Below are 143,536 nucleotides of genomic sequence, written 5' to 3' on the forward strand. Positions count from 1 at the left end.
TCTACCTTAAATTCGCTTGAAGTTTCACTTGAACATAGAATGTTCATGGGCAACATTAGCAAGTAAAACGCTTTGGGCAGAGATCTCCATAAAAGCGTTTCTTATATGTTCAGTACTGTGGGCAACAGACCTCCCCCAGGAACACACATTAGAGCTTTTTCGGAGATAATCCTTTGTGAGAAGGATGGCTTCTCAGGGTGAAGATAGGCAGCCGTCCACTAGCAGTGAGAATCTGTGGGCAGGTCAAATTTCTAGTCCCTCCTGCTGCCTTTTCAATCTGTCAAGACTACCTAAGCAGATTTGTCTGATTTTCACCAATTTTTTTTTTTTAATTTTAAAAATAGGTGGTACAGGGGGCGTCTGGGTGGCTCAGCAGAAGAAAGCCTCTGCCTTTGGCTCAGGTCATGGTCCCAGGGTCCTGGGATCGATCCCCTCATGGGGCTCTCTGCTCAGCAGGGAGCCTGCTTCCCCTCTCTCTCTGCCTGCCTCTCTGCCTACTTGTGATCTCTGTCTGTCAAATAAATGAAAAATCTTAAAAAAAAAAAAAAAGGTGGTACAAACATATGGTTCATCCATCAAACAGTATAAAAATGTACATAGCAAAAAAAAAAAAAAAAATGTACATAGCACAAAGAATCTCTCTCACACACCTGTTCCCCCAACAGGTAACCAGTGTTTCTTACTCTTCTGCAGAATTTTTTTGTGCAGATACAAGCCAAGACTTCCTCATTAACAAAAATGGTAACATGCTACACGTACCTACTATACCTTATTTTTTTTACATCCTATATCCAGAAAATATTTTATAGCAATACATACAGAGCTCCTTGCTATTTTTTTTTCAATCCCCATAACATTTATTGCTGGGATGTGCTGTTAAGTTTCTTAACCAATTCTCTATTGGTGGACATTTAGACTCCCAGTCTTTTGCAATTAAACATGGAACCATTTGGAACTGATTCAGTATATGGGATGAAGGATGGATCCAAAATTTTTTTTTTTCCAGATGGCTACACAGTTGGCCATTTATTGGCCATTTGCTAAAGAGTTCACTTCTATGCTCTGCATTTCGTTCCAGTGAACCATCTATCCATGCTCCAGTTGCCGGTTTGTTTTTAAATCCGGAGACCTAAACTGTTACAAGGGATAGAGTTTCACACTTTGTTTGGATCACTAGAAATCTTAGAGCTAATATTTCAGCCCATGTTAAGCAACAGTACAGTACCATGTGGTATGCATTTTCTGTGGGCTAATTTCTATTTTCCCTTTGCCCTGATTATTTCCACAGTTTGTTTTATTTTTTTTTTTCTTTATAGAACAAGCCAGGATATAAATACACCTTTGTTTAAGACTCTCTGTTTGCAAGTAACAGAAACCACCCTGAAATAGCTTAACCAAAAGGGAAGGATTTTATCATTGGTTGTAGGACCTCTCACAAAGCTGGGAGCAGGAATAGAGCTACAGCAAAGACCTAGACCCAGGAGCTGGAAAGCTTTCAGGAACTCAGAGGTATTCTCTATGTCCTTCTTCTAGGGTTTTTTGTTTTTCCTCTGTATTTGCTTATCTGTGTATCTTTCTCTACTAACTGGTTCTCTCTGCTTTTCCAGCAACACAGGAGAATATAGTCATTCCCCTATTCATCTAGAAAGTCAGCCAAGGGTGGAGGTCAGAGCCCAGAAGGGAAGGTGGGGTGCAGTCCTGCAAAGTCAGGTGGCTGAATATATACACAAGGGAACTACACAAATTAAAAACTATATTGAGGATAATGGAAGCCAGATTTCTCACTATTGGAGAACGGGGTTACAAATTTAGAAAGGGGACAAGCGAGAAGGCTTGAGTAGTCAGATTGGAATTGGAGGTTTTGATGTGAACATAAGGTTTCCGGTGTATACATAAAAGCATATATATGGGATGCCTGGGTGGCTCAGTTGGTTGAGTATCTGCCTTTGGCTCAGGTCGTGATCCAGGGGCCCTGGGATGGAGCCCCGCATTGGGCTCCTTGCTCAGCAGGGAGCCTGTTTCTCCTTCTGCCTGCAGCTCCCTGATTGTGTGTACGCACACTCTCTCTCTCACAAATAAATAAATAAAATCTTTTTCTTTAAAAGTATGTATATGTATATATACTTTCTAGCTCTTTCCACTGAAAGGGCTTTGGATTAGCAGTAAACAGCCGGGAGAACACCTCACACCCAGATCTAAATAACATTTTCCACTGAAAAGAACCAGGGCTCCTTGAAGAAAGATCTGATTTCAGGGTCAGGACAGAGAAAGTATAAGATGATCCTGGAACTCCTTATTGGGCCAGAAAATAGGAAAATGCCCAAAGAGTGAAGGAGGCATTTCGAAAGGACAAAGAAGTCAGCATGAAGGGGCTCATGCTGGCCAAATCTGGGAAACTGGAACATCAAAATAAATGATGATAGTAAGAGATTATGTCTCATGGAGTAAAGTAGAATCCATGAGTCCATGCTGATGTGTTTGTTGTGTTTTTTTAAATGAGTAAATAAATGAGGGGAAGAGACAGGTCATCCTTATACTAGAATGTAACTAATAAATTTAGAAGGAATAATGGAATTAGAAAATTACCATTTAGGGAATGCAAACTGGGGAAGCCACTCTGGAAAACAGTATGGAGTTTCCTCAGAAAGGTAAAAAGAGAACTACCCTACGATCCAACAATTACACTATTAGGTATTTATCCAAAGGATACAAAAATACAAATTTAAAGGGGTATAGGTACCCCGAATGTTGATAGCAACACTATCAACAATAGCCAAACTATGGAAAGAGCCTAAATGTCCATCAACTGATGAATGGATAAAGAAGATGTGTTGTGTGTTTGTATGTGTATACGTATATATACAGTGGAAAATTACTCAACCATCACAAAAATGAAATTTTGACATTCACAATGACATGGCTAGAGCCAGAGTGTATTATGCTGAGTAAAATAAGTCAGTCAGAGAAAAACAAATACCATAGGATTTCACTCTTGGGTGGAATTTAAGAAATAAAACAGGTGAACATATGGAAGGGGACAAAAAGGGAAAAACATAATTAACTCCTTAAGAAAGAGTACAAACAGGGTTGGTGGTGGGAGGTGGGCAGGGGACGGGCATTAAGGAGGGCTGTGATGAGCATTAGGTGTTGTATGTAAGTGATGAACCACTGAATTCTACTCCTGAAACCAATATCGCATTGTAGGTTAACTAACTAGAATCTAAATAAAAATTTGAAAAAAAAATCACCATTTGCCAATCATCAGAGAAGAACAAGCCGTGTTTGCTAAATCTAGTGGGTAAAAGCTGGACGAGGAAAGTGATATTACATAGGCTCAAAGCATCTCCCCATAAAACCCTCATTTTAAAACAAGAACATTACTTAAGGGAATCTAATAGACATCGCCTTACTCAAATATTCAATGTTAACGGTCATGCAGAAGGTCATAGACACCCCCCCCCCAGTGCTACATGGTACAGCTATAATATGAGCTTTATTGAGGGAAGCTTAAACACACACATACACACTGTCACTACGACACAGCACAGGCCAAGCACAACTATTACGTGTGTACCATGTCAAAGGTTCCTACAGGATGAAGCCTGCTTCAGCCAGCGGCCAGGGATAAAACAAACAGAGCCATAGTCCAAGACAGAATGTGGGCCTTCCCCACACGGCATTACATGCTTACATGCTAGCCTAGTTGGGGCTGGAAAATTCCTAGTTTCTCCAGATAGTAAGAAATATATCAAGGAAAATCCCAGATAGGGTGCTAGGGAACAAGCATACCAAGGACCAAGGTCTGCTCAGAAGGCCCTGGGAACAGCCTTGCTCCCCAGGAACACTCCCCTGGCCCAAGGTCTTGTCTCTCCACTAGCCTGCTTGGTCCAGCTTAACAAGCTCTTAGCTCTGCTACCAAAAGAGGGAAGGAAATGAGCTTCCAGAGCCATAGAAGTATGTCTCTTATCAGTCTTACTGCCAGCAAGGCAATAAATTAACATCAGGAGCTACAGCATCACTTCTGTAATCTTTCTCCCAAAAATGGGTGTCTTGAACCTTATGAGGAAGCATCAGAAAAGTCCGAGTTGAGGGACAGCCTACAAAATTACTGGCCTATAATCTGGAAAATTTTTAAGATTATGAAGGCCAAAGAAGAACTAAAGAACAACTTCAGAATGAAAGAAACATAAATGCAATATGTAATCCTGGCATGGTTTGGATCTTTTTGCCCTAAAAGATATCGTTGGTATAACTGTTGAAAAGTGAATGAAGTTTTAGGGTGAAGGGCATATGGGAGGTCTTTGTACTTTTGTATTAGTCAGTGTTCTCCAGGGAAACAGAACCAGTGGGTATAGGAGAGAATTGTAAGAGGAGATTTATTTATTTATTTATTCATTTATTGGAGAGAGAGTGTGTGTGTGCACATGTGCATGTGCTTGGGGGGGTGCTTGACCTATAGATTCTATGCAATTCCAATCAAAATCCCAGCAGAATTTTTTGGTAGAAACTTACAAGTTGATAAGTTGGAAGATGCAAGTACTTAACTTTGAGATTTACTATAAAGTTACAATTATCCAGATGGTATGGTACTGATGTAAGGACAAAAACAGATCAATGGAAAATAATCAAATATCAAAATATTTAAAAAATCTATTCAATATAAAAAAAATCTATTCATACATATATGGTCAATTGATTTTCTGCCAAAGATAGCAAGGCTCTAGAAAGGATAGTCTTTTCGACAATGGTGTTGGAACAATTAGATACTAATGTGCAGAAGAAAGAGAAGGAGGAGAAGAACCTCAAATCATACCCTGTATTCATACAGTTAACTCAAAATGGCTCATAAGCCCAAATGTAAAACCTACAAATGTAAGAGTTCTCTAAAAACTATAGGAGAAAATCTTTGTAAGCTTGGGTTAGGCAAGTGTGTCTTTGATAGGAACAAAAAGTATGAACCAGAAATTTTTTTTAATTGATAAACTAAATTTGGACTTCACCAAATTAAAAATTTCTGCTCTTTGGAAAAAAAAAAACACACACACACACTGCTAAGAAAATTAAAAGCACAGACCGGTAGACAATATTCTCAAAATATTTATCTGATAAATCACTTGTATCCAGAATTTATAAAGAACTTACAACTCAGTATAAAAACACAACCCAAGGGCGCCTGGGTGGCTCAGTGGGTTAAAGCCTCTGTCTCCGGCTCAGGTCGTGGTCCCGGGGTCCTGGGATCGAGCCCCGCATTGGGCTCTCTGCTCCGTGGAGAGCCTGCTTCCTCCTGTCTCTCTGCCTGCCTCTCTGCCTACTTGTCATCTCTATCAGATGAATAAATAAAATCTTAAAAAAAAAAAACACAACCCAATTTTTTGAAAGATTTTATTAATTTGAGAGTGGGGGTAGTGGCAGAGGGAGAGGGAGCAAGAAATTCAAGCAGACTCCACTCTGATTGTGGAGTTTAACATGGGGCTCCATCTCAAGAGATCATGACCTGAACTGAAATCCAGAGTCGGGACACTTAACTGACTGTGCCACCCAGGCACCCCAACACAACCCAATTTTTAAATATGAGTAAAAGATTTGAACAGATACCTTACCAGTGAACATATACAGAGCACAAATAAACATGAAAAATTTTCCTTGATATCATTAGTTATTTTAAAAAATGCAAATTAAAACTACAGTGCATACCTTCTAGAATGGCCACAAAGATTGAGCTTATAGAGTGCTGACCAGGTATAGAATAATGGAACTCTCATGCCTTGCTGATACAACGCAAATAACAACACTGGAAAATACTTTGGTTGTTTCTTGTTACGTTAAATATATACTTTTCTTATAAACCTAGCAATCTCAATCCTAGATATTTACCTTTACAAATGAAAACAAATGTCCACACAAAGACCTTTATATGAATGTTTATAGCAAGTCTCTTCACAATCACCCAAAACTGGAAACAACCCAATTGTCATCACTTGGTGAATGGGGAAACAAATTGTGGTACGTCCATACAACGGAAAACCCGACAATAAAAAAGGAATGAAATAAGTGAAAGGAGCCAGACAGGAAAAGTTACATGCTATAGGGGATTCCATTTACATAATATTCTGGAAAAAAAAAAACTACAATATAGGGTAAGAAGTCAGATCAGTCGTTGCTAGGCGCAAAGGATGAAGGGAAGGGATTGGTTACATAAAGGTATTAGAGAACTTTGGGGGGAGAGGGAAATGGCCTCTCTCCTAATCGTTGTAGGAATAATCCACTGTTTATACTTGACAAAACTCATTGAATTTTTCACTTAATTTTAATGAATTCAAATTAGACCCCAACAAACCTAACTTTAAACCGGAATCTACTCCACAGAGGGGTAGACTCCCTTCCACGACTTCACTCCACTCTACTCCACGACTCCGTGGTGGATCTCACTTACCTCCTCATGGTCACCCTAGGCTCTGGGCAACTAATGTACACACCGCCTTTGCCTTGTACTACCGACAAGGAACCCAGCCTTGCCTCCATTTCCCCCGCAGGCTCCTTCACACTCCTCAAGTATAATGCCCCAAATGCCGCGCGCTGTGCGGAGGCCGGCCGGGAGGAGGGTGAGGCAGAGGAAGAGGCTTTGCCTCTTATCTGTGAAATCAGCTTCCGCCCAACAGAAGGCACGGTCATCCTCAAAATGACTTCTGAACCTCGCTGCAGAGCTCCTTAGTGTCTTCACCTTGCTCACCTCTGTCCCTGTCTCCTCTTTGGTGGCATTTCTGTTCATCTCTTGGGGTCTGAGAATAAAACCTCTCCCCCTCCACCCTCTCAGAACAACCGATTGTTTTCTCGAGCACCGCACCGTGACTCCCAGAGACAGTCTAAATCAGATCCGCTCCTCGTGAGCACATGTGCTGCCGAAAACTGGCCAGAGACAGCCCTACTTTCTGCAAGTCAGTGAGCTTCGGTCCCATAACCGCTTCTCCAGAGCTACTGATCCATCAATCCCTAGACACTCTGGGTTCTGAAAGTGCCATCTCTGAACTCCACACTTCCAAAGGCCCGTTGAAGATCAGCAGTTTGCTCTGACCTGAAAGCCGGTGCCACATGCAGCTCTCCGTGTCTCTACGCAAACAATAAGTTCAGCTCTTTAGTTCAGATGGTGAGAGGCGGCCTCTTCCTCAAACAGGTTTTAGTGCTTGTGCACATTCAGAACTAGCAAGGGCTCACCCACCCTCTTCAGTTTCCTCAGACGATTGTTCTGGGAAGAGAGTTCCTTTCCAAAGAGGAATTCTGAGTATCAGCTGTTGCAATGTTTTTTTCTTACTTTATTAAAAACATGTATTCACGAAATATTCATTGAGCACTTCCTTTACAGGAGGCACTATTTCGGTGCAAGAACTACAGAATTGAAAAAAGGTAGACATGGTTCCTATTCTCATGGAACTTACATTCCAACAGGGTAGAAGATCAAATAATATCAATAATAATATCAATGATCGCTTTAATGGCCCATGCCTTTGGGTAGGAGACCAGACAATAGGGGACCCTAACTTAGTTCATGGGGTCAAGGACATTCTTCCTAAATAAGAAATCTGCTTATAAGCGGAGACCTGAAGTACGAGCAGCCAGGTAAAGCGTAGGGGGATTTCCAGGTAGAAGGAACAGGATGCCGGAACCCAGAGGCAAGGAGGTATGGCTCATTTCTAGGAACCGAAAGAAGTCCAGTATTGACCCACACATAAAGCAAGAGATGAGGAAAGACAAGAAAATGGCTCCAGAACACAGAGGAACATGGGTATCTTGTTAAGGATTTACTGCTTCATCTCAAAGATGGAGAAGCCATAGAAAGGTTTTTAAGCCAAAGTGGTAAGACCTATATCGTTTAAAGTTAACTCCAGCCAGTGTAGAAATGAAGAACAAAATGGGAGTGTTTGTTTGCAATAGGGTTAAAAGACGTGATGGTTTTGACCAGGATCGTCCTGGGGCAGAGAGATGGACCTGAATTAGAGATATGTAAAAGGGAAAAATGTGTGCATTTCACTCTCTTTTATAGTTACGGTTTCAAGCTCACCAAGAGCCTGTTTTCTGGAAAGTAGAAGGTACCGTTTGGACAGAGCACTGCTGGGCATTGGAGCTTTGTGATCTGAACAAAGGGGCTTATCAACTGGGATTGAGATTAGCAGTCTTGGGGTGCCTGGGTGGCTCAGTGGGTTAAAGCCTCTGCCTTCAGCTCAGGTCATGATCCCAGGGTCCTGGGTTGGAGCCCCGCATCGGGCTCTCTGCTCAGCAGGGAGCCTGCTTCCCTCTCTCTCTCTCTCTCTGCCTGCCTCTCTGCCTGCTTGTGATCTTTGTCTGTCAAATAAATAAATAAAATCTTAAAAAAAAATTTTTTTTGTTAAAAAAAAGAAATGAAAAGGAAAAAACTCCATCAGTCAGGCACACTCCATACCCTTTTCCACTGTCCCAGATCCTCATTGTATCAGTCTTCTCTTTCCACTCGAATAAAATGAAGTCAGTATTTCTTAACATCTCCTTTTTCGGGATGACTTTTGCTCAGTCAGGTCTTTTGCCCTCACCTCAGTACTGAATCCCTGAGGCTTGTTTAATTTAGAAGGAAAGAACCCCAACCGTCAGACTATTCCGTATTTTACCAGGGCAAGTTACCCAAAACTACTTGCTGCTTTTCCCAGTGCCCCGAATAGCTCCCTTACAGAGTTCCAGTATCTTGTCACTCTGACAGGGGAAAACAAAACCACAGAAAGATTACAGCCATGTGGTTACCCTATCCGCGTCTCAGTAGTTGACTGACCTCCCCTCCCCCACTGGACGACAAGTTTCCCATATCTTGGCATTAGCTCTTCATCATTTGGGAAAAGTATATAGTATACTCTTAATTTGTATTGAATTATTACTCGGTTAACCACATTCACAAGGCATTAGTACTTGCATAAAGCAATTTTTAAAATAGTTTAGAATGATAAAACCAGGTATACCCAGATATTTCTTTTAATGTTAAGCTTAGTTAAACAGAGCTGTAGACTTCAACATCGATTTTCGGTGGGTATATTGTCCATTCCTTCTCCCTACAACCATTCACCTACCTGTTTGTTTTCCTGGACAAACCCAAATTAGCAGGGGTTCAGCTTTCCCAGGCAATATGAGCCAAGCCAGTCAAAAAAAGGTAACTGTACAGAGTCACTCTTTGCCCTGGTCTGGAGATTTGGGTCCCCCAAATCTAGATGTTGAAACCCTAAATCCCAAGGTGATGGTATAGGAGGTGGGGCCTCTGGGAGGTGATTAGGTCATGAGGGTGGAGCCCCTCTGCATGAGGCTCATGCCCTTGTAAAAGGAACCCCAGAGAGCTGCTCGCCCATCCCACCATGTAAGGACACTGCAATAGAGTCAGTGGTCTACAACCTGGAAGACAGCTTTCCCCAGAAGCTGGCCATGCTGACATCTGCTTTTGGGTCCAGCCTGCAGACCTTGGAGAAATAAATTGGAGCTACTAATACCGATTTGTGGAATTTTGTTATAACAGCCTGAACAGACTAGGACACTCCCTACCAACAACCAGCATCTGGAGGGCTTGGGCACACTGACTGGATTAGCTCTGCTAGTTTGTTGGAATTAAATTCCACAGACTGGCAGGAGGGGTGGGGGGGGGGGCAACAGAAATTAATTTTCTCAGAGTCTTGAAGCTGGAGGTCTGAGATCAAGGTGGTAGCAGGGCTGGTTTCTTTCGAGGCCTCCCTCCTTGGCTCGTAGACCCCGTCCTCGCCCTGTGTCTTCACGTGGTCTTCCCTCTTCACGCTCACATCCCTGGTGTCTTTCTGGGCCTCTGCCTTTCCTCTTCTTATAAGGACATGCTGGATTAGGACCCACCCATATGATCTCTTTCGAATCACCTTTTTAAAGGCTTTTTTTCCACAGACAGTCACATTCTGAGGTTGGCAATGAAGGCTTCAACATGTGAATTTTGTGGGGACCCAACACAGCCCATAACACTCCACAGTGCTTCTGCCCTCACGGGGCTCTCGGGGTGCCTCCAACTGACAGCCGGAGTATCACCCCAAGCTGAACACTGGTGGGAGCCACGGTCCTTGCTTGCCTCCTGTCCACTTATGACCTTCTCCTTAACCTAATAATTCAAAGGAAAAAGAGAGGCTGTTAGGTACGACTCTCTCAGACTGGTTCATTCCACCGTTCAGAATCTTCCGTTGCCCTCATCCAAGCTTATGCGCTCAAGCTCCCGCATAACCCAGCCTCCACCAGGGTTTCGGTCTCACGGCTTGCTGGTCTCTGCTCTCTGATCTGCGGGCCCCTGTGCTCTGGGCACACCGGCCTCCTGCGGCTGCCATGAAAACACTCTTCTTTCCAGCGGCAGGATGCCGGGGCCCCTCTGTTTTGCCTTGAGTTTGCAACATAGTTATATTTACACCTCTTGGCTGGAAACCCTCCCCTTGTCCTTGCCTGAGGGGTTCCTTGTCCTTCATTCTTTATTCAAATACCGCTTCATCATGTCGTGGCCCCTGATTCCTCTCCCGCGAAGAGAGTTCATGTCCACGCTTGGTTTTCTCCCAGCAACTTCGCCTCTGAGGGTACAGCACTGATCACACTGCGTTTTCTCTGGTCTCTGCCTCCCTGCCTTCATGCCCGGGGCCTTGTCCACGCTCAGCAGAGCTTCTGGAGGGCTCCAGTACGGTGTCTGTGTCACACCCATCGCTACGTCTCCACTGTGCGCATGGAGCAAAAGTAAAAAGGGGGAAAGAGAGAGGGGGAGGAAGGAGGAAGAGAGGGAGAGGGAGAACAAAACGCAGGACTGAGTGATTCCCCGTGATTGCAACACAGTCGCCTATCACACCACTAGTGCGAAGATCCTTCCCTCCGCTCAGAGTTTAGCTAAACACACCTTCTTCGGGCACTTTCAAGGCAAGTTACACCGACAGCCGCCTCCGGAGGACCCGGTGGTTCCTGTCTATGGAGCAGGCGCACACATTGTTTTGTCTGTCCTGGTGCAGTACACGCTTTCTTAAAAAGGAATTTCTTTCTCCTCCCCCCGCCCCCCACCCCTGCGATCCCACCTCTGACCTTGCAGTTCTCCAGGAGGGCGAGGCACAGACCCCTCCCTTAACCTTGGGGCGGGGTGTGTGAAGGCCGGACCAATCACTGTTCACATTTCTCCTGGCCACGTGACATCATCTTGGCCAATCAGAAACCTCCCCTAGGATTTTTGTGGCTGGTTTTGGTGAAGATGAATCCCTTTGCCTCTCTAGTCAATGTGTTGTAAGTGCGTGGTCCTGGAGGCAGCTGGCAGCCAAGTGTTCCCCAGGTGTGGAGAGAGCCCATGTCAGGGGAGGCAAACGACACCAAAGAAACCCGGGAAAAAAACCGAGATGAGAGGTGGAGACAGGGAGTGGAGGAGGAAGGAGAGAGACCAGAGATGGAGACACGGTAAGACCTCCCTGAAGCCAGCTTCATTCCATCTTGCCCCCAATACTTTTAAAACCACTTGAATTGCATCTCTGTCCTTGCAAGTAAAATGATGAAAAATAGTAAGCTTGACTTTTCATTGAACCTTAGCAAATTTTCTGTAAAATGTGGTCCAAGGTTGGTATCTATGAGAGGGAGGTCAGGCTATTTCCAGATAATAGAGATTGGAGCCCAAGCTCTGTCTCTTACTTCTTCACCTTACTAAGCTTCAGTTCTGAATTCCATAAAGTGTAAATAATAATAGTAGCCATGCCTTGGAGTTGAGAGAACTCAATGAAATATTGTATGTAAAGTGAGTAGCACATAATCAGCATTCCATGGGTTGTAGTTATCAGGAATGTTAGAGACATGTGGGAAGAGTCATTGAAATCAATGAAACAGAAGCAGCAATATTTGAGTACATCCTAAATATGAGGATTCTCAACCCTCATAATCCCGTGCTGGGCATCCTGGGGAAGGAGAGAATTGCTCACGGTCTGAGCAATTCCTAGAGAAGCAGCCTGTTTCTGTGTGTCTCCCACCTGGTGATTGGCCCCTGAGATCAGGAAATGTGCCAGATCCTCTTTATACCGCATGCACTTAGCCGCACCCCGGGCACAAAGTAGTAGTTCAATAAACGTCTGCTGGATGAATGAGCCCTAACGCAAAAGACACCTGTTTTTTGGAAGTCACTGTCACTGAAATGACTTTTGAATGGATGCCAAAGAATATAAAATATGCAAGTTACAGAAACAAATGCTCCGGCCCCAGGTTTCAGCTACAATGTTCTCTCTTAAAGTGTTCACACTTGGGGTGTGCCTGGGTGGCTCAGTGGATTAAAGCCTCTATGTTCGGCTCAGGTCATGATCTCAGGGTCCTGGGATCGAGGCCCGCATTGGGCTCTTTGCTCGGCAGGAAGCCTGCTTCCCTTCCTCTCTCTCTCTCTGCCTGCCTCTCTGCCTACTTGCGATGTCTGTCTGTCAAATAAATAAATATAATCTTAAAAATAAATAAAGTGTTCACACTTGGTAGAGCTAGATCACATGCCAAAGCAAGTGTGAGATTTTTAGACTGAACTATTCAGGTTTTTGTATTTCTCCCAGAAGTTTGGCAACTGGGCAGTGAGACTGTTTCTTCTGTCGCCCCCTCCCACCCCCACCCTCACGGCCCTTGCCACCAAAATCAACCACAATCTCTTACTAAAAATCCAGGAATGTGTCAAGAACATGCAACTCAACTCAGAATGGCATTTTTGGGGGCTCCCCCTTAAAAATGAGCTGCCTCACTTTGACTGTGCCAGGCCAGGGTGACTGGTCTTCTCAGCTGCCCTGGTGCTTGGTCTGTGCATGGTTCAATTGTGCTGCGGAGCATCTTCTCAGGGACCATTGCTGTCTGCTTTAAAGTCACAAAAAGCCCAAATCAGTGCTGCCACAAAGGCTGCAATCCAGTGGCTTGTTGCAGACCACCAGTTTTCTTAGTTGATTGTTGATTACAGCTTGTCCGTATTGATCAATTTCTTGGAGTAACAATCAACCCAAACCAAAGCCAGCTACCTTAACCGATAAAGGGATTTTGTTGGAAGAATACTGTTAAATCTTACAATAGATCTCCCTGTTATAATCTGGGGTGAGTTGAATAATTCCAGGCAAGGGCATGAAGCAGGAGCAGCATTAATACCTGTAAGTCTAGAATAAAATTCATATGCCTGGGAGGAAGAATCCGATTGGTCCAGCTTAGGTCATGTATCAAGTCTTAGACCAAGTGAAAGAAATAAGGCTGCTGAAATAAGTCATGGAGATGTAATATACAGCAGGGTGACTACAGTTAATAATATATTATTGCACACTGGAAAGTTGCTAAGAGGAGATCTTACAAGTTCTCATTACAGGAAAAAAAGCATCTTGCAGGTACGGATGGTGATAGAAGTGAACGACTTACTGTAGTGATCATTTTGCCATACATACAAATACCAAGCCATTACGTTGTACCCCTGAAACTAATGTAGTGCTACATGTCAATTACGTGTCGATAGAAAAAAGAAATAAATATGGTGGTCCAGAAACTCCCACTGTGGGCAAGTGTCTTCCTTTCCTGTAGTTACTGTAATGGATTACCACAGCAGTGGTTTCGAACATCAGAAATGTATTCTGTTACAGTTCTGGAGGTCAAAACTCTGACAAAAGTTTCATTGGGCTGGTTCCGTCTGAAAGCTCTGAGGAGAGAATCCATTTCCTTGCCTTTTCCCACACCTAGTGGCTGCGTGTGTTCTCTGGCTTGAGGTCCCTTCCTCCTTCTTCAAAGAACAAGGTTCTGCTTCCAACACTAGATCACCTTCTACTCTTCCAGAGTCAAATCTGTCTCTGCCTTCCTCTTACAAGGACTTGGCAATCACCCCTCACATTTACCTGGATGATTCAGATAATCCTCCCATGCCAGGAGCCTTGACTTAATCTCATCTGCAAAGTGCCTTTTGCCAATAAGACAACATTCATGGGTTCCAGGGGTTGGACATAACTGTCTTTTTTTTTTTTTTAAAGATTTTATTTATTTATTTGACAGAGAGAGATCACAAGTAGGCAGAGAGGCAGGCAGAGAGAGAGGGGGGAGAAAGCAGGCTCCCTGCTGAGCAGAGAGCCCAATGCGGGGCTCGATCCCAGGACCCTGAGATCATGACCTGAGCCGAAGGCAGCGGCTTAACCCACTGAGCCACCCAGGCGCCCAGACATGGCTGTCTTTGAGCATCATCCTTACTCGGCCTACTTTACTTTACTACTTTACTTTACTCGGCCTTCCTATCAGTGGGGCAGGAAGTTTTCAGAGAAGGACCGATGAAGAACCAGTCCCTAAAATACCCACTACTGATTACCCGCAATGAACTTAAGGGATTGCTGTGCCCCAAGCGTTATGCTAAATACCCTACCCACACTAATGGTTCTACTCTTTAGTGTGACTTGAAAGTGGATGTTCCTGTTACCCTAGTTTTACAAATAAAGACACAAAGAGACAAGTGACACGGATTATCGATAGAAACCTCAGGAGATAAGGGACACAGTCACATATCAGTTAGCAGTGAATCTGCTTAAATCCAAGACTGAATGACTGGCTTCGAGGCCTGTGTCACTAGGTTTGTGCTGTGAGGGTAGGGTCCCCAAAATGCAAACTGTACTCTTTAGAGGCCCACTGACAGGTGAGAGGCTAAAACACACAGGGAGATTTGTCAAGGCAGGTTCTAGAGTCAACAAAGCTTGTCTGCGACACTCTCCATTGCATTTCTCTTCTCTGACAACTGTTCCTCAATACATCACACTGCTTCCCAGTAAATTCCATCCGTTCTCCAGATTTCCCTTCCCCCAAATGAAAACACATGCCCCAGACCCATCCCACTTAGTTAAGTGACTGAATATTGTCTAAACCTAGGCCAGAGGGAAATAGGATACTATGAAAAATAATATCGGGGGGCGCCTGGGTGGCTCAGTCAGTTAAGTGTCTGCCTTCGGCTCAGGTCATGATCCTGGAGTCCTGGGATCGAGCCTCGCATCAGGCTCCCTGCTCAGTGGGGAGTCTGCTTCTCCCTCTGCCTCTCCCCCAACTCGTGCTCTCCCTCTCTCCCCCTCCTCAAATAAATAAAATCTTCACAAAAATAATATTGGGATGGCACACATAACCTTGAACTGTCCCAGGCAAGCCGGATGTGTAGTTGAGCCACACTTAGATGTTTTGGGACTTACCTCCTCAGGCCCCATTCGCAGACAGCTTATTAAAAGCGAGGAGTAAATAAAACATTGTTAAGTGCTACTAGGTCATAATGGCTTGTTATTTCTCTCTCAGGGGTATGTATGAGCAGCTGAAAGAGACTTCTGTAATCACAATGATTTTAACTCCAAAAGGAAAAAAATCACAAATGGTACTATTTCCAGTATTGAGGGAGCCTGGAGCTAAGATATGTGTGTCGGGGCTGGAGAACAAGGGGGCAGGGAATGAAAGGAAAGAAGAAACTTTTCGGTGGAGGATTTTCTAGACTCTTCACGTGATGGGGAGGAGGCGCCTGGGTGGCTCAGGTGGTTAAGAGGCCAACTCTTGATTTCTACTCAGATCATAATCCTGGGGTCTTGGGATCGAGCCCTGCATTGAGCTCTAGGCTCAGCGGGGAGTCAGCTTGGGGAATTTCTCCCCCTCTCTCTCTGCCCACTTTGTGCTCTCTCTCTCTCTCATAAATAATCCTTTTTTAGAAAAAAACCCAAAACAAAACTTCTCATCGTAGGAACCATGTCTACGTGCCCCTAAAGCTAGTTTTAGTCTTCCCACTCTTGCTGTTCGCCATCTGAAGAAATTAACCCCAAGTCATCATGGGTCTCAGCAGTGCACCAGCAGGAAAGGGCAGAGACTAGTAACTGGATGGGGCTTTGGGAGACTAAGGCCCTTGGAAACCAGAGTCAGCAAGGTTCCCAGGATCCAAAAGATGTTGACAGATCTGGGCTTGGTCCAAGAAGGCTCAGTCTGTTGCGTAGGACCCCGTAGCAAATGAGCTTCTTAGAAAACATCACAACTGTGATAAGATTCCATCTGCTAAGGGAAGATACTTGGGTAAAAACTTGGGGCTCCAAGGAATGAGCTAGATAAGGCTAAATATCCAGGTTCCAGCCCCCTAGTCAAGATTCAGAGCCATTCTTGAATCTTTGCTTAGAGAACTAGGAGACAACCAAGAACTTGGAAAGCAGCACCAGACCACCAATTGATAAAACAAGGCTGAAGCAAGAAGGAAAGTTGCAAATTGGTGGTCATACCAGGGCCGCTGACCAGCCATCAGGTTTGAAGCATCACCAGTTACAGTGGGGCAGGCAGAGTGTGCAGCACCTGGCTTGCACAGTGCCAGTGCCTTCCCTGGTGTGCAGGGAAGGTGGCTTCCCTAGAATCTGGATGCTGCAGTATACAGCACCCAGCACATTTTACCCAGCACCCAGCACCCCACGGCTTCCACTGGTGGTTTCATAGTGCCAGCAGCAAGATGCCTCCCCAGGAATGGCTTTCCCCAGCAGCTAGAGGATGAACTTCCAGCAAGTTCCACCAGCAACTACCCTGTTATCCAGTAAGCCATGTCCTGCCTTCTGACAATGTCAGTCCTCAGTTCTCTTTCCATCTTCAATTCTTATATTGTTTAGAGCTCTCTTTACTTCCTACTAGTCAATTCCTCCATCCATGTTATAGTTAAGAATTATATTGAACTTTTCCCTTTCTTTGTTTTAAAGATTTATTTATTTTAGAGAGAGAGCATGAGCGGGAGGAGCGGAGGGAGAGGGAGAGAGAAAACTCAAGCCGACTCCGTGCTGAGCATGGGCTACTTTTCCCTTTCAAATGTCTCTATGGTTTTGGTCTCCTTGTGCACCCTGTCTACTACAGACAGCATTGACTCCAGAGCCCGGGTGTGAATGGGAATATGGAGTGTGGCCCATACTATGAGTGCCCCCCAGTGTCCCTTCATCTTATGCTATTACTGGGGATGCATAAAGGAGGTCTGCAGACTCCAAGAAGCCTTTGGATAGAATTCAGTGTGTTCGTGAACCAGAATAAGGAAAAAAAAAAAATACATCTTTGTTTTAAGTAATGTCTAAGTGAAATTTATCATTTCCTTCAATTACAGATGTAATAGAGGTGATGGTCACAGTAAGTTACAGCAGTGATTAGGTCTGCTGCCAGACTTGTTAATGCAATAAGAAGCACAAATGCAAATTCTTCGCTATGATTTTTAATGTAAATTTTTTTTGTTTGTTTAAAGATTTTATTTATTTATTTGACAGACCGAGATCACAAGTAGGCAGAGAGGCAGGCAGAGAGAGAGAGAGAGAGGAGGAAGCAGGCTCCCTGCTGAACAGAGAGCCTGATGTGGGGCTCCATCCTAGGACTCTGAGATCATGACCTGAGCTGAAGGCAGAGGCTTTAACCCACGGAGCCACCCAGATCCCCTTTAATGTAAATAATTTTAACGGTTTTTTTTGTTTTTGTTTGTTTTTGTTTTGTTTGTTTTTGTTTTTTACTTAGATACTGAGAATTCTGAGAAGCAGTTTCAATAGATGGCCAAAGGGATCCATGGTCTGAGAAAGGTGAAGGGTCTCGTTCTGTAGCGATGGAAGCTGCAGGTGCCCCCACTGGGAACCCGCTAGATGCTTCATCTCCCAGCATGCCTGGGACCCACGGTGGGCACTTGACCAGCTTTGGCTAATGCAATGCCTGCAACTTCTGGGTCGTGCCCTTAAAATGAAGATGTCCTCCTGCCCTCTTTTCTCCCTTTCCTGAGGCTGGAATAAGGATACGGTGGTGGGGAGTTGGATCTGTCATGTCAGACGAGGTCCTAAAAGCTGCCTGTTGATTATGCAAGAGCCACAAAATAGAAAGAACTTGGAATCCCAACAGCTTGGAGCCACCGTAAGAGCCTAAAACTCTCAGGTGGGAAACATGACCTTGTTTAAATCCCTACTAGTGGAGCGCCTGGGTGGCTCAATGGGTTAAAGCCTCTGCCTTCAGCTCAGGTCATGATCTCAGGGTCCTGGGATGGAGCCCCACATCAGGCTCTCTGTTCAGCAGGGAGCCTGCTTCCTCCTCTCTCTCTCTCTGCCTCTCTCTCTGTCTGCCTCTCTGCCTACTTGTGATCTCTGTCAAATAAATAAATAATATCTTTAAAAATAAATAAATAAATTCCTAGTAGCTGGGGTTCTGTACCTACATAATATGCTCATACAAGAGGTCTGTGAAGTGGGGCGCCTGGGGGGCTCAGTTAGGTGTCTGCCTCAGCTCAGGTCATAACCTTAGGGTCCTGGGATCGAATCCCGCATGGGGCTCCTTGTTCAGCAGGGAGTCTGCTTCTACCTCTCCCTCTGTGTTCTCTCTGTCCCTCTCTCAAATAATTAAATAAAAATCTTAAGGTCTGTGAAGTGTGCAGAAAATCTGAACGATAATAGAAACTGAACCCAAATTATTTGGGCTAAAACCTGTCCTCTTTGACGAGTCTATGTAGCGAGAAAACAGTTCTGGAGCGGGGTGCTTGTGGGTGGCTGGACTTTAGCTGCCTCTGGGTGGAAGGAGAAATGGCCCTTCTTCACCACGGATTCCAGTGTGGCTAAGTGCATCTGCCAGGAGTCCATTCTACTCGTCCCCTGCCTGGGTCATTTAGGCCATTTCCAAGTATGATACACATTATATTTGGTCCAAAAGAAGGGATTTCTTTTCCCCCTGATTTCATTCTGTTGTTGCCTCACCTGTTCTCATGCATTTCTTCCTTCATTCTTTATTTGGGAACACTGGTCGTGACCATGCTCGGAGATCTCCCATAGAGTGTGGGGACATGAAGGCAAATAAGTTGGCGTCTGACTTGTGGATGCTCTTGGTCCAGTGTGAGGGCAGGAGACAGAGGAAGAGCAGGTGGGGTGACATCGTAACGCTGTCTTCCTTGAGCTGCTCCATGAGCAACATCGAGTAGACTAAGTGACCAACGTTCTGATCTAAGGGTTAATATCCTTAAATGCAGTAATACTTTTTCTAGAAATCCCTGGTATTTTGCTTACTACGAAGAAATTTAATTATGTAACTTTTCTAAAAACTGTCCATGAAAATGAGTATCCGAAAAAACTTAGCAAATGATGACTCCGTTTTTGAGACATATAATAGTAATAATAATAAATAACATGGATAGAACACTTTTCTGTGCCATTTAGTGTGGATCAACCCTTCGCTCAATGTCCTTGTCTTCGTGAGAGATGCCACGCAAATCCAGCTAATGGCCCCATACTGTCCCTTCCAAAGACAAATTTGAACCTCCCCTTGTGATCTGTTTCCTCCTCTTCATACGGCCACTGTCCCAGTTGTGATCTTCCATTTCTCTTCCAAACTCGTTCCAACAGCTTCCTAACCTCTTTCTAACATCTTCCGGGCCTCTCTGACCTCCAAGTCTTAACGCACTACAATCCACTCTCTTTTGCTTCCAGACGATGGTTCTCTTGTCTCTGCCCTGCCTCAAACTTCCGGCTGTCTGCAGCATTTTCGCCCGGAAGCTTACGGTCCTCCAGAAGCTGGCCCCCGCTTATGTAACTTCTTGTCCTGACATCTTACAAAGCTTTAGCTGCACCAGGCTGCCCTGTTTCCTAAAGACATGATGAAATTTCACACCTCGATGCAGATGTGTGCGCTGTTTCCCTCCCCCTGAAATGCTCTTCCTCTCTTTCCGTGCCCCTGGAAATCCTACCGTTCCGTGTTTATCTCACCTGCTTCCTCCTCCGTGAGGTCGCCTGTGGGACACCTGGCGCCCCGCTGCTCCTGACCTTGCTCCCCGCAGCAAAGGGAATGTCTGCCTTCTCTCTACTGTCAAGGCATATTGCCAACACGCACGCTTATTTCAACACCCAACACCCACCACAGGGTGTGGTTCTTGCTTGGGCATCTTTTTCATCTACTAAGCACTATTGCTTGATGGTTCTTCTGGTTCCGAACATGCTGTCTGGTCTGTGCAAGGCACACCTGCTCTGAACAAATGACCTTGTCCTTCATGGAAGGACCTTGCTTCTGTGTCTTCCATTGACTTGAAATGCTGGTCAGCTAAGGATAAAGAGAGCATCACTGGCTGCTTTCTCCTTGCCCTTGGCCCTCCATTTCCCTACCCATACCTCCAACCCTTCCCAGAGGTCCTTTCCCCTCTTGTCACATAACTTCACTGCCTTCCCCCAGTGACTGCAGCTTTAGAGAAAGCAGAATAATTCCTCTTAGAACCTAAAATCAGTCCTTCTAAGGCGGCACTGGGTCAGCAGGTCACCAGATGTCAGCCTGGGTTAAGGGCGGCCTTGAAACCATTCACCCCAAGGATGGGGCACCTGGGTGGCTCAGTTGGTTAAACACATGGAGCCCCCGACTCAGCCGTGAGCCTGCTTCTCCCTCTCCCTCTGCCCCTCCCCACTGCTTGTGCACATGAGTCCTCTCTCTCTCCAATAAATAAAATCTTAAAAAAATCATCTAGGAGACCCAAGGGCAGCATCCTTTTGTTAATTATGTTTAAATCCCTTATGGTCTAGCAAAATGCTCGGAGCCTGACATCGCTTACAAAACTCCCAAGTTAAAGTCGGGATGAAAATAAACTAAGGACCATGAAGTACAAAACCCAGAGATATCCAGTTCAAAGTCCTTACAGTAGATGGAGCTATGTATTTCATGGTGATCTATTCTGTATTTCATATATCATGTGAAATTATTAACATTTTGGTGTCTATTAATCAGTTCATATTTTTTGCTTAAATTTATTAAAAAGCCATGGGATTCACTTGCCCTGGTTATCCTTGTTAGCTACACATTGTCAGAAAATGTTTAATTAAAGAGTTTCCTTAAAAATTGTACTGTGATTGAAAGCAACTGGTACAAGTAATAGACATTATTAAAAGCCGGAGATAAGCCCTAACGCAAACCATGAACTTTGGGCTGATGAAAATGTGTCACTGTACGTTCATCAGTTGTAACAAATGTCCCACTCTGTTGATGGGGGATGTTGATAATGGATGGGTTAACTGTGTGGGGAGACGGGGTGGGAAATCTCTGTATTTTCCCCTCAATCTTGCTGTGATCGTAAAACTGCTTTAAACAAATGAAGCCTGAAGAAAACAAACAAACAAACAAACAAACAAAAAAACAAAGAGCCACAGACACAATGACATCTTCAAGACCCTGATAGATAATGTGTGCAAAGGACAGGTACATTTCATAGAAGGGCAGTCAACTTTCAAATAAAGAGGTCAACCCCCTTTGTAATCTTAAAAAAGCAAAAAAAAAAAAAAAAAAATTCAATAAATATATTTCTAAAACATATTTTCTAAGTTAACCAAAAATGTATGTGAAAATGCCCAGATGTGGTGACATTCTGTTAAAACTGCTGTATTCCCAGTAATAAGAATTGGTGCAATTTTTCTGGAAATCAACTTATTGGGAAACATAAAAATAATCACTCCTTGAACTGGTGATTATATTCTTAGGAAATTTTGCTAAGAAATACTGCAAAAGGGAAAGGTGGAAGTTGTTTATTATAACAGGTTTATTTTTTAAATCATAGTAAAATATTCAAAACAACCTAAATAACAAATGTTAAGACAGTAACTAAGCAAAATATGCGATCAGAAATGATGAAATATTTTGCAGCCATCTAAATACATTTTCTCTCCATATAAAAATATGAAAAATGCTTGAGTGAAAGAAGAGTTGGACCAAATATTTCCAAGTATAATATTATATATATGCTCTGGTTAGGTTTCGTAAAAATTGTACATAAATATAAATAAGGACTAAATTAAATGGAAAATTTGAAGTAATATATGTATTAGGTGATTACCAGTGGAACTGTCTCTTCTAAAATATTTTCTGTTCTTATAATGTTTTTGCAGGTAAAAAAATTCTGAATAGTGACTCCATTCTTTTACTGCTAGATTGAAGCAGGCAGAGATATGCGGAGATTCAGGATTTTATATCTAATCAGAAATAATAGCATTATGCTTGGCCTGGGATAGAGCTATTTTTCATCAATAGTGCACATATTTCTGTCTTCAGTCTCATGTAAATTAAATCACCCGACTACATGATCTTTAAAAGAGGGAGAAATAATGCCTTATTAATTTGTTTTCTCCAGACCTGCACAGTGCTTGGCACATAGTAGATGCTGCCTACAAATTTTTCAGAGTCTGTTTTCACTGAGGAAGTGGCTAAGAACGTCCCCGAATAAGCCGACACTAAAAGTTCCTAGCCTGTGTCTGCGAAGTTCACGGATGCCCTGTGATTTATGGCACCTAAACGAAGCCGGTGAGAGTGTGTTCAGTGAGTGACTTCCGAATGAAGGCCCACTTGAGGTAGTCCTAGAAACTGGTCCTGAAATGATCCGGGGAGATGAAGTATCCTTCACTCTTACTCTCACACAATGTAGAATGAACTTCTCCGATGAGAGACAACAAAAAGGTCAGGATTCCTTGGTTCCTTCTGACTTCCCCCAGGATAGCTGTGGAAAATGGCAAAGATCAGGAAAACAGGTGTACATGGAGTTTTGTTTTGTTTTGTTTTTAAAGCAAGACCCATGAACAGCATGTGTCACGTGTCACTTTCTCTTGCATCGTATTGGTCAGAACTTCATCACATGGCAACACCCAGCCGCAAAGAGGCCTGGGAAATGGAGTCTTTACCAGGCAACTAGGTGCCCAGATAACTATCTAGAAAAAGTAGTAAGGTACAACTAATAATCTACTGAAATGGATAGTTTAAAACTTTTTATTATGGAAAATTTTAAGCATACAAAAATGTATAATAAATATCAATGTACCCATCATAAATCTTCAGCCACCATCAACATTTACTAATCTTATTTCATTCCCACACCCCTCTTCCCCACCACTACATATATTTATGGATTTTAGAAAATCATGGTAAAATATACATATCATAAAAGTTGATTATTTTCAGCATGACATCTTACCTATAAATACTTCAAAATGCTTCTTTCTAACACTGACTTTTTAAAACATAATCATCTGCCACTCTTTACCTTACAAAATTAACAATAACTTGTCAATATCACCTCATTTCCAGTCCATATTAAAATTTCTCCATAAGTCTAAAAAGAATCTTCTTATAATTCATTCAAATCAGAGTCCAGACAAAGTCTATATATTGCATTTGGTTGTTAAGTCTTCTAAGTCTCTTCTATCCTGTAACATCTCGCCCCACCCACTTTTTAAAATGTCATCAATGTATCGGAGACACCAGGGCATTTCTCCTGAACAATAATATTCCTCAATAGGTTTGTAACTTCTGTAGAATTGGGTCCTCAGCAAACATTCCTTAGAATGAATTTCTAGAATTTTCTGGTCAAAATACATGAGCATCTTGCTCAGCACACCAGCTAACGGAAGTGTTTATCAAGTAGACTCCCACTAGCGGGAAATTATCCTATCACACTCCTCACAGCTTTGCAAACGCCAGGTGGCATTTAAAATTGTATGCTGATGTAGCGTGTGTAAAATAGCACTTCGATTTGCATTCTGTGAATTTAAAATGTGCAAAGTGGTACTTTTAACTTACATTTCTTTAGCTGTCATTTTCCCCCATGTGTTCCTGTAAGTTTGTTCTTTGTCTTATGTGACTTGACTTTTCAGATCTCTCCTCTGAGACAAGCAGTGTACCTCTAACCCCTAGAGGTAATTCTGGAATAACTTCCTGTTATAATCATGGTTGCCATTCATATTTTTTTTTTCGTTAAGCTAAAAAAAAAATTGAAAAGACGTCATGTGTAGAGCTGTTTTAGGCTTAAGGAAAAACTGCACAGAAAGTTCCCGGGTGCACTATGCCCCAATTCTACAATTTTGCTCTTTTTCACAATCTTGCATTAATGGGGTACCTTTGTTACAATCGCCTAACCTGCACTTCACACATCATGATCACCCGAAGTCCGTACTTTATGGGAAGGTTCACTGTGTTGGGTAGGGCTGGGGGTTCTGACAAAGTCATAATGACAGGTACCCACGATTACAGAATCGTACAGAATAATTTCACTAAAAATCCCTGCTCTGCCAATTCATCCCTCCCACTCTCCCCTGCAAACCTAGGAGACCACAGATCTTTCTACTGTCTCCATAGCTTTACCTTTTTCAGAATGTCATGTAGTATAGTTGGAATCATAAGGTGTGTAGCCTTTTCATTCTGGCTTTCTTCATTTACTAATATGCATTTAAGGTTCCTCCATGTATTTCCATGACTTGATAGCAGATGTCTTTGTATCGCTGAATAATGTCTCATTGTATAAATGTACCACGGTTTGTTTATCTACTCACCTGTTGAGGAAATCTTGGTTGCTTCCAAGGTTAGGCACTTCAGAATAAAACTGCTGTAAGCATCCGTGTATGGGTTTTTGTATGGGCAGAAGTTTCAACTCATTTGGATAAATACCAAGAAGCATGATTGCTGGATCATTTGGTAAGACAATTGTTACAAAAGAAAGAACAAACCCAAATTGGAGTCTTTCGCCCCCCACCACAGCAAATGAAGATTTCTCTACAGTTTCAACCTCTTCCAAGAATATGACCTTTTAAGTCCCCGGGACATTTCGGATCAGCTGTGGTGAGATCATCTGTGTGATACAAACCCTGCCGTTCCCTCCCCTCCCCCAACAAAAGAAGATGTTCTGACTGAAACAATCCTTTCTTTTCTTCTGCTAATAACTTCTTGCGTCACCCTCCTGCCTTTGAAAACCTTCCCTTTGGTACAACTCTGAGCATCTCTCTACTTGCTTCATGGGCTGCTACCCCATTCTTCAGTTGCTCAATAAGGCCAACTGGATCTTCAAATTTACTCAGTTGAATTTTTTTCTTTTTTAACATGATGCTTAGCTTTGTGGGAAACTGCTAAATTGTCTTCCAAGGTGGTGATACTGTTTTGCATTCCCAACAGCAATGGATGGGTTTCTGTTGCCCTGTATCTTCACTGGCATTTGGGATTGGCAGCGTTCTGGATGTTGGCTTCTCTAATAGATGTGAAGGGCGATCCCATTTTAATTTGCAATTCCCTAATGATCTACGATGTTAAGCCTCCTATTAAATGCTTACTTGCCATCTGTATATTTCTGTCGGTGGTGTATCTGTTCGGATCTTTTTCTTTTTAATTGGGTTGTTTTCTTATTAAGTTTTAAGAGGGTTTGTTTTTTGTTTTGTTTTGTTTTTTTTTTTTGGATACATGTCCTTTTTTTACAGATACGTCTTTCAAATATTTTCCCCCAGTCTGTGGCTTGTCTTTTTATTCTAGTCACAATCTTTCATAGTTAAACTTTTTATTTTGAGATAACTATAGATTCACAGGTTGTTGCAAGAAATTGCAGGGCTCAATGCCAGGCTACCCCAAAATGTGCCTTTTTTGGCATATTGGTTACTTTAAATAAAAGTCATTTAAGAGACAACCCGTACAAGAAGGACAATCAGAACTTCGTCCATCCTCTTGAAAGCAGTAAATAAACGTCACATGTGAAAGGTCCCCTTCTTGTGCCGGAGGTAGAGAGCCATCCTTATCAGCAGAGATGGGAAATTTAGAACCAGGAAGCTTGTTTAGATAACCCTTGTTACTTTTTGCTAATTGACTACCCCAGCCCAAACTAGAATTTCCTACTAATGAGTGCTCTCAAAGTTTTCTGTGGGCACGTAATAAAACTTTGTGTTTTTTCTCCTGTGTATCTGTCTCATGTAAATTTAATTCTCAGTCCAGCTGGAAGACCTTGAGGGTTGAGAAGAAACTTTCCTTTCCTTTCAAGATAATACAGAGACCCTGGGTACCTTTTACACAGTTTCTCCCAACAGTACCATCCTGCAAATGTATAGTAACATATCAGGACAAGGATGGTGACATCGATACAGTCTAACACAGAACATTTCCATCACCACAGGGTCCCTCAGTCCATCATCTTCTGAATAGTCTTCCATACTTAGAGAAATTTCTGCTAGTAGAGTCCCAACTCCCTGTATGAGATGTGGTGGTGCACGGCACCTGGTTTTCGGGGAGGCATTGGTAGTAGAGGTTTGCGAAGTTGAGCTCCTGGTGCTGAAAGGGCATCAGAGGGGTACTGCTAGTGCCTTTCCCTGGGGCTGGAAGGGGCAGGGTAAGTGCAGAGATTTTCTCATCCGACTTGGGTATTGTTCTCGAAGCTTTAGCTTCAAATTCCTTTCCCATATCCTTTTATTTACTTATTTAGTTGATTTGGTGAGAAGGCATAGCCTTTGATTACACAAACAATAAATAAACAAACACACTCCAGCATTATTAACTTCCACCTCTATCCTTTTCATTGACTTTTTTCTGCTTCATCATCTAGCGTCAATTTCTTTTGCTTGGAAGGAAGCATTTTGGCTGATCAGTTTCTTGAGACCCAAGTTCCCTTGGACCTCAAGAAACAGAGGTTAACTTCCAAGCATTTGTTTATAGGAGCATGTGTTTATAGGAGTTTTGGTACAAAAATATTTATGGGAACCAAAAATAATGCAGATGGCCATCTGAGACTGGATACCAGATTGTTTGTATCAGTGAGTGAACCCAGGGGACAGGCAGCTGAGGAGCAAGCGGAAAACAAAAGATGCTGAATTTAGAAGAATGATCTTCAGTGTGAAAAATCTCTCAGCCCCAGCCCTTCCTCTGAGGCACTCATCACGCTGTGTACTGGCTATAGCATAAAGTTCGATTTTAAGGAGACCTCAGAGTTAAGATTTAGATCTTCTCATCTATTGCCTAGGTGATGCCTTGGACAAGACCCTCGACACCTCTCAGCCTCTATTTCTTCATCTATAAAATGGGGATGATAGGGATGCCTGGGTGGCTCAGTTGGTTAAGTGGCCAACTCTTGATTTCAGTTCAGGTCATGATCTCAGGGTCCTGGGATTGAACTCTGAGTCGGGCTCTGAGCTCAGCTGGGAGTCTGCTTGGGATTCTCTTTCTCCCTCTCTGTTGGCTCCTCCCCTCCATTCTCTCTTTCTCTCTGTCTCAAATCAATCAATCAATCTTTAAAAAATAATAAATAAGGGGTGCCTGGGTAGCTCAGTCAGTTAAGCATCTGCCTTTAGCTCATGTCATGATCCCAGGGTCCTGGGACCGAGCCTTCTGTCACACTCCCTGATCAGCAGGGAGCCTGCTTCTTCATCTCCCGCTCCACCTGCTCTGTCTCTCTCTTTCACATAAATAAATAAAATCTTTAAAAATAATGAAATAAAATGGGGATGATAATAATCTACCTTCAGGGTTATTGCAAAGATTGACAAACTTCCAAGCTCATAATAGATACTTAATAAGCAGTCATTATTATTTGGTGTTCCATTGCAAAAGAATGAGCTAATCCATTCCCCAAGATGAACAAGGGGATGCTGGAGCAGACACAACCAGCAGCTTCCCCACTGTTCATTTCCTCCTTCTTCTCTGTTCACAGACAGGCCCTTCTTTTGCAAGGGCAGCAACAGTCTTAACTACAGAACTACATTTCCCAACCTCCGTTGCTGCCCAGGGCTGGTCATATCCACAGTGTCAGCCAAGGGGACTTACATGGAAGTCTACCAGGATGGCTTTACCTTCTCCTTGGGGCTTCCTTCTGCAGTTCTGGCACAGAGATGGGAGGCTGGAGCTGTAGAGACCATCTTTTGACCAGAAGAGACCATGAGGACAAAACCCACATGCTAAGAGTGGCAGAAGAGAATAAATCCTGAGATACTGGTGACATCATAGAGCCACTGCCCCTCAGGACCACCTATTTCAATGGCCTGTGGGAGAAATTAAAGCCTATGTGGTGAGCTCCTGTGGCTAGGTTTCTATAACATGCAGCTGAATGGATTCCCTGATGGAGACCCCAGGTGTAAATTAGCTTTTAGTAACAACTTTAAACCACAAGTTCTAGAATGTACTGGGGAGGAAGGGCAACTTAGACTTTTATCCCACTTATCACGTACATAGTAAGAGTGAAAGCTGTTATTTTTTATATAAATTTAGAAAAGTTGGGTGTTTTCCATAGCATCACGTGATGGGGTGTCTCTGGCTTGAGGTCTCATGGGTCCCTGGAATGCAGTGCCAGCCACCATTTCACATGCTGTACATAGGAGGATATTTGGAGATTTGTCCCCCCTCCCCAAATTGTCCAGGGCTTCTGGAGTGTTTGAAAGAGGAAGAAGTCTGATTTGGTTCAGTCCTGTCTGGTGCTTTGATGATGTTGGAGGATACAGGCTTCCTGAAGCCAGGTACTCACCTGTGTCCACATGGTGACAGCTGGACAAGACCTCCTGCACCCCCGGCAGCCACAGGCCCTTGACAGTCTCTTTCCTTGGCTGGAGTATTCTTCCAGTGGCATGTGGGCCTACCTGCCAAGGGCTGTGCTCAATGAAGAAGGCTTGAAGCTGAACTGGTCAAGGCCAGTTGGGAGAAAGCACTTATGATTCTGTGGGGGAGGAGAAATTTCTTTCTACTCTTCAAGGTTCTTACATGAAACAGATTTAAGAGGAGGAAAAAAAGAACAACAAAGTATACTTTCTCACGCAGAGAGGCCCAACAATGAAATGGGGACTTAAAGAAATGACAAAGGCAGGCAGTTTTTATATTTTTTAGACAAAGACAATATGTCTGTGAGGAACTGATGGGACAAAGAGAACTTAACTTTGGGAGGTTCCTTCAGTAAAGAATCCTGAACAGAATTTGGGCTGGAGTAGTAAATTCATAAAAAGAAACAAGGGTTACTAACTCTGGTGATAAGGATGTCTCTTTACCTCCTGGCACAGGGAGGGTGTCTTTCATTTGGGACATTTACGTCCAGCTTTCAAGAGGACAGAGGGCGTTCTGAGTGTCCTCCTCGCACTGGCTGGCTCTTAAGTGACTTCTATTTAAAATAACCAATAGGCACATTTTGGGGCGGTCCGCAATTCTCTCCCCAACCACTTTCCAGGGCACGTGGGCAGCCCTTTGTGGTGGAGATGGGCCCGATGGGTGCCAGCACCTTGGGTGTGGGCTGCAGTGGGGCTCTCTGACCCTTCCCCCTCATCACCAAATGACCTTTCTCAGTTCAGTTTTCCCCTCCGTACCACAAGAAAGCCCACACGCCTTTAGGAAACACAGAGGGATACCAAGAACATGAAACTAAACCATGTGTTGGCAGGTGCCTTGTACCCTCTGCAAGCAAACTGAACCTTCTAGGAAGTACACCGAGCAGCTGCGATGCGCGGGTTCAGGTAAGTGGTATCTGTTTAGCTAATAATGATGGGGTTGCATAAGACAAAAACTAAGACGATCATTTCCCTTTTGAAGGTGGAAGGTGCAGGTGGTTTATGACGATGCTACTCAAACTGTGGGCCCTGGCTTGCTGCATGTCCTTGGGCCTCTGTGAGGTTGAGTTCAAAAGCTGAGAACATCCAGATATTTTTTAGGGATGCGACAGCTTACCTGTATGTCCACTGACTCTAATAACATAAAATTGGGGCTTCTATTTTTTATGTCTTTATAAAATTTCATTTCTTGGTTATTAATTTATACCATAGGGTACAAAAGTTGTTCTATGACAGATTGGAAATACATTTTTTTAAAAGAGATGTCTTTCTCCCAAGTAGTCTGGGGAGACCTCTCGTTGAGAGTTTCTCCCCACAGACTTGGACTTTAGGGAACTCTGTCCCCAGGTAGGCAAGGCTCCAGCCCACAGTCATAGCTAAGCTCTGTCTTCGAATGCACATTTCCCCAAGGAGTGCCACACGGGATCCTCTGAGGGTCTCCAGGGACTGAGCTAAGGCTTCTTAGCAAGTAATTTTGCTTAAAATGGCACCTATGTGATTTGAAAGTTCACATTACCTAAACCCCAACTCCACATAGACTATTAGGAGGAGGAGATTAAAACTATGCTCAGCCTCTAGTTTTTCCTGTGGTCACTCCAGGGAGGTCTGTCTTTCACCGAGGAAGGCTGGGTGACTTTCCACAGGGGTTCCCCATCTGTTGGCAGAGGTGGAGCCCCCTGTGGGAATTAATTCTACTCTTTCACGCTAATTTCAGTAGATGGGGCATTGCCACTTGGGCCGGACAGAACCTTAGTGTGAAATGCTGCTGTCTGTCTAGACCATTGATGGCTGTCAGGACATCCCGAGGGTTACAGCAATGGGACACAAAGTCCACAGATGACGAATATTGGCTAAGAGGGGGTTAAGTTCTAAGCAAATATAATGGGAGCTTTGACTCTGTTGTTTAGGAGGGAAAGAAATAAGGGCGCTATTCTAATAATATGAACATCTGTCCTTGGGTCATTTCTTGGGGATTTTCACAGAGAAGTCGCTCATTTCAATCCTCACAATGGGCCTGTTACTATTTTCCATTTCGCATCTGAAGATCTGAGGCCTGGGAAAGTTAAAGACTTCCCTGAGGTGAACCAACCCAGGAGAACTTCCCCCAGGAGAACCGACCCCTTGGTGCCAGGTAGCAAGGGAAGCTGTCCTAGCCAGTTTTCTTGCCCGTGGCAAGCTGTGGGCCTCCAACCAGAATCCTGGGGGCTGTTCTTTCTGGGAGCAGCCATGGATCCCAGGCCCCAGGTCACGTCCTCTTGTTGGGGGGTGGGCTACAGCTGGGGTCACGGAAGGGAGGCAGATATAGTACACAAAGCCTGGCAACTCCAAGTTCTTATTCTAACTCTGCTGGGCAGCATGTGAGTGAATTTATTTTATCCAGCCTCAGCGTTTGCATGGGCAGGACAGGCGCCATCTCCCTCCTGGGTTGTTGTGAGTTTGATGACCGTGTCAAGGGTCTCTTTGGCCCTGGGGGAGTGCTCAAGAATTGGTAGCCAATGGCAGCCATATACACTGCTTTGCTCTCCAGCTACTCTCGGTCCCCTTCCAGGGCTGGACTTGACCTTATTCCTGCCCTTATCCCCAACACTGAGCCTGAACACGGCTACACAGACTTCTAACAGGAGGGGGGATGTAACTAGGGACAGGCAACTAGCAGCCTCGGTGACCCTTGCTTAAGTCCTGGCGGTCAGGTTGGGCATCCTGGGTGCAGCTTCTTCGTTAAATGCGCTTGTATGGAAGGCATCCTGGGTGCACAGGCTCAGTGTTGGGGATAAGGGCAGGAATAAGGTCAAGTCCAGCCCTGGAAGGGGACCGAGAGTAGCTGGAGAGCAAAGCAGTGTATATGGCTGCCATTGGCTACCAATTCTTGAGCACTCCCCCAGGGCCAAAGAGACCCTTGACACGGTCATCAAACTCACACTGTGTAGCCGTGTTCAGCCAAAGGACACCTGTCCTGACCACCTAGCAGCCATGTGCGTGACCAAGCTCAGTGATCCCAGGAGAGATGGTGTGTTGTCTGCTTCTTCCGGGGAGTCATAAAGGCAGGATGGCCAACTTCCGCTCCTTCTGCCATCCTACAGCATGGAACTGCCTGGGTCATTTGGGGGGACAGACAGCATTTTGGAGTGTGAGGAAAAGGACGTCGGTCTAGGGATGATGCAGAGAGAGTGCTGTGAGCAGGGAGGACAGAGAAGGGGCTGAGCCAACCCTGGACTGACGGCCTCTCTCCTACAAGAGACAACATTAAAACCTTGGTCGTGTTTAATCCCGTGTTGTCACGGGCTTTCTGTCGAAGGCAACTGAAATCAATCCTAAATGTTACAGCTATTCATGGGAAGGAAAATGTCTTCACGTTTGACCTTTTCACGGCACAGGTGTGCCATCCAACATTAGGTAGAACGTCAAGTTGGAACAAGATGGCACAGCTGGTTGAAGGCTTTGGTGAGCCAAGCGTGGGATCTATCTTCCCGGCATGGGCCCCTGGTTCTTACTGTGGCCAGATAGTTGGATGTGTTTTCACCCTGCATTTTCTCCTTGCCTCTGATCAAGCAGGGAGCAGGCCTCGCATGAGGTCAGGAGATCAGAGATTAAACCATGTTTGGAAGAGGAAAAATGCAAAGACAGCAATGGGGGAGGGCAGAATGCCCATGTGGGGAGCAGGGAGCACAAAGTGGAGGATCCTTGGGATTCCAGTGGGAATGGCTGGTCGGGGTGCGGGGGACCTGGTGTCCAAACCCCATTGGAGATGCCCAAGCCTCAAGGCAGTGCAGCAGCAGAGCTTCAAAGGGGCTGTGCCCAGGGCTGACTGATGATGGGTCACCCAGGGCGCTCCCCGCACCGTGCGTTGAGGATCCTTGGGCAAGGAGAGAGGAGGGGGACGTCCAACAGGCATCAACTTAACAAATTCAGACTCCAAACCTGCCCCTTCCACACACCCCCACCTCGGCACATAGCGTATCCCCTGCTCCAGCCACTCAGGCCAAACCTCGGAGTCTTTCTTGACCCTCTTCTTCTCTTCCAATTATTAGCATTGGATTTTCCTCAATGCATTTTCCTCAATCCATTAGCAACTCCAGAGGGTTTGCTTCCAAAATACACCCCAGTTCAGGTGCTGCTCACCACGGTGGTCCGTAGCTGTGTCCTCTCTTCCCGAGCTGGCTCTGTGCTCTGCCCTTGACCCTCAGCACCTACTCTAATGGCGGCTGCCCAAGCCTGCTTAAGTCCCATGCGCTCCAACCCTCCAGAGGGCCCCAGCTCACTTTTTTCCCCAGAGAAAAAGCCGAAGCCCTTATGACATCCTACGAGGCCCTGCCTGACCTCATGCAGTGAGCCCCGACCTCTCCTCCAACCCCCAACTCACTGCTTTGGCCCCATGGGACCCTTAAGAACACTGGCCATGGGCCCAGCTCAGTGCCTCTGTCACCACTGCTCCCTCTGCCTGGAAAGATCTTCCTCAGACATTTGAGGGACTTATCCCTGCATCTCCTTTGGGCCTTTATTCAAACGTCCGTCCCTCGAAGAGGCCTCCTTGACTATGCATAGTTCCCCTCCCCACCTGCTCTCAACCTGATCCCCCTTCCCTGACTTTTCTTCGAGCCCTCATGGATACGTATGTGACATGCTGTGTATTCTACTTATTTTGTTCAGGTCTCTCTCCCTCCACTGAGACTGGAAACTTCAGGGGCATCTGCATGGCTCAGTCGGCTAAGCAACCGATTCGAGCTCCGTTCAGGTCATGATCTCAGAGTCCTGGGATTGAACCCTGCGTTGGACTCCGTGCTTAGTGCTCCGGGATTCTCCCTCTCTCCCTCTGTCCTGCCCCTGCTCGCTCTAAAATAAATAAATCTTACCCAAAAACCCAACCAACAAACAAAAATGTAAGCTCCATGACTACAAGCCCCACAAGTACAAGACTTTGGTTTCATTTACCGCTGGATTTTCAGCAATTAGAATAGCACCTGAGACCCCGCAGACGTGTGATAAATATGGTACCTGGCCTTTAATTTGCTTTCCCTCTTTCCCTTGCCTCCCTCTTGCTGCCCTGGGCTGTCCTTACCTCGTGGCAGTGCACTGGCACATTAAGTTTCACTCGACCTCTGTTTTCTGGGGAGCCCAGGGTACCGGAGTCCCTTGCTGTGGGTCCAAGGGCTGGTAAGAGACAGCTTCAAGTTCAGGTAGTGTTAAGGACAGAGCCATGTAGCTATTACTGGGTTGCCTAGTAATATTGAGGTGTCTTCTAGGAGCTTCGCGTGCCAAGGCTCACACTCCCAACAACCTCTACAGCTCGAAAGCCAACTGGCTTCACGCTTACTGGGCCCATAGTCTTGGTGATTGGGATGTGGGAAAGACAGTGCGATTTCTGACTGGCAAAGGCACCGACACGCAGGGAAATAAAAGTTATCAAGGACATGGACAGTTGGTGAAATTTATACTTAAAAATTTTCTTAAGAATACATGGGATTTTCCAAGACCATTCATCATAGCAACGAGCCTACCATTCCTTAATAGAAAACGGTCAAATAGCAAATACTCCAGTTAATTTCCCATAGGTATAAATTATGCAAATAGTCATTTATCTTCATTTACAATAATCAATAAATAAGAGGGCACATACATACAATTTTTTTTTTTTTACAAAGATCCCTTTTTACAAAGCTACGGCTATATATATATACTCAGTAGACAAAATAATCCTTGTTCTACAAAATAACATTTCACTTTTTTTTCCCATAGTTCTCTTGGCGCTCTCCATACAAATGTTCCGATATTGTCCCTGAAGCTCTGGCCTGATGTTAAAAGAAACAGTAGCAGTGAATCTGTTAAACATATTTACAGATCTTGAAACAAACTCCTATCATCATTCACTAGAACAGGCTCCTGAAAAACCATTGCCTGGCTGTCATCTGTCCAGACGACACAAGGGAGGGAACAACCATTTCTCCTATTTGTCTTTGGCTGTAAGGCAGGTGATGCCGGCACTGTCTTACGGTGTGAGCTCAAGCACAAAAGGCAGACCTCCTCCTCCTCACAGCGCCCCGCCCCGCAGGTGCGATGCTCATTCTGGGACATTTTCCACAAACGTGCCAGCCTTCGGCGGAAGGGACCCGGTGTTCCCACACAAACACCCGACATGAGTGGGATTTCTGTACCTGGGGATTTTGAGTCTGCTAGGGGAAGGGGGGAAAGATGGGAAGGGTAGGAAGGGCCTGTTTAAAGTTCTTTGTTCCTAGTGCTGAACTTGGGCATTTGGGACAGATTTCTCTGGCAAAGTGAGGAGACCGGTTTCGTTCCGGGAGCCCAAGGCAGTAGAGCTCGTCAATTCTGCTCCAACGTTCATCCCCACAACCTCCCACAGACTATGCTTTGTTTTACCAAGCCCTTTCTGAAGGCACCTTTATCAGATACGAAAGCCGGAAGGAATGTTTTGACAGCTTTGGCTTTCACTTAGAAATACAGACATGCACTGACTTTAAGCAAATAGGTCACTTACTGAGATTTAAAAAAAAAAAAAAATCTATCTTGTTAACTGTTGGCTTTTTAAACATAGGAAGGACTTTTTAAAAGATTTTCCAACTTCCAACCCAGAGAGGTCAATGAATTATTCAAGATGTCACAGCAGGTGAGCCAAAGCCCCCATGTGGCTTCCTGATGCTCAGGCCAGTGTTGTCCTACTCTGGAACAATGTCAACTCTCTAGGTTACAGAAACGCCCAGTTTCCTTTAAAGAAGTGGTTCGAGCCTCAGGGGACACTTAGAATACAGGCCTTTGTGCCTCTCCTGCCTCCTAGCACAGCACATGCTCTTACTGACTCCAGGTGGGACTAAAAGAAGCGGGTGCTACCACAAATGCAATAAACCCGTCAAAAGATTTTTTTTTTTTTTTTTGCAATAGTGCAAAATTCCCAACTTGTAAACTTAAAGGATACAGAAGTATTACTAGCCCACAGACCAACCGATCACGGCCTCATCCAAGTAATCCAAATCCTCCCTCCCTATTTTCATTGTGTTCTGCCCAGCCCAGTGAAGTGTCTTCCTGTTTTGAAGGAGAGCGCTTGATTTCCTGCTCTGAAAAAGCACGTGCTGGAGTGCGCCCGGGTGGCTCAGTCGGTTGGGCGTCTGACTCTTGGTTCCCACTCAAGCTGTGAGACGAAGCCCCACATCAGGCTCCATGCTCAGTGAGACCCTTGCCTGAGATTCTTTCTCTCTGTCCCTCCCCCAACTCGCACTTGCTCTAAGAAATAAATAAATCTTAAAAAAAAAAAAAAAAAAAAAGCATGTGTTGGGGGTGGAGAGGTGATTAGCTGAGGCGGGATGACTAGTCAAGTGGTGGCTGAAGTTTTTGAGGTCAGATGCCGAGATTTTGCTGCTAGAGGTTCTTTACAGGCAGTGATTTCGGTTGCAAATTTGCAAGCAGAGACGAAAACATGAATCTGGGTAACCTTCAGGCATTTTTATGCAAGCAGGAAGATGACATCTGAGTAGTTTCGGTATGGGGTTGGGAGTGGTTGCAGAATTCTGGGAGGGGGGAGAAGGATGCGTGGTGGGGAACGGCGATCTGACGAACCAAATTCACCACCTTCCCAGCTCTGGGACTCTCCACCCACAGATGCCAATGTGGCCAAAGTCATCAAGAATCAGAACCTCCTTAAGGTGTAACTTTTATCTTCTAAGCAGTGAAGTCCAGGGTGAAAATCAGCATTTGAAATCAGCATAGAGGGGCACCTGGGGGGCTCAGTTGTTAACGGTCTGCTTTCAGCTCAGGTCATGATCCGAGGGTCCTGAAATGGCGCCCCGCATCAGGCTCCCAGCTCAGGGCAGAGTCTGCTTCTCCCTCTCCCACTCCCCCTGCTTGTGTTCCTTCTCTCACTGTTTCTCTCTCTGTCAAATAAATAAATCTTAAAAAAAAAAAAAAAATGAAATCAGCAAGGAGCCCAATGTGGGGCCTGAACTCATGACCCTGTGATTAAGATGAGCTGAGACCAAGAGCTGATCGCGCCAGTGCCCGAGTCCCCCAGGTGCCCCACAAATTCCTCTTAAAAGGTTAGGTTAGATTTGAGACAGAGCAGCTAGTACAGATGGTGGGCTGGAGAGGCTGGAGGAAAGGAAGCATCTGCAAAGCTCAAGAGGAGAGGAATTCAGAGCAGGGGATGCGGACACTCGACAGCTTCTGGGCAAGCTTGCAAGAAAGCATTCATTCAGTGAGGATGTATGTAGGGTCTGCTCCGCGCAGAAGACACTGGGAGAACTTCATGATCATCCGGATACCAGATGAGAGCAGGGACTCAGACCTAGATCTGGCTGATTCCCAAACCTGTGCTTTCTGGGTGCCAGGACACCTCCCGGAGGAGGAGGAGGAGGAGGAGGAGGAGGAGGAGGAAGGGAGTCATGATGTAAGGAAAATGGTTTCAGTTACAGACCCCTGTGGGATGGAAGCTAGACTTGGTTTCTGGGTGTCAGGTATTGGAAAGTTCCCAGTGGGATCGGGCCCCGGATGGTTGAGTAGTGCTGTATTTAAGAACAACGTGGTCGAACAGCATAAAGTATTCGTTGTCTCTTCCCCATACACGAGGATGTTCCCTGGCTTGTGCACGTGGCCGCCCTGGGCCGGTGAGAACTTCCTGCCCAGTGTGTTTTCATCAAGGTGCTCGGAGCAAACTGTAAACACAAGGAAGTCAGTCTCTCGGGCTCTGTAGGGTCTGTGGATCACAGGATGGGCCGGGAGCCCAGGAACTCACATGGGCCTCCACCGGCTCTTGAAGCAGGAGCTCCGAGTCTCTAAGCCTTTGCTCAATGACTCGGCCAAGCTCACCCCAAGCCCATGCAGGAGAGATGACAAGGCCTGACGGTCAGTGGGAAGCTCGGAAAAATTGGAGCCAGGAGGGCTGAGTGTTCACGTGGAGCTTAAACTCACCGAGTCTGCACCCGATGGAAATGGAAGCTCTGGGGCCCAGCTCATCCCAAGCCCGGGCTTCTCAAGTACCAGGCTCGCTCCCCTGAACTGTCCTCCCTCAAGGAAATGCCTGATGAGCCAGACTCGAGAGATCTGTGCACTCAGCGTCCAGCAAAGAAGCTACATCTCCTTTCTGGGCTCCCTCCCTCGGCTGTGAGGGCACACTCTGCAGCAATTTTCAGCAAACAAGCATGATATCACCCCTACCAACTCTCAGCTGTTGGTGGCTCACCCCTGCTTTTGGCCCTCGTCCTCGGAGGTGCCCTGCTCACCGGCTCAAGGGCTGGATGGATAACCTACTGTTCAGCGGGGTTCCCACGGCAGCTGCAGGCCCAGGATGTTAAACCTCCCCTTAAAGGCAGTTTCAGCTGCGGCGAGGCAACGTCGGGGAAAGAGAAAGAACACAGCTGGACCTGGAGAGCTTTACGGGCTCGTTTTCTGGCGAGAGCACTGCCGAGAAAGTTCTGAGAAGCCACGCTGGCCGGAAACTCCGACACAAACCATTCTGGGGACTTCAGGATGTAAAGCTGAGTACAGGTGGGGGAGGCGGCAGAGACCCGTGACGAAGGTCTCTAAGCAGAAAGAGAGAGAGGCCACATGTCAAAACTCCAGTGGGCCAAGATTCAAGAAAAACTGAGCTTGCAAGAAAAGCGTCCTGTCGTGGGACTGCACTCCGGTGACGTCACCACGGGAAGATTAGAGTTCTTACCCCAGAAGCTCTGATGCATTGATACTCAGTAAAAACCTTTTTTACTGGTTTACTCACATTTGTGTTTGAGAGATGAGCTTCATGGCGTTCTGAGTCCTCGGCAAGGAGGGAGGAACAGGGTAGCTTCAGGAACTGGAGGGTGAAGTTTTGGAGAAAACGTCATTGGTAATCAAGATGACCACACTGGGGTCACTCAGTAGCAGTGTGGGATGAGTCACGTCCCCTTCCTGACCTTCAGTGTTCTCATCGCTCAGAAGGAGTTTAAGACCCATAAGAGATCCCTAAGATTATCAAATATTCTATGATTTACAAAGCTTGACCAAAGAGGCGGCCTCTAAATGCTTCTGCTTTCTGAAACGCATGTACTGTGCGAGGGGAGACGACTGGTGGGCGTTTGTTGCACCCCAGAAAGGGAGCGGCTGTCCTGGGCAGTGCAGGTTCCAAGTCCTGGTGGGAACCCGTCTCCCTACGGAGGCCAGCTCGGAGCACGACAGGAAGTGACGCTCAGGTTCCCCGCAGCTCACCAGCAGAGAGAGAAGCCCCCTTTGCTGGCAAACATGAGCATGGGCTACCTGTTTCCTACGTGAAGCCAGGGTGGTGAGGGAAACCTGGAAACTGTTAGACACCTCAGACTAGAGCTTGTGGGGAGGTGGGGGATCCGAGTGTCTGGGGGCAAGGTGTGAACACAGAGGAAATAAAGAAGGATCGCTTCTTACTTGGGGCCTCCTAGCTGAGCTTCTGCAAGCCTTTCAACCCTCTCCGGCAGCGGGCACCATGCAAAGGCACTTGGCCATGGCTCAGCCGGATGGCCATTGCCACGGCCCCAGCTAGACTCGGGGAGGGTTCACAGACAGGTGAATGGAGCGGTGAGCCACCCTGTCAAGCGGTGAGCCTTCTGTGGGATCTGTGGTTCAGGATGGCGTGCTGAACACATGGGCTCCTCCCATCCCTCGTGAAAGCCCATGAAAATAAGAGCAAAGAAAGACAGACAATGGGGTAATAAAGGGTGACAGCAGGCAAGAGATGCCAACCCACGTGTAGCGGGGCAGAGGTCCCGACTGCCCCACACCAGCATAGACATGCCACCGAGTGGCCACAGCGGCGGTACTACCCCACAGGGGAGTCAGAGGAGCTCTATTTCAGGGGGATGCCGGGCACAGCAAGGCAGGAGCAATTCAGCGAGTCTCAGTACTGATCGTGATGAACTTGCCTGCTTGGGTCAGGACATGAGCACTCACATGTATGCTAGGATCTCTGGGTACAGCTCTACAGTCTGCGCACTGAACAAAGGCACTTGGCTAAGGGAAGAGTTGGTAGTAAAAATCTAGTCCTTGCTCCGCTACTCAAGTCTTGCCCAAGCTCAGGTCTACATCCCACTGGAGAAAGGGGCAAGAGAGGCCACCTGCCAGTCAAGCCAAGTGCCTATGGGTGGCTTCTGCCCATGGGGGCATCTTTCTCTAAGTCAGCCATCGAGAGGGAAGGCCTTTTCTCGAAATTATATGAGGACTCTACATAGGCCAGTAGCAGCTCTATGGATGTCCTGCTTTCCCGGGCAGGAGAGAAGTGAAAATATCTTGAAAGAAACACAATGAGTTCCCCTCCCATGGGGGGTCCAGGTGCCAATCCCATGACTTTAGAGTAAATCCCACCAGTTGATACACAGAGCTTCCAGTCTGTTTTCTGATGGCTCACCCTTCAATATGAACAGATCCAAAGAACCCCCAGCCTGCGATGTGAAAGACAGAGCCTCAGACTGACCAAGAGAAAGGGTACTCAGAGGAGACAAAGCCAGTACGGGGAGCAGAAGGAACTTCCCCAAAGCCACTCTCCTGGGCATCCACAGGGAGAGAAGAGCTCCATCCCTGCAAGGAGAATAGGACATGATAAAACAGGAACAAGAGAACAGCAACAGAATATTCCGGAAACCAAGCATTAAACATCCATCAGGTATGTGAGAAGATAAAACTGAAGACCTCTCCTTAAGATCAGATCCCCAAAATAAAGAGGCCACACACAGAAAAGATATAAAATATTAAAGGATTATAGCTCAGAAGATCCAACACTCGGATAATGGGTGGTTCAGAAAGAATGTGAATCATTAGAAGATTTATGGGTTGTCTGGGTGGCTCAGTCAGTTAAGCGTCTGCCTTCAGCTCAGATCATGATCCCAGGGTCCTGGGATCGAGCCCCATGTTGGGCTCCCTGCTCAGTGGGGAGTTTGCTTCTGCCTCTGTGCTCACTTGCTCTCTTTCTTTCTTAAATAAAATCTTGACAAAAAAATTACAGAGTTTTCCATGAAACCAAGCATGACATTCATAGCATCGAAGATGCACCACCATCAGGACATCAGGACAGCTAGGAACACTAAGAAGTAAGGGATCTTGAACGCTTCCGGAGAGATGGGGAGAAACCCAAGTCCCATCTTAGAGGTTCGGAAATCTGGATGGTGCCAGAAGTCTCCACAACTAGGCTGGGGGGCAGCAGGAGGGAGTTACTCTCCACCGGCAATCCTATACCCAGCTACACTGGGGGACGGGTGGCATCAAGACATTTTATGGTATGCAAAATCTCAAGAAATTTGTAAGATTGACTTCCCATGTCACTTTCCTTAGGAAGTTACTAGACAACGTGCCACACCAAAAAATAAAAATAAAAAAATAAAAAACCCAAAAAACAAAGATTATCAAACCAAGGGGGATCACTTTGGCAAGAAAGGGCGTGCTACACAGTACACTACTTGACTCGGGGGTGAACTGTCGTTACTTGCCTACACTGGAGAGACATGTATGAAATAATGTGATGTAAGCACCTCAGGGACACAAAGTGGGGGACAGAGAAGGGTGAGACCCACCCCATCTACCATAATAGAAGTTGCAGGTGCTTCTAATTTAAAACAGGAAAATAAGCATAAGCATGTTATGCAGCAAAGCAAAGGTAAATGATAAGCAATAGTTAAAAGCTCTGAAAGTGTTGCTTCCAGGGAACCAGACTTAGGGGACTGCTAGTTTTCATGAAAAGCCATATGGTACTTGTTTCTTCATAAACTATGAATATGCATTACTTGGATAAGAATTAAGAGTCAGTCCTTAAAAAAAAAAAAAACAAAACAACAACACTCAAAGCCATGGGGTGGTCTGTCCTGCAGGCTTCTCTAGACACCTTTGATACCCAACTTCCTCTCTCATGGAAGCCTAGACCCAAATGAGAATTTTTTTTTGCCTTCAAAGAAGAAATCTGTTTACAGCCAACCGGAACCAAACGATTTTTAGGCAACGGGCCACTGGGTGGTTCTACACAGTACTACATGTTGTAACGGGTGGGAGAAGCAGCCTGTAGAGATTTTTTGGAACAAGGTCTAGCCCCATAAAATGGAATGATTCATGTTTGGGTCAGCTTCTCCCTGGCTCTTCCAGCATCTAGTTTAGACAAGGACCGCGTGCTACGCGGGGTTATGAAATACCACACACGTCATCTGTACTATCCGTATCTCTGAGCTTTCAATGATGCCAAGGGAGCTCAGTAATTAGCCCGTTCTCCACGGGACGCTTGGCCTTTAAGATGGAACCACTCCAAGCTCTTGACAGCTTTCGACAAGGAAGGCTCAGATTTGTTCTAAGAACCAAGGAAGCGAGAAGGCAGGCTATAACCAGAATGGGATTTTGGCTGTCATTGATCAAAATATGCTATGTAAATTCTTTTGGCCATGCTGGAATTCTGTAAACTTGAAGCCCGCTGCCTGAAATTTTAAGCAAGCTTCTCGCCTTGCTTGGAGAGAGCTCTGATTTCAGGAGGAGGAACAATTACCAGCGTGGTAGCCAACCGGCTGTCCCAGCGGTCAAGGGCACTCCAGAGGTCACAGGGGCCAGGCATGAAAATGAATGCAGCTTGTTCGCTGGGAAAATACGAGCGCAAAGCAAAGATTGTAGTTGGCCCCAGTTTTTGGTTTTGTTTAAATGAGGACATCTTTATCTAATCATTTAATTTTTTTTTTTTTTTAACGACACTCATGGATGGACCCGAGACAGGTTTCATTAAAGAGGGGCCGGCTCTGGACCAGACATCAGGTGGCACAGATGCCCTTGCAAGTCTGTTCCTGGCTGGCTGTGTGACCCTGGTCAACCTGCTCTGCCTCTTTGGGTTCAGCAGACAAGAGGCTGTTTGAGGTCCCCTCCTGACCTATCGGTTTGTACCTCCTTGACCTACTGGTATGTGATTTTTAGAAGTATGGCTAAGGCCATGGAGGGGGAAGTAAGACGAGGGCCCCAGGGCCTGCAACTTGGCTTGCAACGGGGGTAGGAGGCTGGTGCAGGGCAGAAGGAAGATGGGAGGGTGGGTGGAGGTCTCCCCACAAACCGCCTGCTCCAGTCTACTTTTCCAGGTACCTTCCAGAATGTCTTTTCAAGAATCCCAGTATGACCAGCCACGAAGGCTGTCCGTGCTGACGCCCCAGCTCCAACGTCAGCCACAACTTGTCCTGAGCCCAGCCATTCCTGCACTCCTCCTCTGAGAGTCTCCCCTGGCTAAGACCTCATTTGAAAGGAGGGTTCCATGGGTGGAAAACATTTGAAAATCACAGCTTTAACCTCAATCCAATCAATGCCAAATTGAACGTCCACCCTCTCTTCCCCTGCTCCCTCCAAAAATATTAGGGGGACAGAGTGCACCCTAGCTCCCTACACAACCCCCACTTTCCTCCTTGGGTTTCCTGTTCCGGAAGACAGCAGCTTTGTGCTGCTCCGATATAACCAACAGCCAGGCCACAACAGGTGCACGGACACCCAGCACCTTCACTCAAACCCCCCTCTGGGAGGAATACGGGGCAGTTTTCTTCCCCATGGAGGTCCCCCATGGGGCATCTCCCCAGCTGTTCCCGTCAGGAGGATGTCCTCTGTAGAGTCAGGTCACTCGAGTCCATCCGGACCCTAAACACCTGGATGGGGGATGGGCTACGACCCAGCTCATGGCTAGATAGGAGCAAGGACGCTTCCTACCTGACGACGCAGGCACGCAGGATCCAACGCCACCTGACGCTCTAGTCTGACACACACCTGCATGTCGAGGACACAGCCAGGGAGAAAAGCACGCTCAGCACTTAACAGGACAGAAAGGAAACCGGGGAGAAGCAGGGAGAAGGGGGGCCGTTTCCCTGCAGCCCTCTACTGTCTGCACAGGTGCCCCCCTCCAGCCCCGAATAACAGTGAAGGAGGAAAAGCTCCCGCCCCCTGCTCAGGGGCCTGTGGATTTTTATTATGCAGACACGCGCATCAGAGTCTGTTGACGTCCAGCTGTGGGAACAGCAGCAGGCAGTAAACCAGGAGCCAGAGGAAGAGAATAAAATACATCATATCCGGCTGCTGGACAAACTGTGTCAGAGAGTCGCTCTGGGGCCTCTGGCTCTCTAGCAATGTGGCTTCGCCAGAGTTGTTGGCCCTCCTGCAGGACGGAAGACACAGGCAAGGCAGTTACACAGGGGTCCCGGGTTGGAGGACTCCCCCGCCCTGCCTCCCCCGCCTGTAACCTCACTGCCCAACGGGAGAGCCCAGGGCTTCCCAGCCAGCCGGTCAAGAGGCCCCTCGGGGCAGGTGCCGACCCAAGAAGAGGGCCGGGGTCCCGGGAGAGCGCTGCGTTTTTGCGCAGGCTCAGTTCACCCGCACAACCCTAGGAGGGCTGGGCCATCAGCCCCATTCTGCAGATGGGCATACCGAGATTCACGGGGGGCCGTGGCTGGCTTGCTCAAGGCCACATAGTGACTAAACCCCCCCACCCCCCTCATCCAGGACACCTTCCTTTATGCCACGGTGTCCTTAACGCAGAGCTGGACACTGACGGCACTCTGCCATCTGTCACTAACAGAGGGGACGTCATAAGTCATCTAAAGGAATAGAGTGCCCTGATTACAGATCATTTAAAAACAGCCATTGGAGACACAGGCACGCCCCGCCCCCCACCGCCCGGCTTTGGATTTTGGCTTTGGAACAGAACCTTGAAGATAATGACTAGACTTGACTTTGGTCTGACTAGTCTTTCTTCTTTTGTGTTACAGAGGGTGTCCCAATGTGATGTTTCACTTTGGCTCGGTGGATAAAACCTACGAGGGTGAGGTGGTGACCAACCACAGCTCCCAGTTCCGGCCAAGGAAAGGGCTGGGGGCATCATCTGACCGGAAGGGGGTTGGGGGCTTCTGCTTAGACCTGCATTTATGGAAAACTCAAGTGTGAGCTTCTTAGGGTCATCTGGGGCGGGCAGTGGCGATTATGAGGAGGGAAAACCACCTCTTCCCTGATCCGTGTCCTGATGCAGAGTCGAGGCCAACAAGGGGTTAAACCATGGCCTTTTGGTCTAGGGACTCATTCACATATGACAACGGACAGAATTTTTCTTTCTTAAAACTTAAAAAAAGATTTAAACTCTATTTATTACAAAGGTAATAAATGCTCCAAAACATTGGGAAAGCATGACTGCATTTCTTCATCTTCTAGTTTAAATTGTCAAAGTCTCTATCTCCTGAAAGAGAAAAGCACTACTTTCCTAAGGAGTCTGTCATGCCCGGCGGACAACATGAATTAATATTTCCATTTTACGGCAGAGGAGGGAAACAGGTCTTGCCTCTGGCCAGAGAGACAGGCTTCTAAGGGTCACACTCATGGGTGTTGGGCGATATTCAGAGAGGCTTTTCCACTCCAATAATCTAAGTCCTTCCAAGCCAACCAAAATCCGTGGCAAATATTAAAAAAAAAAAAAATCGAGACAATTAAATGATTCGGTAACTTTAACACGGATAGGGGAATCTCCGGATTGCCCGAGTTTGGGGGATTTCTCTGGGCTCCTGTGTTCTACATGGGCTGAGATTCAGCAAGATCTGACTAGGTCATCTAGTTCTCGAACAGCAAGAAATACTTTCATAGACATCCTGGCATGTTTGTACTCCCTCTTCATGTCTGCTCTGATGCCATAAAACTGTAAAATCAGCTCAGTGAGCTTCTGAGTATTGTACCTGCAGTGGCGACACAGAATGAACACGGGGTCAGGGGCGACTGGGTGGAGACCACACCCAGCATCACATCTCTCCTGCCCCACTCTACCCCTCCCCTGCTGCACCGCATAAATGCAGCTATGGGCTCATGACCCTGATCTGGCTTCAAACGGAAGCCTTATCTGAACCCTCCCCCCCCCCCCCCCCCCCCCCACCCCCCCCCCCCCGCCCCCCCCCCCCCCCCCCCCGGTGTCCATCAATTTCCACTCTCCCTCCTGCTTATATCCAGTTTCCATTCATTTGCTCTGCACCAGATATCTCCTCGCACGAGCTCAGGTGATGACTATGGCCATCTACCAACGAGAGGTGGAGAAGAGCCACCCCACAAGGTAGACTGCATCATGGAAAAAGAAAAAAATATATATATCTATAGACCCCACAAAACTTGCGAGGAAAGACACCAACCTGGTTAACGTTCGGTTTCTTCTGTCATCCAGATCTGCTGCGTTCCTCAACTGAACATAGCTAACATGATCCTACAGTGAAATTTATAAACAAAACCCCCGCAACCCAATTAGTAAAGATGAAATCTCTGAAACAGAAAATAAAATGATTTTAAATATACAAAGCCGAGCATGCAGCACTGTTCTCAACATTGCAAACATTCAGTTCCCAAATCAAGTTGCTAACTGAAATTCTACAGCATTCTACCTTCTCCCCCAACCCCCGCCTAGTGAATCAGACAGGCACCACCACCCGCCACCCGAGTTGGGGTGCGGACCACGGTGCTCTGGGTCCCAACACAGCCCATGCTAAGAGTTGCTGCCTTAAAGTGTTGCACGGATATCTCCGAGGGTGGGCTTTCTAGGCGTGGGCACCAGGGTAGGGTTGGGGGTCTTGGGTGCACAAAGAGGCCTTCGGGCTTTACCATCATTTTTTATCACTTTATTTAGTCACACCCCCTACTGCCCACACTGGACATCCCACTGGACTACGCTTAACCACAAGGTTTGAACTTGCTTCTCTTCTATCCAAAAGTCTATCTGTTGCACATCAGTGATTTCAAAGCTCTGGGCTGAGGAGGAAGGATGGAAATGAACTGATTAGCAGGGCTCGTGCAGAAGAAGAAATTCACATACTAACCGATTCCAAAGACCTGTTAGTATGTCGTCGAATGTAAATGCTGGAGTCACTGTGACTAGTCCTGAAAAACAAACACATGTTTTGAATTGGTTGCCACCAAGGGCTCTTCGCGGCTCAGCTGTCTGGTCACCCCCATCCCGAGTCCTCCACCTGCGGATTTAAGGCAAGCTAGGATTTCGGACCCAGCAACGGAAATCTTATCCAATATGTTGGGTTGGGGTGTGCTTACAAATAATGGGATGGGTATTAGAGACACACTGTGGCCTCATCTACAGGAAAAAAAAAAAAAAAAAAAGCAAAAATAACAGTGACAAAGAATTTTAAATAGAAAGCAGACCACATATTTTTCAAAGTCCCAGGGTTTCAGGGAAGGAAGGGAGGTCCTTCTCCCAACAGCCCCAAATCTGGGAATTGCTGGAGGTCCTCTGCTAATATCAGATCCAGGCTGAGACTGGCCATCCAGACTCCCTTTCTAGTGCTCCTTTCTGGGCAGAGCGCTGCTGTCTGACTGTCCAGCTCTGGGGTATGCCACCTCTTTTCCTTTCATGCCTGAGGATGCTCATTTCCTGACTGTATCTTTGAGGCTGATGTATGTCTGATCATCTACTAGAGCTGGTTCACACGGGGCTGAGGCAAAAGATACCCAGCCAAGCAGCCTGGGCTCCTGATTAATTGGCCATCTTAGTCACATATTGTAGGTCTCTGATCAGTTTTCCTCATCTGTAAAATGGGTCATCATTCCTTCCCCAGCTACTTCGTGGAGCTGCAGTGCTGGTGGTAAGAACAGTATACTCCAGGTCCCAAGGGCCCCGTCTTGCCGCTCGACAGAACTAGGGGTTGGGTGTCAGAGAGAGCCACCTCAGTTTCCTTAAGGCAAACCTCCCACGTGGCATCTGGGGCTCCAAGAAAACGGCATCTGACCCAAGAGTTTATTTCCTGGGAATTCATACCTGGCAGCCTTGGTAATCCTGCCCGCTGCCATCCCAAAGCTTCACCAACCTCTTCCCCTGCCTTGGCATGTTTCCAGCTAATAGGTATTGACTACCTACTATGTGCCAGGCTCTGGGTGTGGCCCTGGGAAACTTCAGTCCGTGTCCTCAATGCAAAGCCTGTGCTAGTTTCCCCAGCAGGTATCACAGCACAGGAACGAGACAAAATGTATCACGAAAATGTATCACAAAATGACAGCCTCAGGTGTCAGGGACCCAGCACTGTCCCACTTCACGGGAGTGCCCAGAGATGAAGGGAAGCCCGACCTGCTCATAGTATTTTCTAGTAAGAAAAGCACATCTGCTTCAGGAAGGGCCCCTGTCCTTCTCCCGCCCTCTCTTTTTCCGCCTGTTTTCCTGCAGGTGGTTTTTGTCTTCTAGGACCGTCAGGCTTCCCTCCTGAACCTCATTCTTTCACCAGACATTATCAAGAGCCTACTGTGTGCCAGGCACTGGGCTTGGTGCTGAGCCCACCCACCACAGCCTGAGAGAGCAACCTGACTCATTCGTCATCCACCCGAAGAAGAGTTCTTATTAGAGGCCAGCTGTGAGCCAGGCGTGGCGCTAAGTGCCAGGACGGCTGTGCGCCCTACCTGCCTCCGGGAAGCTGCTTCCCCGTCTCAGGGAACAGCAGATGATAAACAGAGCCTTACACAGACGACAGGAGAAAGGACTATTTTGAGAGATGCTGTGAAGAAAGAGAGTAGGATTGTGAGAACAGATGAAGGGGGATTAAAAAGAGCCCAGAGCAATCCAAGAAGGCTACCTGGAGCAAGTGGGAGTGGAGCCGAAACCCAGGGAAGGAAGTCAGGGAACGTGCAGGGGACAGAAGGGGTCCTCAAAGGCAAAGGAGCTTGGGGGGCATTCAACGATTTCAATGAAGGCCAAAGGGCTTGGCAGGCTGGGTGGCACCCCCAGAGCCTCTGTGCCCACCGTGGTGACACACAGTCCCTCCTACCCGCCTTGGGTGCTGCTGTGAGAATCAATGAGGGATCGGATGGGAAACACTGAACGCATCAGGGCAGGTCAAACAGTGGCTATCGGGGGCTGGGCTATCGGGAGGCCCCAGAGCCTCTGAGTTGGTGATGTTCCACGCCCCACACTTACTCGGTCTCTGCCATCTTGCTGCCCACTGCCAGCTGGCCCCCAAAGGTCCTCGGAGTGGGGAGAAGGCAGGCCCAGGTCCTTCTAGCTCTCTGGGCAGCGTGGGGCAGCCCGGTGGAGAGGATGAGGGTGAATCTCTTTCTGATTCTGGCAAATGACCCATTGGCCAGATGAATTTTGTATGAACCTGTCTTTCCCTTGTTTCCCGGTCGCACCCCTCTGAGTCCTCGAATCAGAAACCAAGAGCGGAACGAGTTCAGGGAGCAACTCTTGAGCTCGGTCCCTAGGGAAGAAGAGAGTAACAAGATACCTGGAGAGGACTTTGTGGTCGCCAGGGTCTTCTTCTAGGTCCTCTGAGGATCGGACGCTGCCGGGTGCTATAAATATGGAACTTTCTACGTGGTCCACATGCTTCCTTTTCTCCTTTTTTTTACTGCTGATCGTTTCTCCCATTACGTTTTCTTCTAAAGAGTTCGCTAAGTTTCCCTGGTTTCCGAATTCCTGGGACTTAAGGACAAGACAACCAACCGTTTCAAGTCAGCGTTTCATGCTGGGAGGCCCAGGGTGTGAGCCACCCCCCGCCCCCACCAGCAGCGCTCCACTCCACCCCAAGTCCAGGAAGCTAGGGCATCCCCTCCAGTTCTGCCCCTCCACAAATCCCCTCCTGGGGAGTCCTTCCAGAATGGCCTGTCGTGGAAGACAAGCCCACCCGCACTCGGGCTCCCTGGGCAGAGGGCAAAGGCCAGAGATTGTAAAAACAGCATGGGTTTCAGAGCCACTCAGACCTGCTTTCACATCCCGGCTGAGTGAGTTAGCTTTACCCAATCGACTTTCTCTTGCCTCAGTCTCCTTGTCTAATGGGTATAATCAATATCAGTCTTTTCTCACTACACCACAGTGTTTCCCATGAAGGCTGCCCCGTACAGTGGGTCATGTGGGGCCCTATACGCAACCATCATCTGCTTAAACAGAGGAGCGGATCGGGGAAGCCACGTGGGCCACCAGATGCAAAGGGGGCCCCTGAGCTGGGAGAGTTGCCCACAGACACAAACCCATAGCTCGTGGGATGACAGCTGCACTGTGCCTTTGGTGGCTCACAGGGCAACATATCTAGCATTTCTTTGATGAGGAAGATTCTTTGACAGCTGTCCGCAGTGGGCAAATCCGGAGCCCATCAGCAACGCTCCAGAGGGAAGTTAAGAAGCCAAGAAGCAGCGACGCCTGGGTGGCTCAGTCAGTTAATGTCTGCTTTTGGCTCAGGTCATGATTGCAGGGGTCCTGGGATTGAGCCTTGCCTGGGGCTCCCTGCTCAGTGGGGAGCCTGCTTTTCCCTCTCCCTCTGCCTGCCCCTCCCCCTGCTTGTGTATGCTCTCTCTCTGTTCAATTAATAAATAAAATCTTAAAAAAAAAAAAAAAAAAAGGAAGCCAAGAAGCCTGGGGGTTGCTGAAGCCCGCTCTCCCTGGGTGTTACATGTAAACCGTGAATCTTGGAATACTGCATCAAAAACTAATGACATATTGTACCATGATGGACATAACAAAATTAAAAAAAAAAAAAAAGAGTCCCTTCAGGGGCTGGAAGAACCCGCTCAACAGGTATGGGAAGTGGGGGATTAGCCGGGCTAGTCCAGGAGAACAAAGGTCCTTGCAGGAACTAAAAAAAAACCACTCCCAGTAATTTGGAAATGCCAGTTCCTTCTCTGGGACCCCGGGGCCAACACTACCTTTTCTGAAAGGTGAAATGAGAAGAGGACATTTTTTTTAAGACTGGAAGAAACTTTCCATGTTCTAGTCTTCTTGGAAGACTTTTCTTTACTTTTTTTTTTTTTTTAAAAGAGGCCCAGGTATCCGAGAAATGTTCCTGTGTCATCTTGTCTGACAGGAGGCGAGACTCCCAGGCCTCACCTGTCCTCCTGGGCCCCAAGCCAGCACCCCCTCCCTGGGACTACTGCGACCCCATGTGTGCCACCAAAGGCACACCAAGGACCAGGTGTGCCCCTCTCATGGGAGGGGCGAGTGCCATGGGAGGCAGGTCAGAGCCCAGAAACGGAAATGGTGGCCCATTGGATCCAGGAACAGAAGCTCTCCCCAAGGGTCGTGCTGAGATCAGGGTACGGTAGAGTCAAATCTACGTCTCCCAATTCCATTCCCAGCCCAGGACTCGTCCAGCTACACCCCAGATCACCTGTCCACGTGCTGGGCACATGCACCTGCACCACCTGCTCCTGGCAAAGAACTTCTGTCTTTGTAAAGCAGAAGGACAGGTCTGCATGGCCGCAGCGACATTCAGTCCGCCCCGGGGGAGGAAGGGAGCTGCTAAGAAGCCATTTTAAATAGTAGAGACGGGCCGAGATGAAAATTAGTCTTTCTTCCTGTCACCCACTCAGTCCCCTTTCTTCTGTCCTAAAAGATCTTCTGTCCCTTAACAGTCCCGAGAATTGCTGTAGTTGTTGTCATGGTCCCCAGCCTGGGGACCCCAAGATCTGGTCTTCAGCAAGTCAGCAGACGGCAGGTGGCGGGGGGGGGGGGGGGGGGGCGGGGCCCGGGTTCCTCACCCTGGCGGCAGAAGGGGCAGGTGGCAGGTGGGTCCGGGCACCTGCGGGACTCCCCCACTCCCTTCTCTCTCCAAACACACACAGCATCGGTCCTGCCGTGCTGGCTTCTAGGTCGTCCCTGTCGGAGAATTCTGCTCCACCCAGTGCGTTCTCTGGGATTGGCGAACCCAGAAGACCAAGCCACCCCTTCTGGCCCATCTAAAGCCTACGGGTCTTTTGTGGGGCTTCTGGGAGTGTCCCTTTCTCTGGAAGCCCTCGTGCAAGGACTTCTCATTCCCCTGAGCGCCTTTCAGCCCCTCCCTCAGCCTTGACTCTCCCCTGCTGCAAGCCAGAGTGTCATCTTTATCTTGGCCTTTGACTTGACCCTATGTGTGTCGCCTTACACCCCCCCCCCCCAAGCCATCATGCAATCCAGCCACCTTTGTTTCCTGCACGTCCAGCCCTCCCAGGATGCTCTCCAGAGTCTGAAGATTCAAATGCTCACTCTTCTGCTGGGACAGAAAATCACAACTTACCACACCAGGCTAGCAGAAGACTCGAGAGCTGTCATGCGTTGCTGGCTACAGAGGAGAAAGCAACTGTTCTGCCTGCGGAGAACCTAGGAAGGCTCCTAGGAGGAGGTGTCACTGACACTGGGCTTTGAAGGGGCCATCAGTGTTTGCCAAGCGAAGCTGAGGGAGGCAGAGCGGAGTGTGGAGTGCCTGGGAGCCTGGGGGAAGGCTGGCTTGGCTGGAGGGGAGGGAAGGGGGAGGACTGAGAGGAACAGCAGCTCAGGACCCCCTGTACCCTTTCATAACCCATGCCAGTAGCCCCTCAAGCTGCTGGGCCAGGCAAATGGGGATACCAAGTGGTGGCTGAGTGTATGCCCCGCTGCTAGAACTCTGAAGTGCGTGTCCCCCGCTTGTAAGCAGATAATGTACCAACAGGCAATTTTCAAAACTCAAGGCCAGAGTCAAGTGTGAGCGCACTGGGTTTCCTCAGACTGCTGCAGGAGGCGGGGCTCAGGTTCACTGAGCGTGCACTAGACGTAGCTATGAGTAGCACTGACCGTGATCACGGCTACCACTACCCTTGGCCCTCAAACATGACCTCATTCCATCCCCTCGGCCCCCTTGGGTGGAGGGCCAGGGCTATGGGGAGGCCAGGGAGGCACCCGACGTACAAATCTCAGGAGTGCTGAAGGGTGCCAGCCCCGTCCTTGCCCGAGCCTGAGCGAGCGCCTCCTTAAATTCTGGCCTGGGCTGCCCACGAGGGAATCTTCTCCTTCTCTATTTTGTGGAGGGAGAAGGGCAGAGTCCTCATGTAGGGCCCAGGGTTCCCGAACCCACGATCAAGTACCTGCTGGTTCTCCACATGGGAACTATCTTCGGCCTCCCCTTGCTGGTGGTCATCTGGTGGGGACAGGTCGGCAGGTTCTGAGGTCAGTCTGGTGTTTTCCACACCCCCAGTGGGACATGGCACTGCGGGGAAACTGGCCTCGGGGACATCCTCGCCCAGCCCTGAGAAGCTGCAGCTGCTCTGAGACACCTCGGCCTCCTCGACCTCCTCGGCCTCCTCAGTCTCCTCGACCTCCTCGGCCTCCTCGGCCTCGTCCCTGGCTGCCACATCACACAGATAGCCATCCGGCTCCTCAAGATCCAGGTCTTCGTTTTTCAAGTCCTCCGCGCCCTCTGCATAAGCCTCCAGAACCGCAGCCAGGGGCACCTCATAGTGCGGGTAGTAGAATAGCTCGTGGGGGATGACGGAGACCTTGGACAGCGGCGGGGAGGGCTTGAAGTCCAGGCCCACCTCGCTGCGACTGTGCAGGGTCTCCAGGCTGACGCTGCTGCTCGGAGGCTCAGAGGGCGCCTCCCCTTCCGGCCCCTGCAGCCCCACAACCTCCCCTTCGTCCTCGTCCAGATGGCGGCGTGTGGACTTCCGCTTGGGCTTCTCGTACACCTCCGGCTTCTTATCAGCAGGTGCCTCTCCTGGGGCCAGAGAATGGCTTTGGTCTTCTTGCCTGGGGTCCTTGTGAGGTTCAAGCTTACTGGGCCTCTCCGGGGACTCATCCGAACCTTTCCTCTGGTGCGCAGACTTACTTCTCCTCTTCCCCAGTTTCTCAGACTGATTCTCCAAAACCTCATCCTCTGCTGGTTTTTTCTCATGAGGCCAAGGAACCTCCTTGAAAGCCTGGCTGGTTGAGGCAAAATCTATGAGGTCGTTGTTAAACGTAGAGGCTTTTAAAGGAACATCTTCATAATAGTCTTCGTTACTCATAGCTTCTACGGTCAGCAGCTTGACCTTGATCTCCAAGGAATCAGCCATAACAGTGTTGTCCCCAAAGGGTGAAAGCGGACAACTCTCCTCCCTGGGGCTGGCCGCACCCTCTGGCTCCCCGTTCCAGGAGGGAGAACTCTGGGCAGTCTGTGAATGATTGATCTTACCGTCCACCAAAGAGATGTCACCTGGGGACTCATCAGAGGCTGCTTCCGAACCTTTTGGAACCTCCTGTTTTGGCTTTTCCTCAGCAGTCTCAACTGCCAGGATGTACCCATCCTGCTTTGGCAATGAATCCTTTGTCCCTCTTGGGCTCCCTTCAAAGCGAAGGTCTTGACTGTAGAAAGGGTCCTTACTGCAGGAAGCATCCTTGTAGGTGTCAGCCTCGAAGTGCACAGTTTTCTTGATGGGTAAAGAGTTGGACCTCCGGCTGTCCTTTCTGGATGATAAAATGGAAGATTCTGGAGGTGGGTCATTGGTGCTGCTGGCCTTACCTGGGACCCCTTGGAGGGCCTGGTCGATGATCTGGGGCGTGAACTCGGGGGAGCTGTCTGACAGTGCATGGCTGGACACACCACTGAGGAAGCATTCTTTCTCGCTCTCGGGCTTGTCACAGACAAAGACTTTGGAGGGTGGTGGTTGGCTGGCTTCATGGTTAACAGTGTAGGCTCGATCCCCGTTTTCAGTCAGAAGGAGCACTGTGCTCTCCTGTTCAGAGGGAGTTTCTTTGATGCGGACAAAGGTGGATTCGATAGGGGCTTCTCTATCTGAATCCATGAAATCTTCCTGCGAAGAAACAGGGCAACATAAAAATCAGAAGCGCTGAAGTACAATGTATATTCCATTTTCACAAAACAAAGACCAACATGGAAAAAGCCACTTCAGAACTAATGCAAAGCGTTCTCATGGAGAGATGCTAATAGTTGCTCTTGCTGAAATGTGAAAACACCAGAGAAGTTCAAAATAACGTATTTTTAAAAAATTTTTAAAAGATTTTATTTATTTATTTGACAGAGATCACAAGTAGGCAGAGAGGCAGGCAGGGAGAGAGGAGGAAGCAGCTCAGCTCCCTGTGAGCAGAAAGCTCGATGCAGAGCTCGATCCCAGGACCCTGGGATCATGACCTGAGCTGAAGACAGAGGCTTTAACCCCGAGCCACCCAGGTGCCCCAAAATAATGTATTTTTAAAAGCTATGGGTGCAAAGAGATCTCAAAGAACTGAACTCTAGAAAAGGACCAGCCCTTCCTAAGTGAGTCTCAGCTACTTTACATGGGTGGGCCATTACCTAGTCTGAGCATGGCTAAGAGAGTGAGCCTACTCAGGCTAAGGAAAGATTAGCTGAATCTTAATTGATTGCAGGGGCCAGTGTGAGAGATTAAATGTGGAGGGGCCCCAAATGCAAAACCAATTGTCTTCATAGACTATTTCTTCCACACGGGGACTTTTGCTAAGAAGCAGCTGAGAGCAGGGGTGGACAGCAGAGAGCCATCTTAGTGGTACTGGCTCCTGGCATACTGGTGGAGAGAGTCAACTGACTTCATCCTAAAATCACTGGAAACCAGATGGCTGACATTAAGTGAAACTGCAATGGAGCTGTTAGTGACTCTTGAAAAGGTCAAAACTATCAGCTACTCAACTAGGTCCTTGTTTGGGAAAAGGCTACATGTCTCTGGGGTAAAAATGTTGGCTATCTCAGTCTCTACTGTTCTTTCTTATACCAGGTCTAGCATAAAATATAACATTTTAAGACACAGAGAAGCAGGAAAATGAGATCCACAGTCAAGAGAAATGACAATCATTAGAAGTAGACTCCAATATGACGCAGGGTTAGAACTAGCAAATTAAAAGGCTCCAAAAGTAAGCAGGACGACAAGAAATACAGAGATAGTTCTCCAGGCTGAAGGGAAAGGACCATAGACGAAAGCCTGGATCTGAAGGAGCGACTACAAAGCACCCCATGGTGAATATATGGTCAACATAAAAGACTATTTAAAAACTTTTCTTAGGGTGCCTGGGTGGCTTAGTGGGTTAAAGCCTCTGCCTTCGGCTCAGGTCATGATCCCAGGTTCCTGGGACGGAGCCCTGCATCAGGCCTCTGCTCAGCAGGGAGCCTGGTTCCTCCTCTCTCTCTGCCTGCTTCTCTGCCTACTTGTGATCTTTGTCTGCCAAATAAATAAATAAAACCTTTAAAAAAAAAAACCAAAACTTTTCTTAAAAAGTCTCCTATTTAAAGCAGCAACAATAACAAAGCACCAGGGGTTAAAATACATATAGAAGTAAAGTAAATGACAGTAATAGCCCAAAGGAACAGAGAAGTGAATGGAATTACATTGTTACATACTTAAAAATGTATACAATATGCATTTTACTCAAAGCAATATAACAATTCAAGGCAGACTAAAGTAGATTCAAGATGTGTATTATAATCCCTAGAGAAGCTACTGCAAAGATAAAACAAGGAGATGTGGTCAAAAAGCCAACAGAGGAGATAAAATGGAAACAAAACAAAAATCAAATAATAATAATAATAAAAAAGTTAGGAAGGACCAAGGAGCACAGAACAGACAGGACCAATGAAAAACAATAATGGTAGATTAAATCTATGTCAACAGTTGAGAAACACACTAATAAAATGACTCACTAACTCTTGTGAGAACAGATAAAAAAGACAACCTAACTGTTTCCACAAGGACTGCTTTAACTATAAGCCACACACACTGGAAAGAAAAGATGGATAAAAGAAAAAAGGTAGATCATGTAAACACTAATCATAAGAAAGCCAGTATGGTTAGATTCCTATCAAACAAATTGCTTTGAGACAAAGACCAAAACAGCACAAAAAGCCAATGATCAAGGCATTGGAAACAAACAACAATCCTAAATGTGTGTGCGTTTATAGCACAGCTTCAACATCAGAAAGCGAAAACTAACGGAACTAAGAGAAACCTATCCACAACCATTAAAAGTTGGAGATTTTTAACATTTTCCCCTCACACTAGTTGACGGGGGAAAAAAATCAGTAAGTGTACACAATACTAGAAGAACAGAGTAAGCAACTCTATCCAATCGGTATTCAAAAAATGTCCAATTTTTCACTGCCTAAGACACCTTCTTTCCAAGTGCATGTGGTCCATTTACTCAAAGAAACCATATGTTGGGCCACAAAGCTAGACACGGTGTCTGGCACATGGCTGAGCTGGGCTTACCCAAGGTTTAGGAAGATGAATTACATTCAGCTGAATGGTTAAGGGACCATTGAGTGAGTGTCTAGATCGGCTGGGACTTCCCACCTGTATTCCCTTGAGGATGTATATGGTCAGTTCTGCAGTAATGTGCTGTGTTCTGTGAACACGGACCACTCTCTCCAGGTATCTTATCTCATTCAATCTCTTTCCTTCTAGCCCCAGTCTCCGACCCCAGCGCTGGGGAGGTCCAAGTGTCAGATTTGTTGACACGGTTACCGTAAGATTCAGTTGATTTCAGACTCTGCCTACAGCTTAAGAGCTCAGGGTTCATAAAGGCTCTGGTGCCTAGCATCTCAGAATTTAGTCATGGGCAGAGAAAACAGAATTATAAAACAGTCACAATCACCACCCTTTGCTGAGCATCAACTGTCTGGCAGGCAGAAGACTGGGTACTTTATACCATCAATTTATTCTTCATGCAACTCTGCCATGTGGGTACTATTTTCATTTCACTGATGACATGTATCAGAGACGTTAAGTAAGCAGCTCAAGGTTGCAGAGCTTTAAGTGGCAGAACTGCCATTCCAGCCCAAGGAATTCCTTTTTGGCATCTTGGGGAGTGATCTGTGGTGCAGGGACAGGGGGAAACACAGACACACAAAAAGGGAATGGAATGAGAGCCGAGCCACAGCACAGGAGGACCCTATCTGGCTCTTTGGAGGTGCACGAAATGGGGCCTCAGTTTCAGCCACATGTTGTCAGGGAATCTAAGAGCCCGAACTGAGGAGTCACAGAGACCTGGGGTCTCTCAGTAGCCGTGATCCTGGGGTGGTCTTTGAGCTTCTCTGACCATCTGTATCCTCATCTGAAACACACAGAGCCATGTCGGGTGGGAGGGGCAGCCAGCCTGGAGACGCGCAGGGCACCGATCTGACCAGCCTCCAGCTCCAAGTGCGGCTCTGCTCCCCGTCAGCATCGGCTTCTCATGCTTACTCTGCTTCTGTCTAGTACTTAACCACCACCTGAACCACTAGAATGTGTTTGCTCACTTGTTAACTGGTTTATCTAGTAGAACAAAGCTGTATCAGGTCAGGGGCCTCATCCATCCAGCTTACTGCTGAGTCCCCTTGAGCGTGTCTGGTAAATTACCAGTGAATTCAACAGAGATTTACTGTTACATTGTTGCCATCACTATTATCATCTCAAGGTTAGGCTGGGGTGGGTGCAAGTTCAGTAGAGCTGTGATAACTTCTGAAAGGTCTGATTTTGTTCCAAGTATAATCTGGGATTCTGAAAATAAGAGGGTGTGCTTCTGAACAGTCGGTCATTGTCTTTTTTTGCACACTCTGATAAAATCTGATAAACTGCTAAAATGTTCCATCGAACGCCTAGAGGATCAGGTCACCAATCCACGTGACAAGAGAGCACCGTTGACAATCTCAGTGAAGTCTGGTATGGGAAGATGTCTGTAAGAGGTATGGCTAGCCAATTTGCCATCCTGCTTTTAAACATAAACCCCACCTATGATTCTGAAATTAAAATGTGCCAAGGCAACGCTCAAGGGACTTGAGATCCAATTTTGACTATCCCTGCTTGTTGCACAGAGCAACGCGGCCTGAACCCCAGCTTTGTGTGATGCCAGCAGATGCGAATGTACGCTTTCTATATTAAAGGTAAGGGAAACAAACATACGGCCTCCAGCTCCGGGAAATGTTCCAGAAACTGTGCCACGTAAGTCACGATAGACTGCTCGTCTGGCGTGTCAACCATGATGTCTGTCAAGAGAGACACAGGAGTTAGAAGGACGGCAATCGTGTGGTGTTTAAACACGATCAAGGAATGCTTCATGGTGAAGAGCCCCCAAGAACTTTGAGGTTTTTTCTTCTCTTTGTTTTGTATTTGAGGAAATTGAGACCCAGAGGGGATGAATCACTTGACTATAGTCTCACATCTGGCTGATGGACAGCAGAGCTGGGATGCCGAAGAATCCAGAATTCCTCGTTCCCAAGGCTGTCCCGTTATTTCCTGCTGAATTCCCACCTCCTCCTGCTCCCCCCACCCCAGGAGCAGCCTGTTCACTGCCGGCCCATCCGGGAGCCCGCTGAGTCAGGACCCTTCCTCTCTGCTGGAGGGAGTCCCAAATCAGCCCCAGCCACGAGGAAAGCAACCTGACAGACAGCCAAACACCTTAGAAGGGTGCTCACTTTCCAAGTCCGGCATTCCCCAGGCGGCGTCTGGTCCCGGAGGACATCCTGTGGGACGCCCGCCCGCTGAGGTCCGTTCAGTAAGATGGTCACTGCAGGCTATATATAAAAGTGACTATTTCCCAAACAACCTCAGTGTCCCCCGGGGGTAGGAGACCTACGGAGACTTTTGGTATGCCCATGAGCTAGGCCACTGTATAGAAACGGATAACAGAGACATGACAGCAACAGGCACAGCGCAGCTGTCATAATGACAACGCTCAGTAAAAAAAGCAAAAGACAGGCAGTGGGGACGGAGAGCACGGTTATCACGAGGAGCACTGAGCAATATACAGAACTGCTGAATCACTAGACTGTACACCTGAAACGAATACAACACCGTATGGTAACTATGCTGCATTAAAATAAAAAACTTAATTACAAAAAGTAAAATATAAAATCACAGCTGACCCTGGAACAACTTGGGTTTGAGCTGGGCGGGGCCGCTCACACGCAGATTTTTTTTTCCCCCCAAAAAACACAGTACAGTCCTATAAATGTATTTTCTCTTCCTTATGTTTTCCTTAGTAACATTTTCTTTCTCTGGCTTACTTTACCGTAAGAACACGGCGCAAAATTTATATAACGTGTTAATTAACTGGTCATGCTCTCAGCAAGGCTTCTAGTCAGTAGTAGGCTACTGGCAGTCACGTTTCTGGGGGGTCAGAAGTGACCCGTGGATTTCCAAGTATGATGGGCCAGTCAGCACCCCTACACCCACCCCCCCATGTTGTTCAAGGGTCACCTGTATACATGCACCAAATGATCTCAATTATATATATAAAAAAGTAATGAGATGTGCGGAAAAATACTAAGGGGCGGGGATATGGGAAATATAAACATGTCTTCATTAGATTTTTCTGTATTTTCCAAATTTGTCTACATCTTATGTCACAAAAATTGTTAACAAGCAAAAAAAGAGAGAGAGAGAATGAGCACTACCTTCTGGCTCCAGGAGCCTGGGGATGTGGAGGGCCTCGTGTGCGATGCTGAAAGCCTTCTCCAGGTTCTCCCGCATGGAGTCTTCCAGGGCCTGCTTCATGTCCACCAGGCTGGGGTCGATGGCCTTGATCACTGCCAGGAAGGCCATCCCGCTTCTCCAGCTGCCGGCAAAGTCCTGCACCGCCACGCCATACCTGCAGCAAAGCGGCCACGCCGGCCACGCTGTGGGTCAGGACAGGCACGCCCCTCCCCGGCGAGGAGCCCACACGTGGCAGCCTCACAGGCCTCGGAGCCCCCTGAGATGCTGATTCGCGAGGCCCTGGGACCCGGGAGAGCGGTGCCAAACCACCCAGATCTCCATTTCCAGGGAAACAGAATAATGTTAGAATAATCTAGAATAATAGAAGAGAAAGGTATAATTTGCACTGAGAGGCCAAATATAGGAGCTTGTGCTCTCAGATTCCCAGACACGTAAAGGAGCGACTCTGCACACTGTGCAAGCTGCAGTGAGGGTCGCAATAGCCAGTCAGGGCATGCAGTTAACACCCAAGGTCACAGCCTGGCTGCCCCCTGTGCATTGCCAGGGGTGCAGCCCCGCTGCGGCGAATCCTGGATCCTCTAATCCTCCAGCTCCTCAGTTGTAAAATGGGGATCGTCTCATGTTGACCCCTTGGCGGCTGTTGGGGGAAGCGTTAGGTTTTGCCCACGTGGCACAAACAAGCCACCAAGTAAGTGGCAGCCATTGTCATTATTCCTATCAAAAACATCAACCATCTACACATGAGGGACAGAGAGAGAGAGTCCTGCCAGGCACTAATTTCCCATCCCAAGACACCATCCATCTCCCAACTGTGGTCACTGACCTCTCTGAAAAGAGAGTTTCATTTAGAAATCGCTTGAGATTGCTAAGAAGCTGGAAAAGTGGGTACAGAGAGCTCCCATACTGCCTGTCTGGCTTCCCTTGCATGCCTTCTGTCTCGAGTCAACCGCCAGAAGCGAGACCCTGACATTGGTGGAAAACTACTGAGCCATTGACCTCACCTGGATTTCTCCAGAGGCTCCCCCGTGGGGGTGGTATAAGGTATAGATGGCGGCCACTGCCATGATACAGACACAGACCCGGTCCACCATCCCGTGGACATGAAAGCTTGACTGTCACCCCACCTCCTGGCACTGAGCTCTCCTTCGGCTGATTTATTGTAAACCACCTCTGAGGGTTGTTAGTGTTCACCGACTCTATCATGCCCGACCCCTCAGCCCAAACCCGAAGACCCAACTCTCTTCTCTTCTTTTTTTCTTTTCTCTTTTATTCCCATTGAGTGGGGAGAAGGGGCCCGACGAATGCTTGTTAAGTGCTATAGGACCGTGCAAGGCGCTTTCATGAGCTTGCGTCACTTAATCCTCACGGTCCCGGAAGGTGGGTAAGTTACCGTCTTGCAGGCGTTGCTGTGATGTACCAGGAGGGCACCAGGTCTCTGTGTGTCCCCGCAGGGGCGTGGCTCTTATCACAGGTGACCTAACTTTCCAGCTATCCCCATCCAGGGTTCACTGCCCAGGGGCCCCAAGAGCCGTCAGCTGGCTGCCAGTAAAAGCCTGATGCAAAATTGCAGAGAGCCCCAACCTGCTGGCACGGGGTCACCCAGCCGCCCTAGGACCTTTGCTCTGGGTCACCTGTCTCGGTTTTGGCATGGTCACACCTAACAGAGCATGATACAGCCTTTACTGTTCCTAGTGTTTAAGTTGGTACAGACTCTGAAAGAGCCCCTGAAGCTTAGCAGTGGATACGCACCCATCATGAGGATCCAAGAGTCTTTCTCACTTTGGCATTAAACGGGGCAAAGCCCCTTTGATTTGTATTCCAATCTTCCTGTCATTTTTTCTGCAAACCAAGCACTCTGCAAATGCAGCTCTGCGTGTGCAGAAACTGCAGATGCACAGCGCTCCCTGCTTAGAGCCTCTAGGAGGCAACAGGTGTGTACATTAACACATGCTGAAGCCCCCTTCCTCTGCCCCACTCCCCAAAGAAGCCCCCCCTCACTGCCCTTGGCCTGATGACAGCATGTGCTGGGCGGGAGACAGGGCGTGAGGGCTTACTTCCTTGTCTTCCTCTGCACCCATGCCAGCAGGGTCCTGATGGCCTTCCTCTGATCCTTCACTGCTACCGCTAGGCTCCTCTCTGCGGTGGGCGTGGGTGGGAAGGAAGAGTCGGAGTCTGTGCCCCCCGAGCCAGGCGACAGGCTGGAAGATGGAGAGTTTCTGCTGAGATTGCCCGTGAGCTCCTTAATCTGGAAGGAAAATGGCATGTCAGGCTCCGGAGACAGTCCCAGGGCAAACCCTTCTCTGCCCACCCCCCGGCCAGGAGGAGTCTGGCTGGAGGGCCCAGCTCACGCACAACCAGTTCTCTGCATAGGGAAAAGCCGCTTCCTAAAGTACCCGTTACGGCCAGACTGCTCTGTGGGGCTGGTGGTGCGTGTAGACGTTTCCCAGGAAAGCGCGTTTCTTCCTGGAGTCTCTCTCTTCTGGGGCTTTGGCCATGCACGCCTGCGAGGTCTTCCTGACCTGCTTCTGCCTATACCTTTCCTCTCATGGCTTACGGGCCGCAGGATGCAGGAGGCTGTTTCAAGCCCCATGCCTGTGTTCCTCCTGGTCCTGCTGCCTGGATGTTCCTTTCCTCCATCACCAGATTCCTGGCTCCTATCATGTGGCTCTTGCAAGAAATACAGAACCCCAGGCCCTGCCCCAGAACTACAGAATCAGAATCTGCATTTCAACCCCCCCCCACCCCGGCAATCTGTATAATCTGTACACACAGCGAAGTCTGAGAACCGGTCTAACGCACTCCTACTCATCCTTTAAAACCCAGCTCTGGCGTCACTTCCTCTAGGAAGTTTACCTCACTCCCTTCCCTACTCTGCTTGCTCGTGCTCTGCATTCTAACACTCTGCTCATACTTTGATCAGAACCTGCACCACAGACTTCTGTACTATGGGACTGCCTTGTCCGTGGTCCCAGAGTGTCAGGAGGGCAGGACTTTGTGTGTGAAGAGCCTGGCACGTAGGAAGAACTCACTAGACATTTACTGAATGAATGAATGAATGAATGAATGAATGATTGGGGGTAGATTTAAGGCCTTGACCTTGGACACATTTTCAGGATGTTTCCAGCATTGACCGGAGAGTTTAATAAGAGACATTAGTAATTGAAGCCTGTATATAACACTGTTTTATTAAGTTCAAGGCTCACACGGAACTGGGTCTGTTGTCCGTAAACCTTGTTTGTGCACATTCCTCTTAGCAATGCAAGCACTGAGAAAAAAGCCCCAACACATCACCACTGGGCAGGTCACTGTTACTCTTGGCAGGACAATTCAATGAGCCAGGACTTTCTATTTCAGAAGAGGGGATTTTAGAAGACAAAATGTCAGCTTACTCCCTCCTGCTCGGGGACAAGAACTTGAGCTTGTTTTAAATGCCACCCTCAGACTCCAGCCACCAATTCTGTCCTTCCCTATAAAATCCGTGTTTCCAAAAACAGGCTGACGTCACCAAGGATGGAGAGCAGGGGCTCACCTGTCACACCTGCCTCTTCCCACAGCCGTCTTCCCCACCGACTCCTTGATTCTCTCTTCTGCGCGTCGGTCATTTTAGTAAAGTAACTCCAAGCCCAGTTTTTGGTTGGAGTGACATTTACTTCACTCATTCATTCATTCATTCATTCAGTAAATGTCTATTTCCCCGCTTTACAACAAAACGATTTTCTGAAATAAATCTGTAACTCCCTAAGTCCCAAGGGGACGGCTCTACCCTTCTGGAGGACGGAGTTCATATCCCTATTAAAATCACAGGGACCCAGATGGTCAGCAATCAGATGGTCCCTGGTTCTTTCTCAAGACGCAGAGAAGTCACAATCCGTCAGGAACACGATCTCACAGTCTCCTCGACGTGCCCCCCCCTCCACCCCATTTTGCTGGCCCTAACCAGGCTCAAGGAGATGATACTGTGTGTCACAGAAGTCACTTTACCTGGAAAAAGAGGATTATGTTCCATATCAGCCCAAGAACCAGAGAGGGGTTGCCGTCTGCTATTTCTGCTGCGTCGATGCTAACCAGTTTAACCTGCAGAGAAGCAATCGAGGAGGTTAATGTGGGGCCTTCCAGAAGGCTGCAGCCTGTTCCTTTGTGATGCCCTCGCGGGCTCTCACTCTTTCTCGTCTTATCACTCAGGCCTCGCATGCAGAACACACGTAAATGAGTTTATTAAACGTGTCCACAGTACTTACCAGTAGCCGCTATCATAAGCTCCTCATAAGGAGGAACTCAGTTCGACCTCACAAGCGCCCCACAACGTAGGTGCTTCTGTTATCCCTAAGTGTCGGGTGAGGAAATCTCACCGAGGCCAAATGTGATGCGCCTGAGACCCAGAGCCAGGAAAGGTCTTGGTCATTGTTCTCAAGGGGAGATGGTGGTGCCCGCTGGTCTGTTTCCATGCCCCACCAACAGCACAAAAACTCCAGATTTAACACGTTTGGACAAACACAGAGCACCAACAACAGCAATCATGGACCACCACTGGCTAAGATAATTATCCACTGCTAAGTACAGACAGCGGCTTGCGGGGGGCGGGGAGTGCCTGGGTGGCTCAGTCGGTTGAGCGTACAACTCTTCATTTCGGCTCAGGCCATGATCTCGGGGCTGTGAGATTGAGCCCTACGTCAGGCTCCTCACTGGGCGCAGAGTCTGCTCAAGATTTTCCCCTTCTGCCCCCCCATCCCCTTCCTGCCTCTTTCTCTCTTCCCTCTCTCTGAAAAGAGAGAGAGAGAGAGGGGGAGAAAGAAAGAAAGAGTGTTGGTATAAGACTTATACCTGAGTGTCTGCACCGTTACTAAGTATTTTGGTTCAAATGCTCCCATTACAGAAACTCTTAGGGGACTAACCTATTTATTTAACTATGTTCTGACCATGGGATGATGCTCTTGGTGAATCCCTACAGCACTCGTTTTCAAAGTGTGTTCCCTTGGCCCGGGGCAACAGCATGGCCCTCGATTTGGTTAGAATTCTGGGGCGCCTGGGTGGCTCAGTGGGTTAAGCCTCTGCCTTCGGCTCAGGCCATGATCTCAGGGTCCTGGGATCGAGCCCCACATCGGGCTCTCTGCTCTGCAGGGAGCCTGCTTCCTTCTCTCTCTCTCTCTCTCTCTCTCTCTCTCTCTCTGCCTGCCTCTCTGCCTACTTGTGATCTCTTTCTGTCAAATAAATAAATAAAATCTTTTAAAAAAAAAAAAAGAATACACATTTCTCTCCTTCATCCTCCTGAATCAGGAATCAGGAAGTCCAAGAGCGGGGCCCAGCCACCTGCCCTTGGAACCTGCGCTCCAGGTGATTCTGATGTGCGCTCAGGGTTAAGGACGTCGCTTTATCCTGCAAACAGAATCTGAGTGCACAGATCTGGGCACAGATCCGCACCCTTCTTCTGGAAGGGCGGGAGATAATCACAAGGGTTTGTGGGCCACACCGGCCTCGGGCACATTGGCTTCTTTCCTTCCCAACTCCTCTACAGAAGTAAAAACCATTCTTCGGGGGCAGAGAGAATGAAAGTCAGTCAAATTCTCCTCCCAAATCTACCCTGCAAAATTCTGCCAGGAGACCCTGGAAAGCAAGAATGAGGAGCGCGTCTCGCTCAAATACTCCTCTCTTGCTCCTCCCAAGGCCTTTTCACAACTGTCCACGCAGGTCTCAGGTTCTCTCAAGGTGTCAGGGGGATCTGATGACCCCCGTCGGTAGGGCTGGGCTTTCCTGATCGGGAGAGAGACTCCCGAGGTCCCGGTCTGCCTAGCAGAGAGCACCCGACTCCGGCAGCTCGAGCTCATCACCGGCAGCTGGGAGCCCGGAAGGAATCCGTCAATGTTGTGAATGAAAGGGCTGACGGAATTTGGGTCCGGCGTTCTCTTCGTGCTCCTCATGGGCAGCCCCATCCCAGGGAGGAGTCACCTGCCACACGGGGTCCTGCTGTCTCCGGACACCCTTCGCTGACGGCCCCCCTCCCATCGGTGACGCCCTGCACTGGGATCATAGCAGCCCATGGGCCTGTCTCGGGCCTCACTCCCACCTGGAGGAAGCCCAGCGTATCCCTCTGAGCTGGGCTTTTATGGGAAACCTTCCCAAGCCAAAAAACGCCAGAGTGGCCTTGTTGGGAGACGCTGAGTCGGCTGCTGGACCAGCCGCGGAGGATGACAGAGGCCGGGCCTTCCCGCCTTAGCTGGGGGCTACCCCAGTCCTACCTGCACGGCCCACCACCCCGGCTGCCCCCTGCCAACCACAAAGGGATCATGGCTCCTTTGGATGCCCCTGGTGCGACACGCAGCGTGCTGGCCATGTGAGGCCTCTCCCGCTGGACTCCAGGCTCCCCAAAGGTGCAGGCGTGCTTCTCACGCAGCTGTGTGTCCCCAACCCCGGGCACAACCCAGGCCCACAGAAGACACTTGTTCAATGTGCTCCGAAGGCTTGTTGGAAGCAGACCCGCCACCTCCGCTGCCCACACTGCAGGTCCAACAACTCGCGGCGGCGGACAGGGCAGGGAAGGGCTGGGGGTCGACCAGCAGGAAGGAAGAGCAACGAACCTTCCAGGCACTTGTTCCAAGGCTCTACGTTACCACAAAAAGGGCCGCTTTGGGAATGGGGGACACACTGCCCAGAAGAGCCATGCCCGGTGCTCCCTTCCAGAAGCAGAGATGCAGGGGGCAGGGAAGAAGTCAGAGCAGGTGCCCACGGAGCCCTGGCCCAGGGCCAGCACTTGGCTGACCTCCACCGGGCCGGGCACACCCAATCCTCAACAAGCTCCTGTGTTTTTATCACTTTCATTTTATGGATGGGGGGACTGAGGCTCGGAGCGTCGGCCTGATTTTCCCGGGCTGGAAGCCCGCCAGGTGTGCCCCAGGACCCGAGCTCCGAGCACCACAGGAGCTGATGCCAGGGTGAAGCCAACGCGGACCAGCCAGACATTTTCATGAAATGTGACCTCCTTTAAAAAAAAAAAAAAAAAGTCTTGGGGCGCCTGGGTGGCTCAGTCAGTTGAGCCTCTGACTCTTGACTTCGGCTCAGGTCATGATCTCAGGGTGTGAGACTGACCCCCACCCCCATCGGGCTCCGTGCTCACCGGGGAGTCTGCTTGCGTTTCTCTCTCTCCCTCCGCGTTCCCCCCACGCATGTGCACTTACTCGCTCTCTCTAAATAAGTCAGTCTTAAAAAAAAAAAAAATAGAACAGCTTTATTAAGCTGTAACTCACATTCTGTTGCATTCACCCGTGTAAGCTGTATCTGTCAATGGTTTTTGGTATATTGATGAAGGTATGCGCCTGTCATCACAATTTTTAGAACATTTTCAGTACCTCAACAAGAGACTCCATACCCTTGAACTATCACTCCTCTACAACCCTAAGCAGCCATGAATCTATTTTCTGTGGGTTTTTTTTTTTTTTGAAGATTTTATTTATTTGACACGGAGAGAGAGAGAGCACAAACAGGAACAGCAGCAGACAGAGGGAGAGGGAGACGCAGGCTCTCCGCTGAGCAGGGAGCCCGATGTGGGGCTCGATCCCAGGACCCTGGGATCAAGACCTGAATTGAAGGCAGATGCCTACCTGACTGAGACACCCAAGTGCCCCTATTTTCTGTCTTGAAAGACAGAAAACTGAAAGACAGTGTTGGACTTTTCATACGAATGGAATCAAAGAATAACGTCCTTTGTGTCTGACTCCTGTCCTACGGCACAATGTTTTCAAGATTCCACCATGTTGTACTTGACTCTTTTTTCATGGGTGAGTAATATTCCACCGTGGGGGGGGGGAGACAGACCCACTTTGTTCACCCACTCATCTGCTGATGGACACTTGGGCTGCCTCCACCTTTCTTTTCTTTTCTTTTTTAAAGCTTTATTTATTTATTTGAGAGGTGGGGGAGGGGCAGAGGGAGAGAAAGAGTTCCAAGTGGACTCCCTGCCGAGCGCGGAGCCTGACTCGGGGCTCGATCCCAAGACCCTGAGATCCTGACCTGAGCTGAAATAGTCGTCTCTTCAAATGACTGGGCCGCCCAGGCACCCCGAGTTCCCTCCCCCTTTTTGGCTGTGTGAAAGCTGCTGTAGCAAACTGCTACCAGGCTTCCTGGCTGCCATCACCTGAGCTCCCTCCTGTATCTGGAGCCTTCCCCACAGTATGGGAGGTGGAGCCCACCTCCTTCAAAAGGGAAAGGGCTTTCCCTCCCCCATGGCAGAGTGGAACTGGACGGGACCCAGGCATGGTGGCCCAGGCCTTCGAATCTGAATGTGCGACACTAAGAATGCATTCTCAGGGGCCTACAGTGGACTGTGCTCACGGGTCCTTACACGTGGGGAGGCAGGCTCTGCAGTGGTCCTGGCACCTCACATCCCTGGACTCCCCACACCTCAGTCCAGTAAGGCACTCTCGGTGCACTCGGCAGCCCTTCCACAAATTCCTTTTCTGCTTACAGCAGCCCAGGTCAGCTTCCTCTGCTTACTATTAAGAACCCCATGTGCATCACACTTGAAGTTTTCTTGCATGCTCCAATATGTGGACTTTCTACCTGGGCTACCTGGTGAAGCTTTAATGGAAGAGCAGCTCTGGAAAGTTCATCCCTCTAGGACCGCCCCTCCCCACTTTTGAAGGACATGAAGCAGAGCCCAAAATACAGAAAAAGCTAACTTCAGTCTAGAAAGTTCCTTGCTAAGAGGAAGTGCCCCACTGTGGCACGCTTGCTGCATCACGCTTCAGAGGGATACAGAAGGAAATGTGAAATACTAAAGTCGGAGGGCCAGCCTGCTGGTCTACCCTTCCCGCGGCTGGGTGCCCAGCCGAGATGGCATCGGATGGACAGGCCGTGGCGGGCAGGGAGTCAGGGACCATCTGTCCAGTTGAAGGCTGGCCGGAGGGAGTCCTGTTATGTTTAAACTTAAATTTGGCCGTGTTAGCAGGGCCCCCTCTTCACGCCTCTCCTGTGACTGGCCCTCGTCCTTCTCGTTGCAAGAAAAGCTTGTGTGAACAGGATGTGTCTCAAAGACTTACGTTGCTATCTTCCAAAAACTTAAGCGCTTTCGCTATGTTGTTCAACCGGAAAATGCGGTGGGATGAGGATTTGTACTCCTGCAGCTGCAAGACAGAACAGAGCAAACAAGTAGTGACTCCAGCAGAGGCGCTCCGTGGCAGCGGTGCTGTGGGGGTGGGCCTTTGTCGCTGCCTCTTATTAACCCCAAGAGAAAGTTAGGGTCTCGCAGCTGAAACCCACCCCTTATGTACAGTCCTTGGGACTTAAACTCACTTGAATTGGTGAATGGGGAGGACCTAGGCAGGTTAAACAGGAGACAGATTTGTCAAATTGTTGTCTCTGACCCGGCTCCTGGCTTTGATATCGACCCCCTCTAGAGACCTCCAGGGACGCGTTCTCCTCCCAAGGGGATGGTTTGGTCAGGCAGGGAGCACCAGCCGGGATGTCCCTACAGCTGCTAAATCAGCCACCAAGTCCCTCCTGCCAACACCAGATGTGTCTGTTTTCTGTCAGGAGCTTTGTGGACAGTTATCCCGAGTCAGAGATAAGAGGCAGGAAGACAGACAGGTAGAGAGAGAGACAGAGGGAGAGAGAGAGCGAGAGAGAGATAGGCTTGTAGAAGCTGAGACTCTGAGGATGGTAGTTGACCATCCCAAGGAAGCGCCTCCGGTTGGGTGGGTTAACGTTACCCGGCAAACCAGTGGGAGTCAGCTCTACTGGCGGGGACCTGCCAGCCAAGCTAGCGGGCAGGCAGAGGCCAGCTCTTAGCTTAGAATCAAAGACCCCCCCAACAGAGGCTCACCAAGGACAGGTGTCTATCAGCCAGTGGCCTGGACTGCTGAGTGGGAGCGTGTGTCGCTAGAATCACAGAACAAGGAAGGAGGAGACACTTTTGTAGGAAGCCTATGGGGACTGTGCTGCTGGCTCATTATCAGCCCTAAGGAAACGAACCCTGTTTTTACCGCAGTGGGTCCATCCCTTGTGAGAGTTCATTATGAGATTCTGCACAGCCCCCCTGGAGCGGCAAACAGGAATTTCCCGTTTTGCTTTGGGAGGTGAAGACGGGAAGGGTTAAATGGGTACAGTGAGATCCCAGCAACAGTAGATCTGAAAGCAGGATACACTCTTGACTTTAACTATAATTAGAAGTAGATCTGGAGAGGTCCGCACTGGCCGAGCTATAGGCTGGCAGAGTTGTGACCCATGGCTGTGCCTTCTCTTCTGCCGCCAAGGGGAACAGAGGCCACATCAAATGCTAGACTCTAGAGTACGGTTTCTCAACAGCACTGGCATTTTGGCCGGGTCCCCATGCCCCCTCAGTGGACAATGTCAAGTGACATTTTTGGCTGTCATCCCTGGGGGTACGACTGGCATCCAGTAGGTAGAGACCAACGCTGCTGTTACAGATCCTGCAATGCCCAGGACAGTCCCCATAACGCAGAACTATCAGACCCAAAATGCCAACAGTGTTGGGGTTCAGAAGCCCTGCTCTGGGAAGGGGAGAGAGAAAGGACCAACCTGCACACATCGGACATATACAATGTGGAGAGCCAGGGAAGAGACCCACAGTAGAAGGACCCTCGAGCTTGGCTGCTTCAGTACAACACGGTCCTATCACACTCGCCCCTTATATGTGGTTTCGCTTTCAGCTGACTGCAGACCAGAAGCCGAGGACCCTCCTTCTGACGTGTGGTCAGAGGGTCAGAGTGGCCTCATGCTACATCATGGACCTATGTCATTTCTCCTCGCTTCCTCTCACCACGTGGGCTTGATGTCAACTGACATCATCACGAGGAGAAGGATAAGGACAGGACAGTAAGGCACTGTGAGAGAGGGAGAGTTCACATTCACATAATTTGTTTTTAATTTATTTTTTTCATGTTCATGTAATTTCTGTGACCGTATGTGGTGATAGAATTGTTCTATTTTATCATTAGTTATCCTTGTTAATCTCTCACTGTGCTTGATTTCTAAATTGAACTTCATCACAGGGATGTGTGTATTGGAAAAAACATAGCATAGACGGGGCTTCGTGCTGCCGCCAGTTCCAGGCATCCATTGGGAGTCTTGGCACGTATCCTCTGCAGATAAGGGGGAATGACTATACTTAAGAGAAGGTTCTAGAAGCCAGCAGTTGTATTTTTAGCCTTGGGCGGGTAATGGAATCCGGTTGGCAAGATGCCTTTCTCCTCCAACTTCCTGATTCTTGGCTAGTTATTATAATGCCTGGAGAGCTAAAGTTTAATGATCTAGTTTCCATCTTTACCCTTAGCTGACTCCCGGAAAATACTGAGCATTTATTTATTTACTTACTGAAGTGTATTTACTTAAAAAAAAAAAAAAAAAAAAAGATGCTGCTTAGCTATTCATGATTGTATCACTCTTGGTCACTGAGAAAGGAATGTCACCCTTCCAAGTTTCTGGTCACAGGATCACACATGGCCAGGCATGGGCGCATACATATAGCTGTGTACTGAACACAAACCAGCAGTTATCCTTTGCAGCTGGTGTCTCCCTGATATCACGTATGTGACATACGTACCAGATTTCGCCCAGACAGGACTTCTAACAAAGCCATTAGGATTTTGCCATCTTGTATATCAACGAATAAATCTTTAACTTCTAGAGGTGGGTTGCACTGTTGAAGAAGCGGAAAAAAGAAGCTGATTAGTGGCCTGTGTGATCCACCAAACTGTGCCCGAGCTGCAGGTCTCCTGCAGGAGAAGACTTCCATGCATCCAAATCTGGGTACAGGCAGTCCCCAGGGGCGGGGGGAAGGCACACCTGGGCTGGTGAACCATGGAGGAGACTTGGCACCAAAGGGCTGATCACAAAAGGGACCTTGGAGATCCCTGGGACCCTGAGATCTGGGATCCCCCCCATCCCCATTACATTGCATCCACACTTCTCCTTAAGGGGAGCAAGAAAGGGCATTATCACCCTCCATAGAATAAAATGATTCTAGCAGGACTTCCAGGAACTTACCTAGTATAAGCCCTTCACTTTAGATTTGGGGAAACTGAGGCTCAAAGAGGTTAGGTGACACCCCCAGTGTTTGGGCAGATCTGCTCTTTTGTACCATCAGTCCTGTTCCTTCATCAGGACACACTGGCTGCCCACGGGCGTTGTCCAGACCCACGCCATGATGCCATGATGCTGAGTCAGTGACCCTCTGGGCCTCAGTGCCAGTGTCCACAAGGATTCCCCGCCTCCCCCACTGCTCCATCTCTAAATGTGACCATCCTGACGTGCCAGTTGACCCTCATCAATCTTCAGTCCAACTCTGGAGGTGGCGGGACCCCTGGCGGAGGGAGCCAGGAAGGCGGCAAGTGTGTGTGACTCAGCTGTGGTGAGTAGGGGCGGGATGGACAGACTGGACGGCTGGCTCAGGAGGAGAATCTCTGCCCCCACCCCCACCAAGTTCGTAGGCCTGTTAGGGACGCAAAGGTTGGGAGGCTGATTTATCATAGGTGTTCATGTATATTTCTATGTTTAGCCACAAAAGTAATCCATGCTTATTATTACAAATCAAACTAACTAAACTGTATAAAAATGTTAATTAGCATTCTGAACGCCACTCCCTTGGTTCTTCTCCAAAGGCCAGACTTCTGGAGAACCAGTGTAACCTCAAGATGCTACTGTTACCTGTTCCACTAAGAATCAAGGGAGTTCCTGAGTTCAAATCCAGGCTCTACCCTCAACAGGAACTGGGCCTTGGGTATTTTCCTTAACGTAGGCTTCCCTGGGGCAACTCGGCCCCCACGATCTACAGCATGAAGGAGCCCTGGGTGGGCAAAGCTGGAGGCTGCCTGGGGTTTCCTCTCTGGGCCTGGATGCAGAGAGATCGACTGTCTAGGTGAACTGTGTCCACCAGGAGTCTCGCTGGACGTGTGGTCTGGGGGCTCCCAGGGCTGCCTGGAAACTGTCAGTCAGAGGCCCCAGCACACAGATCTCCAAGCACGTTTTTCCTGGAACCCTGGCCTAGAGCAGAACAGCTTCAGGGTGTCCTATGGGGACCTGGGGGTGCTGAGAAGGAGTCTTATCGCTGGCACCCCATGCTTTCATCAGAGAAGTTTAGCTCTTACTGGCCTTTCTTTCGGGTTCGAGGTTAATACTTTGCCTGAAGAAAGGTTGCTATTGACCAAACCAGCTTGATAACAGGTCCTTCAATGCCATATGATGAGAACTTAGCATACAGAATCGCAGGGAACAGACTCTAGAAATGCACCTTTGTAATACGCCCTCACCCCAGCGTGAATTCTCAGTTTAGTGTTTGGTCGTGGGGCTTTTGGCAATATTGCAACAGGTGGGGCCTGCTCCTGGGTACAATGAATGGGCCGTTCACGTGGGACACGGGACTGGGGGTGGGGCTGGTAGCTGGAAACCAGCCAGAGACTCAGGGGTCCGAGTAGAGCCTCGGAAACACGGAGGAGCTGTGGTCTGGGCACCTTTCCCTCCAGGAAGGCCTCCTTCTTCTGATAGCTTTGGAGGGTCCTTGTGTTCTTTTTTTATGAAGGAAGGTGGCATTTCCTTACCCCTTATATGAGCCCCCTGACCCCCCCGTTAGCCCAAATACAGGCCGATTCCTCCTGCAGGTGTACAGAAAAGGGATCTGCTTCTAGGGCAACAGTGCCTTTTAACCACCAGGCAAATTATTTTCTTTGCAAACCCCCACCGCTCCCTGGGCACATTCCGCTCAGAACACGACAGCATCAGGTTACAGAGACTCTCGCGGAAATGTTATTCCTGCTAACGCGAGGCAGAAAAACGTGACGCCTGGACAAAACACCCCCTGATAGATGGACTAACAAATTTTCCAGGTACCAGCCCCAGCCACGGCCAAGCCTTGCTTGGGCGTCGAACCCGGAGAGTAATTTCCACCGACAGCGTCTGGAAGGGCCTCGGCAGCAGCAAATGGGGACTTGGCCGGAGGCCACGCGGCGGGACAGCAGCGGGAGACATTGAACCTGCTCCAGCGAAAACACGGCCGGGGCCCCAAAGGTTCCACGGGCTTCACGAGATCGGTATGGCCGAGTAAACAGCACCCCCAGGGCTTTCTTCATGATCTAACTCCTCTGGTAAATGAAGGAATTTTTCCAGAAGCCCCAGACTCCGTAAATATCTCTGACAGCCTTCAAATTGTAGTTAAGCCCAGGTCCCTGAGCGGTTCCCGGGTTTCCTTGACATGAAAGGTTGGTCTTGAAAGTCTCCAGGTTGGAAACATGGCTGTTAATTTCGCCCTGTTTATTAGGCATGGGTTTCAGGTGTTATCTGATTTATTCTCAGAGCAGGGCGACCCACCTGCCCCGAAGAAGGGACGGGGGCCTTGGCCAAGGAGGCCATCCCTGATCCGACAGGTGCGGACGGGGGCTCCCTGAGGCTGGGGAGTGCGTGTACGGGTATTTGCTGCATCACACTCTATCCTTTTCAGTATTTACTTTTCAATTAAGAAAGAAAGAGAGAAAGAAAGAAAGAAAGAACTGCCATGGCTGCCCTCCATCCACCAGGAGGAATTTCCAGCTAACACACATCAGGCATTAATTTAGGAGTCCTGCGAACTTAGATTGGGGGAATGGTTTTCCTTTTTTCCAAAAATAACACTTTGCTTTATGAGCCCTGCTGAAAATACACCAAGAGTCAAAACAACTGGCAAGTGATTTGTAACTCTGTATCCTGGGCAGTTCGGGAGCCCTCCTGGGTCCAGGGGACCCCACTGTCCAGGTGCGGGATAGAGGTGTGGGTGGTCAGGGGCTGCTCGGGGAAACATGACCGACCCCAAGGTCAACGGCACGAATTAGAATCTTGGTCAAGAGCTGCACTTCCGAAAAACCACTATTATTTTCTTGGCGATCTCACAGATTTCCCCTATGACCCCTTCTTCTGGGTTAACTCTACGGGCAGTCAGTAGCTGCCTCTGCACCTTCTAGGAGGACAGGAGAGAAGAAAATCCACACACCTAACCTCACTAAAGTGGGAGACTTGAACACTATCAGCTTTATAAGGAAACGTGCAGTGGGCTGCATCTATCGGGAGAACCACAAAGTGGAATTTAAGAAGAAACGATGGAAGGACACGCAGCCTGATGAATCAGCTGTCTCTTCAAATCATCTCTCCTCCCCCTGCCCTTGGCAAGTTAGAATGTTCCCTGCCTCGGGGGTAACTGGTGTGTGGGGAGGGCTCAGAGGGCTCAGATTTCCACCGGCTCCGGGCTGGGCTGGTTATCCACTCTCCAACCCGCCTCTCCTCTGCAGCTCATCCTTCTGTCTGTTTCTCAGGGGCTGAAACAGCCACTTCGGTTTTATGGTGACCGTGTGTGAGAAGCCTGCAGACAAAAATGCAATCCCAAATTGCCTGGCCCCAGAGTGTCAGAAAGAAAAGGGGTAAAAGAAGTTGAACGTCAAGTTGAATACAGAGAAGAAGCCACTGGAAGAGGTTTCTTCTTGGTTTCAGGAAAACCATTTCAGGTCTCCAAAGCCTCTTCCCTCATTGGTAGCAGGAGGGGGAATGAGGGTTGTCACAGGGATTGAAGGAGACGTGTGATGCACAAAGCCAGAGGCACCTAAAGGGGCAGGTAATATCGTTGGTCGGTAGCGATGTTCTGTGATTAACAAGGGAATCTGGCTTTGTTAAAAGGTGTTGAGTTCTTGCATAAATCAATCCAAAAACCTACAAATGACCCTCACACAGAGGGTCCCCTACTGTCCCCCTAGGACCGGAAGCCCAGCCCTAGCCCTACCCCGGGTCCCTCTGTTCATGGAGGCATCTGGGGTGTTCGACAGTGAACGTCTTCAAACATGCGCTCACCGATTCCTATTTAAAGACAGACCTTTTCCTTCCGCAAGTGGACTGATCGCCCCACGAGGGCAGAACCCTGTCTTAACGTCCGTGTTCCCAAGACAGAGCTGGACACTTGGCAGTGAAATGTACTCAGCAGATGTTTAAACGAACACGTGAAAAAAGCAAACAGCCCAAACCACCGAGCTACCCCTCCCCTCCCACCACGCTCCTGCACTGCCCGCTCACGGATGAATCGGTCACCGAACGAAAGCCCAAGAGCCCCACTTACCTTCTCTAGATGCAGGTTTACCCAACGCGTGAAGGTCCTCTTCTGCACATTTTCCCTTTCGACTGGAAACAAAGAAATGCCATTAGCTGGGTGAAACAGAATACGGGCAAAATGCTGCTCTCCTCTTCCCAAGAGGGGTTCCAGGCGGATGGCAGACGGACCCCAGCATGCCCCTGGGGTAGGGAAGCCCTTTCCGGAACGGGGTCCGCGACGGCTTACGTGGCACCTGGAATCCACTCTCCCCAGCCCCTTAACGAGAATAAATAACCACAAATTCAGACACACGGAACATATTCTTTCCGGTAGGAAAACAGAGGCATGTGCCCAACATCACACAACCAGTGAGGTTATTCCCATTTTACTGATGATGAAACAGAGGGACAAACCGCTAATACGCAGCCAAGCTGGGACTCGGCAGCTGGATTCCGTGCGTTTCCCGCTGACTCCTCAGCTCCGCAGGGTTAGCTGGCTTGGGACCCTGGGACCCTGGGACCCCAGGACACCCCGCCCGCTCCCCACACCCCAGCTTAGGCTGCTGCGCCCCTCAGGAAGCTTCCTTGAAATGTCTGAGCCAGAAGACTCTTGAGTTACTAAGTTCTGGATTTCAACATATTGGAGGAACATATCAAATATGCTTAAAACCATTCCATGTTTCTTTAGCAATAAGAAAATGGGAGGCAATTTATCTCCCGGGGGAGCTAAGGGGCTCGGGTTCTCTGTAACCACTATGGTTCTTTTTCCCTCTCAGCCTCATTATTAGGTAGATATTTTGCCCATAAATCAAATTTTAATATTGTGGCTTTCAATCTTTTTAATTGAAGAGCCAGCAGACAGTAATTATGCACATTAACTGCTTTTTTTCTCATTTTCCTCCTTTTCTGTAAGGAAAGGTCACTTAGCAAGCAGGCTTAAGAATTAAAGATCTAATTCCAGTAAACTGTGTTTTGTGGGTAGAAGAGGAGGAAAGAAAAAAAAGTTGATAGAAATGAGGGAGGGGGGGAGGGGGGCTTTTGCTGAGGGCCATGGGCTACAGAGACTCAGAGTTTTCCAGAAGACTGGAGCGCACCCTACCCCCAGCCCCATGTGGGACCTTTCTGCCTCTGCAGTGTTTGACATGGTATGGGTGTCCCATAGCTTGGCGGCCATTTCTCTGTTGATGGCACTTGGCAGTTTCCGGTGTTTCAGCGTCACAAGCAGTGTGGCAGTGCACATCCTTGTGTAAGTGCCCTTCTGAGGGGTTCTCTGGGCACAAGCGTATGAATGTATGTCTCATGCCTGACAACTGAAAGTGCAACCGCAGGGGCTCAGTGGTGGGCACATTTAACATTTTAATAGCTACTTCTAAATTGCCCTCCCAAAAGGCTGCCCTGGTTTATACTCCACCCCCCCCACCTGTCTTTAAACAAGTTTATGGGATTGTAAAGTATTTACACACACATTCAAACACTCAGGCTGGTTTCTCCATATGGCTTCAGAGAGAGCAAAGTGCGTCCCCTGAAACAGAAGTGCATTCAGTGAAAGCCTGAGAGAACCTGGTTTGGACTGTTGGTTTAACTATGTGGAAGGCTACAAAAGAGGAAGTGGGTGTCTGTTAGTCTATGTATGCCTCATGTATCCATCCAGCCACCCATTCGTCTGTCCATCTATCCATCCTTGCAATTATCCATCCATCCAACCATGTATCCATCCGTCCATCCATCCATCCATCCATCCATCTTTCTACCCAACCACGTATCCATCTATCCATCCATCCAAGCATGCATCTATCCGTCCATGCATCTATCTATCTTTCCATCTATCCATCTAACCAACCTTCCTTCCTTCCTTCCACCCAAGTATCCATCCATCCATCCATCCGTCCATCCATCCATCCAACCATCCATCCATCCATCTGTCCATCCAATCATCTGTCCATCCATCCATCCAACCATCCATCCATCCATCCATCCATCCAACCATCCATCCATCCATCCATCCATCCATCCATCCAACCGTCCGTCCATCCAACCATCCATCCATCCATCCATCCATCCATCCATCCAACCATCCGTCCATCCAACCATCCGTCCATCCACCATGTACCCATCCATCCTTCCACCATTCCATCCTCCTGGCTGGTATTTAGTCAGTGATCATTACATGCTAGGAACTATGCCAGACCCTGTGGGCAAAGTCAGAGATAAAGAACACATCCATGGTGGCACTTCTGGGTGGCTCAGTCTGGGTGGCTCTGCCCTTGGCTCAAGTCATGATCTCAGGGTCCCGAGATCGAGTCCCGCATCAGGCTTCTTGCTCGGCAGGGAGCCTGCTTGTCCCTCTGCTTGTTGTTCCCCCTGCTTGTGCTTACTCTCCCTCTCTGACAAATAAATAAATAAATAAAATCTTTTTTAAAAACCACATTCGTGGAATCTGCACTCCAAGAATTCACAGCTAAGCAGGAGAGAAAACATGGAAGCTAAAAGGCACATATGAAGACAAAATAAATTACAAGTTTCCAGGCTGATAGGGATGAGAGGAGGTAATTTCAGACCCCGGGGGGTACTCCTCCAGGGGTCCTAAGAGGATCCCACAGTGGAAGTGAGACATGGAGGGGGCTCCTGCAGGCAAGGGCAGTGTCCCAGCCCTGCCCTGTCCCACAACCAATCTCGGGGAGGCTTCATTTCCCTTCCAGCCATGGCCTGTGGGTGAATCTTAGCACAGATTAGCTTGGACAGCAAAGCTGACCCACAGGAGGGCAACGTGATGACGGAAGACACCAGGGGACCATGAGACTAAATCACAAATAACAGATGAGTCCCAAACTGAAATAGGGTATGGAGACTGCAATTTCTGGACCTGAAACTGGGACACATTGCTCAATACCCAGGAGAGAGAGAGACTGTGCGAATTTAGCCTGCCCCAGAATATCCCCTGTGAGCCACACACCACTAGCTGTGCAACCTTGGGCAAGTTCACGACGGCCAACATACCCTTGCCTCAGTCTCCCCTCTACAGGAGGAGGAAAACTGTGCCTTCCTCATGGGCATGCGGTGAAGATTCAAAGGCATCACCCTCACAAGGCTCCACCAGCAGCTGCTAAGGGAGGGCCACCTGCCTGGGCCTCACGGTCACACGGCACACCCGGGACCCGCAGTATTCCGTCTGTCGTCTCAGCACCAAAGTCTGACGCTCTTTCATGACCTTCTCCATTTCGAGATACCCTCCCCCACCCCACAGACTCCTTCTATTGCTGGCCTGCCAAGACTCCATAAACTTTATATAGTTTCCATAAATCCCGTGGCCCCTTTTTTCCTCCGCACCTATCACGTTGTAAAGGTGTAGGGAGCGATTTCTCTGGAAGGGGTCTGGCCTTTTCACGGAGTGTTTGTGGGGCCCAGAGTGGGGGTGCCGGGTAACAGCAGAGCAATAACAGAGCTATAAAAGCACCATCTCCAGGCCTGCCTGGCTGCCCCGGGTGCCCCAGTGTGGGGCAGGCTGGAGGAGGAGGAGGAGGAGCTTGCCAGCCCCGGGACCCACGGGAGAAAGGCAGAAAGGGAAGCCAAAGCTTTGGGCACAAAGCCACCATCCCGAGTCCCACCCGCCACCCCTGGAGTGACTCTAGCCCCCTGCTTTGCCAAGAATAGGCAATTTCAGGGGTGCCTGGGTGGCTTAGTCGGTCAAGTGTCTGACTTCTGATTTCGGCTCAGGTCACAATTTTAGGGTCGTGAAGTTGAACTGCACCTGCTTGGGATTCTCTCTCCCTATCCCATCTCACCCACACGCACACACGCTTGCTCTCTCTCTAAAAAAAAAAAAAGAAAGAAAGAAAGAAAAAAAGAATAGGCAATTCCAAAATGTGACCTTTCTCCCTTTTCAGGCCACCGGCGGCTGGTTCAGGAGTTGGGAACCACAGAGAGAGGGATGTTGGCTTGGGAGTGAAAATAGATTTATATGGTAGCCTTCTTTCCCTATGTCCACACTTCCCTTAAAACTACTTCCTCTCTAACATTTCCTCTGTAATATCTCTGCTCTTCCTCACCCATGAGAAAGGCCTGGTGGTTTATCTGTCTATAAGCACATGCTCGTAATAAGAAAATTAAAATACAGGAAAGCATAGAGAAACAGATCTAAAATCTGTTGTTGAAATCTTCTTACATCCAGAAATCACCACTATTGATAATTTATTGATTATCCTTCTAGAACCATGTGTGCGCGCGCGCACACACACACACACACACACACACACACACACAGCTAAAGCATGAAGATACTCATGTACGCAACTTTAATGTGATCAGCAAATGCCTCGGTGTTTCTCAAAGTATGGCCCACAGATGACTCACACCAAGACCTTCCAGGGTGACAGTTAACACGCTAATTCCTGGACCCCATCCAAGACCTCTGGACTCACTCTTTCTGGGGCCTGGGCCTGGGCACTTGCATTTAATCAGCTTTGCTGGGTGACCACGTGGTACACTTGGAGAACCTGGATCTAACTGAGAAGAGACAATTGGCACAATCTCTTGGCTCTGTCCAGGCAGTGTCTGGCGTGCACCAGACCTGTCACTGGGCATGGAAGGAACAGGCTGTCTGGAGCCCGGTACGTAGGTCGCACTGGAGACCAAAGATAGGGGACACAGGTACGGTTCCCAGCTTGTCTTCTGGCAACAGGCAAAAAATAAAAAAAAAAAAAAAATAAATGGCATTTCTTGTTCCTTCATTGTCCAAAGGGCTCTTCTTGAGAGTGGCTTCAGTCCTGAATTCATACACCCCAGAAGATGAACCAGAATTTACTAGAAGGACTGCAGACCAGAACTCCCACAGGGGGCCTTCACTCTGCAATGTCCATTCAGATGTGTCAGCCGGGAGCATTTCTTTCCAACATCAGAGGCACTACCTAGCGAGAGGCAGGAGGCAGATAGGCAGGCTGAGGCCTCATTGCTCTCCTCCTCCGCCAGGCTGCTGGGCTCAGTGTTCCACACCCACCTCCAGGAAGTCCTCCAGCTTTCCTGCAGCCCTGACCCTACTCCCCACGCTGGGCAGGCCCTATATGGGCTGAAGTCCCCTCATAGGCCTGGCTCCTGGCTGGTGCTCAAGCAGTGGGGTGCCTCTGTCCCCGTGGGACATCTGGCAGCATCTGGGGACGTTTTGATTGTCACAGAGCGGAGGGGTCGACTGGCATCTAGCGGCTTGAGGCCAGGGACGCAGCTCCACACCCTAGCGTGCTCAGGATGGCCCCTACCACAGGACAGATGTATCCAGCCCTGGATGTCAGCAGTGCTCAGGGTGAGAAGGCCTGGGGGGGGTTGCCTATGGGACACCCCCAGCCGGCTTCTGTCTCAGCCTTCCTGCCACAGAATACAAAGAAAAGCTCCAGCAAACGAGAGGTCTGCTGGTATCTTCCCGGAGAGGCTCATGATACCTACGTCATGGGGTCGTGAAGGTCTTAGCCATTGCAGAAGGGCTTCCCACAGTGTGTGTGTGTGTGTGTGTGTGTGAGAAAGAGAGAGAGATGCATGGCAGTGACTCTTCAGGTCATCAAGCAGCTGGGGAGAGGGTGCAGGAGGGGACAGACAGGGGCAGGGGCATTGGCAGTGACGATAGGCCTTCCACGGGGCACAGCATTCAAAGGGCTCGGCCCAGCGCAGGGCATGCAGCACTGCAGAAACCCAGCTGTCCCCATTACTGCTCACCTCCCGGCGTGTGACGCATGTCGGGAACCAGACCTGCCCATCCTCACCGTTCACGGCCCCTCACGGGCACACGTGCTCCTGTATCCTTTAGTCCTTTAGCAAGTCCGGGACACAAGCTCCTTTTTACGAATCAACCTGGCGGTCGTGGAGGCCGCTCCTCTCGGTCTGGTCAGCGCTTGGGAGGCGATAGCAGTGGCAAGTGGGGGGCGCATGGGGTCACACACCCAGGTCTGGGATGACAAGGGCATCTGGCAGGGGCGCTGCTACCCTGGCTATGGCTGGTGGGCTCTGCCTGTCTCCAGGGGGAGAGTCACCCACCCCTTCTGTCCAGGGGCAGGCAGGGTGGTGGGAGGGCCCCACACGTTCCTATCGTTACTTCTGTTTGGTACAGGGGTGAGTTCCTAGCATGTGGCCGCTCCCATCCGCCAGGCACGGGACAGATGCCCATCTCAGCTCCAGGGGACAGCTGCAGCCCCCACCGGGGACAATCTCTAGGGCTTCCTCGGGTAATAATCTGATCCAGAAAGCCTTCTACCAGCAGCCTCCTGAGAGGCTTACACAGACTCTCCCATTCCTGCCAAATAGTCTTCTTTTTATCCACGGCTCAGACCCGCTCTCCACTGAAGTGTCCCCCTTGGCTCACATCGCCCGTGCCACCCGCCCGGAGGATCTTAAACAGAGACGGAGAGACAGCTCCCTCTCTCTGGTCTCCCCGTGGACGGCCAGCAGCCCATGCAAGGACACGTCCCGCCCGCCCCCCCCCCCCGAAGCACCCTGAGAAGCCAGTGCTCCGGCAGATCCCCCCGGCCCCCGGTCCTCCTGCTGCTGGACCCCCGGGAGCTCCTGGCCACCCCGTCTGGCCGTGGTTTTGCTCCTTTCCCGTCTTTCAACACCTCCCAGAAACACAAGCTCATTACATGGCCCCATGCTGGTTCACTTGAGAAATAAAACTCAGAAACAAATTAAACAGCAATTTCTTTTTCAACAGGAGAGAGGGGCCAGGCTTCAGGAACACCAGGCCAGCATTCCTTGGTTCCGACTCCTGGGGGCCACTTCCCCCCACCGGCTCTGGTGGTATTAAAGCCAAGGCCTCCACGTGGTTTTGCACCCGCACTGATTTTGCATTTAATTTCCTTTGTTTTTCCTCCCTGAATGTTTGCTCTGACCTGAGTTCCTTTTATCAAGACTTTGGTAGTAAAATGCAAAACCCTCCTTGGGACCACAGGCCCAGCAGCACGCAACTTACTATTGCCTAAGTGTGCAGAGAAGTGGCAGGCCAGAGCTGGCCGAGCGCGGTCACCCTCTCTCTGGCTCCCGCCTGCTGGCCTCTGTCCCTCGTGCAGACGGGGGACGCGCCCAGGGGCATCCCAGATGGAGACTATCGGCGACCTGCTCGAGCTGGTGCAAACCAGTGGTCTTCCCAGTATGCACCACTAGAGACTCAAATAAAATTGCCAAGCTCATTCTAACTGGGGACTCAAATCCAATTCTCTCACAGGTCCCAAAGGCCACCAATTAACATACCACGTCCTGCCCCGCCATGCCCCTGCTTCTCAGCTGCTCCAAAACCCATAACCCAGGGCTCCACAGAGCTAGTCCCAATTACACACCAAATTAAGTTTTAAGCTATATATATATATATATATATATATATATATATTGCCTAACAGAAATAAAAAAGAAAGCCGCTCTAGTTTTTCTCTACGAGCGATTCTGTCTAACCTCAACGCTAAACCTCAGTCCACTTTTATGATGACGGATGACGCCAGCCAGTCATAAAAACCTAAGCTTGGGAAAGGGATTTTTCACATCGACCCAGATGGACAGACCAGGGTGACATGACCAGTCCAGGCGGACCGCCCTGACGTGTCCAGCTGAAGGCGAGTTGGGGACCGAAGGAGCCCCGCATGGATCATTCACGCACGCGCCCCTCCAGGACGCAGACAGTAACGGCGACACTCAGCCGTGGGTAGTAAGACGGGGACCCTGTCCTGACAGCTCTGCAAGGACGGATGGAGAGGGGGAGAGGAAGAGGGAAGGATTAAAAAAAAAAAAGAAAAAAAGGTGGAGAAATATTCTCTTCACACAGCATGGAGGCTCACCTCAGGAAACTCCTGACACCGAGATCCTTGGGAAACTGAACTCTGCTATATTTTGGTGATTTTTTTTTTTTTTTTTTTACACAAGTGTTTTCGTGAAAGTATTCTGTCCTCTGAATACTGAGTTAACTTCTAAGGCAGTGTTTTCTGAACCACATTCCATAGACTACTAGTTTTCAAAGGCCTCTCAAAAGAGGAGTCCAGGGGCACCTGGAGGGCTCAGTGGGTTAAGCCTCTGCCTTCAGCTCGGGTCATGATCCCAGGGTCCTGGGATCGAGTCCCGTATCAGGCTCTCTGCTCAGCGGGGAGCCTGCTTCCCTCCCTCTCTCTGCCTGCCTCTCTGCCTACTTGTGATCTCTCTCTCTCTCTCTGTCAAATAAATAAATAAAATTTAAAAAATAAAAAAGGAGTCCAAGAAGTCTGGGAAATAGCAGTCTATTAAAGGTTGTGGTAAGTCCCGCAATTAAAAAAAAAATTCTTTAACTTGTTCTAAACTAAACTCACTTGAAGCCAGACCACTCTTCTTCGTAAAACTGATCACAGCTTCCTTGTAGACGTCTGCTTTGCTGAGAGAGAGAGAGATGTTCATTAACGAGGAACGTCTCCACCGGTCCTGACATGTCGCCAGTGAACCGGGCAGCCACACGTCCTGGGACAGACTAGCATGTGTTTGCCAAACTCTGCTTCCTTTTCCTCTTGGGCACATAGCCAAACTATACTTCCCAGCCCCCTCCTCGCAGGTGGCGGGGGCCTCACGACTGGGCCCCGGCCAGTGGCATGTGGGTGGGTCCGAGGCAGGCCACTTTCAGCGCAGGCGCGGGTAATCCGCCACGCTTTGTGACCACTACACAGGGACGACTCCAAGGACACAGAGGATGACAGGGCCATAGGAGGGAGGGAGCTGGCTTTGTGACCACTATGCAAGGACAACTCCAAGGACACAGAAGATGACATGCCACAGGAGGGAGGGAGCCTGGACTCCCAATTCTCCCCTTGGACAAGGATCACCAGCGATACCACCCAATGAGGAATACCATGGTCGGACCACTGAGTGAGTCAGAAACACGCTGTCCCTGTGTTAAGCCACAGGCATCTTGGGGTTTTTTTGGGGGATCCACCTGTCCTAGCTAATACCCATCACAAGTGAGAACCAGGCTCCCCAGGAAGGAAGGGAGGAAGCCCACATTTACTGTTTGCTCCCGGCACAGTGAGACTCAACTGACACCCGCCATTCACTTGTCCCAGCGACACCCGCTATTCACGTGTCCCAGCGCCCGCTCCCCCGAGGGCAGTGACAGTGCTTCAGGCATGGACGAGGACGCCGAGTCCCGCACGCTTGGCAGTTGAGCCTGGAGAAGACTCTAGCGCGGTCCCCGAAAGCCAAGACTCTCCCTGCGGCGTGGCGCTGGGTTGGGCAAAACCCCTTCCAGATGAACACTTCACTGAAGAACCTTCACGAAGAACCTGTTTCGTACCCGGGTTCGGTCAATGGCGGAGTAACGGCCGACCTGGTATTTTATCCCCAAACGGATCTTCCCAGGCCTCATGAGAAGAATTAACTCGACCGCTTGGGTTCAGCTTTTTTTTTTTTTTTTTTAAAGGAGATGAAAAACATTCCACTTCATACAAATGACCTTGATTTGCATTTTTAAGCACATCTGTCTTTAATAAGCCCTGCACCTGCCCTCACATACTGATGCTTTCAGATACAAGCAAAGGCCGATCAGCCGTGGGAATCTCGAGAATTAGAGAGTCCCACTTCCCCGGGTCATCCAGGACCCAAGGGGGGGACCCCAGGACTCGGGAGGTTCAGGGCTAGAACTGGGAAAGTTTCCGGCACACTGGGATGAGTTGGTCATCCTGGCCGGTAGACACAGTCTGAGGCCGGGCGGATGGGGAGAGGCAAGGTGGTTAATACTTGCTTTACATGCGAGGGAGAAAGCAAACTGTGAAACCCCCATGTACAGCTTTCGCTGCTAACACAAAGCGACAGCAGCATGACTCTAAATTCCTACTGTGAGCAGGACAGGGAGGGCTGGGACCTGCGGCGGGGGTAAGGGGGGGGCGGCTGGACATGTCACCAACATTCCATGTTAATTAGCAGGAGAAAGGCCAGGCTGCCTGTGCCGGGGTCCAGCCACTGAGCTGTGCCAACATGACGACGACTGCTTCACACGACACTGGCTCCTGTTAGACATGCATTGGTTTGAAAGCAGACCAAAGTTACCTCCCGACACAGACCATCCAAATGGACACTTGCGTGTGTCCGTGTGCACACGAGGGCACCTCCAACCCTCTTCAGGCATATTGAGTCCCCAAGGGTCCCAGAGGGATTTTAGTGTGCCTGTGCCACAGACACATGGTTGGGACCCAACAGCTGCACTCTGACATTGAGGTCAAGGTTGGATCATTGTCATGGGTACGAATCCTGCAGAATGGCACATTCCAGGTCTGTAATCTTAAAAAGCAAAACAAAACAAGACAACCCAGAGACTAGACATGTGATTCTCAATCTTGGCACACATGACACTCACCTGGGGAAGCGTTAAAATATAGAGATGTCTGGGCTCTACTCCAGACTAACTGAACCCAGTTCCCTGGGGGCAGGGCCTGGACATCTGCATTTTTAAAGCTCCCAGGTGATTCTGACGCTGAGCCAGAGCTGAGAGCCACTGCTCTGGGCCAAGAGTTGGCAACTTTTCCTGTCATGGGCCAGACAGTAAATGTTTTAGACTTTGCAGGCCACGTGGTCTCCAGCAAGTAGTCAACTCTGTGGTCCTGGCGGGAAAGCAGCCGAGACAGTACATAAATGGACATGACTATATTCCAATAAAACTTTATTTATATGAACAGACAGTGGGCCGCAGTTTGCCAAGCCCGGCCCTGGACTCCACTGGCTCCTCCTCCTGATTCAAGCAGCCATCCCGGGTCTTAACGGTGGCCCAACCTCACAGCGCAACTTTTTTGTTTTTCAATTATGTTCAGGTAGCCACTGTGTAGTACATGATTAGTCCTTGATACAGTGCTCAGTGACTCATTAGTTAAATATTAACACCACATGCCCTCCATACCCATTGCTTGGTTACACGGTTTCCCTCCCCTCTGAAACCCCCAGATTGTGTCTCAGGGTCCACAGAGGCTCATGGTTCATCTCCCTCTCTGATTTCTCCGTCTTTGTATTTCCCTCCCTCCGCGCTATTGCTTACGATCCACATATGAGTGAAACCATATGATAATTGCCTTTCTCTGCTTGACTTCACTCAGCATAATCCCGTCCAGTTCCATCCATGTTGATGCAAAAGTTGGGTCTTCATCCTTTCTGATGGCTGCGTAATATTCCATTGTGTAGATGGACCACATCTTCTTTATCCATTCATCTGTTGAAGGGCATCTCGGCTCTTTCCACAGTCTGGCGACTGTGGACACTGCTGCTATGAATGTTGGGGTGCACATGCCCCTTATTTTCACTATGTCTGTATCTTTGGGGTAAATACCCAACACTGTGATTGCTGGTTTGTAGGGAAGCTCTATTCTTAACCTCCACACTGTTTCGCAGAGTGGCTGCACCAGCTTGCATTCCCACCAACCGTGTAGGAGGGGTCCCCTTTCTCCACATCCTCACCCAACACTTCTTGTTTCCTGTTTTGTTAAAGTTTTGCCACTCTAACTGGGGTGAGCTGGTTTCTCATTGCGGTTTTGATTTGTATTTCCGATGGCTAGTGACGTGGAGCATTTTTTCATGTGTCTGTTGGCCATTTGTATGTCTTCTTTGGAGAAGTGACAGCCCAACTTTTAAAATTCACATTGGGGCTTCAAGAGCGGGCTTTTGTTTGCATTCTATTTGCTGTCATAGGAAAATAAAACAGCAGTGGTGGAGTGCTTTGGGTTGGTGGAGTGGCAGGCAGCTGGGGAATAAAGGCCGAAAAGCAGGGGCACCTGGGGGACTGAGTCAGTTGAGCTGTCCAACTCTTGGTTTTGGCTCCAGGTCATGATCTCGTGATCGCGGGATCGAACCCTGTGTGGGGGTCCACACTCAGTGGGGAGTCTGCTTCAGATCCCTCCTCCCTCTGTCCCACCCCCTCCCCCAAATAAAGAAAATCTTAAAAAGAGAGAAAAGCAGAAAAGCTGAGTGTTTAGTGCCCGCAGATCAGAGAATACTTTCTCTTCTCCCATCACCAACTCCAGTAAGACAACACTTGGGCAATCACACTTTGATGTGATTCTTACCTTTGCTTTCCTTGTTCAGCTACTGGCCTTTTCCAAGACAAACTGGTCAGAGCACCTACTCCTTCCTTGCCTCACCCCTTTATCTGAGGAACCCAAGGGAGCAAGAGGAAAAACCACCCCAAATAATCATCATTGATTTTTTTTTTCTCTTCTTCTGTAATGTTTAAATGGAAATGAGTAAAAAAAAAAAAAAAAGAAAAGAAAAGAAAAGAAAAGAAAGGCTACCTCCTCCTTCTTGTAGGCAAAACTTCTCAGTAGATTAAATTTTGTTCAAGGAGAGTAATCGTCTTCCCCATTTTCTGAGCTCCAGGAGGAACCCAGAATCCCTCTGTTCATCAGATCATTCAGGAATCTTGTGTTCTAATTGAAAAGGTTCTCAAGATTACCGAGGGTAGCTTCCCCGCCAGCAATGGCATTATTTTATTATTTTTTTAAAGATTTTATTTATTTATCAGAGAGAGAGAGGGGGAGAGAGCGAGCACAGGCAGAGGCAGAGGGAGAAGCAGGCTCCCTGCTGAGCAAGGAGCCCGATGTGGGACTCGATCCCAGGACGCTGGGATCATGACCTGAGCCGAAGGCAGCTGCTTAACCAACTGAGCCACCCAGGCGTCCCCAGCAATGGCATTATTAAGGCAGTCATCCAGAGTCTACTTGAATGCCTCTCAGGATGAGGCACTCAGCACTTCTCCAAAATCAGGCTCCCATGATCTTAAAGCTGTCTTTCGGAAAAGGGCAAATCCAGTAAGGGTACAAGAGTTAGGGAAGGGAGAGGAAGTCAGCGGGCCTCCGTTCGACATCAAGAAGGCAGGCCATAGGAGGTGACCAACAGCACAAGGGGCTACCTGGAGAGGCCGAACATTTCCAGTCCTTCAAATCTTTGCATTTTAGAAACTAAAACTAGACCGGTGCTCGCCAGCAGCTGATTTCGGTAGAAAGCGTGGTAAATGGTTTTCAGGCTGCCAAAAAAGCCAGTGAGCTGGAAGAAGGCTTTGTTATCGCACTTGAAAACAATTCCCTTTCCTCCATCCGGATATGCTGCGACAACTCTCCTTGTCACAGATTTCTTCGGGGTGAATCTGTATTTGAAAATCAATCTGTGTGTTTATGCAGGAGATGAAAACACAGGAGTTCACCCAAAAAAGGGACAGATCCTGTCACGAACAGCTTCTTACAGAAAGGTGCAGGGGCTGCTGGAAAAACTCACATTTTCCTCACTGGGGGCAAGAAAAACCTCACAGCCTGCAGAGTTTCCTTTACTGCTCTGCTGCCAGGAAGTTCTTTAGGAAACCTGAAGTCCAAGTTTCGCGGATGAATGGGGCCGTAGCCCACGTAATCTGGACACCAACTTTCACCCCATGTTTACGAAGATATTATCTGATGCAGCCCTCTTTTGTTGATTTTCTTTTTAAGTCTGTTTTACGGAGCAGGTAAGCCCCCTTAAGGGTTTTTGTTCAAGAAGGTAGGGTATCCTCGGTGAAGGCATGAACACGAGAGTGAGTAAATCCGTTAGCAGAAATTGTCTTGTACATCACTGCTGCCCCTGGTATGTGAGAGCAGATGCTTGTCGACAGAGTGGAAAATCCACATACCAGCCTGCTCCTTGCCCTTGGCCTCCGAAACCACCACACCCATTCCAATATGGCCTGGATCACTCACTTTCCAATTGCAACCTTGACCTCCAGCCTGTCCATCTAACCTCCCCAGAGTGGCTCTAGGAAAAAATCCAGGTCTCCTCTCGTTTTGTACATACCCCCTGCAACTCCCACAGTCTCTGCTCACTGTTTCTGGGAGCCACAACCTCAGGCAGATCTGATGGGGTTGGAACCCAGAAAGTTCGGGGGAAGATTTCCAGGAATCAGTGTGGGGACCAGCTCAGCAGGGTGGTGGCCCTGAGGGAGTAGATCACTGTGGCTCTATCAGTGGGGGTCTGACTTGGAATCCACGTCCACGGGCTTGTTTGGGGGCACTGGGCTGCCATGAAGGGTTTTCTCCCAGGCCAGCATATCTGGTGCACGGGTTCTGGGATCATGAGGACAAGCCTGACGGCAGAATGCCCCCCACCTGCACACAGTGGCCAAGGGCCACCTCTGGCCCATGTTAGCATTTGGCACTTGGCTGAAATGAATGGCCAATGAAGCAGCTAGGTCTGATGGACTCTCAGGAAGACGTGAGATAACATGCCGTGCAGGCCCATGTGCTTAAAGGAAACTTCACTTCAAGAGTTTTTGGCGGTCCGTTCTTTACGGCTTCAGGTGTGAAGTCTTTGGGGCTCACACCATGCATGCCTTGTCTCTTTCTTCTGAGCCTGTGAACCCACGAGGTGTGTGTACTGTCACTGGGGTGCGTACCCCCTGAGTGCTCTGCCTGTTGCTTTGGGTGGTAAGGGCAGTGGGACCCTGGAGGCCAACTCAGATGGGGACTGAATACCGTCTCCATCCAACTGGACCCTGAACGGAGTGGATGGTCCAGAAGCCATCAGCTGCCGTGTAGGCTGGAGGGTAAAAAAAGAACAATCAGGAGAAAGATGGAGCGGGGCAAAGCGTGCAGAGGACAGTCCTGTCCCAGCCTTTTCCTGAGGCCCTGCTACACCCGGGCCTTTGGACTCCGTGGGGCGGCTGTCGTTTTCTTAATGCAGTACTTTAGCCTCATCACACTCTCATGGGTTCTGCTGGTTACGGTTAAAAGCATCCTCACTACCTAACCTCTTCAACAAAGTACAAAGAAGAAAGAGATGAGGGAAAACCTATGGATTAAGAAAGGTTTGAAGGCTTAGGAGACACCAGCCCATTGCCATATAGGGCCCTTCTCTGGATCCCGATTCAAACAACCTTTTTAAAAACAAAATAACTGTGTTCTGAAAGTTCAAAACCAGAACTAAAATCAATTCTTGGAAAACCAGAAACAGCCAAAATGAGAGAAGGAAGAAAGAGGGACTTCAAATAAATCAACAGGTGTTAAAAAACAAACAAACAACAACAAAAAAACACAGCAAAGAGCCCTTACCAAGAACATCCCTAATTCCTATTTCACAGATGCACTGCCGAGGTGGGGACAAGTGAGGTCATCCCAGCCGGGAAGAAACGGAGCCGGGTTTCACACCTACGTCTGGCCCCAAAGCGTGTGGTCCTAACTATGATACTTCTCCCGCCCTTGCCCTCCACCAACTCAGACTTGCTGGTAAACCAGGATGGAGATCATTCTAGAACATTCGTAGAATAGTCTAAGTCCTTAATTTAGGTCAACACCTCCGGCCCACACTGCCTGCCACCTTGGTAGATCCCTCTGCAAATGGATGCGTATTTTGGGAATTCATTATTTTCAAGGTCACATTTTTACTCAGTTCTTCTACACAGAACCACGCCTTGGGCCCAAAAGAACCCGAAGTGAGAAAGTCCGAAGGCTGCAGAAGGGCTTCCCCGTGGGGACAGGCCGGCAGGTGGAGAAAGCTGCTGGAGAAGGACTCTGCTTTCCTTATAAGCCTGTCTGTGTATTTACCGTTTGAGCCATGTGCATGTATTTGGGAGGAATTTTAAGTTTTACTTTAAAAAACCTGCCATGTACTCAACCCCGTGCAGAGCACAGTGTTTCTGATCTTCTGTCCTCCAGACCATCAGGGGGGAAATATTTACAAACGTAATATTCGACAAAAGGATTTTCTGTTTATAAAAGATACCCAGAACAGAAAAAACTGGAAAAGTCAATAGAAAAGGGTTACACGGGTGAATTATTCCCAGACTGCTTTTTTCCTTCCATTTTTGCCTTCTGCATGGGTTTTCATTGTGCTCACTTGTGTTTTTTTTTTTTTTTTTAAGATTTTATTTATTTATTTGACAGAGATCACAAGTAGGCAGAGAAGCAGGCTCCCTGCTGAGCAGAGAGCCCGATGCAGGGCTCGATCCCAGAACCCTGAGATCATGACCTGAGCCGAAGGAGAGGCTTTAACCCACGGAGCCACACAGGCGCCCCTCACTTGTTTTAATATACTTTTAGAGCCCGTTACGCGTACAGCGTGGTATTCATGTGGCGGGTGCTGCTGGGTGCCGAGGCAGGATCTCTCCTCGCCTTTCCTGGACGTGGTTATTGTTGTCATTATTATTACCTTCCTTCTCTTCTCCATCACTGTACAATGGGGCTGGATGAGGGGAGGCAGGCAGACAACCTGTCCTTCCGTTTCAAGGAACCAGCCACATTCAGACCTGGAAGGGAACCTGGCAGAGCCCTTCACGATCCTGGATTTTGAGCCCCAGCTGCAGGGGCGGGATGAAAGCCTGTGGCTCTCTCCCTGGAAGAAGGTGTGTATGGACTGTACGGATGCCATGTGGCTTAGGGAGGGCTGAGCACACACTGCAGGGTACGCCCCCAACCATTTTGCTCTTCTCAACTACACCAGCATCCTAATTTCGAGTCAGCGATCTGCCTAGTTCACGAAGGATCATTTCCCAGCCTCCCGGGCAGCGAGGGGTACTCATGTGACAGCTCCTGGCCAGTGAAGTAGGGGTGGAAATTAGGGACTTGGGGTGGGGATTCCAGGAGGGCTCTGTAGAAGGGAGCGGAGAATGCTGGAGTGTGCCCTCTCTGCCTCTCTCCTGACCCTGTGGGGCCGTGGAGCTAGAAACACAAGAGCCAGTGCTAAGGATGGCTGAGCAGTGGGCGGAAGCAGCTGATTCCCTGGCGGTTCCCTGGCGGCCCCACTGGGTCCCGAATCAGCCGTGGGCTGCCCAGCTCTGGGCTTCCCGTTGTGCGACCTAGATCAACGCTCTCGGATGAAGTCCCGTAAGTTGCATTTTTGTTACTTGCGGCTAAACACAATCCTAACTGGTACAAGACACGTTCTCTTGTTTCTTGAAACCCACTCAGCCACATCCCTGTTGTCGGCAGTCCGGCTAGCTGCGATGTTTCAGGCCACTGAAAATTCTTGAGCAATGAGTACAGTTATGCATATGCTCCGGTGGGCTCCGACACCTCTACCCCACATCACAACCTGCAACCCTGTTCCGCACACACCCCATCCCCAGCGCAGCAGCCAAAAATGAATGGCTCAGGAAACACATGACAGACAACGGGCTCTCTGCCACGTCTTTTCTCTCCTTTGTCCCCCCCCCCCCCCCCCGTCTACGTTGTGCTCAAAAAGCCATGAACTTCAGCGAATCGTGGGTGCTAGTCTACACCAGAAACGAGAAACAACTACACATGGTGAAGAATGGAGAAGAGCTAAGGGACATGTTGTCCCCGCGGATGAGCCCTCCTGGGAGTCCCCCTGCGAGCCGGGAAGCCTCTCACCGCGGGGTGCAAAGAATGAATGGACGCAAGAGGGGGAGGCACGAGGAAGGACTCGCACATCCCGCATGTGGCCCGGGGCCCCTGAACAACGTGGCAGTGGACGGGGCGCGGGAACTGGACAGAAGTCTCAGAGACGAGGAACCGAACGTTCCTGTGTGCTGGGGGTGAGCTGGGGAAGCAGGGGGGAACCTGGGAAGGGCAGGTATTAGCCAAGGGAGCAAAGACTGTGGGATCTTGAAAAGGCATTAGGCTTTTAACGACGATACAGGAAATCTGCTCGGGGGACCACCTGGAACCAAACCTCACCCCATCTAACCTCCAGGTTTCCTGCGCACACTCGTTATTTCCCAGGTGGTATGTGGGTTCCGCGTCTGCACCAAGTGATCCCACGTGTGTGGGGGGCGGTGTGAGGGGGGCTGTTGAAGAGCCAAAGGCAATGTCCATCTTCCTGGCCCTTAGACGGCGGCGATGAGACGTCCACCCACCGTCTTGCTGCCAAAGCCCTGCACCTCTGCCCCGCGTGCTCATTGGACGAATGGGGACCCTAAACGTGGCTCATCTCCCAGTGGAGCGGTCTTCACCATCTTCCAAACACACGGGTTCCCTCCTTGCGCCATTCTGAACGCCTTCAGTTTATAAACCGAGCTCCTCTGCTGTAGAGCAAGGAGGGCCCGGTGTCCGAGTCACAGAGGTCATCTGTTACTCTCGCGTGTGGAAACCAGGGAACTCGATGTGTTAAGTTGTGTGCATGATGCTGGGCAGGGGGTGGGTGGACATCACGATATCCACCTTACGGACGAGGAAAGAGAGGTGATGGGGGAGTTTCATGCTCAGGATCACACAGGAAGAAAGAGAAACCCTAAGTGCAGGGAGCAAATTCCCTCTGACTCCAGGGCCGTGGAATCGCAGAGAATCATTGGGCCGTTTTGGAAGCTGCTCCTCCCAGATTCAATCTTTTTCTTCAGAAGGGGCAGCTGGAGCTCTTCGGGCCGCGTGGTGTCCGGAGACACATTCCTTTACTTCTAGGTCCAGGTTCTATGCTCGGGCCCGAGGGCCGGAGTCAGGCCCGGGGTCCCTTCACGCAGAGAAGAGTTTTCTGCTCTTGGCCCCCGCAGAAGGGAAGGATTAGCGCGGCAAAGCCCAACTTGATTGAAAAATAACTTCCCTCCAGGCTGCTTTATGGCTTTGCACCTCTTCTAGCTCTTGCTGAGTCTGGCCCGGGGACCGGGGGACTCGGGGTGGTCTTTTCTTCTCCAAGGGGCCGGAAATTACCAAAGGAATGCCACGGGGTGCTGGACAGGCCATCTGAAGTAGGGCAGCAAGTTATTAATGTTTTTTAAACCAATAGCCAACTCTGAGGGGTCAAGGCCTTCTGGCTCCACCACTTACTAGCTCTGTGATGGGGGGGAGAGGCCTCCCCTCACTGTCCCCATCTGCATCGTGTGTGTGTGGGGCGGGGGGGGGAGCGGGAGTTGTCTGCGGTACCGTGTGGCTGGCGAGGATGAAATGAGATCTGGGGCCTGCAAAGGGCTTCCAAGGGACCCACGGCCGTGCCTGCAGAAGGGACAGCCCCAGGCCTGTCCCCATGAGCTTATTTACATTTACCAGAGCAGCCAAAGCCAGACCCTGCCATGATTCTGAGCAGGGCCGACTTTGGCCTTGTGCGAAGAGAGGTCTGGCCTGCACGCTGGGCTTCTGGGACGCGATCTAGGTCACGGGCAATAGGACTATGTCTGGTTAGGGCAGGGCTGGACCACTCTGGATCTTAGGGTAGGGCTGGCCGTGCCAGAAAGACCAACTGTGTGATTTTGTTGGGGGGGGGTGAGGGGGACCCAGTATCAGCTGGCCTGGAGACCAAGTTCCACAAGGAGGGCCGCCCGTCAGTCAGTCCATCGTGCCTCAGCGAAAGCCCTGGGCTCAGGGATCTTCCCCAATGTAATGGGACGGGAACAGCTTTCGGTTAGTATGGTGTCCTTCTAACGAATTCTCAAAGCAGAGGGTGCTTTCTGGAACTCCTTGAACTTGTAGTTGGTGTCGGAAATACGAGGGGTCTTATGGGGAGACTGCTTCCATGACCTCTGCAGTCTGGTGCCCCCAGGGTGACTTCTACAACGTGAAACCCCCTGAGCTTCCCGCCCACCGTCACCCCCAACCACCCGAACTGGAAAGGATGAGGGGACAACGGGAGCTCGGGTGGGCACTACGTGACCGAGTTTCCAGAGGCCAACTCCTGGGGGCCTCAGTCCACCCATCTCTAAAATGGGACTCACTGAATGGGCCTCTCTCTAGGCTGTGGCTTATCCGAGGTCTCACAGCGGGAGCAAGAGCACACGGGTCACCTCCACCGTCTCAGCCTTTCGCACCGAGCTTTGCTCCCTCCCCGGGCTGAGGTCAGCTCAGTGGGGAGACAGACCCAACCTCAGCGGCAGGTCTCACTCACACGGAAAACGTCTCAGACATCTGAATCATCACAACGACAAACACGGATCAAGTCCTGCCTACACGCTGGGAGACGGGGGACAGGTGTCACCTAAGACTGCCTAGTCGCATCATGACGATCACCCACCCGGGAGCCTCCTCGGCCCAGGCCCTGCTGAGAGCCACACGCCGGCAGAGGAGCCTGGGAATCTGCATGTCCAATATGCCCTGGGGCCCAACCTCTCGCAGGGGCAGGTCTGAGAATCGCCATCCAGATCAAAAGGGCCTGGGTCCCCACCTGTGCAAACAGGGGTGGTGCCTGTGGCTGCACTTTCTCACTCATGGTCCCAGCCATGAGGATGACATACCTGAGCAGCGTCCAGCACCACGACCCAGGAGCCCCGCCCTACCCTGCCCTGCCCTGCAGAGCCGCAGCACTCAGCCTTCCCTGGACCATCCTGCATGGACACCAGGCCCGCTACTGCCCTTGCCAAAAACACAAACTCCTGCCGGTGCAATTGGCATGTTTGGGAGAAACTTAAACACGACATGAATTTTGCATACAATACTAGATGTACACAGACAGCGCCACCCAGCCGATCGGAGCTAAATAGAGTCACACAGGAATCTGTAACAGACACACACGCACACACACATACACTCACACACACTCAGGTGTGCACACTGCAGACATCGACCTGCTACCTCGTTCGCCGCCGTGTCGTCACGAGCCGTGTCCAACCACACCTCCTGTTACGTGTTACTGTGGGCTGACCAGCATCCTCCCCACATTCGTCTGTTGGAGTCCTGACCCCCAGGGCTGCCGCATGGGACTACAGCTGGAGATGTAGACATAAAAGATGATTCCACTGAAATGAGGCCATTAGGTTGGGTCCTAGTCCAGTATGACCGGCGTCCTCATAAAAAGAGGAGATTTGGACACACAGACCCCAGGGCAGCAACTGTCCAGAGGGAAGACCATGGGGGGGGGGGGGGCCTAGCAAGAAAATGGCTGGTTGTCTGCAGGCCCAGGAGAGAAGCTTCCGGAGAAAACAATCCAGCCAACACCTTGATCCTGGCCTTCCAGCCTCCAGACTGGGGGACAAAAAAATGTCTGCTGTTCATCCCACGCAGCCTGAGGTGTGTAGCGACAGCGGCTGGAGCAGACGGGCACATGCCGCCTTCCATCCAGTTCCGGGTCACCCGCCTTCCACCAGCTCGCCGTCTCTCAGGAGCCACACGCGTGCCGCACCCCCACCACGAGCAAGCTTCGGGCCTTCCTCAAGGAAGGCTGCCACACCGGCTGCGTCTTTATGACTTTTGCAATCACTTCCCGGGTATAAAACTGGGCTGCTCTTTTTACGAGGTTCCCACTTCTTTTTCCTCTGTGTCCCTGCCAAGTTCTTGAGTGTCGTGCTCTGTTCTAGACCAGATGCTGTGCCCCACCCCAATTCGCATGGTGTAATCCTCACCTCATCATGGAATGGTGTTGGAGGTGGGGCCCCCAGGAGGTGATGAGGTTGAGAGGGTGGTGCCCCCTTGGATGGGATTAGTGCCCTGATAAAAGGAACCCCAGAAAGCTCCCTTGCCACCCCCTCTCTACGCCCCGCCCCGCCAACTGTCCATTAAGGGAGTGCACAAGAAGAAGACACTGACAGTGAACCAGAAGCAGACTCTTGCCAGGCCCCAAATCTGCCAGCACCTCAACCTTGACTTCCAGCTTCCCAAATCACAAGAAACAAATTTCTGTTCTTTATGAGGCCCCTGGTCTATAGCATTTTATTCTAATACTCATGACTCCAGCCTATTTTTCTCTTATTCTCAATTTTTTAAGATTTTATCTATTCATTAGAGAAAGAATGCACACATACAAGCAAGGGGGAGGGGCAGAGGGAGAGGGAGCAGACTCCCACGGGATGCGGGACTCGATCCCAGGGCCTGGAGATCGTGACCTGAGCCGAAGGCAGATGCTTAACCATCTGGGCCACCCAGTCGCCCCTCTTATTCTTATGCTTATAACAGTGGGGTGATTTGGGGGCGCTCACAGGTCATATGTTACATAGCCTGTTACGGTCGGACTATTCTAAGTACTCTGCCAAAAGCAATACTTTTAATCTTAATTCTCTTACCCCTGTGAAGCAACTCTGGGTTATTATCCCATATTACAAACAGGAAGCCTGAGGCACAGAGAGGTCAAGTAACTTGCCTCGAGTCGTACCCCTAGAAGTGGGCGCCGCTGCAGTTTGAGCCCAGGCTCTCTGGAGCCCAGCATCCCGAAACTGGGATGTTGGGTGGTTGTATGGGGAGGGGGTGAGGACACAGGCGACACACTCCTCCCACAGCTCAGCTGCCACGGAGTCCCTGCCACCAGTCGGTGCCTCCTACACGTCATTTTCACCCCATCTTATTCACAAAGCAGCATCACTGGAAGGAACTCTGGGTTGTGCTATAAGACAATGACTCTGTGAATTAGCAGATAATTGTAGCACTTACAACGTAGGAAGCTCTTTATGACCACTGTTTTGTTCCCTAAGAGGCTGCCTCAGCGAGCACATCCCAACTGCTGTGCCGAGGGGCGGGCGAGTCCTCCACGAGCCCCCAACCCCCCCTTCTCAACCATCTCTTAAACATTCACTCAAGACACTTAAATAACCAGGGGTTATATGTCCCCTTATTTATTCATTTAAAGGTGAAACAACACACTTGACACAACATGTGTCTTTGCTGGTCTGGGAGAAACACTGCCAAATACAGGCTCCCCATCCATACCCTGCTGGGCAGAGACCCCGATAACGTCTGGATGGCAGAAGGGCTCTGCTGCGGGGCCGGGTCACCCGCCTGGAGGACCTGAGCAGACAGGGAAGTGGGATAACAGTAATGATAATAATACTAGTGACGAATGGTGGCTTCTGAGACGTGCCAAGCCCAGCTCCGTGGCAGGGAGGGCACGAGGGGAGCTCGGCGAGAGCCTTGAATGCCACCCAAGGGCTTCCTTTGGACGGAGCATACAATGAGGCCATTCTTCATCTGGGTTCCTTAAATTAGAATGTGTGATCTTTCATTCCGGGTTGCAGTTTACACTAGTTAGAATTTGATTAGTAAACCAAAGGAGGTAAGAGTAAAAGAGAATGATTTATACTTTGTTCACCCAAGTAAATGATTGTCGCGTACCTGCCGCCAACTGTGTCTAGACAAGGAACTATTCGCTACTGTGTTTATTCGTTTTCTGTCTTCATCCTCTACAAGGAACGGATTTTAAGTCATTCTCTCAGATGTGAAGGACGCCAACCATAATGAAGGTGTCTATTCATCGACAAAGACCCAGCAGCAGCCATTTAAAATATTTTGTTAATAGAATAATGATGTGCTTCAACGTTAAAAATATTTTAACTGCACCTCATTAATTCAAATTAATCTCCTTCAATTCCCTCGCATTCCATAAGCGGTGGGTAGGGGCAGGAAGCGAACATTTCCAGAGGCAGGTGGCTGGCCAAGCGTGATCATGAGCGCCATCTTGTTTCCTTCCTGCAACACCTGTGCCTGGGAGCTCCGTTTTGGACACTGCCTCCTTGCTCCCTCGCCACTGCCACGTGGCTGAGGGGTATGGAGCTACTGTGTTCTACTGGGATCTCACGTCCGCGGCCATGACCCCACCACCTGTCAGATCCCAGCCCTTTGCAGTCACAGATGGCCTTGGAGGACATGGGACCCAGCTGAGCCAATGAGCTCCTTCCCCGGGACCTTAGGACTTGGGACTTCAGAGACCACCAGGGATGTCTCTCGCTCATGACTGCAGCTAGGATTTGAACTTGGGGGTTAATGGCGTCATTTTTCCACTCTGTGGTGAAAGCTGGTCTGGAGGGTAAGAGAGAATTTTTTTCAAGATTTATTTATTTGAGGGGCACCTGGGTGGCTCAGTGGGTTAAAGCCTCCGCCTTCGGCTCAGGTCATGATCCCAGGGTCCTGGGATGGAGTCCCACATCGGGCTCTCTGCTCAGCAGGGAGCCTGTTTCCCCCTCTCTCTCTGCCTGCCTCTCTGCCTACTTTCGATCTCTCTCTGTCAAATAAATAAATAAAAATCTTTAAAAAAAAAAGATTTATTTATTTGAGAGAGAGACAGAATGAGTGAACAAGGGGAGGAGAGGAGGGAGAGCGACAAGCAGGTGCTGCATGGAGCCTGACATGAGGCTCGATCCCAGGACTCCAGGATCATGACTTGAGCGGAAATCGAGAGTTGGATGCCCAACCGACTGACCCCCCAGGCGCTCCAAGAATTAGAGGGAATTTGACAAAATGCGGAGAGGAGTGAACTAGTGGCTGATGCCGGAGTCCTGGTGTCCTTCACTCCTGGGCCCCCGCTGTACCCCTGTTCGGCGAGTGGCTGCACCAGTATCTCCTCCTGGAAATCCACACGCAGATTTACTCCCTTTTGTGCTTAGGTGAATTCCAGTTAGGGTTTCTGTCACTTGCCACCAAGAGTCCTAGTAGACAGGCACCATCATCACCAACTCACCAAAGAAGAAATGTGTGTGTGTGTGTGTGTGTGTGTGTGTGTGAAGTGTGGAGTATGAGGAGTATGTGTGTGGGGTGTGGGGAAGTGTTTAGTACATGTGTGTTGTGTGTGTGGGGGAAAAGTGTAGTACATCTGTGGTGTGTGTGGTGTGTGTGATGTATGTGTGTGGGTGTGTACAGGGGTGTGTAGAACATGTGTGATGTGTATGTGGCATGTGTATGGTATGTGTTTGGGGTGTGGGTAAGTGTGTAGTACATGTGCAGTATATGTATGTGTGGTGTGTGTTGTGTATGTGTGTGCTGTGTGTGTGCTATGTGTGTGCTGTTTGTGTGGGGAGGTGTGTAGCACATGAGTGTTGTGTGTGTGTTGTGTGTATGGTATGTGTGTGGGGAAGTTTGTAGTCCATGGGGTGTGTTTGTGTGTGTCGTGTATGGTATGTGGGGGGGGGGGTCTGGGGACGTGTGCAGTCTCTGTGTGGGGTGTGTATTGTGTATAGTGTGTGTTCGGGGCCGCTGGGGACCCTGGAAGCAGGAAGCCAGGAGGGCCAGCCTGCCAGGGCTGGGGGAGGTGGGGGGGGGGCAGGCAGCGCCCCCCCATGGGCAGGAGAGGGTGTGGGACACAGGGCAGGGCTGGACCCCCCCAGCCACACCCCATTCCCCCCACTCCCAGCCCGACCTCTGGCCCAGGAGCAAGGAGGAAATGCTGCCTGGAAAAGCCTGGCAGGTGCCAGAAGGCAGACTTCGGAGGACTGGGAGGGACACCCCGCCCCGGGGCTGCTGGCCCCCTGGGATTTCCAGAAACACTGGAGAGGAAGCGAGATGGCTGCAGTTCCCACAGAGCTGCTGGGAGCAGGCCAGCAAATCGAGATCTTGATCTGTTTGGGGATCCTGTTTTCATGCCTCGCTGGAAGGGCTGGGCAAGAAAAGTGCGTCTCGGCCCTCTCCTGGGTGTGAGCCCCCTGGAGGACCATGGGGAGCCTTGGGCCCTAAGCCCTCCTGCCGGCCACCACGGGACAGATCCCTGCTCTGCATTACGCACATGTGTGGTGCAGCCGATTAAAGTTTCATGTCCCACTGTGTGCTTCAACCCCCCAAACGCTCTTGGTCACCCAGGGCCGCTCCCGTGCACACACACGTCCCCTGGGGCCTGGCCCCACTGCTTGTTCAGCTCTACCATCCTTTCTGCCCCTGACGCTCCCCCAGGCCATAATCCCCTTCGCTGCTGCACATCTTTGTAGCTTCCTGGCCCATCTGCCTGCCATGCCTCTGGGCCTTTGCACGTGCTTGTTCCTGCTGCCTGGAACACTGTCCCTGCGCTTCTGCACCCAGCTGTCCGATTTCCATCCTTAGACGGGAGTGTGCCTCCTCTCTGCTCTCCACGACGGCAGCACCCAAGACTCTGGGACTAAGGCCCTCCTCATCCCCACAGCCTCCCTGCCTCCCAGGGACACGGGCATTCAATGAGCACGTTTTTTTCCTTCCTGCCCCCAGGCAGTCTGCAGGCAGACATTCATTCAAAGTAAGGAATCAAACACACAAATCAAATGAATGAATGGAATATTTGCGGAAAGAATCAAACACATTGCCTACCGTGCATAGGGTCCAAAGAATTATAAAAGACACATTCCCAGCCTTCAGGGAGCTCATCCTCTTGTCACACAGGAAGAGGACTGTATGGGGATAATGACTACCATCCCGCAGTCTGTCACGTGCTAAATCAAGGATGAACATATGGGGGGTGAAACTGTCTAGGGGAAAGATCTTTGGAGGCTGGAGAGACCATGGGAGGCTTCCTGGAGGAGGTGGCAGCTTCGCATCATGTCTTGAGTGACTACATGATCCTGTTTATCCCTATCGGCCGAAGATCATACACTTGGTTCTCCTTGTTCACAGTAGTTATGCTCTAGAAAGTCTGAACTGCAGGGGCCTGCTTCTGCGCACACTTTCCCAATCAATCCGATATGTCCTGAAAAAGTATCTGCTTTATGATTTTCCGAGAAATGTTTTCTCTCTAGCTTACTTTATTAGAAGATTACAGTATATAGTACATACAACATACAATATACGGGTTAGCTGACTGTTCATGCAGCTGGTAAGGCTTCCAGTTCGCAGCAGGCTCTTAGCCGGTAAACCGGGGAGGGGGAGGCAGAAGTTACACATGAATCTTGACTGCGGAGGCATCACCACCCCCGCAACTCCAGGGTCAACTGTACATTGTCGACTCATTAACACTGAACTCCTGACCACAGCACTGTAACTCTGGCCTGGACGAAGTTTAGGTAACACAAGCAATTCTTCCCATCAGGTAGGTCATGGCCTCTTTGGGCGGGGGGCACCTTAAACAGCAAAATCACCAACCAAAAGCCCAAAAATGCTACAAACGTGACACCAACTAGATCTCCAAAAAGACACTGGTTCACCCAATGAGAGCCGAAACAGGAAGACAGATTGTTGCTTTGTTCTGCCTCCGCCGGGACCCCGTGCCCCAGAGAGGACACCAGTTTTTTGGTCACTGTGCGCATGTCTACAAATGACCAGGAAAAGATCACTGCTGTGGATTTTAGGGTTCCAAATTATTTCAGTGAACTGCAAATGTGGGATGTCTGAAGAAGGGGTGTCACCTGGAATAAGTGGCCTCCCCTTTCTCGTTCTCAAAAGTTTGAGTCACCAAGGTCCCCGAGACCTGTGTCTTGCACACAGTGGCTGTCGGGCCAGGTGGCTCTTCCAGCCCTGGCCATCCGTGGCCGTCTGCAGCTGTCCGCAGCTGTGGGGGCCCCCTCTCCCCGCCTCCCCCATGAAGGCCTGCCAGGATCCCCACTGCCCATCTCCCACCAGCAGCAGGGGCCTAGAACCGTCCCCACCCTGGCCTCCAAGGGCAGTCATTCCGAGAGGGAACGAATCCCAAGCTGCAAGTAGCTCCCTCTCCCAGATGCCTTTTCTGGGAATCTCTCCTTGGAGCAGCACCTCGGCTCAAGGTGTGGGACAGCTGGCATCAGAAGCCTGGGTGACAGGTGCTGGGGCTGGGCCAGCGTCTGTGTCCCCAACCATTCTGGAAAGTCAACATGCACTCTCCCTGAGTCACGTGGGGCACCAGCCATCATGCGTCATCACCTGTCCAAAGATATTAAAGCTATTCTCAGAGCTGAGCTCCGGGGGTCTCTCTGGAAGTTAACATTCCTTAGGGCCCGGTACCCATCCCTTGGTGACCCGGGTTTCTGGCCTGGCTACTCGACACGCAGCCTTTCTCCAGCTGTGCGGCTCACCGGAAGGCCAACCCCACCTCCCTCCACAGAAGACAAGCAAATACATTCCAGCGACCAGAGGACAACTCAGCAAGCTATGGCCTCCAAAATAATCTAGAGCAAGCGGAGGGTTAGCCAAGAGATATCCGCTGGGTATTTATTAAATGCCTAATAAAAATAGACACCATTTCTTGAGCTCCTGCTGCATGCCAGGTAAGGCACTGGGCTACGTGGTTTAGAGAGTACTTTCTCCAGTCCTGGTAAGTCCGAGGTGGGCGCTGCTCTTTCCTCCTTTTCCAGATGAGGAGGTCAAGCCTAGGGAGTCTGGGAATGGGCCCCGGGCCACACAGCTTACCCTTCGGGGAAAGGCGTGTGAAGCCAGGGCTGGGTCCCAGAGTCTCCAGCCTTTAATCAGCGAGCAGTGGGGGCCACCCCAGGCCCAGCTTCTGGTGGCTAAACCCACAGCCCAGGGAGCATGAGGCTCATTGGGGCCAGGCACCCAGCAGGCCTGAGTGACCCAGATACTGACGGGAAGAGGGCGCGGCCACAGACATCCAGAAAAAGGGCTGTGGAGGGGCCCAGGAGGAGAAAGAGGATGGAAAACCTGCTCACTTCACCCCAGATGCGGAATTTCAGCAACAAAGCCGTAACATTTATTTGCAATGGGGCCACACACTTAGAATTGGAACAATCGCTTTTCTGAGCTGGATGCAAGGTCGGGGGGCAGGGAGCTGTGTGAGGGACTGAACATTTGTGTCTCCCCAAAATTCCTACGTTGAAACCCAACCCTTAACGGGATGGTATTAGGTGGTGGGGCCCTGGGGGGCGGTTAGGTCCCGAGGGTGGACTCCTCATGAATGGGGATTAGCGCCCTGATAGAAGGCGCCCCAGACAGCTTCCTCACGAGGACAGAGCGAGAAGGTGGCGTCTGTGAACCAGGCATGAGCTGTCCCCGGGCATGGTGAGCATAGCCTTCCAATGACCAGAACTGCGGGAAATGAACTGCTGTCACAGTGCACCAGAGTGGCCCGCGCTGACTGGGACAGACCCTGCAGCCACCGGCCATGAGGCGAAGGAGGACACTTCAAGCAAGTCATACACACGGAGCCTCGATCTCCTGGAAGAAGAGGCCAACAGCATCCCCACCTCACAGGGCTGCCATGACAGCTCCCTGAGCTAGAAGAGCTGGCAAATGCCCAGTGAATGGTGGTTTTCACTGTCCTTGTCGCCATCATCACCTGGCCTGAGACTCTGCAAGTCCACCATTCCCAGTGGGGCTCTTCCGGGAAGGAACCTGTTATGGACCGAGTCAGGCAGATGCCACACATGCACCTGCCTCTTACAGGACTAATTCTCACCCGGGCTGGAGCGTGGCGGTGGGAAGACCATGCCGCCTAGGCCAGACCTGGATCCCACACCCCACTCTTCCAACTCCAAGCGGTACAACGTGAGGACAGTCTTTTGAAATGTCCTGTCTTTAAACTTGGGAAGAATCACGACTCCCCTGCACTCGGGCTCCACGAGTGGCCAGTACTTTTACAAGGCTGCAGGGGCTCAGTGAAGTTAAGGTTACATCCCTAGAAAGTTCAATTGGAAAGATGCCCACCCTGGCTTCCCGGCCTCCATGCACTTTGCGGGTCAGCTGGTGATGGTGTTTCTGTGAGCCTGTCTGGATTAAACACAGCATGATGGATAATTTTATGTGCTCACTGGATGAGGCCATGCACCCCGATATCTAGTCAAAGAGTAAGTTGGACTGTTTTCTGGGAAGGTGTTTTCTGAATGAGACTGATATTTAATGAATGAGACTCTGAGTAAAGCAGATGACTCTTCAGGATGTGGGTGGGCCTCACCCAATCAGTTGAAGACCTTCATAGAATAAAAACTGAGCTCCTCTGAGCAAGAAGGGATGGTGCCCGCATTCAGCCTCTGGACTTGACCTGTTGCTCTTCCCTGGCCTCTGGCCTGTCAGCCCACCTGTCTCCATAATCATTAGTCAATTTAAAAAAATAAATCGCTATATACAATGCCCTGTTGTTTCTTTTCCCTCTGGAGAACCCTGACTAATACACACAGGTATGAACTGTGGTATGTGAAAAACGGGAACGAGGAGGAGAGCGGCCCTGCTGTGTCAGACCTCCCATCTGCAGCAATCTGCGATCAACCTGTGTCAGACCTCCCATCTGCAGCAATCTGCGATCAACCCGTCTCATTTTCCCTTCGCAGTGACTCATCCTTCAGACTCCTCTCCTGCTCAGACACACGCTGTTGAACACATCCCTTCCAATAGCCTGGGGTAGGAAGGAGGAGGAAGGGCCTCCCTGTGACATTCTCCAGCCTCGGGGGAAAAAGAACATTCTGATTTAACGAATTCAAGTTTGAATATAATCAGATTTTCTCTATAGCAACAGCTCCACAACACAGGCCTCTTGGCAGCTACAAGCAGCGAGCGAGTGGCCAACTCCTGGTGAAACACATCTCACACGGAGGCCACAGGACAAGCTGCCACGGGAGAAGCCGCCACCGGCACACGAGGCACCAGAGCCGTACATGGCACCGTCACATTGAGGCCTCAGCTGGAGACCAAGGCGAAGACAGCGTAGGCCAGCCACCATAGGCCTTTGGTTCAGCACTTGATAGGTGAATATGCCTCCCCTCTGATTGGCAGATCTGAAAGGTGTTCAAGATGGTCTGACCCTCAGAACCCAAAGCACTTTACCCCAGCTCATGACCCACGATTACGGTTAGAGTGCTTTGTGTTCCTATGTTGCCTTCCAACTCATCAAAGGGCTTCTTCTCATGGTCCGACTGAATAATACTGTGGCCTCCTCTGACTGGTCAAAAGGCTCTGTCAGCCCGAGCCTCTGCCAGGCTCCCCTCCTGGAGCCACGAGCCTGGCTGCCTTCCCACGAATGTTCACACTTTCCCTCCGAACTGTGCAGACATTCCCAGGAGGCAACGGTGTCGTCGGGCCCCTGCATCTAGCTAGCATCATGTGACAGAGTTCTGGTCGAGGGGCTGGGGTGGAAGGTGTCACTTCTAGCTGCGCCCTAACGCCCGCCCTCGTGCTCTCCCACCCACTGGCTAAGGTGGACTTGGCATGAGTAAGAAATTCACCTGTGTGAAGGCAGCCTAGGAAACATGAGGACATATCTGCAAACGGCATACATGACAAGGGGTTAGTAGCCAAAATGTATAAAAACGTATACAACTACACATCAAACAAAAGAAATAATCTGGGGCTCCTGGGTGGCTCAGTGGGTTAAGCCTCTGCCTTCAGCTCGGGTCATGATCTTGGGATCCTGGGATCGAGTCCCACGTCAGGCTCTCTGCTTGGCGGGGAGCCTGCTCCCCCCTCCACCCCCAGCTGCCTGCCTCTCTGCCTACTTGTGATCTCTCTGTCAAATAAATAAATAAAATCTTAAAAAAAAAAAAAAAGAAAAGAAAAGAAAGTATCTGATTAAATGGGCAGAAGACCTGAACAGACATTTTCCCAAAGACATACCGACAGCCAAGAGATGCACAAAAAGATGTTTCATATCACTAATCATCAGGGAAATGCAAATCAAAACCACAATGATATATTGTACCTGTCAGAATGGCTAGTATCAAAAAGACAAGGAATAACAAATGTTGGCAGGGGTGTGGGAAAAAAGGAGCCCTCACGCATGGTGGGTGGGAATGCAAATTGGTGCAGCCACTGTGGAAAACAGTATGGAGGCTTCTCAAAAAATTAAAAATAGAAATACCACAGATCTATCAATTCCACTACCGGATATTTACCAAAAGAAAACAAAAACACTGATTCAAAAAGATATACGCACCTCTACGTGCATATATCTGATTCAAAAAGATATACGCACCTCTACGTCTACTGCAGCATTGTTTACGAGAGCCAAGATATGGAAGCAACCCAGGTGCCCACTGACGAAGGGATGAAGAAGATGTGGTATGTTTATACAATGGGATATTACTCAGCCACGAAAAAGAATGAGATCTTACCATTTGCGACCCCATGAGTGGACCCAGAGGGTATCATGCTAAGTGAAAGCAGACAGAGAAAGACAAACACCATATGATTTCACTTACATATGGGCTCTAAAAAACAAAGCTAACAAAACCAGACAGACTCTTAATTCCAGGAAAGAAACCGGTGGAAACAGATTAAAGGGATTAAGAAGGACAAGCTTCCAGTTAAGTCACAGACATGAAAGTACAGCATGGAGAATACAGTCAGTGACGTAACCAATGCTGCACAGCAACAGATTGTGGGAGCCACACTTACCATCATGAGCACTGGGTAATGCACAGAATCGTCAAATCAGTAGGTTGAACATTTGAAACTAACTTAACATTGAATGTCAACTATACTTCAATAATTAAAAAAAAAAAAATTAACTTTCAACGTTTGCTGTGTTAAACCACTGCAATGTATAGGTTTATCTGTTACAGCAGCTACATATCCCCTAACATGGGATTTCTCTTTTATGAATAAATAAACAAAACCCAAGGAGGTAGAATGACTTGGCCATGCATGGGGGATGGCCAGCACGGGGGAGGGCCGAGCCCAGGATGCGGGCCGTTCGTGGGACCGTCCCCACGTGCCATGCCCCATCTCTTTGTCAAGCCACAGTCCAGTTAGCCCTGTTCATACGGGCCATCTTCCCATCATGATCACCTAATTCAGTCTTTTTAATAAAAATTAATTAATTTTCCATTGTATCTGCCAAGTGCCTTACTCATTTTTTAAAAATGTAACTCACATGCCATTACCTATTTAAAGTGCAGGTCAGCGATTTTTAGTAGCACACGGAGTCCTCCAAACCTCACTATGACCTAATTTTAGAATACGCAACAAAAATGCTACTCCCATTAGCAGTCATTCCCCAACCCACACCCCCTCCCCAGCCCCAGGCAGACACCGATATACTCTCTCCCTTGGTTCAGGACATCTCATCTCAATGGAGTTATCACAGGTGGCCTTTTGTGACTTGCTTCTTTCATTCAACGTAACGTTTTCAAGGTTCATCCATGTTGTAGCACAAATCAGGGCTTTATTCCTTTTTAGCACTCAACAGTGTCCTAGGACACCACATTGCTTGTCCATTTGTCAGTTGATGGACATCCATTCATTTCTGGAGAATTCTGCTCCGCTGCTGGAACATGCATGTGCAAGTTTTGTGTGGATATAGGTTTTCATTTCTTTTGGGCAGATACTCAGAAGGGGAATTGTGGGATTTTTTGACGATAACTGAAATTCTGAGCAACTGCTAGGCTATTTTCTAAAGCAGCTGCCCCATTCTACATTCCCACCAGCAGTGTATGACAGCTCCAACGTCACCACATTCTTGCTGACACTTGCTATTGTCTGTTTTTGTTTTGTTTTTAATTTTAGCCAGCCATGGGGTGTGACATGGTAGTTCACTGTGGCTTCTGTGCCATTCCCCTAATAACTAATGATGCTGGGCTTCTACTCCTCTGTGCACTGACCATGTGTACCTCTTCTTTGGAGAACTGTCTAGTCAAATTCATTGCTCATTTTTAAAATTGGGCTGTTTGTCTTTTTATTTTTAAGTTACTAGAGTTCCTGATACATTCTGGAGGCAAGTCCCTTATCAGATACATGATTTGCAGATATTTTCTCCATTTTACGGCTCATCTTTTTGCTGTCTTGATGGTGTCCTTCAGAGCACAAAAGTTTTTAATTTTGATGACACTCGTTCCATTTTTTTTTTTAAAGATTTATTTATTTGACAGAGAGAGATCACAAGTAGGCAGAAGCAGGCAGAGAGAGAGAGGAGGAAGCAGGCTCCCTGCTGAACAGAGAGCCCGAGATGGGGCTCGATCCCAGGACCCTGGGATAATGACCTGAGCTGAAGGCAGAGGCTTTAACCCACTGAGCCACCCAGGTACCCCTACCCGTTCCATTTTTATGAGTTCTTCCTGATGAATGAAATTATTCTGGACATTCAATAAGGACAAGAGCCATGTTCTCCTGCCCTGACTGCAGAGACCACATCCTCCGGAAGCACAAGGAGGATACCAAAGATACTGGGCAGCCCCTGTCCTCTTGCATCATTGCAGAAGGATGTTCTACTTGGGAACAAAGCTGGTCTCGAAGATACAAATGATGGCCAATCAATGGAATACTAGGGAGCATGGCAGAATGTTTTTAAAAAACCAAGGTCAAGTATCAGGGAACAGAGCAGGATGCAAAGCACAAAACTCTCCTTCATTTCCCCCAACGCACAAAAGTCAAGTGCATATAGTTCAACAAATCTTAGCACAGGTATATATCTATATACCCACAACCAGATCAAGAATCAGAATATGTCCATTACCCAGAAAGCTCTTCTGTGTCGCTTCATGGTCCATATCCACCCGGCCCTGGCCAAAGGTAGGTACTGTTTTGACTTTCATTAAATTTGCCTATTCTTGAACTTCACAGACACGAATCACATAGCACCTGGTCTTTGTGCCTTTTTAAAAATTCCATTAATATTTCCTATTTTCATCTATGTTACTGTGTGTATCAATACAATGGTCTTTTTAAAAACTATTACAGCTGTGTATTATTGTATTGTATAACAAATGCACGATTTATCTGCTCTCCTGCTGATAGGCATTAACCCTGTCTTCTCTTAAAGAAAAATATTTGAATGGGAAAAGGGATGGAAAGGAAAATGCCACAATGTCAAACAGGGATCATAAAAAATAAATAAATAAATAATAAAAAACCAACAGGGATCATCGTTAGGGAGAGCGAGGTACTCAGTCCACTGCCTCAGCCACCCGTGTGTCACTCAGTAATCTCTCTACCCACCTATTAGGCACCAGGCCCCATGCTGGGGGGCCAGGCAACTCAAGCATTTCAGCGCTAAACTCACCAGACTCTGTGTGTTCCTTGACATCTACGGCAGCCAAGTATGGAGTTTGGTGAACACAGATTCGACTTTACTACTCCAGTCACCAGCCGTATGCCCTGAGTTAGTTCATTCTTTCTCCACTTACGAAAGGGTTAAGTCAGGCTGTGTGCCCAGCCCTATGTCCGATTCCAAACAACGAGGCCAACACGGCCCTGCCTGCGTGTTCATATTCTTAAGGGAGAAAAGAAAAACCAAACTCAAGCTAATCAATAAAATAACTGTACATGGTCTATAGGGCTCCAGAGGTAAAACCCTGGTGGGGGGGGGGCGCAAAATATTGAATTTCCGTTATTTGTTTTAATGTAAATTTGAATAAACATTCACAGGGTTCAAAATTCAAAACGTGTAACCAAAGTAAATAATGAAATAATACATAATAAGATAATACACGTGAGCTTCCTCTCTCCAGCCAGTCAATTTCCTTTCCCCAAAGTAAATAAGAGAGTCGTGGTATGTGCGATTTCTTCTGGAAATACTTGAGACTTTTATAAACAAATGTCTCGATACACATTCCCACCCTCCCTCCCCCGCCAATTTAGCAGACTCTAAAGGACTGGATCCTGAAGGCTAAGGAGGAGTCAGCCCTGCAGAGGGCGGTGGGAAGAACATTCCAGAAAGAAGGACCAGCCGGTGGAAAGCCCCAAAGGACGTACAGACCCTGTGGACATCTGGGCGAGCTCCTCCATTACTCATCCCCCGTGTGGGAGAGGATCCTCATCTGGTGTCGGGCCATGTGCTTATCAGAGAGGAGGAGGAGGAGGCAGCATTCATGAGACCATAGTTCACCTAGAACCAGGAACTGCCTGTGGTCAGCTTTGTACCCGACAGGCCACACATCCCCAGTTCGAAGCTGGCTCACCCCTAGACAAGTAATACTCCCAATGCAGGGAGCCATATTCAGGAATCGCCCCTAAAGGCTCAGGGGTCTTTGGGACAGATCAGTAACAACCACCCTTGTCCTGCACTCCCGACGCCCATGGCTGCATCTCCGGAATGTCATGACCTTGGCTGTCTCAGCCCGCCCCACGGGAGGCTGAGAAGGGAGGGCGGGTAACTGTGCATGTGTATTTGACCTCCGGTTCTGCACATACCGCCTCCACCCTCCCCCTACCTGATCTCCGCTCTGACTGCACACCCTAAGTCAACAGCAATAAGACATCTACAATGTCCCGAGTCCTCACTGGTCGCCAGAACCGGTCCTACGATACGATGACCACAAGGGATCCTCCTGAAACTCTCAAAGACTGGCCTCGGGACGCACGTCCACAATCAGAGTCTCAGGACGCCGGCTCGCTCAGCACTCAGCCGCCCAGCCAGGAACCCTCCTCCGCCCGCTCTGGGTGTCGGAGAACCCGCGGCCGACCCACATGGCTCGGGAGCTGGTTCTACTTCTTTGCTGTGTGGTCGTGGCACACAAAGGCGAGGAAGAGCCTTGCCCTTTCAGCTCTGGGTTTCTTCATTTCGTCTCTGGCTTACCAGTCCATTTCGTGCTACCCTTTATTGCAATTTCCCATCATTTTCCCGCCCCAGTTTTGCTGGGCAGCCCCCGCCCCCTGTGGTGATTTTTCTGCTCCAGCTCTCTTCCTCCTGGCCTGTTTGCCATCAGATCTCTGCACACCCAGAGCTCTCCCTCTTCTGCTCTCTTTCTCTCCCTAGCTCTGCTTGGCAATGTCTGTTTTCTCTCTTTTCCCCTATCAGACCCCGCACGGCGCTAACGGCACCCGATTAACTTCCTGGGGCTACGTGGCACCCAGGACCATGAAGTCAGCTGGTATTTTAATTGCCACCCCTGCCCACACCTTGTACTCGTGGCCTCCTGATTAGCTGTCTCCGTGTCATGGTGCGTCCAGCAGCACACTTACCCCTGCCCGGCAGCAGCTGTCTGGAGCCCTTCCGCTTACTTCCTGGGCACCTCCGCCACGTGGTCCAGGCCACCTCCTGGGAGCGAAGCATGTCCTGAGCCCCAGGGAGCTGGTCACCCTCAGCACGCTGCCTTGGAAGGAAGGCTCCAAGCCTCGGCTAGCTCCTTGCAGGGGAGACTCTGACTGCTTCCTTCTGAGTGTGTCCTGCAGTATTACTGAGCGGTCCCTTGTTGATGCAACATTTATGATCTCTCCTACAGGCCTGGCAGGGTTCTAGGAGACCATAAAGATGAGTATCTTACAGACGACGCAGACAAAAGTCCCAGGTGCACGGCACTTACAGTCTGGTATGGAGAAGCCAACCATCCCTGCATAAATAGGTAAAATGACTACTTGGTTAGGAGGGGATAGGGGCTCAAGAGAAAAAAAAAATTATTTTAGATAGGGAAGCGGGATGGAGATTATAGGTGGAGGCAGGGCAGTGCATGGAAATGGGTGGGCAAAGGGTGATTTTCTATTTTCCCCAATTTATATTTCAATCAGAGAGGAATTTTGCCCCTAGGAGACATTAGCAATTCTGGAGGTTTTAATGGTCACGGTGGAGGGGAGGGAGCCCTTGGCGTCCAGAGGGCACAAGCCAGGAAGGCTGTTTCAGCATCCCCCAATGCACAGGGCAGTCCCCCTAGGACTCAGAACCCTTCAGTGAACAAGTGCTCAACACTGAGATTGCGAAACCCTGATTTCAAAACAGTGTCTCAGGAGTGCCTTACTGAGAAGGTAGCATTCGGGTAAAGACCGGACGGAAACAAGGAGCAGCAGATTTATGTGATTCCACACACAGTGAATAGACTCTGACCAACACAAGGCACCTCACCTATGTCTTTCTGGTGAGAATCCGCTCTTCATCCTGGTGTCTAGCTCAGACCACAAACCCTGGGGGGACATTTAGGACACAATAAAATAAACAGAGGAACAAGGAGGGGCTTGTCGAGGAAGGCGAAAGGACAGACGGACAGATGGAAGCAGGAGCTCCGGAGGGGCAGAGGTGGAGACGCAGGGGCTGGAAACCCTCTGAGTATTTCCAGGCCCCCCCACAAAGCACCTCACACTTCAAAACACCTAGAAGACAGAGCCGCCAAGTACAAGGCCCAGCCCTCGTTTGGATTCCCACGTGAAGGACAAGGGCAAAATGCAAAACCGAACCCCGATGCTGAGACGGCGGGAAACTGCGCAGGCTGATGGTGTCTGATCACTAACTGAGGGTTTTTGTTTGGTTTTCAGGTGTGATAACATCATCGTAGTTAGATTTTTAAAAGCGTTTCTCCTTTAGAGTTCTACACTATCATATATGTGGATAAAATGATATAATGTCTGAGATCTGCTGCAAATTAACCCCGGGGGCGTGCGGGCGGGTCACCGGTGACACTAGAGTGGGTCACAGCTCCATTACTGCTGGAGGGGCGTCACTGTCCTGTTCCCTCTATGTTGCTGGATGCTCAAGATATTCCATAACCATGTTTTTAAAATTAATAGGAATTAAGGTATACAGTGCTTTTAAGAAGAGGTCTGGGGGGGGGGGGGGGGGGGATTTTATCGTCCCCTCCTGGCAGATGGAAGTCTGTGAGGGCATCGACTGCAGGGTCCTGACCCAGTCCTTCTGGTGCCATGAATACAGGGACACAGGAGGGGGTAGCTTGTCACTGCGATGAGGCCCCTGCTGCTGGGACCCGCTGTTCCCCTCCCAGCTGAGCAAGTCCGTCACCACCGGCTGGCCGTTCGGGCAGCCCACCTCCACACGGCCTCAGAATAAAATGGACTTGTTGTCAAGTGCCCAGAAACCTCTCCCCATCCCATGCCGCCGCGAACAACTTACAGACGGGGACCTCGGTCAGGCCAAGGAAGAATCACCAAGCCAAGCTATCAGAATCTGGTCAGTTTCCATTCGGCAACGCAAACATCGGGAGCCGAGGACTCCGGTGCAAACTCATGGCCCACCTGCGAGCCCTCTGAGTCATTTCAAGGAACAGCACTTTATTTGGGCAGTTGCTGGGACAGAGAAGATTCTAGATAACCAAAGCTTATCTTCCCATGATCCAAACAAACTCCTTCTGATGGAAACCTTTGTAAACACACTCCTCTTTGATGTTTCAAATACAAAGCAGGTGGACGCTGCCGAGTATGCAGGGCCAGGCCTAGAGAAGGGTAGGCTAATTGAGAGAAGAGAAACAGAGGAAAAACTGAAATAGGGAAGTGAGGGCAAAACCCAGAGAACCAGGTTGTGGGGGGCAGTCAGGCGGTCTCCCCCAAATCCAGAATGATCAGTCAGTGATCACTCACGCATTCATTCAACAAACCCAGAGCACCACCTCTGAACCCAGCACCATGTTAAGAGACACGCAAAATAACAGCATGAAAATGCACCATCCCTGCCTCCAGGAGCTTGTGGTTTAGAGGCAAATAAGCCTCAGCTACAAACTCTGGCAGCACAGTTTTCCTTGCACTAACATTTGGATTTCTAGAGAACCTTGAGGAGTGGCCAGATCAGACTTCATTGTTATGAATAGGACTCTGGCAGCATACAGAGAGGAGACGGACCAGGAGCCATTTAGGAAGCACTATTAATCCAGACATGAGTGCTGGGGGCCCTGACCAAGGGCAGGAGCTGGGGGTGAGGTAGGAGGGGTCAGATCTAAGGAAAGAGCTAATGATTTGCTCAGAGTTACCGGGAGGCAGCAGGGAGTTAAGTGGGGTGGGCTTACAGGGGCTGCTGAGTCCAGTATGCAGGCGCCAGGTAAATGCCAACGCCCCCCTGCCCCCCAAAGGCAGAGTTGAGGCCTGAATTCCAAGGCATTTCCCACCTGGGTGCTAGCAGGGTTATTGTCCTGATCAGAGGCCAGAACAGGGACCCCGAGAGGAACAACAGCCCAATTTCTAACAATCTCTCTGCTTCCTCTTGGCTTGCGGTCCTCTCTAGCTGGCTAGAGCAGAACCCAAGCGACGAAGGTGTCCCTGGTTACGGAAGAAACATTCCCAAGTTGAGCAGGAGGAGTGGCGCTTTCTTGTCTGCCTGGGGCTTGGCTCGCCATCCAGGAAACCACCTGCTGCAGGCCCCCTGTTCAGCGGGAGCCCAGCAGCCTAGCGATGGCTCTGTAAACAGATTCCTCCTCCCGCCCACACCAATCTGCATGCTACAGCTCCTGCCCTTCTCCGAGCTGCCTGACAACTGGGACTGCAGGCTGCCCACGCCAGAAACACAAAACCTGGCCACCCACATCCTCCCTGCAAATGTCACAGTCCAGAGTAGCCGCCTCTCATCCCCAGAGGCTCCTGGTCACAGGCATGGCTGGCACGGATCGCTTTTGCAAATAAACATCAACCCAACCAGAATGCGGACGAGGGAGGGGTGAGGTGGCCCCGGCGAATCGGGTCGGGGGAATGTGAGGGGCTATCACCCTTTTACAAAGCTATCTGGTCTCTGTTCCGGAGCCCCAGAAATCAATTCCCATAGCCTGTGACCTAGTAGGTCTGCTTCTCGGTGTCTGCCCTAAGAAAGGTCATCAGAAATCGGGGCTGACAATCGACATGCAAAGAAGTACATCATCACAGGATGTACAGAAAGGAGTAGAAAAGCTGAGAACAGAATTGTAGACGGTGGCTGAAGACACCGTAAGAAGAATTCTCCCGTAGCCCCGGGGCAAGGTTTGCCAGACATTTCAGATGGGAAAATTCTGGGAGCCCAACACAACATGTAAAAGATTAGAGTCAAAATTGCACATGTGATTGACTGAAATCGCTAATGGTGACGATGAGCATTTATTACGAGCTCCGTGGGGGCCCGTGCCCAGGGCTGGGCTTCATTTAGCCTTGCCGCAAGCCTGAGAGGAAGGTCCAACCTCATGCCCATTTCACAGATGAAGGTGTGGAGGCACGGCGAGAACATGTCATCAGCACCAGGCCCTAAGATCACTGAGCAGTGACTTTGGGACCCATTTGCAGGTCCAGAATACCGCATGTGATGACATTAATGTTAAAGCCATCAACACATTTATAGGACAAAGAGCCTGAAGGTAAGGGAAGTCATCTCTGGGTGGTGCCGTGTGGGATGATTTTTATTTTCAAAGTTCTTTATATCTTGAGTATTTTCCGTATTTTATCCAGTGCACAAAGACTACTTTTAAAACCAGAAACCATGCTATTTTTAAAAGGCTCCAGAGATTTCATAACCTTCCCTAGAATGGCTTAAATAACAACACAAACAAAGACCAGTAATGCAAGGAAATCTGCCCTCCCAGGGCTCACCCCCCCACCCCCTGCCCCGGGCAGTATGAGCTGTACTGTCTTACACATTGATTTTCCTTCCTGGGAGACTATGCCCTTGACTTTAAATAGCTTCAGGTCAAGAGCCTGAGAACAGCTCTCCCCTTCTGCCCTCTCAGGGGTACAGGGGACCCTCTGCACCTGCTCTCTGGATTCCCAGGCTGGTGGCAGGGGAAGGGGTGGGGGTCGAGCTTGTGCCCCCCACTAAAAACACCAGCTCTCCCAGGACCCAGGACTTTCTCTAGGAGTTAGAGAGAAATCATCAAGGATTACCACAGGCAAGATGAGGCTGGGAAAGGACAGGCCTGAGGGAGCACAGGATACCAGCGGGAGCATGGGGGCAGGAGGCCTAGAGTCTGTGCATCTCCAAGGACATAGCTAACCCAACCCCAATGCCCCCAACCAGTCACTGAACCTGATCCAAGAGGGGAAAGCAAGCAGCAGGAGAAAGGGGGTAGGTAAGTGACACAGAGCAGAATGCAGTTTTTACGTAGCCTTTCATGGCTGTGGGAACAAACGTAAGTGTATTTGAGAGAGGATTAAAATAAACAAATACATAACACGACAATAATGATGGCACAGGGAATGTGCTGGAAGATACTTTCTTTCTCTACCCCCACCCTATATGCCCAAGTTTTCTCTAATTTGTATTTAAATCAAATCAAATAAACATACATGTTTCTGAAGCCGTCCTGGGAAGTCTGCCAAGAGCCAGTCTTCACTGCCCTCTTTGGACCCAAGGCCAGGAGCAGTTTCCAGTGGGTTCTGAGCACCTGACCTTGCAGGCAGGAGGAAACCATACCAACTCCAGCGCCAGGGCACAAGGGCAGGGCCAAGCTGGGGCGCTGCTCCCGACTTCTCCCTCCCTCCATGAGACCAAGCCATGGTCTCTAGAAACTGGGCCTCGAAATGGCTAGAAAGGAGGCAGCGGAAAGAGAAAAAGGAAGAAGCCCGCTTCCTTCCCTCAGTCTCTTCCCTAATGCTGCAGCTAAAGCTCGCAGAACTCCAGCAGGGAAGGAGCCAGTCCCAGCCTGGTGGGCGTGGGCTGCAGAGGAGGAAGCAGGTGCTTCTACACCCTCCTCCGGAACAGAGGGATGCGATGCCGAGGGAGAGGGCAGGGGGAAGCAACTCTCCGGGCAATCCCCTCCCCAAATGGCCAGGACAGAGGTCAGCCTGCTTGCTGAAGAGCCAAAAATGAACAGGGAAGAGCTACCCATATTTTTGGGCTATTTGCTAAGCACTTACTAAGTTCCAGGCTCCAGACTAGGCTACAGTGCGAAGCAAGATGCATGGTTCCTGCTTGCCATGGGGAAGCATGTATGAATCCAGAAACCCAACCACGGATCTACTGTGATGGTTGCACTAAAGGTGAACAAAGCTAGGCTGCTGGAGGTGAAAGCCCAGAATGCCTCTGGAAGGAGAAGGGCCAGGGTGCTTGGCTGGCACATTGGGGACAGGCCCTGCCCACAGCCAGAGCTCAGGGACCTATGGGAAGGATACACAAGCCCACCAGCTTTTGGACGCAAGGATCAGGTAGAGCAGAAAGAGCCTGGAGACAGACCTTCCCCGCCCCAGCTCCCCGTCCCTCGCCTGTCCCTTCCGAGCAGCGTGAGCTTGTAAATTACTTCATGGTCTATAAAAACACACAGAAAGACAGTCATTTTCAAGTGCCCTGTTGAGGAGGAGAATGTGAGTCCCTGGAGGGCTCGGTCTCTGCTTGCACGTTCCCTCTCTCCAATTCACGCCCCATCCGGGAGGCCGGTCTCTCCACAGGCTGCATCACTGGGCACCCTTGTCCTCTGGCTGCCTGCTGGGCTCGGCCCACAGGCGACGCTGGCAGGAGGACCAGGAAGAAGGCACCGAGGACTCATCGCACTGCTGCCACCCTCAGCCCCCCAGCTGGGGTTTTGGCCAGGGCTGCCTTCCTCCGCCTCCGTCCCCAGTTCCTGCAGGGGGACCCCTCACCAGGCTACGGCTTTGGGGGGTTCCTCCAGCCCCACCCCCCCTCCATGCCCGCAACAGCTCCCCGCTGCTCTGAGTCCCCCCAAATGCTGCATGGTCCCTACAGGGGTCCTCCTCCTGCCCCCCTCCCCTCGGAAACAGCCCTTCCACTCTGTACTCACTTCTGTGCGTGCCCAGCTGGGCTCCTCAGTGATCCAGCCCTGTGACAAGCTCGACCCATCTGGTCGTGACCGGGATGGTGGAGGACATGGTGGGGGCGGGAAATGTGTTCAGGCTGCAAGGCTCACAAGCTGGCTAGTACAGGCTCCTGTAAGGAGCTGGGAGCTGGGAAGGCTGAGCAAGAGGCTGCAATCCATGCTGAGGTCAGAGCCACAGTCCCTGTGTTCAACCTCCTCCTGGAGCCACCCAAGCCAGTGTCATAGGACAGTCACGCTCTGGGCTGAGGAAGGAGGGTTCAAGTCAGGGGTCATCAGACAGAGAGGAGAGGCTGCCCAGTGGAGGCCCGGCAGAGGAGGAGTAAGGTGAGCCAACAGAAACAGCTGGACCCCGGCACAGCAGGCAGGCGCCCAGGACAAGGTGGCTCGGGGCCCCACAGCGGAGGGAGATGGGGGCAGGAAGGTATCACAAGTCACAAGTCTGGAGCCCAGGCATGTGCAGACACAAAAGGTGAGGCCTTCAGAAAGCAGGAAGCAGGGCCCTGGTCCCACCCCGGGCTCCAGGGAGCTCCTGTCTCAGGGCTGCCGGCAGCGAGCTCCTGAGAAGGACAGGACAGACTGACTTCCTCACTGCCAGCCAGGGCCCCATTCTCATTCCACACTGCCCTCCTCCCACCACTGGCCAGCCCCAGGACAGGTCACACAAACGCAGACTATCACAGAGATTTCTGAGATAATCTAGTCCTGGGGCAGTAAAAGCTCCACCCGCCGGAAATACTCCCAACCCAGCGCCCCGGCAGACATTGCTAATCGAACCCTGCACCGCCAGTCCAAGGAGCCCAGAGCTGGCCCCACCCCTGATCTGGGTGATTGACCAATCAGAACAGGCAGCAAAGTCCAACCCTCCACTCCCGGCCCTGGGGGGTGGGGGCCTGGTGGGGGCGGAGACACAGACCCAAGAGGATGCATTGGAGACCCTAAGACCCGCACAAAGCGGTTCTACCCTCCATCAGGCCCACCTTTTGGTTTCCCCAGACAGCCTCTGTCAGATGATGAACCCCGAAAGCAGACTGCTGTCAAGGCGATACTCCCTTTGTATTGTGAATTATTCATGAGTTTTAAGACGTTTCATTTCCATGGAGTAGGCTGAGATGGAGACAAAGCGAGAGCGGGGTGGATGTGTCTGCGGGGAAGGCGGGGCTGGAGAGCAAGTCCCAGTGCCACCCATGCACCAGGAGGAGGGCTGGAAGCTCATTCTTTAAAAACCAGTTTTCTGCTTAGCAAAACTCAACATATTGTTTGTAGAAAAATTAGGGACTCCGCAAAGCCAAGAGAGGAAAATAATAGACTATCAGGTCTACCATGGGGAGAGAGCCGATGGCCACGGCCTGGGGTCCAGCTAGGGGTTTTTCAAGGAGGCAACCCGCTCCCCTCCCCTCTGCTGTGTGCAGGGCTCGCAGAGAAAAGGCACCTGTGGCAATGAGATGTGGCCCTGGGGTGATGACCCCCCCACCAGGTACGGCAGTCTTGTTGGGGACTTCTTCCACTCCCAAGGAAGAGGGCACGATGGATCCTGACACTGAAGGGGGGCTGGTCTGCTCTGCAGACCCTCAGCCAGGGGAAGTGGAGGCCACAGAGCCCATGAAGGCCACGGTCAGGATGTGTCAAGGGGAGGAGAGGCCATGGCCGACAGGTGCCAGACACTTCCTGATGGATATGTCCAGTCTCCTCAAGCAGACCTGGCATCAGGCCCATGATATGGAGAAAAACAAAGCATAAGTTCAGAGAGGTTACACAGCTGGGATTCACATCGCCCTGTAAACTCAGGGTCAACGACAGCCCCAGCCCTCCTGCCCAGCTCGTACAGTACTTATTTTGAAGACCGACAGTTCAATGCCAAATGGAATGAATCGCCATGACCTCATCTAGATCACTCCCAATGGACATAGCCCTCTTCACCTTCACCAGCATTTCCCTCTGCCTGGCATGCCCCCCTGCACCACCAGCTGATCTCTCTACTGAGTTGCTGTGCTTTCAAGGGGGGCATCAATATTGGGGATCCCATGGCCACCTGTAATGTATCTGCCCATCCCGCCCCACTGTCCTGCCCCACTGTGCATGCTGTCTGTCCCTGCACGGAGCTGTGGGCACCTGCCAGTCAGCAAGGGAGTCCAGGCCCTGTCCCCATGCTGCCTGGGCTCAATTTCAGCCCGCCTCTGACCAGGTGCCCTTGGGCGGGCCTCTGATCTTCTCAGTGCCTTGGGCAGGAATGACAACAGCCTCTCTCCAGCTCCCAGAGAGGCCCTGAGCTTGGGCCGCTACAGAGGAAAGCTCATGGTGATACCAGAAAGCGAGGAGCTTGGTCCTGAGAGCCTATTAGAGTTAACTGCTGTGCAAATAGGTTTGGATGGCTGGATCTTGGGTACCTTTAAAGTGTGTGCTCTCTGTATGGTAGTCCCTGAAGTGCCCCTTAATGACCAGAGGCCACTTAGAGAAAATACAGTAGGAGTAATAAACACGGTTACCATGGGGAAACTGAGTGCCACCAGGGGGGTATTATAATCATCTTGTTTAATACCCATAACAAGCAAGAACAGAAGGACTTGTGCTCACTTTACAGACAGGAAAAGTAAGTCCTACTGGGCTTTGAACCCAGTCCAGGAACCCAGAGCAAAACCATGGCAGGGTCGGGAGCTGTGGTGGAAAGCAGGGCTTGCATTTCCCACCCCAAAAAGCCATTCTCTCTTCCCTCTGTAGAACTAGAACCCCATTCTTAGGTGGGCACCACTAGACTCAACTTCCCAGCCTGCCTCAAAGTTCACTGAAACTATGTGACCACGTGCCGGCCAATGAGATGTCAGCAGAAATACCAAGAGACAGCTTCTTGAAACTTCTGTTAACAGAGATGTAGCACCCAGCCCTTGCCTGGCCCTTATTTATTGTCCTTCCCTCCACCCTGCTGCCTGAAACACTAAACGTGATGGCTGGAGCTCTAGCAGCCACGCTGGATCAGGACGCAAGAGCCGGACCAGGAGATGGCAGTACAGGGAGCTAGAGGAAGCCTGGGTCCCTCCGGTTTTGTGGTTCACAGTTGCCACACCAGCTCTGGATTGCCTGTGCAGAATGTGCACCTGTTTACGACACTGTTGTGGGGCTCTCTGTAATGCACAGCCAAACCTAGTCAAGACGGATCCAGAATCACCCCTAAGTCTGTCTCTCTTGGAATAAAGGCGGGCCCATTGGTGTGCTCCCAGGGAAGGCTCTGGGCTTGGTGCCTGCTCGGGGCCAGAGTGAAAGGGTGGCTGCCAGCCTCCGCCCTGTGCTTCTCCCTGCAGGTCTCACTTTACTAGACTTGAAAGAAGTCTGTAAAGTCTCATTTACAAGGTAAATCCATGCCCAGGGCTCAGTGGGGGTTCCCGTGGCTTTTACAAGGAAGAGATTTCAAAGATCAGTTAGAAAGTGCTGACTTACATCAACGGTCACAGGACCAAGGAAGGCCACTTGAGTGTGACGGCCTGTTTCAACGGACACGCCAGCGTCATGAGAACAACCGTGATAAAGACACTCTGCTTGTTAGTGGTCTGTCCTCTCTTTCCCCCTCCCCCCACTTTTAAAGTCACATTTATTGAGGCATGACTTATAGATAGTAAAATTCACCCTTTCTTGTATACAGTTCTATGAGTTTTGATGAATAAAGTTGAGTAACCACCACATTCAAGGTACAGAATAGTGTATCCCCCCAAAAATACCTTAGTGCTTGACTGTAGTCAATTCTCTTCCCCATTCCTCGGCCCCTGACAACCACAGATCCACGTTTTTGTTCTACAATTTTGGCTTTTCCAGAATGTTCTATAAATGGAATGCCATTAGAGCCTTTAGAATCTGGCTTCCCCCACTTAGGTTTGTGCAATCCACCTGGGTCGTATGTCCTTTCTTATGGCTGAGCAGGACTCACTCCTCTGCCGGAGGCACCATGGTCTGGTTAGCCACTCACCAGCCTGGGGACATGTGGTGGCTTGTTTCCACTTTTTGGCTACTGGGAATAGTGCACACACAAAAATTCATATATATATATGAATTTCTGTGTGTATATATATACCTACATATATATATGAATATGTGTGTGTGTGTGTGTGTATATATATATATATATATATATATATATATATATATATATATATATAAAGAGAGAGTTGTGTGAGTGAACCTGTTTTCATTTCTCTTGGGAAATACCCAGGAGGGCAATGACTGAGGCGAATGCGACTCTATGTGTCGCTTTTGAAAAATCAGTTAAGTTTTCCCAGGTGGTGATACCATCCTTCATTCCTGTGGACAGCGAGGGCGCTCCAGGTGCCCCCACCTCACCAGCCCTTGCTGAGAACTACCATAAAGTCCCAGCTCGTAGATACCAGTGATCATCCCGGCCCCAGGCCCCGGACCACCACCACCACCATGCCTAGCCCCCAACGGGGACCCACCTGCAGCTCTCTGTCCTCTCCCGCTAGCTGCCCCCAAACAGGTGTTGGACCCCAGCTAACCACAAAGCATGAAGCCTGCTTCTCTCTCTTATCATTATGGACAGAAAGATCCGTTAAGCCTGTACCAGGCAGCCCCCCACTGGTAAAGGTCCTCTCGTCATCAGGACCTTCTCCCGCCATCTGGTCTGCCACCCCTAGAGTCAGGCTGGGTCACAGAAACAGAGATTGTTCAAAGGGCCACAGGGCTGCTGGCCAGGGGCCCCCAACAGGGGAGGGTCAGTGGTGCAAAAAGATGGTAACCTCGGCGAAAGCAATGTGGCTCCCCCACTTGTCAGCCCCCTCCCCGAAAACACACAATCTGTATGAGAAAGAAGCTTTCCGCTCAGGCGAAGGAGATCTGGGGACTGAGGGCTGAGCCAGGGATCAACCAGGAGGATCCCTAACAGGTGAGCAGGCACTGTTTCACTCAAAAAGGTGTATTTTAGGGGCTCCTGGGGGGCTCTGTCGGAAGAGAGTCTGACTCCTAATTTCAGGTCAGGTCATGATCTTGGGGTCCTGAGATCCAGCCCTGCATCGGGCTCTGGGCTCAGCGGGGAGTCTGCTTGAGATGCTCCCTCCCCCTCCCCTCCGACCCCTCCCCCCACTTGTGAACTTGTGGGCTCTTTCTCTCTCTCTCAAATAATAAATAAATCTTTAAAAGAACAAAAGGTGCGTTCATATCTATGGGGAGGGGCAGTAGGCCTGGCACAGGCTAACATGAAAGGGAACAGGACGCACGTAACATGAGCACATCCAACCTAATCCCCTGTGACTTGGGCATCATCATCCTCACTTTGCAGAAGAGGATCAAGAGCCCAGAGACACACAACAACCCGCTTGGGTCACACAGCCGGAGTGGCCAGTTGGCGAGTCCATCTGGGCTTTCCTGACTCCAATGTATCTTTGGAAAGAAGCTTATTTTAAAAACTCCTATGTTACCACCAGGTTCTAGGTATTTTAATGCCTCATAAAAAAAACCTTCTAGCACCTTCTAGAATTCACTCATGCAAATGTTTATTGAGTTCCCTCTATGTGCCAGACGCTGTTCCAGACACTTGGGACATGTCCATGAATGAACCAGATCAAATCCTGCCTTGGCAGAACTTAGGGTCTAATGAGCCAGTGCGTGGAGCTAGGAGATTTGGTCTTCCCGGGGTCCTCCCCTTGGGCCACCCCCAGGTCCTCTCCCAACCCGAAAAGGTTTGCCCAAATCAGGAGTGAGCACCCAGGGAAAATCAGAACCCCCAGAGAATATCCTGTTTCTTGGTACTCAGGCCCCACTGAGATCCACATCAGAGGTGAGGTGCTCTGACAGCAGGAGCGAGAGTGCTCCCCAAGCACATGGCCATTCTGTGCATTTGTTCCGGTGTTTTCTGAGCTCCCACACTCCGCACCAGGCACAGGGGACACAGGAGACCACAAGAGAGCCCCTGCCCCAGAGAGGCCTCACACCTTCCAGAGGAGAGCGGTCGGTGCTCATTAGGGGGCAGAGGGCTAAGTGTTGGGGTGCTGGAAACAGGAAGCAGAGAATCAAGGGAGGCTGCCTGGAGGTGGTGAGCAGCAAAGGCAGACAGATGGGGAGTGGAGGGAGGGGTATTCCTCACACAGGCTTCATTGAACCCTTTCTGCCACTGTGAGGAAGACAGGCCAATGGTTTAAACCTGCTTCTCAGCACAGGAGATGGAGACCGGGAGGCCAGTCAGGGTCTGGTGGCTCCTCGGCAGCCTGGAACGGACGGCTGCTGGTTCTGGAAGGGCTGCTGTGGGTGAGGTCTGCGTTACACACATGGTGGGCGTCAGCTAATCCACACCACAGTTCTGCATGGGGTAGGAGAATCTCCCCCATTTCTTGTGAAAAAGTGTCTTGTGCAAAGTCATGGGAGGAGCCAAGATTCAAGGCCCGGCTTCGCGAGTGTTGGGGTCCAACACCAGCGTGGGCATCCCATAGACCTGGGTCTCCCCCTGTCCTCCGCGAGCCCATCAGGCCTCAGCTCCCACACCAAGTCCCGGGGGCAGGAAGGGGCACAAGGGGGCTTAGTGCCCCCACCCTGAGTTCTGAGGCCCTGCCCATCCACTTCCGGGCAGGAGACAGGTCCCCAAAGCTGGTCCTGGGCAGCCTCCCCTCGCCACTCTTCTCTAGGACAGGGGACCAAAGCCCGGGGGGTCCTAACCGCGCCCCCCCTCCCCCCCCCGTGAAGCTAAGGAACAGAACTTGGACTGGAAGGGGGAAAGGGGGAGGAGCACGCCGACCTCGTCTCCCAGCACCTGCTGGGCCGGGAGGCCGCCGCTGGGCTGGCCTGGGCCCTTCAGAGGGAGCGCGCACCGCTCCACTGGGGAATGATGCGTGCAGGTACTTAGCATGAATCACATTTTACGAGCCTCAGTTTCTACCTCTGGAAAATGGGGGGGGGGGGTAGACAAAAGTAGCCCTCTCTCAGGATAGTCGTGACATGTGGGTAACCTGTTCACAAGGCCCCTGGCGAGCTCTCACAAGCACTGAAAATAGCCTTAGCCAGGAGCAGAGCGGGTGAATGTGCCCAGGGGTTGTCGATCTGTCTCGAGGGACCAGTAGCACCTGGGGACTGGCTAGACATGCAAATTCTCGCCCCCGACCAGACCTAGTGGGGTGGGGTTCAGCCAGCCCTCCAGGCAATCCCAACGGGCCGTTGGCAGGGTTCCTCAGCCTCGGCGGGGTGCATATTCTGGGCTGGGTCACTCTCTGCTGGCAGCCATCCTGTGCATTGTAGGACGTTGACAGCATCCCTGGGCTCCCCCCACCAGAGGCCAGGAGCATCCTCGAAGCTGTGACAACCAGAAACGTCTCCAGACCTTGTCAGAGGTCTCCTGGGGGCAAAATCACCCTGCGCTGAGGACAAGGGACCTCCAGTTTGGGAACCACTGCTCTCTGGGGCATGAAGTAGACACCTCCCTCTAGGAGCTCCCCGGGGAACTGCTTCAAGGAGCAGGACAGGTTCAGCCCAGGCCGCAGGCTCTGCACTGTGATCTTCATCACCCCACGGCACCACCTGGCCCTCCCTGGCTGTCTCCCCTCTAGACAGCCCCTTCCCAGGAGAGCTGGCCTATGAGGCTCTGTCCACACGGGCCACCCTGGGGAAGTGGCTTTCATGACCGGCTCTCCAGGGACCACCCAAAATCATCTCACCTCGGCCTGTGCCCACTGGGGAGGGGCTGAGGGGAGCCCAAGGTTCGGTCAGACTGTTCCATTCCATCTTAATTCCTGGCTCACACTTGCTCCCATCAGAATCAGCTTCACAACTGGTTTTTCCTGCCTAAGTGCCCAGTGAAGGCAGTTTGAAGGGAACCCGGAACCCCACTCCCAAAAAGAAGGAGCAGCCCCAAGTTTAAAACTCACCACGAATGTTGATCGGGACTTAGAGAATGTTTGCCCTGGTCGTTTTTCAGGGAACCCATCTAGCCTGAGAAAGTACCACCCCAAGGTCAAGATGGCTGTCCCGAGTGAGACGCTCACGGCGGTGCTCTACTTGCAAAGCAGGGGCGCCTGTCTCAGGAGGGAGCTGGTTAAGGAAATTCTAGTCGGGTTGCTCAGTGGGGCACGGCACGTCCACTCTGTGGGCACGGCTGGGCCGGCTCAGACCGGACCCTCCCGGCAAAGGGCTCCGGTCACAAGTCACGGCAGTGTGACAACGAAGTGACAAGAGCTGAGACATGGTGCCAAGAGCAGATGGGCGCGGCAGGGGTGGGGGCGGCTTCACCCAGCTCGGAGTGTCAGAGAGGCTCCCAGCAGTACGGAAGGCGGCACTGGGTGAGACGCAACATGGAAAAGCCCAAAGCAGGCCTCAAAGGGGTAACAGATCCAAGTGTGGAGCTAGGATCGCGAGAAACATACCGGAGGGGCAACACAGAAGTGTGCGGGGCAGGGCTGGGGTGGGGGGGGCAAAATGTGCTTGTAGCACTTGTAGAACCACGTGAAAACAAAACCAGCAACTGCTACAGATGAGGACCCCGGGCCACACCCCTGCACACTGGGCCTTATCATAAGGCGGGCCCTGGCTTCCTCCAAGTACAGACAAGGAAATGGACCAGGGAGGTCAGGAGGCTCGCCCTGGAATCCATGGCTATTGTGGCCTACGAGGGCTCTGTGTCCAGAAGGAACACTGTCTAAGAGTGGGTGCGACTTCCCTCGCTGCTGCCCTGCCCTCTGTTCGACCCCTGTCCCCTTGTCACTGCCACCAGCCAGGATGGCCCCACCAGCACCGTGAATCACCATTTTAAATCCTGGACCCCAGGGTCTCTCGATCTGAGCCCAGGTGAGGGGACAGACGAACTAGTGAGGGATCCAAGGGCACCAGAGACAGGATTACAGGTGGGCACTTGACCCATCTGTTCAGAGGGTGGACTCTGATTTCCCCGTGCCGGGTATGCAACGTCAGCTAGGCCTCCAAGCCGCAGGACGGGCTGGCACCACCCGGTGTGCCCTGCTGCGGGGGCGTCTCACCAGCCTCTGCGGCATTCCCTCACCCCCTGTCTGTCATGGAGGTGACACGGGTCGCTCTAGAAGGCCCCTACCAGGTGCGGGGACCTGACAGATATCCTCATATATGAACAGCCCCACAAGGAAGGCATGTCACTTCCTTTCTAGAGACGAGCCATTTGAGACTCAGAACAGCCAGAATGACTTGTCCAGGGTGGCAAGGGACACTGGAGCAGCACGTCCTGTGATGGGGTCAGAGGCCAGGCAGGAGAGGAGTCCCCCGGGACAGTCTCAGGGACACACATGGGGCAAGTAATTCAGAAGGGGGTTTGGGGGTCAAGGACATTGGAGAGGAAGAGGAGAAAGGCAGACACTGAGTCTGCAGAAGGAACCACTGAAAGGTCCTCAGAAACCACAGTCTCGCCAAAGTCCTGCTGAGTCGAAATATAATGTGAGCCATGCGGGTTATGTTGCAAATTTCTAGTCGCCATATTGCAGAAGGTCAGGCGACACGGGTGAAATTCACCTTAACAACGTACTTTATTTAACCGACTACAACCAGAGCATTTTCATTTCAACATGGAAGCAATATTTAAAGACCACTATTGAGATGTTTTACATCCTTTTCTCCTAGCGGGTCTTCAAACGTGGTGCATCCTTCCCACTCCTAGCCTGTCTCAACGTGGATAAGACCCAAGTCCCCAGGAGCCTCAGATCAGTGGTGGTGACCACAGAGGCACTCAGTGTTCACTGCAGACTCAGAGGTCTACATGGGGGACTCAAAGAAGCCAGCGCCACAGGCTTGTAAACCACATTGTAAACTCAACTTCAGTGGGGGACCTGGTGTGGCTTAGGTGGAAAACGCACAGCTTTGGGAGCAAGAAAATCTAAAGCCAAATTCTGAGCCTGTAACTCTAACCAGCTGTGTGACCATGAACTTTGAACTGGACCTCACTGAGCCTTAATATCCTATATAACAAAATGAGCCCCTTCCCTACTCATACAGTTTCTGGAGAGTTAAATATAAAATACCCAGCAGAGTTCCTGACACACAATAGGTAGTCAATATGGGGACATAATGGTGACATATGCGGTGACTGTGTCACCATCACCATCTACACTGCCATCCTCCCCAACACAGAGAAATGGTGCTTGAACAGAGCAGATCTGCCTAGCTTGGGACAGGAGGGACAGGAGCAAGAAGAGGAAATGAGATGACATGGGGACAGAAGAGGACACGCCCCCAGGACACTAGACCCTCAGGGCACACACAGGAGTAAGACAAAAGCCACCCCAGCTCTGTGACCCGAAGCCACGCAGTGCACTCTCAGTGGTGGGGAGCAGGTCTTCAGAGCTGAGCCTATTTGAAAGGAAGTCAATCATAGACCTTGTGATGCCCCTGATAATGGCCCAAAGCCCCACCAGCTTCATTGTACGGAAAAAATCCAGAGGCTCTACCTCCAACTCCAAAGACATGCCCCATCTTCACCCAGGGCAGGGCTCCAGGGGTCTGCACAACAGTGCCTGGGATCTAACACGGCCCTCACAGCAATCTCTGGGGGCCCCAGTCGGTAGCGCTGTGTCTTTGAGCCATGCTCCTGCCCACCGCAGCCCCTGGCTGAGTTGACCCCTCGGCATGGAATGTTCCTCTCCCCCTTCCATCTAGCTAATTCCACTTCTTCTCATTTCAAATGAAAATGTCACCTCGTCCGCAAGTCCTTCATGGCGCTATGTGGGGCTCCCTTGGGAGACACTCACAATAGCTTCCCATCATGGTCATCGTTAATGTCCCGATGGGACTACGGGGATGGAGTCCTTGCCATGGGACACAGACGGGCCTGTCACTCCCTGGAGCCTGGCAGGGTTGTTGAGCTGACGCCCGTACTACCTGCTGCACGTTGTCCTCGCATGACGTTAACTCAGGAGCCAGAGGGGCTCTGTCTGTTCTGACACGGAGAGAAAACGGGCAATATTTTAGAACACAGAAGTAAAAATTACAGCTTCTCCTGACGCAGTAAGTGATTTTCCACGGAATAATCTGAAAGGGCACGCGTTATCACCTCACTCTGCCGGATTCTTCCAACAGCTGGAGCGCACTTGGTTATAATGGACACGATTCACAGAATGACTATTACATCAACGACTGATTCTCCAAGAGCCTTGGAGCCGGAGCTTCAGATCAAAGAGTCTTTTGAGTGAGGGGCACGTGTAGTGATGACACTTCTGCATACACAAGTGGAGACGGCTCTGGAGAAGCACGGGCTCCCCCTTTGTCTGCATCCACGGTGCCCTATTAGTCTCAAATGGGTGCTTACCACTCCCGGGGAGAAACGGGGAGGGAGATTTTGATGGTCACCTGATTAGCCTTTCGTGGGCTCACTCAAGGATGCTAAAGCACCTGCTACATCGGGGACATCTCATCCCAGGAAGACCATCTTGCTCTGAAAACCAACAGTGGCCCCCCCTACTACTCCCTCACCAAGGAAAGAGGGCCACAAGCCAGCCTAGGCCATGTCTCCAGGGTCAAACGCTGGCCGGGGAGGAAATGCGAAAGGTCACTTGATTATTAACGAGCACCCACAGACACTGCCCCACTCTGGGCCCCTTTCTGACCCAGGCCGGACCACGCACCTTCTGAACACTCCAGCTCTTTCCGGCCTCTGCACCTTGGCTCACGCCAACCACCTCACTCACCGCGAGGGTCATCCCGGCTCGTCTCCTCCTACCATCCTAGACCCTCTCTCAACACAAGGTGCTGCAACTTCCATCTTGCTGGATGGCTCACCCCCCATCATCTGTCCCATCCCCAAAGGACGCCAGGCCTCCAACTACACTACTCACTTAGTGTCAGCTACTGCCCTGTGGTCTTCATAATATCATCCCGAGGAGAGACACTGAATCTGTCCTTGAAATATGGACTAAGCAATCGATCCATTCCTATGGTTCAGTTGGACCCCTATCAAAATCTCGATCACCATACCAAAAAGCAAAACAAAAAAAAAAATTCCTCTTTTAAAGAAAGAAACATTTCAAAGGTCCTGAAGAGCGCTGGGCACTGGGCATTCATGACTTCACGGAGTCCTCCAAACAACCTTGGGAGGGCATTACTATTATTAAAGCCACATTACAGATAGAGAAGATCAAAATTCCATAGGGACCCATAACTGGGCTAACGTTCCACAGCCACAAAGCAAAGGGGCTAAAATTCAAGTCCACACCTGGCCTCAAACACCTCATTCCCACTGGAGATCAGGCAGGCTCTCCTTTCTCTGGTTTTGTTCCTATTCATCAACTCTGTTGACTTGATCAGGGCTGCAGGATAAAAAAGCATCATTATTTCAGGGAGCCTGCGGGGTCATGTATTGATTCTGCCTTTCCTGGGTATCTCCAAGGTTCTTCCACGGCGCTCCTCCTCCTGGGTAATCCAACCCACTCAAAAATCGAGGAGATCAAGTGCAGTCGGCCTGCCAGTGTCTGATGGAGGTTCAGGCAGGATAATCTTTAATCTTGCCATGAAGAATAGCTTAACTTTCAAAGCCTGGCACCAGCCAATTCTCCCCCAGGTAGCCTGTGGCTTTGGGCTTGGGATGTTTTATAAAAGCAGGCAGGGCTCCAACATCAAATAATGTAGCAACCAAACAACCCGTTGTTCCTTCCCTGGTTGGTTTTTCTCTCCTGGGAGCCAGTGTACCCCGTGGGCGGCACAGCCTGCAGCCCAGCTGAGAGGAGCCTTGAGGCTGCTGCCTGGGGATTTGAGACCTCGGAGGACGTCAGGGACAAGTTTGTTAGAGAAGGTCCCTCTGCTCCTAGAGCTGCACCCTTGCCTGGACCCCTGATTCCCATGCCTCGAAACACCAGGTAACCAGAGCGTGCGCCTGGAAAAACAGCCAGCAGGGGTGACCAAACGCATCTGCAATGTCCCTGATCTCCCCTGGTAACCAGGACCGGGCAGCAGTTTCTGATAAACAGTCAAAATGGAAGGGAACACAGGCAAGCAAGTGTCCTCACACTTCAAACCTTCAGGGCTGGGGTGGACGCCGCTGTCGCCAGCTTCTTCCCCAGCTGCTGGGAGGCACTGGGAGAGGTGAGGGAGTGATCTCCTGCCAAACAGGAGTTGGGCTTCTACTCAGCACAAGCTTCTGATTTCAGTCCATCTTGAAATCCTACTAAAACCTAGGGCAAAGGGGTCTTTCTGGGATATACGCTATGTATTTAGAATATAAATCCACAAGGATGGAGAGAACAGAAGGAGGCAAGACAGTAGCAAGATCCCAAAGGGTGGAGAGAAGACAGACCTGTGGTAACTGATTAGCATTGCAAGAAATCCACACCTTAATGTGGTGGTGGGGAAGGGCAAAGACAGCCCAATTTACGACCCAGAAGTCTCAAAGGTTCTTAGGAATTACTGGTGACAGGTATCTGTGGACATGGGGTTGGGGTGGGAAAACACAGTAAGAGTCCCCATATCTCCTCCCCCACGTCTACTTGCAGGTGACAGTCCCATCCTCCATCCGGCATAAGACCACAAGTCTGTTCTCTAAAGAGGATAAAACAGAAGGTCTGAGTGTGAATTGGGCTGAAATGAGGCACAGTAAGTGATTTCTACACACTGGATGCCGAGGACGAGCTCCTCGCCCCTAGCTCCCTTTCTTCCTCCAGCTCCCAGATCCCCGGCCCTCACCCTCCAGACAGAAGACCGTAAGCCTCTCTCAATCTGATCAGCCAGGAGGATTCAGGGAACACGGGGTTCCCTGTGACACAACCCAGCAGGGTGCCCGTCAGAGAGACTCCTCACCAAGAAGTGCCACCCCGGCCAGCCCGTGCTCCAAGCTCACAGAACACTTTTCAGTCCTCAGCTCTTAAATATGAGAAAACAATCAAGGACTATGAGCCAGCGAAACAAAGAAGGCTCTAACGTTAAAGTTCCAGACCCAACCAACCCACATAAACAAGGAGAACGGCAGATGTAACAGACACACAGCACCCCCAACAGCTCTGCACCCTCTGACATCCTGAGGCAGACCACATTATTCTTACTTTCATCTTGCAGATGGAGTGTTGGAGGAATAACGACATTGAGAAACTTTCTCAAGCTCCAAAGCAAGTGAGTAGCAGAGCTGGGATTCGAACCAGACTATTTGGTTCTGTGCTCTCAGATGCTGCCCTTCAAAGCAAGCTCTGGGCTCTCACTGTCCAGAGTTAATATTCCCAGTGTGTAGGAGAAGGTACTGCAACCCTGAAATAAAGACTTCTCTAAAGAATAACAAAGACTTCTCTAAAGAATAACTTTTCTTTTCTTTTTTTTAAGATTTTATTTATTTATTTGACAGAGAAAGATCACAAGTAGGCAGAGAGAGAGAGAGAGAGGAAAGCAGGCTCCCCGCTGAGCAGAAAGCCCCATGCGGAACTCGATCCCAGGACCCTGAGATCATGACCTGAGCCGAAGGCAGTGGCTTAACCCACTGAGCCACCCAGGTGCCCCACAAAGGGCTCTTGTAAATTAAAAATGTGGAAGATTAAAATGCAGAATATAAAATTGATTAAATCTCCCAGAAAGTTGAGCAAAAAGCAGTAGGGAGGGAAATTTAAAATGGAAATCGAAAATTAAAGGATTAGTCCAGAAGGACCAATATCCAAATAAAAGGAGTTCTAGAAGATTAGAGAAAACCATGAGCAGAAATCAAGATTTAAAAAAAAAAAAAAAAAAAAAGAAAGAAAGAAAGAAAATTTCCCAGAACAGACAGCTGCAGTTCCAGAGGGAAATGTCTAAGTGATCAGCATGGAGAGACCAGCACCAAGGCAGGCCAACCTGAAGTCTCAGGGCACTGGGGACAGAAACAGGTTCCTAAAAGGTTCCAGAGAGAACAAAGCAGGTCACAGAAAAGATCAAGAATGGCTTCACATTTCTCAACTGCCACGCTGGGAGCTGGAAGACAATGGAGTGGGATGCCTCAGTCAGTTAAGCTGCTGCCTTCAGCTTGGGTCATGATCCCAGGGTCCTGGGATCAAGTTTTGCATCGGGCTCCTTGCTCGGCAGGGAGCCTGCTTCTCTCTCCACCTCTGCCTGCCACTCTGCCCGCTTGTGTGCTCACTTGCTCTCTCTCGCTCCCTCTCTGACAAATTAATAAATAAATTAAATCTTAAAAAAACAAAACAAAACAAAACAATGGAGCAAGGCTCCACTTCCAAAGGAAAGTGATTTCCAACCTTGAATTTGATACCCAGCTAAAGTAGCAATCAAGAGTCAGAAAAGAATAAATTCATTTTTCCATGGGCAAGTTCTCAGAAAGTTAACCCCTCAGGCACACTTTCTCAGGAAGGATGTACCCTTGTATTTAAGAGACTAAACCAGAAGAGGAAGACAGGAAACGAGAGAACAAACCCAGGAAAGATGTGGGTGTGGGCCCAGGTGACAGTGATAGAAGGCCTAGGTGACAGCCACGCCCCAGGTATGGAAGGTAATGCAGATTGGAGTAGATCAAAGGACCCTGATGTGCTCAAGAAGAGAAAACTGAGAAGGTTTAACTGATGCAACAAACAAGTTGCGGGGATATCCAGAACACCAATAGAGTCTGGGAATGAATTAATAAGCACATATGCCAATAACAATGGACAGTTCTAACTCCAAGGAAACCAAAAATAGAACAGGAAAGGAACAGTGATCCTAAGTAACTAGATGACTCAGCTCTGAATAGTGCCGGCCTAATGATGTTAACCTCAATCACTAATCTTCCAAAAGTATGATGAAAACATATCAGGCTTTGGAAGGACAGGAAAGATCTGTGGTTAGAAGAGGTAAAGAGGAGAGCAACAGCCTTACCTTCCAAGTTGGAAATCAGAGCCCTGAACCAAATATCAAGACAAAGGGATATATGCATGTTATTCAGCGACATCGAGGAAAATACCAAAATCATCAGCTAAAAAAAATTTGCAAGCTATTGCTCCTGGGGAAGGGGGTAAAAAGGAGAACCACTGTTTTTCATACATACCTTGGAAAACTATAGTTACATATGATTTAGAAAAGGCGAGTATAGGGAAACATGCTGAAGGTATGTGATACCACTGAATGTTTTAACAACCATGAGAAGGTGGGATTTTCCCCCAAAAGATGTACAGTTCAGATATGTACAGCTAGTCCACAGAAAGGAGACTAACATTAAAATCCCAGCTCTGCCAGATCCTGGAATCTACACTTTCGCATCCACATTCACATATCCAACAGATAAACTCTGAATGCAAGCGGAGTCTAGAACAGGAAGTTAGGCCCTGGGACACAGGGGTGACCAGGATGGGTCCCAGTGCCCAACCCAGTGAGCCTTCTGGTTCATCAGGGCAGGCCAGGCCAACAACAAGCTGTCACTAATAACAAATCCCAGTATAGCAGTGCCCACCCAGGGCAAACACAGTCTATCAAGGGCAACTCTTGATTCTTGGCCACCGCCTCTGCTCGCCAATCATCAGTCCTATGGCATCCACATGTGTCCTCCACATCCGTCACCCCCCTGCCACCACATGCCATTTCGTGGCACTTGCCCACAGCAATTCTGGGAACTTGACAGGCCATCGTCCAGGCTTGCCAACACCCTGCCACTGGGGCCCAAGGCCCTTAGCTTTGATCGGAAAGGTATCACTTTTTGTTTTGTTTTAGATCAGAGTCAAGCTCAAAAGCCAGACCAGCTCTCCAAGGGAAAGTTCCACACAGTCCCTTGTGTACATGAAAGGAAAGTGAATCCCTTGTACAGACTAGCTCCCAGCAACTGCTGGTGGGACTGGGCCACAGGAAGTCTCAGATGCCACACTGACCTCCTCTGGGCCCCAGTGTCTGCATCTGTAGAGGGAACAGAGCACTAATCTCACAGGTTACAGTAGAATTAAATGATAGAGTGAAGGTGACCGTGCTTTATAATCTGACACCGCCCTTATCACAACCCACAATGGGGAGGACAGGATGGTTTCCCATGGCTGCCTCTGGCTCTGCCATAATTCAAGGTTATGGAGATTTCATATTGTCAAGCTCTTAAGATGGGATCCTTGTCTCTAATCTTCTTGACTCTGCCCCTGGGAATCTAGTTGGGGGTCATCAGTCAGGAATTTAGACTTGATTTTGTCACAGTGTGAAGAACCTGGTAGGTACATGGCTACGAACAGCTGAGTCACTGATTCCCCTCGGATAAGGCTCAGTACCCAAGGCTGGTTGACTTCTTGCCCAACATCCTTCAGCCTGGTCCAGCTCTCTTCCAGGGTTCCAAGTCAACTGCACCCTCCATAGCCAACTGGGCCTGGAGCCAGCATTCACCAAGTCTCTCCCCTACCCCAAACCAAAGTCCCATCAGTGCTCCCTCTTCATACCCCATCCCCCAACTTATTCCAACCTCCCAGACTTAAACTTCTGACTCCTGGTTCTATGGCTTGTTAGCTCAGTAGCTTGGCATTGCTGCTCAGCCTTAGTGCTTGGGGACAGATAATAATGCCCATTATGGGGGCTGTTTGGAAGACATGTACAGTTGTCTAGCAAGTGGCCAGCCCCCTGCCATATTCCCCATAATCACAACATCAATGCCCTATAACCAACGAAGACAATCCTTGACTTAGTTGATTTTTACACAACCTGTACTCAATATGACACACTTTACAACAACACACCAAATTATCCTCTTTTACTCAAGTCAGGTCTTCACGAAGATAGTCTGACAAGGAAGGAGCCGAGCCACAGCACAGGGGAGCCCTTTAGCTACACTGCCTTCTTCATGGTACCACATTTCAGAAATTACGGGAACATCTGATTGCATTTCATCCTTGTTTTATAAAAATGAGTAGAAACAGGAAAAAAAATAAAGTGTCATTATCAGTGATTACTACTGGTTTCATACTTAATACCACGGAGAAGAGCCACTTTAAGTTGGTGGGAGGCAAGGGGGTACCCTTCAACTAAAAAGGAAGGGGAAAATGGGTAAAATGGTAGAATACAATATGGCGGCCTTCCATCATGCTCCAACCGTGAGGCTTGATGAGGACTTTTCTTTCATTCTCTGGGAACTTAAGTTCCTCATAACTTATATGTCTAGCCTTGGACTTTGAACGATACCAACAAATCACAACTGCCCACAAGCCAATACCCTACGCATGTTCTCTTGTTTTTTAAACAGACTTCAATGTTTCATGTGAAGTAGACAACTGTTTCAAGCCACTGGGACTGGACCCACTCTTGGGTAACAGCATTTCCAGGGTTCATGTAGCTCAACCCTAAAGAACATGAGGCTTAGAAGGGAGGTGTCACAGTTGCCGAAAGTGTTGGATCCCAGCACGGTGGGTACCTTGAGGCCACTGTGATGTCACCCTCTTCACGCCCCAGCCATCCATACCATCCAGGCGCCAGAGCAGAGATCGATCTTCATGTCATTGTTCCCAGGGTCATTCACAGCCCTGTGTGTATCTCAGATCACACCATGCCTGTGGATTCCTGGCTGGAATCCCTGAAAGCCCAGGCCAGCGCCCTCTCCTGTCCCCTCAAACCCTGCTCTCCTGCCCTCTGCCAGGTAGCCTCAGCCAAGTGGTGGCAGCCCTGTGGCCAGAGCCCCGGTCTCTTTGCTCCCAGCTCAGGCTCCATGCCACCACCTGGGTGTCCACTGGGCTTGACAGCCAGTTGTAATTCATTTGCGTGCCAGTTTCCTATTGTTGCTATGACAGGTTACCAGATACTTAGTGGCTTAAAACAATATAAATTTATTACCTCTGGATATGGGCTTGATGTGCAAAAATTGAAGTTATCGGCAGAACTGTGCTCCTTCTGGAGACGCTTGGGGGAGAAGCCATCTCCTTCTCTTCTCCAGCTTCCAGAAGCTGCCTGCACTCTCCTGCTCACGGCCCCTTCTAGCATCAGCATTGCTATGATCCTAATCGGCTTCCCCTATCACCTCTCCTCTCTCTCTGAGCCTCCTCCTTCGCTAAGGATGCTTGAGATTAATGGGACCCAGCTGTGTAACCCAGGATTATCCCATCTCAACATCTTTCAAGTAACCACATCTGTGAAGTCCCTCTGCCAAGTGAAATAACATAACACAATGCGGTGGACAGTTCTGAAGACCTGGTCCCCAGGAAGTGCTCGCAGAGGAAAGATACACGCACCCCTCTTGGGGACCTAGTCGTGGGGGGCCCCCCGGGGACCCAGGGGAGGCGGCCGTGATTTCCACCCAAGTGGGTGCAGGCAGGGTTCAGGGAGGCTGCTCTAGGCCGGGTCATGGTCCTTCTCTGCAGGAGTCATGTACAGGGTCAAGGGCGGATGCAGCTGGGGCTGGCTCATTCCAGGAAGGGCAGGAGAAGTGAGGGTGACCCAGAGCGCACAGCTCCGCTTCTTCCTGCAGGCCAAGAGGCATCTTCTACCAAGACACAGAAAGATCTCCGGGACTGCCGGGATGAAACAGGATCAGAGGTGCCGGAAGCAGAAAAACGGTGGTCCTGGTGACTGAGGAGGAGGATGTTGGCAAAAGCAGGCAAGCACGGAAAGGTGAGAGGGGAGAGCTTCGGGCCCGGGCCTGACGCGGGACGGGAGGGAGGGCGCGTGGAGGATGCCCAGGGCAGGCTAAGCTACCGCACCAGCCAACTGGCAGGTCATCGCTGTGCCCCCTCCCCACCCCCCGTCCCAGTTCCCAGCGAGAAGGCCTCAGAACCCTGCTTTTTAAGTATGTCATACCATAGAGGATTGAAAATAGTTTAAAAGAGGAGAGGGATATAAATATCGCCACAGTTCCTGCCTGCGTGGCGAGCCCCCCAGGAGCGGGAGGCAGGAGTGGGGCATGACATCATCGGAGCCCTAAAGGTCCCTCCAGTGAGACCTCCAGTTCTGCAAGACCGGACAAGTGACTCTAGGGCTTTCTGCAGATTCCCCAGATCCTCCCAGGCTTGTCCCCGTCCTCGTCTGGGGGACTTGGGCTCTAATCGCCCATACAGTGGATCACAGGGCTCCAAAGGGCAAGATGAAAAGGAAATTCTCAGGGGCACGGGCTACTTCTGGGGCCCATTCCCCTATATGCCCCGCACCCCAACCATGGCCACAGTTCTCCCCAAGAGCCCCCACTTCACCCATCACCATACACTCCCCTACTCCCTGGTTGCACACAAGATAGAGACCTGCAATTACAGACTTTTCCCGTCCTCCCAGGAGCCGCACCCTGCGGGTTGGATTGGACCTCCCCTCCCCGCCATACTCCTGCAGCACCCACGGAGCACACTCAGTCCTAATGTGCTTCCTCTTAGCCTCATGATAACCACCTCCTCTGTGTCCTGGGGACACGCCAGCTCCCAGGATTTCAGGATTCCAGCAATCCCGGGACCGCGGCTTGGCTGAATGGCCAGGCTCACAGAGGGCATGTGGTTTTGTAGAGGGCCGGAACCCTCCTCGGCGGGCATCATCAACCTTCTAGAAACAAGGCTGGGCCTGTTACACATGGAACCACCATCGTCCGCTGTGGTCATCAGGGCATCTCCCACTGGTCAAGTGCCGCGTCTGGGTTCCAGGCCCCTGCCAGCCCACAGAAAGCCCTCTGGATTCCCACATCCCATACAGTAAATAACCAAACAGTAAATATTTCCGGTTTTGTGGGTACTTCCTTGTCACGACGCCTCAACTGCCCTCGGAGGGCAGAAGCAGCTGTGGACAATAGGCAAACAAATGAGCACAGCTGTGTTCCAATAAAACTTTATTCACAAAAACGGGCAGTGGGCGAGATTCAGCCGCAAACCAGAGTTTGCTACCTGCCCCCACCCCCGGCCCCGCTCTGACAGAAAACAACTGATGAAAGACCAGGGGACAGGCCTGTGAGGGGGAAAAAACCCACAAGGAGTCTTTAAACCCACACTTGTGATTTTTGATGCTGCCTCTAATTCCTTCTGTGACTGACACAATCTACCACTGGGTAAAAAAAAAAAAAAAAAAAAAAAAAAAAAAAAAAAGACACACAGGGAGGGGGTGGGAGAAATCAGAGAAGGTTTCTATGGGAACAGGGAGTTCATTTTTAATGGTTCAATCACTAAAAAGACAATTACTTTATTTTTCTCACTTCCCCTCTGGAGCAGGGTGGGCGGGACCTCTGGCTGGTCAGGCGGAGGACCGTGCCCTGGGCCTCAGCTGTTCCAGGCAAAAATTAAATGCCAGAGTGTTCCACAGGTCAGGGAGGGCACTTAATGCAATCTGGGCCTCTTCGGCTAAGGGCCGCCTCCCCGGAGCGCTCAGTAGAGTCAGAAGTACTGCCTCTCCCGTGAGGCTCGGCCTCGGTGGATGGCTCTGGGCTGCTCACTGGAGTCAAGGCCAAGCAGGAGCTGGGACCGGTAGTAAGTAACCCTGTGATGACACCTCTTCCTAGCTCTGCCGCCAACTGGCTGGGCACCCCCCCCCCGCCCCCTAGTACAGACTTCCACCTGGTCCCTAAACACTCTCGTTCCTCAGCATAAATGTGACATGGGTGACGCCAGGATCCCCTCATTCACCCTGACTGTGGACGGGCCACTCCACCCATGGGGGGAACTTCCAACTGTGCCCAGCTGATTTGGAGCAGGTGTCCCAGACCTGCCCTGGGCTCTTCATCTTCATAGAAGCTATGATGGATCTGCCGAGAACAGACCAAGAACGCACACCATTTACTGCGCCCTACTTCTATAACGAGCTTATCAACTGCAACCTTTTCTACAGGGGACCCTCAGTGGGGGTGAGTGTCTAGCACTTAACACTGTAAAGAATCCAGGAGGGAGCCCTGCTGTTGCATGCTGGCCGCCCAAGCGTGCCAGGGACTGGAACTCAGGTGCCTTTACCGGGACACGCTCTGGTTAGGCCATGCCACTCCTCACACCACCTTCCAGGGGGCCCATTTGAGCCAGGGAGGTCAGCCATCTTGTTTTGCAGTGAGGAAACTGAGGCACGGCCAGGAGAAGAGATTTCCCAGGATCCCATAGCAAGTTAGTGACAAGGCTGGGACTCGGGCTCAGGGTGTCAACCTCCAGGTCCTGGCTGTGGGTTCCCCAGCTGCACAAAATTCTCCACCCAGAAAGGCCCCTGGAGAAGAATCCACATCCCAAGTGAGGGTTAGAGCCGGACTGGAACATGGTCTTTGAGGGAGGCAAAACCCAGCGTTAACCCAAAGCCTGTGGCCTGACTCCAGCAGGGAGCCTGGAAAAAATGTTCTCCATGAGCTCTTATCCTTTAGAACCAAGCACACAGACCTGGGCTGGGACTTTATAGGCAGCAGTTCTTAGAGGCCTGGAAACCTCTGCATTTGATTTTCTTTGTTTTCACACAGAAACTTCCAGCACGTTTGCTGTGCTCTCCAGGAGCTGGGGGAGGTAGAAGCAGGAACGATTCTTCCTTGCTGCTCGGTAACTTTGACCACAGTGACATCCCTGATCTGTCTGCTGTTTGCACAGGAGGTCTCCAGGTAGAGGGATAAGGGCCAGGAGGGGAGGGTGTGGGGGGCTGGGAGCCGGTAGGGAGCTGTGGGAGGGGAGGCTGGCTGGCATCTCAAACATGACCACAGAAAACGTCGCATGCCAGACTAAGGGGCTTGGCCTTGATCCCATAAGCCAGTGCGGCCCAGCATTCTTCCCATCGTGACGTCCGTGGACCATGATGCTATCATCTTGGGATGGACTCAGGGGCTGCCTCAGCCCGCAGGTTGGTCATGGAGACCCACCGAGGAGCTTAGGAGGGGCAAGTGAGGGGTGGCTAAGTGGTAGATAGTTGGGAAGAAGGGACACAAGCCCTGAGCCATGAAGACGTGACCAGAGAGTCCAGGCAAGCACAGGAAGGCCTGCTCCTGGACCCGAGCCAACACAATCAGAGAAGGGGGCAGAGAACACGGCAAGGGCTGATCTTTTTAACCACACAGGCGCTGTCCTGCCCAGAGCCTGCCTTCAGGCTCTCCTACTGTCCTTCTTCTGACGCTGTGAACTGTGAAACAGGGATTTCACACCATCACGTTTCTGCTTAGCCCCCAAGGCCGGACCCCAACGCCCCTCCTCTGCGAGGCCTGCCCAGCTCCCAGGCCTGAGGCCACCAGCTCCTCCCTTGGGCACCCATCATACTTGACTCATGGAGCTAGTGTGACAAGATACGTGGGCTCAGTGGGTCCTGGGTTCACAACCCAGCTCCACTTGAAGCCCATGACTATGGGCAAGTCCCTCCCGAAACAAGCACCCCGCCTCAAAGGCCTGTGGGAAACCTTGAGGAGGGCTAGCACTGTGCCCAGCACCATCTCAGTTCCAAGGGCCCCAAACCGCAGTCCTGTTTGTCAACCCTGGGCAGTACGGCTTCCCAACCCATCTGACTGAGGGAGACACTGAGGCAGGGGTGGGGACACAGCTCAGGGACGACCAGCCAGCAGGGCCCAGCTGGCAGCGGCGGATGCTCCCCCGAGCCCCACCACCAGAGCAGCAGCGGGCCTGGGCCCACCGAACTCCAGCCACACCCCCCACCCCCCTAGCTCTGGGGACCCCCCTAGCTCTGAAGCAGTGAGGTCTAGGTTCACAGCATCAGAAGGAACAAGGCACCAGACAGCCAGAAGCCGGAAACTGGAGGCCCAGCCTGGCTTTGTGCTGCTTTAAAGGCAGGAACAAGGACCAGTGACATTCCTTGTTGTCCACACATTGCTATATGCTTTGCACACATTTGCCCAACAGAACAGAAAAGTCCAGGGAATTCTGAGGATAGTGGAGGCTTCCGACCTGAAGAGGAGTGTCTTCCAAACTCCCAACAATCCACCCAACCTTTGGCCCAGCAGTCAGACCTGGTGGAGCACTAGCCTGGACCCTGAGGCCAAGTCAAAGGGGGATGGGGGGGGGGGGGGGGGGGGTGGGAGGGGGGGGGGGGGGGGGTGGGCAGGGAACAGCCAAAGCAGCCTTGTCGCGCGGGAAAGGCACTGGAGCGCCCCCCACGCACAGCCAGGCCAAGAACTAAGGCACAGACAGTCCACCGACTACCTCAGACCTCAGGGCTACCCCACAAAGCTCCAGGGAAGTGGGACCACCGGCGGGGGGGTGCGGGGCGGGGCATGGCTCTGCTCTCTCCTCTCTGAAAAAGTCAACTGCCTGGGCCACCTCCATTTCCCTGAAGGAGTCCCCGTAAGGGTGGCAGAGGCAGCCTGGACCCAGAGGGACACCCGTGCTCTCCACCAGAGTGTCCTTTTAGGAGCCACCAGAGCGAACGTATCCACGAGGACTTCATCGGCTCCTGCGGCAGCGACAGCAAGCTGAGGGACAGGCCTCTCCGGAGAGACCATGCTTTCTGCAGAGCTCACCCGGCTCTCCAAAGACAGGCCCGGAAGTCTTCGTTCCAGTGGTCCGCAGGGGGTGATCGGGTGACATGGCAATCATATCTGCTCGAACTCCAGAACCCCACAGTTCAAAGGGCTTCAAGGGGCAAATGAGAGGAGGTGAACAGACCTCCAAGTCAAATTTGAAATACAGACACGGAGAAAGATGGAAACACACAGGTATACTACTGAGCCATTATTCCCTGAAACGCAGTGTCCTCCAGCCTGAGATTGTGGGGCAAGCCCTGGTCCCAGGACCACAAGAGTCAAAGCCTTGTGAAAAGAACAGGATTCCTGCCCACAACAGCAGCCACCACCTGCAGACGGGAGGCTGGGCATCCTCGGTCCCTAGGATTCCAGAGTCATGAAATCCCACGGTACCCGGCCTCCCATCACCACGACAACTGCGGGCTACCTGTGCTCTAAGCAAGCACACAGCTTTATTCAAAACACAGCCCTTCTGCCTGGACTCCCCCTGCTTCCCTTGCCTACCACCCATGCGGAGTTCAGATGACAAGGTCCCCTACCCCGCCTGCGGCCTGCAGAGTTGGCCATCCACACATGTCCAGGCCCAGTGACACTGGCCAGCTGGTCTGGGCAGATGCTCAAAGCACAGCCAAGCAGAGCCTTCTGGATTTGGCCCTTGGGCTGGGGCTTTCTGAGGACCATGGAGATGGGGAGAGAAGATCTCCACAAAGCATCCATTCTAAAGACGGGGAAGCCCAAGGAGAAAGGGACAGAAGGTGGATTCCTGCCCCTGACATCAGCGAAGCCATGAAAGGCACTTCTACCATGCAAACACCTCCCCCCCAGGACAAACCGCTTCACAATAATGCCGACCTGCAAACAACGCCATGTCCCCCCACCGATGAGCAGCCCCACGAAGAGGGGTGCACCCATCGGACAAAAGGAACAGGAACCACGTGTCGCCTGGGCCCAGGGCTGAGACACGCATATGTGCCCACAACCGGGGAGCTTTTTCGAGTGGTGAAAATGTTCCAGGGGCACCTGGGTGGCTCAGTGGGTTAAAGGCTCTGCCTTCAGCTCAGGTCATGATCCCAGGGCCCTGGGATCAAGCCCTACATCGGGCTCTCTGCTCAGCAAGGAGCCTGCTTCCTCCTCTCTCTCTGCTTGCCTCTGCCTACC

The 143,536-nt window shown here is 50.1% G+C and overlaps 1 protein-coding gene across 4 annotated transcripts; it reads right to left on the reverse strand.

Annotated features, from left to right (window-relative positions):
* Positions 1-33,700: 33,700 nt before the first annotated feature.
* Positions 33,701-118,903, reverse strand: CLMN (calmin). 4 transcript variants are annotated; one of them, XM_059373902.1, is made up of 16 exons: positions 118,132-118,901; positions 112,566-112,624; positions 111,692-112,059; positions 75,454-75,515; positions 70,930-71,025; positions 68,408-68,491; positions 63,360-63,452; positions 61,433-61,623; positions 59,339-59,532; positions 57,846-57,928; positions 52,050-53,753; positions 51,131-51,199; positions 48,467-48,663; positions 46,064-46,124; positions 45,386-45,456; positions 33,701-43,380 (listed from the first exon to the last, which is right to left on the reverse strand). In XM_059373902.1, the coding sequence occupies exons 3-16, from the start codon at positions 111,780-111,782 to the stop codon at positions 43,212-43,214; spliced, it is 3,165 nt and encodes a 1,054-aa protein (XP_059229885.1). In that variant the 5' UTR covers positions 111,783-112,059; positions 112,566-112,624; positions 118,132-118,901; the 3' UTR covers positions 33,701-43,211. The 4 variants fall into 4 exon arrangements, with proteins under 4 accessions (XP_059229885.1, XP_059229887.1, XP_059229886.1 ...); XM_059373903.1 differs by lacking the exon at positions 33,701-43,380 and adding an exon at positions 44,377-44,941 and having other exon boundaries at positions 118,132-118,903; XM_059373904.1 differs by lacking the exon at positions 51,131-51,199 and having other exon boundaries at positions 118,132-118,900.
* Positions 118,904-143,536: the final 24,633 nt, after the last annotated feature.

The sequence above is a fragment of the Mustela nigripes genome, chromosome 13 (assembly GCF_022355385.1).
Source record: "Mustela nigripes isolate SB6536 chromosome 13, MUSNIG.SB6536, whole genome shotgun sequence".
Taxonomy (NCBI): domain Eukaryota; kingdom Metazoa; phylum Chordata; class Mammalia; order Carnivora; family Mustelidae; genus Mustela; species Mustela nigripes.

Coding starts and splice junctions, on each gene's coding strand:
- CLMN (XM_059373902.1), bottom strand. CDS start 111,782: ATGCTTCGCTCCCAGGAGGTGGCCTGGACCACGTGGCGGAGGTGCCCA. Junction 75,516..111,691: donor ACAGCTGCTGCCGGGCAGGG/GTAAGTGTGCTG, acceptor CTTTGTTTCCAG/TCGAAAGGGAAAATGTGCAG. Junction 57,929..59,338: donor CAGGCTCCTGGAGCCAGAAG/GTAGTGCTCATT, acceptor CTCTCTTGACAG/ACATCATGGTTGACACGCCA.